This window comes from Xenopus laevis, chromosome 4L, assembly GCF_017654675.1.
Source record: "Xenopus laevis strain J_2021 chromosome 4L, Xenopus_laevis_v10.1, whole genome shotgun sequence".
In the NCBI taxonomy this organism is placed as follows: Eukaryota; Metazoa; Chordata; class Amphibia; order Anura; family Pipidae; genus Xenopus; species Xenopus laevis.
Genome location: NC_054377.1, coordinates 39,888,769 through 40,032,947, shown reverse-complemented (window position 1 = coordinate 40,032,947; position 144,179 = coordinate 39,888,769). Strand labels below are relative to the sequence as shown.

Sequence of the window (144,179 nt, the reverse complement as noted above, 5' to 3'; positions counted from 1 at the left end):
TACAATGCTTTTAAGGGTGATGTCACTTCAGGAACTCATCAACATTCCAGGGGCAGAGGTGCCAGTAATCCTGCCACGAGCGCACCTGCAAGGACAATGCACTTTGGCCACTCTGTAACGTCAGACATGCAAATGTTTTTCAGTCCAAGGCAGCGCCAGAACCCTTCGGGATCCACCCTCAAAGAACGCCTCGACCGGCAGGTAGCGGACTACCTGGCATTAACTGCAAATATCGACACTCTGAGGAGCGATGAACCCCTGGACTACTGGGTGCGCAGGCTTGATCTGTGGCCAGAGCTGTCACAATTTGCCATGAACCTCTTGTCTTGCCCCGCCTCAAGTGTCCTCTCAGAAAGGACCTTCAGTGCAGCAGGAGGGATTGTAACTGACAAGAGAACTCGCCTAGGTCACAAAAGTGTGGATTACCTGACCGGAAGACTTGTACTGACTCCCCATGCAGCTGTCCTTCTCTGCATGCCGCATGACTCCACACACAGCTGTCCTTTAGCGTCCTCCTCCCTCCGCCACCGTTACAAACTAGGGTGCAAACCGTACTGGTTTGGTTTCAAATGACTATTTTCAGCATTTATATGGCATATTTTTTCTGGCCTCTGTGCTTCAGTGGCTGCGACAAAAAAAATGACTATTTTTAGCATTTATATGGCATATTTTTTCTGGCCTCTGTGCTTCAGTGGCTGCGACAAAAAAAAAAGACTATTTTCAGCATTTATATGGCATATTTTTTCTGGCCTCTGTGCTTCAGTGGCTGCGACAAAAAAAATTACTATTTTCAGCATTTATATGGCATATTTTTTCTGGCCTCTGTGCTTCAGTGGCTGCGACAAAAAAAATGACTATTTTCAGCATTTATATGGCATATTTTTTCTGGCCTCTGTGCTTCAGTGGCTGCGACAAAAAAAAATGACTATTTTCAGCATTTATATGGCATATTTTTTCTGGCCTCTGTGCTTCAGTGGCTGCGACAAAAAAAATTACTATTTTCAGCATTTATATGGCATATTTTTTCTGGCCTCTGTGCTTCAGTGGCTGCGACAAAAAAAAAAAGACTATTTTCAGCATTTATATGGCATATTTTTTCTGGCCTCTGTGCTTCAGTGGCTGCGACAAAAAAAAAATGACTATTTTCAGCATTTATATGGCATATTTTTTCTGGCCTCTGTGCTTCAGTGGCTGCGACAATTTTTTTTTAATATTTTTAGCATTTATATGGCATATTTTTTCTGGCCTCTGTGCTTCAGTGGCTGCGAAAAAAAAAAAGACTATTTTCAGCATTTATATGGCATATTTTTTCTGGCCTCTGTGCTTCAGTGGCTGCAACAAAAAAAAAAGACTATTTTCAGCATTTATATGGCATATTTTTTCTGGCCTCTGTGCTTCAGTGGCTGCGACAAAATTTTTTTTATATTTTTAGCATTTATATGGCATATTTTTTCTGGCCTCTGTGCTTCAGTGGCTGCGACAAAAAAAAAAGACTATTTTCAGCATTTATATGGCATATTTTTTCTGGCCCTTGTGCTTCAATGGCTGCGACAATTTTTTTTTATATTTTTAGCATTAATATGGCATATTTTTTCTGGCCTCTGTGCTTCAGTGGCTGCGACAAAAAAAAAAGACTATTTTCAGCATTTATATGGCATATTTTTTCTGGCCTCTGTGCTTCAGTGGCTGCGACAAAAAAAACATAATTTTCCAGGAAAGTACACAAGCCTAATTTTTCAGGGTTCTGCAACAGTGGCAAAATCGCATCTTTTATGGTCACCGCAGGTGATCAATAAAGTAGACCAAAACTGGGCCCACACTGCAGAATCAGTGTTTTTTGGTTCACTTCACTGTACATTGAATTACCTCTGCCTGACCGTGCACGTGCACACAAGCACGGTGACTGCTAAACACACCACTACAGAAATATTGCCACCAACAGGACGAACATCCTGGAGGTGACAAGCAACTAGTAATTAAAAACTATTATCTGCTCACTTGACGGTATCATTCATAAAAATTGTTACAAAGTATCTTATTTGCACCTGTTAGCTGTTCTGAGCTCTCTGCCAAAAGCTAATTAAGTTAGAAACTGGTTTTTTTCTGGCTGTTCAGTGCAGAGAAAAGAGGGACTTTCCAGTACAAAAGAGGGACAGGGGGTTGAGTGGTCAAAAGAGGGACAGTTGGGAGGTATGCAAGTGCCACCTAGCTGTGTGAGCTTTTTCACATTCTGTCTAAATAACAATAATAATTCCGTGTCCGTAAACATCACCTGAGTGATGTTTTTACAGCAGCAATAATATATTCCGTATCCACTACTGTATACGTTGCCCTTGCAGGCATTGTTTGCCCAGTCTTTAACCAAGTGCCACCTAGCTGTGTGAGCTTTTTCACATTCCGTGTCCAGAAACATCACCTGAGTGACGTAGTGTGATTTCTGCCCTTTACAGCACAAAACGCAGCGCTGTGTCAACAATGTATTTTTCAGAAACATTTTTGCCCTTGATCCCCCTCTGGCATGCCACTGTCCAGGTCGTTGCACCCTTTAAACAACTTTAAAATCATTTTTCTGGCCAGAAATGTCTTTTCTAGCTTTTAAAATTCGCCTTCCCATTGAAGTCTATGGGGTTCGCGACGTTCGCGAACCGTTCGCATTTTTGCCCGGAAGTTCGCGAACATGTTCGCGAACATTTTTTCCGACGTTCGCTACATCCCTAGAGCTAAAACCCAATGCCCCTTCTTAAACTTGTCTTAAACTGTGTCCCCTTAGCACCCCCCTGTAGAGTTATATAGTGGTGTGGGCCTTAGTAGGGGATAGTCATGGTTTCTGAACAGAACATTCTGTGTCCAAATAAATGATATGGGCTAACATGAAATAACACTATAAGTGAGGTCCAATGTTGTTTTCCCCCACACAAAGTACTGGTTGATCTCCTCCTTGATAAGAAGGCGGCCCTGAGAAGTTTCTTTGCATTTGGTTATAGCATAGTATGTAAGGAGAACACAAACACAAAAAAATTGTTTTTCATATTTATTTATTAATTTGATTAATGAAATATATTTTTCCAATATCAACAAAGATTTGTGGTTTAACTTTGTGCAGGGTCAGGAATATTAGGAACTCGGGAACTCCAGTTCAGCATACTTAGAAACTCCACTAGTAGATTCAATCAGGAGACTCAGGAACTAAGGATCAGGATAAGAGGACTCAGAATCAGCAGATTTAGGATCTCATGATAAGCAGTGACAGGAACTGGCATCAGGAAGAAAGGACTGAGGATCAGGCACAGGGACGAGGGACAGCAGTAAGAAACGCCATATCCAGTAGATTCAGGACTAAAAAAAAAAACAGTTAGATCACAGCCTAAAAGCTAAATGGACCTTAAAGGAACCATAGCACCAAAAATTGAAAGTGTTTTAAAGTCAAGAAAATATAATGTAATAACATACCTCCCAACTGTCCCTTTTTCGGAGGGACAGTCCCTCTTTTAACAGCTCAACCTGCAGTCCCTCATTTGTACTGGAAAGTCCCTCTTTTCTCTGCACTGAACAGAAAAATAAACTAAGTTTCTCACTAATTGGCTATTAGCAGAGAGGGGTGTGGCCACAGAAAGGGGTGTGGTCAAAAAATTGCTGCGCTACATGTGGAAAAAAAATTTTTTGTCCCTCCTTTTACTTCCAAAATGTTGAGAGGTATGTAATAATGCCTTGCTCATGTACAACTGGTGTGTTTGCTTCAGAAACACAACTACAGTATAGTTTATTTAAACAAGCTGCTGTGTAGCAATTCAACACTGAAAAAGGAAAAAAAGGCACAGGATAGAGAGCAGATAAGTTCTGTAGTATACAACAGGATTTTTCAGAACTTTCTGTTATCAGCAGCTAAACAAGGCCGGGCCAGCAACCCCTGCTAAAAAAAGATTTGGAAAGAAGGCCCCCCTTCTCTATAGTTACACCACTGATTTAGTTCTAACCAGGAGGAAGAGGTCCAATAACAGCCTTGGTTTAATAATACGACCCTGTCTGAGCAACGGCTGCCTCTGCGGAGTGCCTGATTTTTTTAAAAAAAATAACATTGCAACATTGCATAGGAAGGGATATCTGATAGCAAATGAAGATATTTGTTGTTTATAAGGAGAGGATTTATTGAAGAAGAAGAAGAAGAAGAGAAATATATATATGATGAAGAGGAGCGATGCTGAGCGATAAGATGCCATTTTAGCCTTCGATAAGAGCATTATTTGAAGATAAAGCATACAAAGGCAGATTTAAGATGCCAACAGATTAAGTCTGCAGATTATTAGCCAGTGTATGGGGCCTTTGGACAGCCTTCTCCAATCAATATCTTGCCAAAAGTCAGGCAGATGTTGATCGGCCGATCTTAAAAATCCCATTTTCTCCTTGTTGTGATCCATTTGTTGGGCCCACAATCGCATCAGCCCGATATCTCCCACCTAGATGCCAATTGGATCTTTGCTGCCCCAGTGACAAGTTATTCCAATTGGCACGCTCCTGCCTCTGAAACAATTCTTTCTCCGAGTCCAACGGGAACGTTGCAGCCTCTGGGACATTGCTTCCGGGCAGTCCAACTGGATCAATGCTGCCTCGGGAAAACGCTTCCCAGCAGACCAACTTGATCATTGTTGCCCATGTGGCATCTTTTTCATGGCACTCCAATAAGCTTGTTTCTGCCCAAGGGAGATACTTCCTGGCAGTAAAACCAGCACGTTTCTGCCTCGGGGAAATGCTTCCAGGCAGTGCAACTGATCAGTCACTGCCTCAGGGGAAATACTTCCTAGCAGTCCAACTGGATCATTGTTGCCTCTGGGACATCTCTTTCCTGCAGTCCAACTGGCACGTTTCTGCCTTGGGGAAATACTTTCCGGCAGTCCAACTGGCACGTTGCGGCCTCTGGGAAATGCTTCACCGCAGTCCAACTGGATCATTGTTGCCTCTGAGACATCTCTTTCCCGGCAGTCCAACAGGCACATTGCTGCCTCGGGGAAATGCTTCCCGGCAGTCCAACAGGCACATTGCTGCCTCGGGGAAATGCTTCCCTGCAGTGCAACTGGCACGCTGCTGCCGTGGGGAAATACTTTCCGGCAGATCAACTGGATTATTGCTGCCTCGGAGATATGCTTACAGGCAGTCCAACAGGCACATTGCTGCCTCGGGGAAATGCTTCCCGGCAGTGCAACTGGAACGCTGCTGCCGTGGGGAAATACTTTCCGGCAGTTCAACTGGATTATTGCTGCCTCTGGGAAATGCTTCCCGGCAGTCCAACTGGATTATTGTTGCCTCTGTGACATCTCTTTCCCGGCAGTCCAAAAGGCACGTTGCTGCCTCAGGGAAATGCTTCCCGGCAGTCCAACTGGCACGTTGCTGCCTTGGGGAAACACCTTCCGGCAGTCCAACTGGCACATTGCTGCCTCTTGGAAATGCTTCCCCGCAGTCCAACTGGCACATTGCTGCTTCTGGTCAATGCTTCCCGGCAGTCCAAATGGACCATTGCTGCCTCGGGGGAAATGCTTCCCGGCAGTCAAACTGGATCATTGCTGCCTCTGGGTCATCTCTTTCCCGGCAGTCCAACAGGCACGTTGCTGCTTCGGGGAAATGCTTCCCGGCAGTCCAACTGGCATGTTGCTGCCTTGGGGAAATACTTTCCGGCAGTCCAACTAGCACGTTGCTGCCTCTGGGAAATGCTCCCCCGCAGTCCAACTGGCACGTTGCTGCCTCTGGGAAATGCTTCTGCGCAGTCCAACTGGATCATTGTTGCCTCTGAGACATCTCTTTCCCGGCAGTCCAACTGGCACATTGCTGCTGTGGGAAAATACTTTCCGGCAGTCCAACTGGCACGTTGAGGCCTCTGGGAAATGCTTCCCCGCAGTCCAACTGAATCATTGTTGCCTCTGAGACATCTCTTTCCCGGCAGTCCAACAGGCACATTGCTGCCTCGGGGAAATGCTTCCTGGCAGTCCAACTGGCACGTTGCTGCCTCTGGTCAATGCTTCCCGGCAGTCCAACTGGATCATTGCTGACTCGGGGAAATGCTTCCTGGCAGTCCAACTGGATCATTTTTGCCTCTGGGACATCTCTTTCCCGGCAGTCCAACAGGCACATTGCTGCCTCGGGGAAATGTTTCCTGGTAGTCCAACTGGCACGTTGCTGCCTTGGGGAAATACTTTCCGGCAGTCCAACTGGATCATTGTTGCCTCTGGGACATCTCTTTCCCGGCAGTCCAACAGGCATGTTGCTGCCTCAGGGCAATGCTTCCCGGCAGTCCAACTGGCACGTTGCTGCCTTGGGGAAATACTTTCTGGCAGTCCAACTGGCACGTTGCGGTCTCTGGGAAATGCTTCCTGGCTGTCCAAATGGATCATTGTTGCCTCTGAGACATCTCGTTCCCGGCAGTCCAACAGGCACATTGCTGCCTCTGGGAAATACTTCCCGGCACTCCAACTGGCACGCTGTTGCCGTGGGGAAATAATTTCCGTCCAGTTCAACTGGATCATTGCTGCCTCGGGGAAATGCTTCCCGGCATCCAACTGAATAATTGTTGCCTCTGGGACATCTCTTTCCCAGCAGTCCAACAGTCACGTTGCTGCCTCGAGGAAATGCTTCCTGGCAGTCCAACTGAAACGTTGCTGCCTTGGTGAAATACTTTCCGGCAGTCCAACTGGCACGTTGCTGCCTGTGGGAAATGCTTCCCCGCAGTCCGACTGGATCATTATTGCCTCTGGGATAGCTCTTTCCCGTCAGTCCAACAGGCCCATTGCTGCCTCGGGGAAATGCTTCCCGGCAGTCCAACTGGCACGTTGCTGCCGTGGGGAAATACTTTCCGGCAGTTCAGGTGGATCATTGCTGCCTCAGGGAAATGCTTCCCGGCAGTCCAACTGGATCATTGTTGCCTCTGGGACATCTCTTTCGTGGCAGTCCAACAGACACGTTGCTGTCTCGGGGAAATACTTCCTGGCAGTCCAACTGGCACGTTGCTGCCTTGTGGAAATACTTTCCGGCACTCCAACTGGCATGTTGCTGCCTCAGGGAAATGCTTCCCCGCAGTCCAACTGGCACGTTGCTGCCTCTGGTCAATGCTTCCCGGCAGTCCAACTGGATCATTGCTGACTCGGGGAAATGCTTCCCGGCAGTCCAACTGGATCATTGTTGCCTCTGGGACATCTCTTTCCCAGGAGTCCAACAGGCACATTGCTGCTTCTTGGAAATGCTTACCCGCAGTCCAACTGGCACATTGCTGCCTCTGGTCAATGCTTCCCGGCAGTCCAACTACTGTATATAATTGCTGCCTCGAGGAAATGCTTCCCGGCTGTCCAACTGGATCATTGTTGCCTCTGGGACATCTCTTTCCCGGCAGTCCAACAGGCACGTTGCTGCCGTGGGGAAATACTTCCCGGCAGTCCAACTGGATCATTGCTGCTTTGGGGAAATACTTCCCGGCAGTCCAACTGGATCATTGTTGCCTCTGGGACATCTCTTTCCTGGCAGTCCAACAGGCACGTTGCTGCCTCGGGGAAATGCTTCCAGGCAGTCAAACTAGCGCGTTGCTACCTCTGGTAAATACTTTCCGGCAGTCCAAATGGATCATTGTTGCCTCTGGGACATCTCTTTCCCGCAGTCCAAAAGGCACTTTGCTGCCTCAGGGAAATGCTTCCTGGCAGTCCAACTGGCACATTGCTGCCTTTGGGAAATACTTTCCGGCAGTCCAACTGGCACGTTGCGGCCTCTGGAAAATGCTTCCCCGCAGTCCAACTGGATCATTGTTGCCTCTGAGACATCTCTTTCCCGGTAGTCCAACAGGCACATTGTTGCCTCGGGGAAATGCTTCCCGGCAGACCATCTGGCACGCTGCTGCTGCGGTGGGGAAATACTTTTCGGCAGTTCAACTGGATCATTGCTGCCTCTGGAAAATGCTTTCCGTCAGTCCAAATGGATCATTGTTGCCTCTGGGACATCTCTTTCCCAGGAGTCCAACAGGCACATTGCTGCTTCTTGGAAATGCTTCCCCACAGTCAAACTGGAACATTGCTGCCTCTGGTCAATGCTTCCCGGCAGTCCAACTGTATAATTGCTGCCTCGAGAAAATGCTTCCCGGCTGTCCAACTGGATCAATGTTGCCTCTGGGACATCTCTTTCCCAGCAGTCCAACAGGCACGTTGCTGCCTCGGGGAAATGCTTCCCGGCAGTCCAACTAGCACGTTGCTGCCTCGAGGAAATACTTTCCCGCAGCCCAACTTGATCAGTGTTGCCTCTGGGACATCTCTTTCCCGGCAGTCCAACAGGCACGTTGCTGCCTCGTGGAAATGCTTCCCGCCAGTCCAACTGGCACGTTGCTGCCTTGTGGAAATACTTTCCAGCAGTTCAACTGGCATGTTGCTGCCTCTGGGAAATGCTTCCCCGCAATCCAACTGGCACGTTGCTGCCTCTGGTCAATGCTTTCCAGCAGTCTTTTGGTGTAAACAGACATGTACCAATTTTGGATTTAGGGGAATGTGTAAATGTGTAAACAGCTACACCCTGATTGGATATTTTACCTTAGGGTAGGAGATAAGATGCTTCAAAATGGAAGCCTACACCAAAATTCTAGCATATTTTGAAAGCTTAGGTTGTCCTGAAAGAAACAATATATTGTTTTCCTGGATAAACTAATAGACAACAGGAAAAGCCCCTAAAGTGAAAGAGTGCAAAATGTTCAAACATTTGGCAGGCAGTGAAAGGGTTAAATCTTAGGAGTGCTAAGTGTAATTTATTCTGTGCTAGCACCCAGATTTTGTTACTACATATGGTGAGCAACCGTTGGACTATTTTATATATATAGACATATGTCAGAACCAACAAGCATCTTTGTAACCAGTTTAGAAAAAGGAACTGAGATGTTCTGAAAAACTTTTGTTATGCTTCATATCAAAAGTATATATACAGTATAATATATATATATATATATATATATACACATATATATATAGATAGATATATATATATATATATATATATATATATATATATATATATATATATAAAAATTTGCCCAGGTGCAGTAACCTATAGTATCTAATAAGATAGAGGCCAATAAGATGACCAATAAATGGTATTTGCTGATTGGCTGTTTTAGGTGATTATACTTTTTTTTTTTTTTTACAAATTTAGCACTTTTTTTACATTGCTTCTCTTTCTACTTATGGAAGTCCAATCTAGGGGGAGTTTTGGATTGAACACTTGTTTGCTGTACTTGTTATATTACATAAGCAAATCATCTACAGAAAAAGATGATTAGTAAATTATACAAGCTGGAGTGGATCAGTGGAGAAGGATTAACTGATTGGGTAATCTGCCATGGATATATTACTGAAGCTGCATTTTTAGCATAGAGAGCAATATCACAAGTGCTGTTGCCCACAGCAATCAATCAATCAGATTTTTGCTTTGATTTTCTGAATAAATGATGCTTGTTAAACCTACTTGTTGACTGGCTGCCTGCTATGGGATTTTGGTGATTTGTATAACCTATGTCAGTTAACCAACCTCAAAGTCTCAAATATACAGTAGTAGAGCAGTAAATATCAAATGAAATCTTAATATCCCTTTAGATGGGTTTCCAGCTGTAACTAAGAGAGCAAATGGGCATTCTCCATAGATCTCCCCCCACCTTTAAATTGAGCTCAACTGACAAACTGGAGGGTGAGATTTGGATTGAACACTTGTTTGCTGTACTTGTTATTTTACATAAGCAAATTATCTACAGAAAAAGATAGGCTATGGGCACACATGCTGTTGTCAGTGTCTGTGACCGCACACAGGTTGATTGAATTCAAAGCAATGGAGCAGGGGCACTGAGCAGATCTGATTCTCCCAGCCAGCAGAAATATGCAGTGAGAACAGCCACTGACAACACCCTGTACAAGCTGGAGTGCTAAGTGTAATTTATTCTGTGCTAGCACCCAGATTTTGTTACTACATATGGTGAGCAACCGTTGGACTATTTTATATATATAGACATATGTCAGAACCAACAAGCATCTTTGTAACCAGTTTAGAAAAAGGAACTGAGATGTTCTGAAAAACTTTTGTTATGCTTCATATCAAAAGTATATATACAGTATAATATATATATATATATATATATATATATATACATATATATATAGATATATATATATATATATATATATATATATATATATATATATATATAAAAATTTGCCCAGGTGCAGTAACCTATAGTATCTAATAAGATAGAGGCCAATAAGATGACCAATAAATGGTATTTGCTGATTGGCTGTTTTAGGTGATTATACTTTTTTTTTTTTTTTTTTTTACAAATTTAGCACTTTTTTTACATTGCTTCTCTTTCTACTTATGGAAGTCCAATCTAGGGGGAGTTTTGGATTGAACACTTGTTTGCTGTACTTGTTATATTACATAAGCAAATCATCTACAGAAAAAGATGATTAGTAAATTATACAAGCTGGAGTGGATCAGTGGAGAAGGATTAACTGATTGGGTAATCTGCCATGGATATATTACTGAAGCTGCATTTTTAGCATAGAGAGCAATATCACAAGTGCTGTTGCCGACAGCAATCAATCAATCAGATTTTTGCTTTGATTTTCTGAATAAATGATGCTTGTTAAACCTACTTGTTGACTGGCTGCCTGCTATGGGATTTTGGTGATTTGTATAACCTATGTCAGTTAACCAACCTCAAAGTCTCAAATATACAGTAGTAGAGCAGTAAATATCAAATGAAATCTTAATATCCCTTTAGATGGGTTTCCAGCTGTAACTAAGAGAGCAAATGGGCATTCTCCATAGATCTCCCCCCACCTTTAAATTGAGCTCAACTGACAAACTGGAGGGTGAGATTTGGATTGAACACTTGTTTGCTGTACTTGTTATTTTACATAAGCAAATTATCTACAGAAAAAGATAGGCTATGGGCACACATGCTGTTGTCAGTGTCTGTGACCGCACACAGGTTGATTGAATTCAAAGCAATGGAGCAGGGGCACTGAGCAGATCTGATTCTCCCAGCCAGCAGAAATATGCAGTGAGAACAGCCACTGACAACACCCTGTACAAGCTGGAGTATATCAGTGAGAAAGCATATATATATATATTAATGAGGCTGCACTTTTAACATAGATAGCAATATCACAAGTGTGATTGCCCACAGCAATCAGTCAGATCTTTGCTTTCATTTTCTGACTTATAGGTGACCGTTAATCCTACTTGCTAATTGGCTGCCTGCTATGGGATTTTGGTGATTTTTATCATATATGTCAGTTAACCAACCAGTCCCAAATATAGTAGAGCAGTAAATGTCAAATGGCATCCTAATATCTCTTTAGTTGGGTTTCCAGCTGTAACTAGGAGAGCAAATTGACAACTTTAAGGTGAGCCCAACTGACAAACTAGCAGGGGTCATGGAAACATTCTGCAAATGATAAGTTACAGAATACATTTTTTTAATTGTTTATGTTCAGTTTGGTTTGTCTTACCTTCTGCTGATTCCTTCTCTCTTCTTCTTCTCCTCTTGCTCTACATGGCACAAGCTTTTCTCCTTCATGTTGTAAGCTTGATCTTTTCAGGTGCCTTTTCTTTTTTCTCCTTTGTCTTTTTCTTCCTCATAAGCCTAAGGGATTTTTGAGAATTTGTAGAGAAATCCATAGCTGGTGGATAGGTCCTGAAAACTTCTAAAATATTAAAAAAATGCTTCTTACTGGGGAGACGCTGTGGACAATACCAAGCGCTGAGACAGCTCTATAGCTAACTGTCATTCAACTGTCAACAACTGCCAAATGGCCATGTGCACGCTGCTGTGAATGACTGTTATACAGGGAAACGTATTACATAGCTTCCCATGTGTATAGCCTTATTAATCATTTTAAGCAGTTATTTAAGCAGCCATTTAATTGGATTTTCTTTATAAAAACAAAGGGAATTTTTTTCAATCTTTTTATACAAATTTTTTCCTTCAAGGAATTAGCTACAGAAGGAGACAGAAAATTATACAAGTTGAATTGAAACAGTGAGAAAGGACTTTCTGAACTGGGGAATCTGCCATGGATATAACACACTTAGGCTGCTCCTTCTAATATTCACATGCAGTCATGGTGATGGATCCATTGGAGGCTAAATTCTAAATCCAAGAGCAATACAGGCCAACACTAAGCAGCACTTTACCAATTTGCTATTTAATCAGTAAGTAGCCAATACTGGAAAATATATACAGTATAGTTGTTTATACATCCCCCATTGTCGCAGAGGCTCATAGGGCACAAACCTCTAATATCCTTATAAACTATAAAATGGTAATTGCTCAGGAGCGGCATTTTTGCCGCCCCTGGTAACTAGGGGGGGCGCTGCCGCCTGAGGCGAGTGCCTCAACTCGCCTCATTGGCGGAGCGCCCCTGCTGATATCCCATCTACCTCCCTTCAGGCCCTTTTGGGCCCACAAACTGCCTGATTGCTTCTGACCAGGTCTGGACTGGGAGTCAATATAAGCCCCATCAGCTCAATAAACAGTGAATATGGCATCTTAGAGCAGCCCCTGGGCATTTTCCAGTCTGGGCCTACTTCTGATTATACATTCCACAGTCATAATCTAGAGAAAACAGGTTGTTTTTTTGATTGATAATTTTGCTCCCCACTGGAAAATTTTCTGTGGTTGCCCAAGAAAAAATCTGAAAGATTTATAGCAGGTTATTCAGTTGGCCTACATGAGCAACAAAAACCATTGCAAGAAATAACACTAAAATAAACTTCTATGTTTGTCTAAATAATGCCACTTACTGCATCACACTTAATTTTGCAAGGAAGAACATTTGCATGGTTGATGGGCGATGAGTTACTGCAGGAGCAGTACTGTCACTGTTTCTGCAGAAAAAACGATGCAGGGGATACAGGTATATATGGCCCTGGCCTAGCCACTCGCCAGTAGTAAATCCAAGAAAGAAAATTGCCAATACCTGTGCTTGCTTTCAAAGGGGTGCTCCCACATTTATTCAAGGTGCTTCCAGACACTTTACAATTGATCAAACGTTTCGGGACCGCATGGCCCTTCCTCAGTGATACCCAACCATAGAGCATGTGCATATTTATAGACACTTCAACAGCGACCTCTTGTGGTGGTCGATACAAAATACTTTAAAATTATTTAAATAGTAGTGCAACAATGTTAAAAGCATAACAAAGTATCAATATCAATTTCGCAACCTGTTTAACAATGTGACTATCTTTATAAATATCATACAAATTAATTAAAAGTGTTTAGAAGAAGTTAACCCCAGACATATTAATTCTGATAAAAAACTATTACAGCGGGAATGTTTTTGGATATGGAAGCTGGGGACCCTAGCCCCCAAGGGGCTGAACGAGAGTTGGGGTCTTAACTGTTTTCTTTAAGCCTATAATAGGGTGCTAGTGGTGTTAATCTGTCAGTGCCATTATTAATTTGTTTATATTTTCCTTACAGCCTTAAAATAAGGAACATCTACAATAAGAAGTGAGATATATGCATCTTCCAGCTAATTGTACTATAGTCAGTGAGTAACAAGCATCAGTACGTTTTTGAAACTATGATATTGTAAAGTGTAAATAGTGTTTTTGTAAGCATGGATTATATCACTCAGGTTGATTAATAATGGGTTAATGTTACCATTGGTAAAATAGAGAATAATAATTCACGTCCACATGATTTAAGGAGGGTTTTAGTAATTTTAATTAATTTGTATGATATTTATAAAGATAGTCACATTGTTAAACAGGTTGCGAAATTGATATTGATACTTTGTTATGCTTTTAACATTGTTACACTACTATTTAAATAATTTTAAAGTATTTTGTATCGACCACCACAAGAGGTCGCTGTTGAAGTGTCTATAAATATGCACATGCTCTATGGTTGGGTATCACTGAGGAAGGGCCATGCGGTCCCGAAACGTTTGATCAATTGTAAAGTGTCTGGAAGCACCTTGAATAAATGTGGGAGCACCCCTTTGAAAGCAAGCACAGGTATTGGCAATTTTCTTTCTTGGACTGTTTCTGCAGATCCATTCCTAATATTGTATGTTTTTATTCTCATTTACACTATAGTATAATAAAACATCACACGTCAGGAGCTATTACTTGTTTCCCTTTATGATATGGTGTTGGTTGATTTAGAGGAATGGACAGGGTGGCGTTTTGTGATATATATGTTACATCTTGTGTTAGAAAATAATACTGTCTTTCCTAGCTCTGGTGTCTTCAGTATTAATGACACTGGCACTGAAGAGGAGCAATAATGGGCTTGGGCTGATTTCCCATGGTTTGGGCCAGAATCCTTGGTTCCATTGACATGGACAATTATGCACTTGCTACTTTGTGGCAAGGGTTTGGGGAAGGCTCTTTACTGATTCAGCATTATAATGCCCCCTGACACAAATCGTAATCTGTACAGAACTGGTGTTCTGAGATGTGAATGAACCTGATTGGTCTGCACAGAACCCCAAAACTAGTGACTGTCTATGACACCTTACATTAGCCCCTCTGCCACTTGAAATAATCCACAGGTAGTCAGTACAGGCCTGGCTAAGGGGGCAGCAGACCCAGGAACAACAGAGGACAGATCATTTTGGTGACGTGTGACAGGGCTGTCAGTGGTAGAAATGGACGTCATTCATAGTACTCGGAATTTGCTGTCCTAACGCTTGCATAAAAACAACAAAGCACAGCAACACCCATTCATGTCCTTTTTATATTACTATTAACACATTTTCCATGTTGGCCTGAATATGAAGCGTGATTATTATGGAAACTGTGTCGTTTATCACCTGCCATAAACGAACACTGGTGGGAAAATGACTACTATCGAGCCAATTGGCTGGTTCCTATAGGCGTAGCTTAGCAAATTGGTGGGATTGTATATATTGAGCCGTCAGGGAAAGCAGGCAGAACTTATTGTAAGTGGGCAGCACTTACGGCGTGGCTTTGTGTAATAGGCGGTGATAGAACAGAGCAGGTAATGGTCGAAGTGTGGCTCTAAGTTGTCAGGAAGTTACGGAGTGAGGGATTTTTCAATCAGACAGATGAACATTTACAGAGAAGATGGAGACAATTCCAGATTCTATGTGCTGTGTGATCCAAAGAAGCCACCTGTCAGACTGAACCAGTAACATAGCATTGGGGCAGATAATATGTCCTTCTCTCCTGCGGTATTTAACTCAGAGTTTAACAAGGGGTCATTATCAGGTTTGTTTCAAATGAAATAAAGGAAGATGCATATGTAAGTCTATATATTCTGGTTTCCAGAAGAAATATATTTCAGGTACTTCTGAATCAATGGTATTACTAATCCCACCACATGACAGGACGCATGCTTGCAGCATATCAGCTTCCTTCCGATATATACAGTGCCACTGCACTCTGCTCACAAAATATACAGCACACAGCAAGGAAACTGAGTGAGCAGGTGGCAGTAGGGCACACCAGGAGTGGAGCCTACTGGAATTTTTCCTAGAATACCAGTACATATGTAAATGAAACAAACAACTTATTTTTATTTGCACAAGGCCTGTTGAGTGATGCACTTTGCTAATATAGGAAAACAATATATTTTATATAAGGTGTCACCAGGTTGCAACTGTATAGCCTATAGTAAGAGATGGGTGCGACACCCTTGACCCTCGCCAGCTAGAACAATAAAGCAGCCACAGCAATATGAATTTACAAAATGGTTGAAAAGGTTAATTTACATAGGTCAATGGCCTGGTATGGCCTCACGGTCAGATTTCTATTCAGGGAACGCAGAGGCAGGCACCCTCCACCAAAACCCCCCAGGGATCACAAGTAGGGGACAGGAAGCACAGAGACCTCCTGAGTGCTTAGACCCCAGTGTGTGAGTAAGCTTCAGGTTTTGTGCAGCCATAGGCCCAGGCATTTGGGACCTTGCCCTGCCTGGCCTATTACCCAAAAATCACTCAGTGGTGTAATTAACATACATAAGACCATTATGTCTCAGTGGGTCTCAGGCCATGAGGTCTGCTGTATGCTGCTGTTATTTGCAGCGCCTTAATTTTTGGTGGGTGACCAAGATGAAGGAGACTATGTGGCTGAGTCCCCCTCCTCAGCCACATAGTCTCCTTCATCTTGGTCACCCACCAAAAATTAAGGTGCTGCAAATAACCACTGAATATTTCTGCAGGGGCCCAGTGACTTCACATTATGGCACTAAAAATATATTTTATTAACATTTGCATCCAGACTGAATGTAGTAGACCACTCAAATATTTATTATAGCAATGCCTATTTTTCTGCAACCTGACAAGATTGTGGATGTTTTTCTTTAGTAGCACCCATGTAGCAGACCCTCCAGTTTCAGCTTATCGTTGCCTCAGTGGCATATGAGAGGAGCCATTTTTCTTTACATGCACTACTCCTTCTCCCTGTGCTAGCGCAATGACGTTTCAGCATAATATGGCAGTGCCCTAGGTGGGATTGGTGGGAGGTGGTAGCTGGGAATAGTGGGCCGTTTCCTTTTGAACCGAGGATTCTGGTTGGTGGGGGCTGAGAGAGCAGTTCAGGAAGGGGCAGCTGAGTGTCACACGTGGTTTAGCTGTACAGAACAGAATGAAGCTACTGATACATAACATGCTACAGAGCCATGTTACCGGGGTCATCCGGGGATTCCCTTTGCTCATCCGGGTATCTGTTGCATTTTGTGCATTGCATGTCATTTACTGATATTACATTCAGGGCCGCCATCAGGGGGGGACAGGGGGGGACAAGCGTACCGGGCCCGGGCATGAAAAGGGGCCCGGCAGCGCTGCATTTTTTGAAGATCCGGGCCCCCCTTACGAGTGCCTCCCTCTGCGTTGCCGAATGCGGAAGAGCCGAAAAGCCGAAGCCGGAAAAAGCCGAAGTCCCGAAGCGCTGAAAAGACCCGAAGTCACGAAAACAGCCGAAGCCGAAGTCCTGAAGCGGCGCAAAGACCCGAAGTCACGAAAGGAGGCGAAGTTGAAGTACTCAAGCCATGAGTTCAATTCTACTGAACACCAGTTTGTGTATTTTTTTTTTTTTTAATCCCCTGGCCACCAATGTATTATTTTAATATTCTATAGGCCCCTGCCACCAATCTTTTCATAAAACATTTTTTTTGGGGCCCCAATTTTTTTTTAACTTGTAAGGGGCCCCTTAATTTTTTTTTTCAAAAAACTTTTTTTTGGGGGCCCCAATTTGATTTTAACTTGTAAGGGGGCCCCTGCCACCAATGTTTTTTTAAAAAAAAAATTTTTTTTCAAATTTTTTTTTTTAAAAAAAAATTTTGGGGGCCCCAATTTTTTTTAACTTGTAAGGGGGCCCCTGCCACTTTTTTTTTCAAAAAAACTTTTTTTTTTAAAAAAAAGTTTTGGGGCCCCAATTTGTTTTTAACTTATAAGGGTTCCCCTGCCACCAATGTTTTTTTTCAGATTTTTTTTTGTTGGGGCCCCAAGTTTTTTTTTAAACTTATCATGGGGGCCCCTGCCACCAATGTTTTTTTTAAAAAAACATTTTTTTTTTTACTTTTTTTTTTTTGGGGCCCCAATTTTTTATAAGGGGGCCCTGACCATCAATAGCTTTTTATAACTTGTGTGGGGGAGGTTACTTTTTTAGCGCTGATGTCTGTGTGGTCTTTTAACTGCGATGTGGAGTGGGCGGCATATGGGGTGTAGCTTGGGCGTCAGTGTGGGCGGCGCCCAGGGGGCCCTAAAAATTTTGTTGTACGGGGCTCCGTGATTTCTAATGGCGGCCCTGATTACATTAATTAGTGCTCTATCCCTTTCTGTTGTACAGCCACAATTTCCAGCATCCCGACAGCCGAAGCAGCAGCAGTAGTGTCACTGTTACTGCAGATCCATTCCTGACATTGTATGTTCTTATTCTCATTTACACTAAAGTATAATAAAGTATCACATGTCAGGAGCTATTACTTGTTTCCCTTTATGACATGGTATTGGTTGATTTGGAGGAATGCAGACGGGGGGGGGGTTGAGTGATCTCTATATATATGTTACATCTACATAATACTGTCTTTGGTTCCATTGACAAAGACAATTCTGCACTTCCTACTTTGTGGCAAGGGTTTGGGGAAGTCTCTTTCCTACTTCAGCATTATAATGCCCCGACATAACTTGTAATCTGTACAGAACTGGTGTTCTGAGATGGGAGTGAAAGAACATGATTGGTCTGCACAGAACCCTGACATTATCTTAACCAAACACCAGTGGGTTAAATTAAAATGCTGATCCCCCATCATCAGTGCCCAACCTCACAAATGCCCTTGGGATTGAATGGAAGCAATCTCACCAACATGTAAAAGAAAGCCTTCCTGGAAAAGTAGAGACTGTTAAAGCAGCAGAGTGAATAGCAACATCTTTGGAAATTAAATGTTGGGCAGGTACTTGACCATATAGTGAACATTAGGTTACATGGTTTTAACCTATGAGTGATGTGCAGTGATGTGCAGATCGGGAAAATCCTTACCCATTCTAACTCAGCCCTCTCTACTATCAAACCTGACCCAACCAGGCCCACCAACGAACAGCAGCAGGATGGATAAGCTAGCGGCAGTGCAACGTTAAAGGTAATGCTGCTGTTGATAATATTTAACCCATGCCCAACCAACTTGTATCAGGCCAGCCCGTGTATCACTATTGAGGGCCCAAAAATCGGTCGTCATGACATTCTGTAATACACAGTCATTAGGAAGTAGAAGATGAATAATTCATGTTAAACCAATTCACAAAGGTCAAAAAGCTGTCCCATATTTCATCCTAAGGAAAGGGTAATGGCATCTGAGTAGATTCCTAACGTTTTGATTTCTGGCTCAGCGGCTGCAAACTTGTGGGAATCACTCCTACATTGATTTTAATGGTAATTGACTAGACCTTGCCAGTGTATTCATGAGTTGGACAATTTTAATTTGGAAACACAGCAGTTTCTGTCCTCCCAAGCACAGCATGATGGAAGGAGGCAGCATCCCAGTAACACAGGGCAACAGCACAGTGAGACTCCCAGCATGTCTGTGACCATTCCAGCTCAGCAACAGGCAGTAAAACGCTTGGAATCTGTGTGCCATTGTCTTATCTTTGTCACAGCCAAGGCACCACTTCTTTCCAATATGCTGTTCTTAGGGGCATGGGTGACATTAGCTTCAGGGTCGGACTGGACAGGAGGGATACTGAAAAAAACGTAATAGGCCCTGCCAACCTAGTCCCACTACCCGTCTGAATGCTGCTCTGGTGCTCTCCCTTACCTCTCCCCAATCGCAGCTGCAAGGGAACAGGTACACGCTGGTGAAGTGTGTGTGTGGGGGGTTCTGTCACGGTCGGCACCCTACACCAGAACAAATGCCAAGCACCCTGGTCCCGGCTCGTGCTTCACCTGTAGTGTGACCACCTTTGGCCTCGGGAGGAGCCCTCAGCTACCACGTACAAAGCGAGAGTCGAGGAGCTCTTGGACCTCAAATTCAGACTGACCTTCAACCAACACTGAGGGAGGAACAGACAGTTGATGGACCTGTGAAGCTGGTTTCAGGAGGGAAACGTCAAAAGAATTAGAAATCTTAAAATTGACTGGTAACTTGAGACGGACAGAGGATGGATTAAATATTTCTGAGATGGGATATGGCTCCAGTCTATCTATTACTTTCTGAGATGGGATATGGGCCAATAAACCGGGGTCCCAACTTGAGAGAGGGGACCTTAAGCTTGATGTTTATAGACTAGTAGATAACCAAACAGAGTCACCAACCTTATATTTGGGCTGCTTTTTTTCTGGGCGGTAGTAGCTGCAGAAAGAGAGTCATGCACCTGAGTCCAAATTTTCGCACACTGTTTGACAGAGGAGTTTACAGAGGATACGGGAGACAAAGAACCAGGAAAGCAAAATGCTTTGGGGTGTAAACCATAGACAATAAAGAAAGGAGATTCCCCAGTAGAGGAATGAGTAGCATTATTGTAGGCAAACTCTGCCCAGGGTAACAGCTCAGCCCATGAGGTTTGGTTGTCAGATACATAACACCTCAGATACTGTTCAAGGGAATGATTAACCCTTTCAGTTTGACCGTTGGTTTGGGGGTGGTAAGCGGTAGAGAAAGATAACTTAATCCCAACCAAAGAGCAGAAGGCTCGCCAAAATTTTGAAACAAACTGAACGCCTCTGTCAGAAACAATATTGACCGGCAACCCATGTAACTTAAAAATGTGAGAAACAAACAATTCAGCCAAGGTTTTGGCAGAAGGGAGGTGTGGAAGGGAAATAAAATGGGTAATTTTGCTAAACCTATCCACCACCCAAATCACAGTTTTCCCCTGAGAAGGGGGCAAATCAACAATAAAATACATCAAAAGATGGGAACAAGGTTTGTAAGTAATGGGTAGCGGACTTAAAAATCCCTGAGACAGATTCCTGGAAAATTTAGACCTCTGGCAAACTGGACAGGAATTAACAAAAACTTTAGCATCCAGTCTATAGGAGGGCCACCATACATGGGGGGACAAAAGTGACACAGTCTTAGCAATGCCAGGATGTCCTGCCATTTTAATTGTGGACCTCTCTCAAAACTTGCTCCCTTAAATCTTCTGGTACAAATTTCTACAGGAGCAGAAGATTGAACAGGAGATAACCAGGAGGCTAGATCAGATTCCAGAGCCGCAACAATTTTTGCACCAGGAATGATAGGGGGTACACTCACTAGATTCAGAGGGGTTGGATTCCTAGAGAGTGTGTCTGCTTTAGTGTTTTTAGAACCAGGCCTAAAAGTTAGAGAGAAATTAAACCTGGAGAAAAACAACGCCCAGGAATGGGGATAGAGATTATTTTTGGTGATCTTGTTAAGACCCCTATAATCAATACAAGAAAGAAGCCTGCCCCTGCAGGGGAACTAGAAGGCCTAATGAACCCTCTTTCAAGGTTTTCCCTGATATACTCTTTCATTGCCTGGGCTTCCAGCAAGGAAAGAGGGTAAGTTCTACCTCGAGGGGGAATAGACCCAGGGATTAGATCTATTGGGCAGTCATACTGCCTGTGTGGGGGTAAGGTTTCTGCCGTTTTTTTATAAAATACGTCAGCATATTCAGCATGTGCTGCAGGTAAACATTCTAAAGAGATAGTTGCCACCACCTGAGGAATACAGGAACCACCACACTTTAAACCCCATTGAAGAATCCTCCCCGATACCCAGTCAATGAGGATTATGGGTCTGAAGCCAAGGTAACCCCAAAATAAGAGGAGAAGAAGCACCCTCAATAATATAAAGGGCTAACTTTTCACTGTGTAGGTTATTAGTGCACATGGAAAAGAACAAAGTCTTTTTAGTCACCAGGCCTAACCCTAAAGGTTTTTTATCGACCGCCAAAATCCTCATAGGAGGAATGAGAGGGGTTTAAGGAATACCAAATTTTGCCACAAAGGTAGCATCCAAAAAATTCCCCTCCGCCCCCGAATCCACAAAAGTGGACACCTTGACAGAGCCCATAGGCCAGGTTAACTTAACCGGTATCAAAATCCTAGAGGTAGTTTGGGAAGAGGAAACTTCTGCACCCAAATGGAGCTTCCCTTCTCCATTTAGGCTTGGAAGTTTCCTGGCCTCTTAGGACATAAATTCAGAAAATGACCCTTTTCCCCACAGTAAATGCAAAAACCAAGGGAACGCCTGCGGGCCTTTTCCTCAGCGGTAAGATGGTATATGCCCAATTGCATGGGTTCCTCCTGAGGTTGAAGCATGGAAGGATTAGGGGACTTAACATTGGACACCACATTAGAAAAGTTAGACTTAAGATTGGTAAACCCAGAATGCAAAGAAGAACCCCTTTCACCCCTTGTTTCCCTCTGCCTCCTATCTACCTGGATGGCAAGTGACATGAGATCATCCAGGTTGGAAGATAGAGGGTAATTTACTAAGCTGTCTTTGACAGAATCAGAAAGCCCAATACTGAACTGGCTGCGAAGAGCCAATTCGGTTCACCCAGTTTCCACTGCCCACTGGCGGAATTCAGTGCAATACACTGCTGCATCCCATTTTCCCTGGCGCAATTTATGAATCACGGAATCGGCAGAAGATGCACGATCCGGGTCATCGTAAAGTACAGCCTTCTAATTTTTAAACTGTTAGGCAGGAACGGAAAATTGGCTGGGACTGGTGAATTGGTGGAAGGGTTGGTTGGGGGTGCTACATTACGCTGATACTAGCTTAATTGTACTCTGCCGGCTGGCAATTTGTGTCCAGTTTCTATGAGCTAACTTCAAAGGAAGGGTGGTGCGGGAGGAAGCGGGGAATGTTCTCGATACCGGAAGGTTTCTTCCTCCTCTTGTTACTCTTTTACCTTTCTCCAGCTAAGATACAGGGGGCGATATAGGTGTGAAGGGCGGTGTGGGAGGAAGCAGATAACCTGATTCATTATAATATCACAATTCCTCCTCGCTGTAACCTCACTTGAATTGTCGCCAATGATGGTCATTTGCGTATGCATTTAACTACAGGCATCTCAAGTGAAAGGTGCTTGTTGTGGCATTTTTGCTGAATGGCAACCACACTGGGCTCGCTATTAATGTGCCAATACAACCCCAAATACCACCCGTCCCGCTCATATACTGAGTTTCACCAGCATTTACTGCAGTTGAGAACGTTGTTGGGGAACAGTTATTACTGTGGTTAAAACCCATACCACAATCTCAACTCTCATATACTGTCTACTAGCTGCTGACTTCGTGTCTAATCAGCTTTCTTGCCTAACCTTGTTTTTAATGTACACATTTTTTGGTTGATATTAATTTTAGGTGGTCATAAGTAAAAGTTAAGTTTTATTCTTATATCTCAGGTAAAAATAGTGGGAAGGTGCAATGCTATGGGACATACTTTCTTCTTCCTTTCTGAGTTTGCAATTGATCCTGAGCAGGCAGGTCAGATTCAAAAGCAAATAGTTATGACCCAGTGCTAGTAGATACTTATTGGGGAATGTAATAAAAGTCGCAAAGAGCAAAACAATTTGCACATATAAGAATAAAAATTTGCATTTCGCAATGTAATACTCTTCCTTAAAGGATAACTAAAGCTTAACTAAAGAAGTAGGTAGAAATGTTGCACATTATGTTTTGGGCTTCTGTACCAGCCCAAGGCAACCACAGCCCTTTAGCAGTAAAGATCTGTGTCTCCAAAGATGCCCCAGTAGCTCCTCATCTTCTTTTCTGCTGATTCACTACTGAGCTTAGGGACCCACTCACAGTATACAGTACACATTGAATAAAAATGTCACGATATAAGGCTGATTAGTAATTAATACAGATAATTACTACATGGCAGCACAGAAACCAGTGCAATTAGCATCAGAGTTTAATAATCAGCCCTGTAGCATCAGTTTATATTACAGACCAACCTCATTTTCTGCTTGATAATTTGTGACGGCCCCTAAGCTTAGCTTCTCAACAGCTGCTCAGAGCCCACTGAGAATGTGGACACTTTCCAAGGTGGTGACCCCCTGTGACAAGTTTGAAGTCCTGGATCATTGCTGCTATTGACAAGCTGAAACTTTAGGCTGGTGCAATAGGTTCAGTATATGAAATACAACATATTTAGCCATATTCATTTTTAGGGTTTAGTTCTCCTTTAACGAACTTTAATTGAGCATTGCCCACTTTTAAGAAGTGCTTGAAGGTGTCGTAATCTTTTAGAGCAAACATAAGTTTTATTACATTCACTGCGCACTGACACAAACTATAAAATTCAAAATCCTTCTTCCCCTGTCGGAAATGGTCGCTAAACAGATTCCGGGTTCGCAAAAGCTATATTAAATCCACTTAAAGGCAAATTTGTCCGCACAAAGGCATAACTTTTTGCATTGCGAATATTTTTTCTGTTTCCAACTTTTATTACATTCCCCCATTAGTATATCTTAATATATCTTATTCATTAACAGGCTGATTTCCCTGATCTCTTCTGCTGATTGCAATATTAGTCAGTGATTTGGAATGGCAGCCTGCCCAAGAGCATGTTTGCTTCAAGAGCATGTTTGCTTTCTGCAAATTACGTTGAGGAAGTGCATTTATAAAAGATGTATCGAACATTCACTAGTGTGTTTATATTCATGACAGATCCACCTTAAAGGGGTTGTTTACCTTAAAGTTAACCTTTAGTATGATGTAGAGAGTGATATTCTGAGACAATTTGCAATTGGTTAATATTTTTTTATCATTTGAGGTGTTTGGGTTATTTAGCTTTTTATTCAGCAGATCTCCAGTTGGCAATTCCAGCAATCTGGTTGGCAGGGTTCAAATTACCCTAGCAACCATGTATTGATTTGAATAAGAGACTATATGAATAGGAGAAGCCTGAATAGAAAGATGAGTAATAAGATGCAGCAAAAACTATAATTTTGTAGCCTTTCAGAGCATTTGTTTTTAGATGGGGTCAGTGACCCCCTTTTAACTGGAAAGGGTCAGAAAGAAATGCAAATAATTAAAAAACTATAAAAACTAAAGTGAAGACCATTTGAAAAGTTCCTTAGAACTTACAGATTTTTGACTGTAGAATGTTGTCTGTGAAATTTCTCATTTGTCCAGGTCATGGTATATCTATAGTAATAAGTCAAATCAACTGAACTTGCTGTATTTTTTTTCCTTGAAGACATTTTGCTAGTCACTCAATTGAGAACACCAGTCAGATGACTAGCAAAACGTCATCAAGTAAATAAAAACAGCAAGTTCAGTTGACTTATTACTATAGATATACTGTAGAATGTTATTTTCCCTTCTGATTTTTCTTTTTACTGTAAATCTCTTTTTTGGGGGGGGGGCAGTGACATGCGTGGCCTTTTTCTTGCCCATCAAAATTCCTTGTGCTTAAAATCACAATCACAACTCATATTGTTTGAAAATTCATACAATGGTTTTTGCCGTATTCTCAGCATCAACAATGGCAAAGTATCTTCTGGCTTTTTGTCGCTGCCACAAAATATGATTAACAAAATGCCAACTTAAGTAAATTTGGAGGAGGATAAAGTAGACTAAAGAACTTGCTTTGAGTTTTCTTGATAAATAGATAAAATAAAAGAGGAGAAAAAAGGGGTGGCTTGAGTTGTACATATTCCTGAATACCATTTTTGTCTCCCCATTTGAGGTCATTGAAGGCGCTTTGAAATGTCCAGAATCCGGCACAGAATTTCCAGAGGAATCCCTAATATGTTAATTAATGAAGAAGAGTCCTAACACGCATTCTGTTTCCACCAGTCTAAATATATAAATGCATAACCCAGCTTTTATTTATGGGTGTTTTCAATAAATGTTCTGTTTAATTATTGCTGTACCCCTGCTTGTGTTGTACTGAGGGCTACATTAAAGCGGTGATTCACCTTCCAGTTGTTATAGAATATCAACATTTAAGCAACTTTTCAACTGGTCTTCATTAATTATTTTTTATCTTTTTTTAATTATTTGCCTTTTTCTTCTGATTCTTTCCAGCTTTTAAAAGGGGGTAACGGACCCCATCTAAAAACAAACAGGCGGGGCTCATGGTGGCTTCAAAGAACAGAAATCATCATAGAAATAAAATGCAAACAACAATTGATTATACACAAACACACATTTGGCCTCTGTTAATTTCAGTGGAAACACAGAAGTCAAAGGGATAATTAAGTTAAAAACAATGTTAGATTTATACTGAAAAATGGTACATTGTTGCCCATCTGGTCTGTGGAAATAAAACATTTTTTAGTGAAATGTTGGCATATGATTTGACTTATTATGCGGCTTATTGCCCATTTAAATTTTCAATGTAAATTTATACTTATGATTTTTTTTCATCTTGTACACAAAAATAATAATATAATGATTTTACACTCTGGCAATGGCTTTCTGACCTAGTGTAGAGTGACACTTAGTGGTCTTTGCACATATTGAAGTAAAACGCTTGCACGGATTATACCTTAATGTAGTGAAATCTAGGGGTCACATTGCATAATGTTTCTACAACCATGTTGTATAGTGCAGTCAGTGACATCCTCTTGATGTTTGTTGTACAGTGATGACCAGAGGTTATGGTTAGCATTTCACAGGATAATAATTGGACAATGATTTAGGGAAGGGAGTCCAGGAAGTACAACTTTACACATATTGCCTTATTATACACAAAAGCCATGAATATCTTAAATTGTATCCTTATAAACAGTGACTAGTGATGTCATCAGTTATAAACGGTCAGTAGTGATGCCATTTTTGTCACATGACTCACTAAAACTTGTGTATTATAATAAATAAAATACCCCTTGTTGGAAAATATGAGGATATTAGAAGTAACCTCAGAGTTCCATGACCTGTATAAAAGCACTCGGTCTTCGTTCAATACATACAGTCGCTGTTGTAATGAAATCTTGCCTTCCACTCAGGGTCAGTCTGGCCTCATGTACAATATGAGCGCATACCTCCCAACTGTCCATTTTGAGCGGGACAGTCACACTTTTGACAGCTCAACCCGCTGTCACGGATATATACTGATAAGTCCCGAGTTTCTCTTTGATCTTCTGCACTCAACAGCCAGAAACAGATACAAAATTTCTAACTTAATTGGGTCTTGGCAGACAGCCCAGAATAGATACTTAACATACTTTTGTAACAGTTTGACAAAGACTCCAGCTTAAAGGGCAATTCACCTTTATTTGCAAAACTGTAATAACATATAAAAACCACAGAAATGTGTTCAAACTTTCATAACCTCCCAAATTATGTAAAATGAACATGGTAATTAGGAGGTGTGGCCCCCTATAGATTTGTTGAAAAGACCCGCACTCCAGTGTTGTAATCACTTCAAGTTTCTTTTTGCATACATATATCCGAAGTTTCTGCACACATTTGGGCCTTTTTCAAGGCCCAAATGTGTGGGCATTGTTGTACGCATAAAAAATTGTTGCGCATAAAATTTTTTTGGGGCCCATTGACTTCAATGCGAATCACAGATCACTCATCATTAATGATAACCATTGGAAGCAGCAGTCCTGCCCTGCTTTATGGCTGAGATTCTAGCTATCTGTATAACAAAGCATTCTGTCCCAGTGGCTGCACAAATCCTAAATGATCCCCAAAGGAAGCAGTAGTCCTGTCCTGCTTTATGGCCTCTGAGATTCTATCTATCATATGTGTAACAGAGTAGAGGTATTGCTCCTCAGGCCCTTAGTATTTTCCCCTTTCATCAGCCAAGGCAGATTGGGCGAATATACTCACTCCCAGGCTTGCCAGGATGATCGCCTCCCTCTTGATTGACAATGAGGTACCCCTACATTGAAAACCTTCTACCAAAGAGGATTCCCTGTTTTAATGTGACATGTGGAATACAGAACAACAATAAACTATGAAACAAACTACATTGACACCTTTCTGTTCTGTTCCTATATAATCTTAAAATGAACAGCATATTTCTCTTTCTCTTGCATAGTTGGAATGCCACCTATACCTGAGCCAGAGCAAACTGCGGGGGTTCTGCAAATCCCAGGCAGGTCCGGTCTGAGAATTAAAATAGGCCCTGGCCTTTATGGGGGGTCTCAAGGCTATTTATGAAATGAAAATAACTCTAATGCAGGAAGAAGATGAAAAGGGAATTCATTATTTCTGTTGATAAAATGGAAACATTCATGAAAGTGAGTTCTAAATATCTGTCATGTTGCAGGAACCAGAAATACTATTACTATTACTTTGAGCTTGTCTTGAGAAAAGTCCGAAAAACACTGACCACCCTTTTAAGCCGACTGAGTGCACTATATCTTTATGGATGACTATATATATCAGGGGTGTTTTTGCATAGAGACAAGTTACTGTTCCACAGGTTGTATTTCTGCACTGCATGTGCATGTACCTTTAAGAGCCAGCCTATTCAAGAGGGCACTACAGAGGTCACTATAGTAGAAATATCACCCAAACTGCATGGGTATAGGCTGAAATTTACTCCTTGTTATGGCCATGCAGACTTACACCCTGGCCATGCCCCAGCTCTGCTAATTCTGGTGAAGGGGAACAACTCTATAGAACCATGGAGGGGGCAGCTGGCCCCTGAAACAGCACTGATAGATAGGGGCCTTTGCTTGTATGAAGCCAGTTGCAGGAAGCAGTTTAATACTGGGACCCATGTAAAAGGACCCAAGGGACATCATTCTGAGAGTTGTAGTCAGGCAACATGGTGTCGAACTGGGACACCAGGGGCCCACCCAAAAACCTTAGACCAGGGGCCCACCATAAAACTTTAGACCAGGGGCCACTCTCAGTACTATTATTCTTCATCTCCTCAATCAAACTCTATTCTCCTAGTCTGTTTTCTTGACATACTATAATCAATTCCATCTATTTAGTCTCTTTGTTCTCATAGAAATAATGAATGGCCATGAAATAGGCCAAAAGTTTAGCAGCATGAGGGCCCACTGACACCTTGGCCCACCGGGAGTTTTCCTAGTATCCCGGTGGGCCAGTCCGACACTGCATCTGGGTTGCAGTAGTTGCAGTTGCAGTAGTTGCACTACTATAGAAAGTACAGGTCCCCTTTAAATTTCCAAAGATTAAAAAAAATCTCCAATGCTGTGTAAAGTTGGGCATACACTATGGGATGCCCTCATTAGGTGAGGTTAGCCATCAACATGCTGGGTCAGAATGGCATAATCCATACATTTGGCCCACTGAGCCAACATATGAACCCTAATGGATGTCTAGGGTGAATTGTCAGGATTTTAAAACCTGCATCATAAATATATAGCTATAGATTTCTGGCCAGATATTGGTGGGGAAGAGTGTCAGGTGGGATATTTAGTGGCACCTGGATCCAACCACCCTTTTTTGCCCTGATTTTGCAACGCATTCAGGCATTATCTTCAGAATAAAAATTGTTATCAGTTCCCTTGCCTGACACTGATAAGCATTGCGGAAGTTCCTATTGAGTCCATCAAGTGTGTTCATATCTTTAGGATTCAGCTCAAAGAAAAATATCTTAGAAGCAAAAAATAAAGGTAAAAAGCAATATGCTTTCAAATGTGTTCAAGTTGGTCCGCAATTTGGTCAGCACCCCCTCCCCACTCTTGTTGTTACCCAGAGGTTCTGTTTCAGGAGAGCTAGGTTAAAGCTCTTGGCCAATACCACCACTCCCTTCTGGAGGATAAGGAGCATGGCCACCTCGGCATGAGATCGATTGAATTTGGCAGCCACGTGCCTGAGTACTGGGTCTTCCAAAAGGGCTGGGGAGCTGGGATTCACCCTGGAAGAGTCATTAAGGTATTTCTAAATGTCTTGAATATCTTACAAATCAGTGGGGCTTAAGACAAAGTGGGTACAGGATGCAGAAACCTGAAATATGGGTCCACAATTCCAGGAGATTAAAGCTAGATGTACATTGGTCTCTACTGGCTAATGAGCGGGCAACAAGTTGTCAGCTTGGGCTCAAGTAAAATAACAGCCGACCTGGCCAATATCTCATCAGAGTTTGGTCAGTAATTGATGCAATTTGATGAAACCCATCTTCTATGGGTGTTTTGTTTGTGTCACCTTTTTTCACCTTTGGGGCTACCAATAAAACATTTTCAATTACTTTCAAGCTTTGTAGACTGTGATGATAAATTAATATATATGGCATGGCATCTTTTGCTTTGTGTCTGAATGTGCTGAATTGCATTGGAGTCAATGAGAAGACCAATTCACACGCATTTCACTTAGTATACTGCTACACACATGCCCTGCATTGTTTCAAAAGAAAAAAGGGGCTCTCATTTTCCTAGCTTCTTAAAAAAATCTGTGATTATTTAAAATATCAGTGAAAATTGAATAAGGTGTATTTTCATATCTATTAATTTATTTTTAACACTATTTTTCACTGCACAGATTGGGCTATTTCAAACTTTTGAAGTTCCTCTTGGCTAGTTTTGGGCTGGTTTTGTAGCTGACTTTGGCTGGTTTTAAAAATTACAATGGCAACCCTGTTGTCACCTTTTTTCAGATTTGGGCAGACCCGGACTGGCAATCTGTAGGTTCTGCCCCAGAGGGGCTGCTATCAGGTGCCATAGAAAGTCTGATGGGGCCTGTTTGGGCCTCTTTGTACTTTGAATGCCAGGGCCTATTTTGACTCCCAGACCAGAAATGGCTTTAGGGCTACCATTAAAACAATTTCCCTTACTTTTAAGCTTTGTACACTGTGTTAAATTAATATATGGCATGGCATATGGGAAGAGCAATTCACACTTATGTTTCACTCAGTAACTGCTACTACATGCCCTCCCTGTATACATTGTTAGAGCACGCCTATCATTTAAAAAGAAAAAAGTGTTCACATTTTGCCAGTTTCTTAAAAACATCTGTACTTTTTTACATTAGCTCTGGTTGACTGGTAATGGTATCTACTACTACTCTAAGTCTATATTGCTGTAGAACCAAAAAGTACCATCTATAGTTAATTATTAATAGCGTACTAACACAGGCTCAACTATTAATAATTAATCTGAACACAAAATATCTGGGTGCTTTGTATCCCACATTAAGACCAATAAACCATATATTTATGAACCATATATTTATTTGTAAATGTAAGTAGTCATAATTGGGTTATATTATCCAAACAATTTCAAGTACCATATGAGTAGTGAAAAATAAACTCCAAATATACAGTTTTGAACAAAATTTTTATATAAAGAAAAGCAGAACAGTGCTGCATTAAAAAAATAAAATTATATTAGAGGAGGAGGAGGAAGAGGGTTCTCCCTGAAGCTGTGCAGCAGGTCCCTCAGTTCCTGAAGCTCCCGCCTCATTTCGGTGACCTGCTGCACTAGGCCAGGTAGGAGGTTGTGGTGGTAGTGGGCCTCCGTCTGTGTAGCAGCATCCGCTGCTGCTAAACATATCCCTTCCTCTTCAGCCTCTCCTGATGGAGACGGGGGTGGAGGTGCTGGAGGACTTGCAGCTGCAGGTGCAGCAGGTCCTGCTGCCTCCTCCTCTCCGCCATCATCTGCTACATCGGCCTATTCCTCTGCCCCTCCTGCAGCTGGATCTTTTTGGATCCACTCCGCTGGTAATCAAAGAGTTTCAGTTTGAGTAATACAGCAATTGCATTTGTACAGTACAAATTATACAGGCTGAGGTTTTGTGTAACTACAAGAAAACCATCATCGATAAGGATGGCAAGTATGGGGCGGGCAAGTTTTTTGCAGCAGACAATCTCCAATGGAGGGTGTCATTCATTATTTAGATGATGTAGGTCCTGCAGGCTCCAGTTCATGTGGAATTTTAAATACTTTTACAAATAAATGTCACATTCCACTAGCTGCGGACAAAACCATATTCCCTACTACAAATTTGGAATTCCTTGGTATTCAGATAGACACCGTAAATCGTGAATTTCGCTTACCAGAAGTAAAAGTAGCTAAGCTTAGAAACATTCTAAATTCAGCTTTAAATCAAAACATTTTAATTTAAAACATATACAGTCCTTGCCATCTAAATTTCGCTACACAGGTTATTCCCAGGGCAGTCATCAGGGGGGGACAGGGGGGAGAGTTGTAGGGGGCCCGAGGGTGAGGGGGGCCTGGTCATGCCGCACTTACTTGATTAGCCGGGCCACCCATGTGGGGTCCTAGCCACCAATATTTTTTAATGGGGGGCCCTGACCACCAATATTTTTTTATTAACATGTGGGAACCCTAGCCACCAATGTTTTTTTTTTTTTTACTGTGTGGTGGGGGGTGGACCTGTGGGGTGGGCGGACCTGTAGGTGGGGCTTTTGGTGGGTGCAGCCCAGGGGGCCCAGGAAATTTTGTTGTATGGGGCCCTGCAATTTCTGATGGTGGCCCTGATTATTCCCATCGGCTGGGTTTAACAGAAGGCTCATTGCACTAAAGACGAGTCTAGACAATCCTAAATGGCATTTAAGAATCCCTCAGGTAGTTAAGGATGACCTTATTGTTTGGCAGGAATTTCTTGAGAATTTCAATGGCATTAGTTATTGGCAGGGAGAATTGTATGAGAATGCAGCGTTGAACCTGTACACAGATGGGGCTGCTTCAGCAGGATTTGGTGCAATCTTCGGCACACATTTGATTGTGGATGTGTGGCCATCCTTCTGGGTAGAGCTTGAGCTTACAAAAAATCTAGTGTTGCTGGAATTTTTTCCATTGCTAGTTGTATTGGAGGTGTGGGGCCCACAATTATCTAATAAACCTATTTTTTGGCACTGCGATAAAATGCAGTAGTGAATAACCTCTCTTCTAACTCCCCCCCAGTACCGAGACTACTTAGGTAGTATTCCGAGCTCTAAAATGTAACATTTTGATCCAAGCAAAACATTTCCCTGGTTGTAACAATATTGTGGCTGACGCATTATCTCGATTTAAGTTCAACGAGTTCTGGGAAATCACCAATTATTTGGACAAGGAAGGAACACCCTGGCTGCAGCATCTGTGGAATTTAGTATAGCCAGAATTTCAAAATGGTTAAAGGGATCCTGTCATCGGAAAACATGTTTTTTTCAAAACGCATCAGTTAATAGCGTTACTCCAGCAGAATTCTGCACTGAAATTCATTTCTCAAAAGAGCAAACAGATTATTTTATATTCAATTTTGAAATCTGACATGGAGCTAGACATTTTGTCAATTTCCCAGCTGCCCCCAGTCATGTGACTTGTGCCTGCACTTTAGGAGAGAAATGCTTTCTAGCAGGCTGCTGTTTTTCCTTCTCAATGTAACTGAATGTGTCTCAGTGGGACATGGGATTTTACTATTGAGTGCTGTTCTTAGATCTACCAGGCAGCTGTTATCTTGTGTTAGGGAGCTGCTTTCTGGTTACCTTCCCATTGTTCTTTTGTTTGGCTGCTGGGGGAAAAAGGGAGGGGGGTGATATCACTCCAACTTGCAGTACAGCAGTAAAGAGTGATTGAAGTTTATCAGTGCACAAGTCACATGACTTGGGGCAGCTGGGAAATTGACAATATGTCTAGCCCCATGTCAGATTTCAAAATTGAATATAAAAAAAATCTGTTTGCTCTTTTGAGAAATGGATTTCAGTGCAGAATTCTGCTGGAGCAGCACTATTAACTGATTCATTTTGGGGAAAAAAAATGTCTTTCCTATGACAGTATCCCTTTAAGTATGTCATTGGCAGACAAAACTTGGCATGCTTACATCCCAAGCTGTAACGAGTGGATGAAGTTCAAAGCAAGTATACCCAAAAATTGTTATCAAGGGGACAATGATGTCCTATTGCCTTTTGTAGTGGATCAAGTTGAGGCTCAGTACACTCTTTCAGCTATTATGAAAAAAATAGCACGCATAGCTTTCTTTTTAAAGGTTCAGTGTGAAGCTGACATAACAAAATCCTTTTTGATCAAACAAATCCTTTGTGGTGTTGGTAGGGTTACACAAGCTTTTGACATTAGGAGACCCATCACTTTGTTATTGTTGAAGGATTTAGTTATAGTTCTACCTCAAATATGCTATTCTCAGTTTGAAACAATCCTGTTTACTTTGTTGTTTTCAGTGTCTTTCTTGGGTGCCCTTCGAGTAAGTGAGTCGGTCTCTCACAGTAAAAAGTCCCCAGGGGGGAAATTCATTTGGTTGATGGTAAATTAAAAATTATACTGCAAAAATCAAAAACTGATAAAGTTGGTAAAGGGACAACCCTGTGGCCTGTAGCTTTTAGCAATTATCAGCGAGTCAGGCCCTGTCTTCCTGGCTCTTTCTTTATACACAGTGATGGATCATTTGTTACAAGATTTAAATTTACATTATGTGGTAAGTTTATTCAATGTGTATCAAATAATTTGTCTTCCAGTTGTCCGAGTTGTCTGTTTTGTCGGTCTTTCTTTTTCTGTCCTTATGTTCCTTTTATTCTATTAATCAATAGCCCTGTTATAAAAAGCTGCATGAAGAAGAAAGATCTTGATGTAAAGAGGCAAGGTGACAACACTGCTTCAGGTATATTATCTCTGAATAAGTTCTAAAATTTGACTGTATGAAGAGTACACTTATATACTATACAAATCCTTAAAGCTTGGAGGATTTTCTAACATTGCTATGTACCCTTCCATTTGCACAGCTTACATTTCTTTATGTAATTGTGAAAATGAGAATGAAAATATCCTATCAATCCACAACTAAAACTTTATTTTTCCCCAGAGCCTTCAATAAAAAGAAGTGGAACAATTATAGTTTCTGCTAAAATGTTCTTTTATTACTTTTTATATACTTGTTGTAATTGTCATTCAGCAAACTTTGAATGTTGTACCATTATATGGGCAGGGTTCATTCCATGGAAGTACAAAGCAACCACTCACTTCTGTTAAGCGCCTTTAATCATAGGTTTTGATGAGTCCTTGTTTAAACATTATCAATTGTGTTGTTGGTCAAAATCTGGGTGTTCCAAATTTAGTGTACAGTACTACAAAATATGTTAGGGCTTCATAAAATACCATACTAGTTATCAAGAAGTGTACTCGTCTCATTCACAATAGTGTCAGAAGGGCTACCTTTTCTATGAGCGATGTATATCAGTGTGAAACTATTTACACTTCCAACATTTATGAAACTTGCTAATGTAAATAATGCATATACTCTAACTATAGAACTGGGTTAATACCTCCACTAAGGAAGGGACTGATGTGAATGATTTAAGATCAAAAGTGCTGTGGAAATATATAAAGAACAGTAATAACTTTTGGCATTAAAAGGTAGTCTTTAATTTTAAATAAAATTGGTTTTTTCCCTCAGAGAAAGCGGAGCCAAGGAGTACTACCATCATTACTTACAGTAACATTTCGTATGATAGTACAACAACCTGTCTTATCTATAGACCTGACAGCAGTCCATTCTTAGTTAATAAAAACAAGTTAAGCAAGGGTCTGAAAATACTGGACAAGAAGAAGACAGCAATATAAATAGGCGAGGGCCTGGATAGAAAGAGTAATAAAAAGTAGCAACAACAACTTGTAGCCTTAGAGCATTTTTTTAGATGGGGGTCAGTGAAACCAGTTTGAAGCTGGGAAAAAAAAAAAAAAAAAAAACAGTCAACAAATATAAATAATGAAGGCCAGTTGCTAGGAATTGGACACTAACATACAAGTTACCTCAAAGTGAACCATCCCCCTTTGTTTGTCCCAGTAATACAAGGGTGCCCAAACTTTTTGCAACGAGGGCCAGATTTGGCGAGGTGAATATGTGTGGGGGCTGACCATTCAGCCTGACATTCTTTGAACAATTAACATTAAATTACAGGAATAGAGTAATCTTAGCAGTAATATTGGGCACATTAGTGAAATGATCTGCCACTTGGTCTGACGGTCCAAAGGTGTTGGCAATAGACATGTACTGGAACGTAGTGACTCCATACTTTGGTTTACTGTACTGGCACATCAATAGATCTATTGAGACCTTCAGCCCTAGAGTAGTATGCGAGAACAGTCTCTACGTGCCAGTACGTGTCTATTGCCAACACCTTCAGCGGTATAGACCAAGTGGCAGATCATTTCACCAATGTGCCTTATTACTGCTATGGGATTCCTGATCACTGTGCTGGGGTGGCCTCATTTCATGGAGGCCAAGGGCCGGTGTAAATTTGAAAAAGGGCTGCAATCGGCCCAAAGGCTGCACTTTGGACATGCCTGCAGTAATTGATATGTAGTAACCCTCTAGTTTATAAATTCATGGGAGATGTGGATTCTGTTTCAGCTCTACCCTAAGCTTTGTCAGGTACAGGCCTAGTATTAAGTTGTAGGGATCCTTTTACATCTATTAAACCTGTACACCACATTTATGTAGTCTTGCATCTATGTATACGTTGTTTTTCACCAGACGAATCTCACTGAAGCATGGGTAATGTTAAATAGGCATGGTTAATTTTAGTTATGATGCAGTCCAAACTAGGAAGCCGTTTCTTATGCCACAATTTTATGTCTTTTTGACTATGGCTAATGTCTTTCATAGTAAAATTGACCCAGCTCATCATATTAACTGAATGCCCAAGCCAGTAGGTAAAGACCAAATGTTTTGAGAAATACGGTTTTAACACTAAAACCATATGTGACAAGATGTTTGAGGCTTTTTTTTTTTTTAATACATTTTCCTAAAAAAAAAAGTTATGGCAAAGCTCCATTAACTGAGCTACAAACCAGTGTGAGGCTGATTAATTCGATCTTTCATAAGAATGCCATAGGTATTTCATCTATATAAAATATAAATTGGCAAAGTACAGTTTGTAATCACCCATTTTAGTTTTACATTGGGCCATGTGCTAACAAGATAAATGCCTAGTAGTGAATCTGACAATTAAGACAAAGGACAATATGAAAGGGCCGATTTATCCCCCACTTCAGTAATTTGGATGGAGAAGCTTTAGATGATGGTTGTCTTCCACTGGACCAACATGTTGGCATAATTTAAACAAAATGTGAACGCATTCAGGAAAGTACAAGACAGCTGAAGTTTTATTAAAAAAAATTTATTACACATTTTAAAAAACAAATTATAAAAAAACAAAGTCAATAGTCTTCAACAGGAGGCAAGTCCACAGTAATGTCATCTAATGCAGCAATAAATGGCAAGTAATCTGTAGAATATAAAATGGGGATGGAAATGAGCATTCTTGACACAACTATAAAATGCATTTTCCCCAAATGAAAAGCAAAGTCAGCCTCCAAAAACCAAACATCAGGGTGATGTGCTATGCATGTGTAAGGTGTCTAGGGATGCACCAAATCCACTAGACAATAACTATTCAGAATCTGTATACAAAATTAGGGGCAGGAAAGAAAGTGAAATATTCTTGATGATCATTTCCCTACCTGCAAATTTACATATGCAAATTAGGATTCAGTTTGGCCAGGCACAAGGATTGGGCTGAATCCAAATCCTGCTCAAAACCTCTGAATCCCGAACAGAATCCTGGATTTTGTGCATCCCTAATGTGCAATTTCTCCAGAACTGCCAGTGCAAACACTTGCCATGAAAACAGGAAGCAGCAATAAACTCAACCTGCACCTGATCTTAACCTGTGAAGAATTGCCATTATAGGACCAGCACCCACTGCTTTTGTGCCGATCTGGTTCTAGGACAGGGAATTTGTAAAGTGATACACCACAAAGGCAGATTAGTAATTAACAGATAATTACTACATGGCAGCACATAAACCAGTGCAGTTTGCATCAGAGTGTAATAATCAGCCCTGTAGCATCAGCTTATATTGCAGACAAACCTCACTTTCTGCTTGATAACTTGCAATGACCCCTAAGCTTATCTTCTCAACAGCTGCTCAGAGCCCACTGAACAGGTGTGTCAGACAATTTCCAAGATTGTGCCCCCTGTAACAAGTTTGAAGTCCTGGATCATTGCTATTAAGAAGCAGTTTTTCATGAAATTGTTGCATGTTTATAGGACAGTATTAGACCAATAATTTTGACTTCTGATTAATACTCATCACAAGGCTGAAATGCAATTGAGCTGGCATTAAAGTCTGACTGTAGAGTTTTAAAAGTAGTGGTATTAATCGACTAACCTGAAACCATGTTAAGTGACGGCATCTCCAGAGGACACAGCTGTATATCTGTCAAAGCATTAAACCTTGCAACTTCATTCTCATGAACTAGGAGTGAAACACCTGCTAGGCAAAGGTGACTGAGTTTATGGTCTTCTGGAACATCAAAGCTTTCAAAGTCTGTAAAGAAAAGAGCTCAAAATGAGATTACCATTTCACTAAAATAGCACTTTAAAATAATCTATGCAGATTTTATTTAAGAAGACTTAAATGCCTTGAAATCCTCACTGCAATGTAGTTTTATTTTTTTGTCAAGATAGGTCCAAAATGCAAACAGCTGCAATTCAACTGGGAGAAATGCTGTATCCTGCAGTACAGAAATATTTGCCTGGTAAATTTCAAAACTGCAGGGTGGAGGATTAAAAGTAAACTTTGCATGGGTTTAGTTTACCAAGTATCACCATGAATTCTGGCAGGACAGTGTGGAAGTCATAAGTTACTGTACAAAACTGCAGGTCAATATCAAAGTGTAGTCATGTTTAACCCAATGCAATTCAGATTGCCATTATGGCAGGCCCTGGTTCAATTTTAGGCAAAAATCAGATTTCAGTAACCCTGTAAATTCTCACATGCTAAAAGCAAAGCAGCCCTTTCATGAAGCCAACAAATCTGTTACTTCAGGGAGAGAATTTCACAGCTCACTTTAAAGGGATACTGTCATGGGAAAAAAATTCTCAAAATGAATCAGTTAATAGTGCTGCTCGAGCAGAATTCTGCACTGAAATCCATTTCTCAAAAGAGCAAACAGATTTTTTTATATGCAATTTTGAAATCTGACATGGGGCTAGACATTTTATCAATTTCCCAGCTGCCCCAAGTCATGTGCTCTGATAAACTTCAATCACTCTTTACAGCTGTACTGCAAGTTGGAGTGATATCACCCCCTCCCTTTCCCCCCCCCCCCCCCCCAGCAGGCAAACAAAAACAATGGGAAGGTAACCAGATAACAGCTCCCTAACACAAGATAACAGCTGCCTGGTAGATCTAAGAACAACACTCAATGGTAAAAACCCATGTCCCACTGAGACATTCAGTTACATTGAGAAGGAAAAACAGCAGCCTGCCAGAAAGCATTTCTCTCCTAAAGAGCAGGCACAAGTCACATGACCAGGGGCAGCTGGGAAATTGACAAAATGTCTAGCCCCATGTCAGATTTCAAAATTGAATATATAAAAATCTGTTTGCTCTTTTGAGAAATGGATTTCAGTGCAGAATTCTGCTGGAGTAGCACTATTAACTGATGTGTTTTGAAAAAAACATGTTTTCCCATGACAGGATCCCTTTAAGGGTTTAAGCACACTGGCAGATTCGGGGAGATTTAGTTGCCTGGCGACTAATCACCTCTTCTGCAGGGCAACAAGCTCCCGAACTGCCTTCCCCCTGCCTGCTATAAAAACAAAAACGCCAGTGCCAAGATATAACTAAATTATATTTGAAGTGAAACTAGCCTATTTGGGTTCATATGGATTTACTAGACATAAGGTACGACTATCCAAATTACAGAAAAGATCAGTTATCTGGAAAATACCAGGACCCCAAATATTCTGGATAACAGGTCCCATACCAGTACCTCCTTTTTGGCTAATCAAATATTTGATGCAAACAAGTAAAGACCACTGCATGAAGGTAATATGTTCAGTAGCATCTCATCTATTCTGGCAGCTAGTAAATGCAAGCAAGTTTACATACCTATACAGAAGGCAAAATGCTTAAGATACCCATAGTGATCCACACTAATTCCATACTGCAGAAAGACTTACCTAAAGGATTATAAGGGACGAAGTGCTCAATTTCAGGATACAAGTCTTTAACAGGTTGCTTTGAAGAACAGACCTACAGAGAGGATTTTTTTTAAGTTAAGTGAGAACACTAAACCACACCAAAGTTCTAGGCTATGATAGACCTAGGCATTGAAGTCTTGACCAGCACACTATAGGAATAACGGCAACCTTTGGTAGGCTAAACTCCAAAGATGCACTAGTAATTCTTTTGCATGCTTTGACAAAGGTATTCATAGTCTCCATGTAGAAACAGAAAAAGGTACAACTCTTTGTTACTGTAACATAGCACTGATTTCAAATAATTAACCAACTTCAGTGTGAAGTAGGGGCAAATTTTTTATTGGCCTATAATTTTAAGCATCCGTATAAAGGCATTTATATATATATAAAAAAAAAAAAGTTACCTTTTTGCCGATGGGTACAGTGCTTTTCTGTTTAAGGTCACTTTTTTGTGCAGTTGCTGCCGTCTTTGGCAAGATCTGCTTGTTTACATTTCCCAGAGCTTTTCTGGAAGGCTTGGATACCATCTCAGATTTACCAAACACTTTACCTGGGAGCGATGCCACAGCCTTTCTGGACTGAGTCTTTGCTGTTGAAACAATAATCAGATAGGATTCCTTATTTGCTTTCAAACACAAAGCTACAGCTGAAGGTGTAAAATCAATTGTGCAAATAGACAAAAGCCTTAACATTAAACATAACATTTATAGTTCTCAAATGTACAAACATTTATGTATTAACCATGTTGCACCAAAGATATGCAAATGAATCTCAATTTAATTCATTTTGAGAGTGTTGGGCCTGAAAGCTAGTCTCTGTGGCTATCAAGTACACTGATTGCACAGCCAGATTAACATTTATTTTCTTATTAACTGAAGCATGCACATCAGAGTGCTACAGAAGTACAAGTAGCAAGATACTTACAGCTCAGGAACATTCCACGATCTTTATGCAACGCACTGCCAACATCTCCATTTTCTTGATCAACAAACACTACTGTTGCCATCTTGCTGAAAGAATAAAGTACAGCAAGTTGTGATCTAATGTTTTAACATTTACAGAAAATGATACAAAGTGCCTCACCTACAAAATCCACAAAAAGTTAAATGACAATGGAGGTTTAGACAATCAGCGGCAAAGGTGACCAGTTCCATTAGTTTTAAATAAGCATTTCACCTTTACATGAACTTTTAGTATGGACAGAGTTCCAAAACAAATTAAATCACAGGGCTTTTTTTTTATTCAGTTAAACAGGCCAACATAGTTACCAATGCACCAGTTGTCCTGCATAATTGACTTAACTGATCAAATTACCCTGTCAAGCAAGCATTGAATGACTAGACTATGAATAGGAGGGCCAGAAAATAAAAGAAGAATAACAACAAGCAGCAACAATTAAGTGTAGCTTAACAGAGCATTTGCTTTTAGGTGGGGTCAGTGACCACCATTTGAAAGTTAGAAAAAGTCATAAGAAAGGCAACCTTAAAGGCAAAATCACCACTTAAAAACAATTTAAGGCGATACAAGCATTAAAAGTAATGCAAAGTGGATTGTGGCAGGGACCTCACCAAATACAACCCAATCTCACAAATAGGAATATCAGTAACAAAAAGCCGTTTCCAAAACACTGCTTTGTATGCGACAACAGCTTATGGGAAAGACCAGACAGTGCAATCACCTTCTTTCAAAGGTGTCTTGGTGCATATTTATTATGCTATGTAAAAAGCAGCAGATCATATACCAACAGTATTCGCAACAATTTTACATGTTTTTTTCTTAAGTGTGACTTCCGCCTGAAGCAATGTAAAATAACAGCAGTAAATCTGGTGTTCACATGGCATAAGATTACACAGCTTTTTTGGCAAATATCTACACAACATATGCCCCTTAGACTCAAGCATGGGCAGCACAGCATCAGTTGTACTGAGCATTAGTAAGTCTACATTGAGAAGGCAGTTAAGGCACACCACTGTTTTTCTCAAGGACTGTTTTTTGCTGAATGTCACACCAAGGCAGGCACAGTTTGAATTCACATGTTGGAGGGGCTATTCTTGTACCCTCAGCAAGTCTAGGTTTCCTCTTTAAGAGCACTCAAATAACGCATTGTTTGTGTAGAAAAATATAGGTAACGTGGAACATGCACTTTTCTTTTTCCGTTGTTGCTCGATATCAATCAAGCCGAGCAGGGTAAATGTAGACAAAATATTTGGTCACGTGAGCCCCCTCGCATAACTACAATGAAGTAACACACCCCAGCACAACAAACACTGTCACATCACACCTGTACCAACTACCAAGACGTAGAAAGTTCACACAACAGGGCACTGGTCTTGGGACTAGTTTGGAAGGGTACACAATACTTAAGTAACGCAAAATAATTCAAAGTGTTCCCGAATACCTCTAACGTTTTGCAGTCAAGAAACCGCTGCAACCGGGCCGAAAACTGAGTAATCGAACGCCAATAGACACCCCCCCACCAAAGCTGATCACCCCTATCATCACTCACCTGAAAATCTGCTCACAATAACTAGACCTAGCACAATCCGGTCCCGCGGCTTTTAAACACAAAGCTGTTCTTCCATTGGCCGAAGACAGCGCTAATATTATTGGTTGACGAGTAAAGCTCCCGCCCTTTTACAACATTAACTGCCGAGATCGTGAGTGACTGATGGAGACGGAAGTGTGTTATAGGAATGCAGAGAGCGGGGTTTTGCCCCACTTTGGCTGCAATGCAAGATTTCAGTAGCATTCTCTAGAAATGTACATTTTAGTTGATACGAATGTTTTGCAACTTTTTTTTAGTTTGCTTGCTTTATGAGTTTCAATATATACAGTAGCAAACTACAGTTTATGAATAAAAAAAAAATCTCTGAACCGCCATTATTAATAATCCCATAAGTATGACAAAAATTGAAGTAATGACTATTACTACTTTCCATTATGAAATCATGAAATCTGGTTGTAGGGTTACCAACACACAATCATACAATTAATTTGGATACATGCTGAAAGCTCACTCTCTGGGTATGTCTATGTAAGTAAACCTTCCTTTATCGTCCACTTGATTTATAGCTTCCCCTGACTAATAGCTTCAATAACTTACACTATACGGTCCCAGTTCTGGGATATTTTCAGTCCACTTTTGCTTGACTTTGTTAAGAGTAGAGGGATTAGCCCCCATCAATATGACATAGCACTTTCTGTAGGTCTTGCTTCCTTAGATATTTCTCTAAACTAGTTTCAGTTATCTGAAAGGGCCTTGAGGGAAATTGTGATCTGAATGCTTGTCACATCTGTAAGTATGAAAAGTGCATTTTGGGCAAAATTGGGTAGTCGTTCCTAAGGACCTGGAACTGTTTGCATTGCCCTTCGACAGTGATATCTGCCAAGATCTTGATTCCTACACTCTCCCATGAGGCTATGTCTGTTGCACAGTGGAAGTGTGGCAGCAGGACCGGATTTAAATAGCTGGTGCCCCTATGCCCGCTGAAGTTCATCACCTCCATCCCCTCCTCTTTATTTGCACAAATTTTCATCATCGGGACCGGAGCAATGGGGATTGGTGCACAGGACATTTTAAAAACTATTGTATCTCCTGTGTTTCTGAACCAATGTGGGTGTGGTTGGTCAACATGCCGCCCCCTAAAATCCTGCCACCCTAAGCCCGGGCCTTGGTGGCCTTTCCAAAAATCCGAGCCTGTGTGGCAGGTGTTTGTTTCTCCACAGTGGGGTCCATTTTGACCATACCTGCTTGTTGCCCTGGGCTATTTTTAGTTATTTCTCAAAAGAATCCACCACAGTTCTCTTAGGAATGATCGTCTTATAGCGGGGAGGTATACCTCTATATGGTACATGGGCTAATGCTTCTAGGGAACCTATTACCGTGGCCTCCAGTATTTATCTAGTGTATGGGAAAAAAACATGTGAAAGTTGGGTAGTGCTAGCCCACCTCTGTTTGCTGGGGCTTGTAAAGTTGAGAAGGCAAGACTTGGTCTTTCATCATGCCATAGAAAACCCCTTAACTTATCATTCTAAAAAGCCTTGCGGGGGGGGGCTTTAAATGTGGACACAACTTGCTTAATTGATTTAATTAATTTATTAAAAATTACTTTAATTTCTAAAGTAGGTACCTCAAGTCACCTTGTCTTTTCTCGACTGCAAGCTCTCTACAGAAACCACTTCAGCTCATTGTTATCATTATCTGTAACTTTGGGGTTTGAGTTTTTTCCCAGTGTGCTGCTATAAGGGTTATTTCAGTTGTAAGGATGTGAGTGGGCAATTTGCATGATGGTTTTGTGTTCTGGCTCTCAGTTTCATGCAAATGTGTGTGGTCCAAAATCCCTGGGCCACTTTGCAGGTCCACTGGATGTGCATGAATGACCCTTATTCCCGAACCCTCTGAAGCAAACTGACAGATCTGGTTTGCCAATGAGTCTTCATATGTGCAGTGGGAGTATAATATCATCAGTATATAATTTAACAGGACCTTTCACTAGAGACTGCACAAATACATGGTTTAATGGCTGTGGTCCAATTGAAAGCCACATTATTAAAGGAATGTACAGGATACATTTAATGGTATCTTGGGTGTTCTTAAAGGGATACTGTCATGGGAAAACATTTTTTTTTCAAAATGAATCAGTTAATAGTGCTGCTCCAGCAGAATTCTAAACTGAAATCCATTTCTCAAAAGAGCAAACAGATTTTTTTATATTCAATTTTGAAATCTGACATGGGGCTAGACATTTTGTCAATTTCCCAGCTGCCCCTGGTCATGTGACTTGTGCCTGCACTTTAGGAGAGAAATACTTTCTGGCAGGCTGCTGTTTTTCATTCTCAATGTAACTGAATGTGTCTCAGTTGGACATGGGTTTTTACTATTGAGTGTTGTTCTTCGATCTACCAGGCAGCTGTTATCTTGTGTTAGGGAGCTGCTATCTGGTTACCTTCCCATTGTTCTTTTGTTTGGCTGCTGGGGGGGGGGGGAAGGGAGGGGGGTGATATCACTCCAACTTGCAGTTCAGCAGTAAAGAGTGATTGAAGATTATCAGAGCACAAGTCACATGACTTGGGGCAGCTGGGAAATTGACAATATGTCTAGCCCCATGTCAGATTTCAAAATTCAATATAAAAAAATCTGTTTGCTCTTTTGAGAAATGGATTTCAGTGCAGAATTCTGCTGGAGCAGCACTTTTAACTGATTCATTTTGAAAAAAAATTTTTTCCCCATGACAGTATCCCTTTAAGTATGGGAAACAATCCCAAACCCAATGCCAAAATAACGCAAGTGCCTAAAAACAAAAAAGTGAATGTCTGCATTGGCGTAGTCAAAGCCCTAATCTCAATCCATGTAGGAAATTGTGAGACTATTTGAAAAATGAGGTGTATAAGCAGCAGGAAAAATGCATTTACCCCCCCCAACTCCCTATGTACAAAAGCCCCCCTCAATGCAAAATCTATCACATAGGCCTAGGTCCAACGGTGCATGGTCCCACAAAGAACCATGAAAATGATCGTAAGGGACAGAAGATGGTACATGTGCTGCTCTGCATTTTTATCTCAGGTTTTGAAATAGAAGCACTTTTCTATGTTATAGACTGTGCGGTTAGGTAGAGGGGGCCTATGGAAGGCAGTTGAGAGTGAATTTTGTATGTAGGGAGTTTAGTTCTCCTTCAAAATGTCAGGGCTGAATACTTTCATCAAGATCATATTTTAATAAACATATCATAAAGAACACTTTTGGTAGGATTTGTATTTCAAGAAAATGAGGGATGAGTACATTTGCAAGACACTGTATTTTAATAGATAAAATGATCTAACTAAAGTGTGCCTGAATATCTCCAAATAGGTTCAGAACCAACATGTTGAACACCCCACATAAAATGTATGTGCCCACTGAAGGCTTGCCTTTTGTTAATATGGAGGTGTTATGGAATGGAACGATTTATGTTACCCATCCTATCATAAACATAACTTTCATACACATAAAGTAAGAACACCTGTCTCTCTGGAATACTGGAAGTATTGTAAGCAGAAAAAATTAGAGCCGCTGTTGACTTTTCAGGAAATTCAGACTTTATTGATAGGTGAGAAAAAGTCATTTAGTGACTTGCTATGTGCATAGGAAGTTCATAAAACCCCAGATTGTGCTATTCAACTCTGCACTGTTGTATTGATAGACAATGATAAATGCACTGAAGTGTATGCATGTTATACTCAAAGAATAAACTTCCACAAAAAAACAGGAAAAGAAAGCCAAACCACTACTCATACTTTATTTAAAAAGCTATGTATACAAAAACAATAAAATACATATATGATACAAAATAATACATTTTGAGATTTAAAGGAGAAGTAAAGCTTAACTAAAGAAGTAGGCTGTGCAAAATAAAAAATGTTTCTAATACAGTTAGTTAGGCAAAAATGTAATGTATAAAGGCTGGAGTGACTGGATGTCTAACATAATAGCCAGAACACTACTTCCTGCTTTTCAGCTCTCTTGGTTATACTGACTGATTACTCTGGTTACCATGCAGTAACCAATTAGAGACTTGGGGGGGGCACATGGGTCATATCTGTTGCTTTTGAATCTGAGCTGAATGCTGAGGATCAATTGCAAACTCACTGAAAGATATGTACCATGTGGCCCCCCTTTAAGTCACTGACTAGCTCTGAGTTATAGAGCTGCAAACAGGAAGTAGTGTTCTGGCTATTATGTTAGACATCCAGTCACTCGAGCCTTTATACATTACATTTTTGGCTAACTAACTATATTAGAAACATTTTTTATTTTGCACAGCCTATCTATTTATACAGTTTTTATTTTCAAGCTGAACTGTTACTTTAAAGGGTCATGAACAAAGAGTGCATCATCCTTACTTAGCATGCTGCTTGCTTGATGAATGGCTTGGGTGACGGACATAGGCAATTAATATTGCACTGGGGGAAGGAACCCTTTTCTGTATCTTGTGCCTCATAGACCAATAATTATTTTAGTGTTAGCATGATGTTTATTATGTCTATGTTTGGCACTTCGGAACTGTGCATAAGAAGGACAGCAAATTTGTGCACTGTTCCCCCTTTAAAAATTGTTCCATCATTACAGCACTAAGGGATAAGTAAGGGCCAGGATGGGAGATGTCTACATGTAACTTCCAGCAAGAGTTGAGTTGCAAAAATTCATAATCCGCACATCACCAGTGAGCAACTCATTTAACAAGAAATGACCTTCATAATGCTTGAAATAAAAAAATACCAAAACCAGGCGCTTAAAGTGGACCTGTCACCTACACATAAAAAACTGCATAATGAAAGTCCTTTGCAAATTAAATATGAAACCACAAAAAAATTTTTCATTAAAACATCCATACCTGTTATAAAGGTGTTTAAATATCTAAACTGTCAATCAAATATTACCTGCCCCTCCTCTATGCCCGTGGCATAGAGGAGGGGCAGTCAATTACTTTCACTTTCCATTCAGCACTTCCTACATGTCACTGCTCTCCCCACATTACCCCTTCCCTCCTCAGGCTCTATAATTGTGTAGGGCACTGCACATGGACATTAGGTCCCTCATTCTGGTTCATACACAAGATTTTGGGGTGATACACAATTTCCCTTAATAACCGTGTCCACAAAATGGCAGCTGCCTGCTTGCTGTGATTCTATAATTCCAAGACAGAAGGAAACAAAATTTAAATAATAAATACAGTGTAAGTAAAGTTTATTTTGCTCAACTAACATGATAGAAAATAATTTGAAATCATTTCTTAGGGTGACAGGTCCCCTTTAAAGGAACAGTTCAGTGTAAAAATAAAAACTGGGTAAATAGGCTGTACAAAATAAAAAATGTTTCTAATTTAGTTAGTTTAGTTAGCCAAAAATGTAATGTATAAAGGCTGGAGTGACTGGATGTCTAACAGAACACAACTTCTCTACCTCTGAGTTAGTCAGCGACTTTACGGGGGCGGGGACACATGGGACATAATAGTTCAGTGAGTTTTCGATTGATCCTTAGGATGCAGCTCAAACAGTTATGACCGATGTGACCCCCCCCCCAATCAAGTCACTGACTGAGTGGAAACCAAGAAAGCTGCAAAGCAAGAAGTTCTGGCTATTATGTTAGACATCCAGCCACTCTAGCCTTTATAAATTACATTTTTGACTTACTAACTATAAAAAAAAAATTATTTTGCAAAGCCTATCTATTTATCCAGTTTTTATTTTTATACTGAATAATTCCTTTAAGTTACTCAATAACAATATATATGATATTTTTATAAGTAAATAAAGAAATATTTTAAGATCAGTATAAATACTAATACATAACACATGGCTCTATGCGCCCTAATGTTTTCTATTAACCTCTGAATGCTTTTAATACAATATGAGATTTCTATAAAACCCCCTATGTACTCTATAAAACTGCGCTTGCTCCATGTTTCCAACTACTTCCTGAACTAAACAAGGGGTTTGTACCAGTTACACGACCGATGCCTGTTCCACTTGCTTCTGTCCCAACTGAAGCTCATGCCAATGAATACATACAAAGATTGTGGAAATAAACAGGTTTCAAAACTGCAGAAGCTGTGCTGCAAGGTTTATTCACACGACATGTTTTGAGCTTCTTGGCTTTTTTCAAGTCTTTTTTTCCACTTGAAAAAGAGCCAAAAAGCTCGAAACATGTTGGGGCTGATTCACTAAGGGTCGAATATCGAGGGTTAATTAACCCTCGATATTCGACTGGGAATTGAAATCCTTCGACTTCGAATATCGAAGTCGAAGGATTTAGCGCAGATAGTTCGATCGAACGATCGAAGGATTATTCCTTCGATCGAACGATTATTCCTTCGATCGAACGATTAAATCCTTCGAATCGAACGTTTCGAAGGATTTAAATCCAACGATCGAAGGAATATCCTTCGATGAAAAAAACTTAGGAAAGCCTATGGGGACCTTCCCCATAGGCTAACATTGACTTCGGTAGCTTTTAGATGCCGAAATAGGGGGTCGAAGTTTTTTTTAAAGAGACAGTACTTCGACTATCGAATGGTCGAATAGTCGAACGATTTTTACTACGAATCCTTCGATTTGAAGTCGTAGTCGAAGGTCGAAGTAGCCCATTCGATGGTCGAAGTAGCCCAAAAAAACCTTCGAAATTCGAAGTTTTTTTTACTTCGAATCCTTTACTCGAAGTTAGTGAATCGGCCCCAACGTTGTGTGAATAAGCTTTGCAGCACAGCTTCTGCAGTTTTGGAGCCTGTTTATTTCCACAATCTTTGTATGTACCTCCTGAACTAGAGATGCCTTCATGTGATTAGAGTACATTTGCTCTAATTTTTTTTTGTACGGAGGCCTTCTACTTCTACTTTCATTTCTTCATTTCCATGTCCTGCTCTATACAATTCTTTGCAAAATATTTCTAAAGTTCCATTGAAATCTTCATATTAATTGTGTAAGCTTCATAGCAGTTACTATTAAAGGGAAATATCAGTGGTGTAAACAGTCATTACTGGTTCCTTAAGGAAAATATGTTTAATCCATGACCATGGCCGAACCCAATCAGATCCTATAAAACGGAAAAAATTTGCTGCACGTACGCAGCAAATTTGTGCGTCGCCTCAGCTTTGGCCAAACCCCTGACAACAGTTGTCATTTGCAAAACTGGCTTGATATAATGTGTTTCAGTATAAATATTATCCATCCAGTGACAAACGAGGATCCAAATATCCAATGTTCTGTACCATGTCTGATGTAAAACGTATTCCTTTGAGCCTGAAAAGTGAGAATACAGGTTAATTCATTCCATTAAAAAATGCAATTATGTTATTGAAAAAAGATCACAGCATACTGTAGGTAAAAGCACATTATTTGTATTATATTAAACTATAACATTTGGTGAGGAAAAGAATGCAGTAAGAGTTGTTACAGAGGGAAATCACAAAAGCAATCTCATTGTCCATCCTTTAGTCCTCAAGAATGATTTTCATATCTTCTTCTGTTGGCTACAGGCTTGTATCTCAGTGATGAGTTGTTTTGGTTGACAAGATAAAGAGAGGCAGTTTAAAGAAATGTAAATCAGATTGGAGTGGGGGCGAAGGCTAACTAATTAAGATAGCTTATATGTGGACCTGGGCATAGCAGGAGAAAATGGTGGTCAATGGAGTTAGTACAGATAGTAAGTAGGACAAGAAGTCACAGCCTGCAACGATAATGGCACACAGCACACAGACAGACCCATGTCCATCAGTGCACTTATGAGAAGGAGCAGATCAAAGCACAATCATCAACCTGTATGCCACTCAGGGCCGGCCTTAGGCCTATTGGACCAATTGGGCCCAATAGGGCCCCGCACCTCTGGGGGCCCCGCACCAGAGGGTAGCACAGATAATATTTCCCCAAGCACATGATGCTGCTTGGCCTGCCCCCAAATTTGAGAGTCGAGCCCATCCCCAAATCCATAGGTCTAGCCCGCCCCCAACTCTCATAGATCCAGCTTTCCTCCAACCTTGGTAGGCCCTGCCTGCCCCCAATCCAACCAAGCCTGCTCCCAAGCTGAATCGGCCCAGCCTGCCCCAAACTAATTGGCCCAGTCCACTCTCCTATTTCCTCCCTCTCTCTCTTACCTGTGTGCCCCTATTATGTGTCCCTATTTCATCCCTCTCACTCTCTTACCTTGTCTGCCCCTTTCCTTTCTATTTTGTGCCTGTATGCCCTTATTTTCCTAAATACTTGGTGTGTCAGTAGCCAGCAACACTTTGTCTAGGGGCCCCGACGACAAGGTCCCAATTGGGCACCACATTTGATAGGACCAGCCCTGATGCCACTAGCCTAAGGACCCTTACACATGAGGCCTTCGCCTCAATGAGTGCAACCAAATCTGGAAGAATGGGCTGCTTTTCTTCCTGCGTTCCACTGCAGGGGGATGCAGGAAGAAATGCCTGTGTGTAAGAGTTTGAAGGCTGTAGTACTGGCATATTTGAACAATGCAGAATCAGTGAGCAGTATTACCCCATGTTCACTAAACCAAGAATGGAAATATGGGTTGATAATATGGGTTAATTGAACTGAATGAGCAATGCAATCAATGAAATTGCTGAAATGTGACTGCATTCTGTGACTAGGTATTACATATTGAAAGCTATACCATGTTTTAAAGGCAAACAGATTAAATGCTCTGTAGCCCAGTTTATGGAAGACATAGTACCAATGATTAGTCACAAGACTAAATTCAAATGGGTACAACTATTTATAAGGCATGCAATTAATCCACTTTTTTGGTATTAAACCGAATTCTGAACCATATTCGAACCCTAATTGGCATTTCCAAAGTAGGTGTTGGAAAGGCTATAGAACTGTGCTCTGCAAGTGTGGTTCTTCCCATTGACAGCACTCCGTTATTCCATCAAATTGCCTTTTTTTGCTGCCATGACATAAGACATAATAAAGATTGCAATGTTTCGAGTGGCACTCCACTCTTTGTCAGGCATAAAACACCATACAATTACATGATATATACACCATGATATATACATGACATTATATACCCTGGGGCACACTGGCCCCTGGTGTCACAAATTAGCATATTTTTTGTTATTTTAAATGTCCATTGAAAGAAAACACTTATCTGAACATCCCAGTATCCAGTAATGGTTATTTTTTATTCCTGTAGGGACAATGCAATTTGTTCTTGTGATCACGCATTTACCGTATATACTTGAGTATAAGCAGACCTGAGAATAAGCCGAGGTACCTAATTTTACCTACGAAAACTGGGAAAACTTATTGACTCGAGTATAAGCCTAGACACAACTACAGCCTTGTCTCCCAGCAGCGCACATTCCGCCAAAGCGACCCCCCCAGCGATCAACTGGACTTCTTTGCAAAGTTGATGGTGACAGAGAATTGCCACAGATTACTGTGTGCTTTGTCCCACTGTCCCACTACCATGTGCAGAGGGTGCTGTGTGATATTGCCATCACTGTTAATCTTTCGTATAACCAACAGAGGGCGCTGTGTGATATTGCAGTAACTGTTATTCTTTCATATAACCAACAGAGGGCACTGTGTGATATTGCAGTCACTGTTATTTCATATAACCAACAGAGGGCGCTGTGTGATATTGCAGTCCCTGTTATTCTTTCATATAACTAACAGAGGGTGCTGTGTGATATTGCAGTCACTGTTATTCTTTCATATAACCAACAGATGGTGCTGTGTGATATTGCAGTCACTGTTATTCTTTCATATAACCAACAGAGGGCGGTGTGTGATATTGCAGTCACTGTTATTGTTTCATATAACCTACAGATGGCGCTGTGTGATATTGCAGTCACTGTTATTCTTTCATATAACTAACAGAGGGCGCACTGTTATTCTTTCATATAACCAACAGAGGGTGCTGTGTGATATTGCAGTCACTGTTATTCTTTCATATAACCAACAGATGGCGCTGTGTGATATTGCAGTCACTGTTATTCTTTCATATAACTAACAGAGGGCGCACTGTTATTCTTTCATACAACCAACAGAGGGTGCTGTGTGATATTGCAGTCACTGTTATTCTTTCATATAACCAACAGATGGCGATGTGTGATATTGCAGTCACTGTTATTCTTTCATATAACCAACAGAGGGCGGTGTGTGATATTGCAGTCACTGTTATTGTTTCATATAACCTACAGAGGGCGCACTGTTATTCTTTCATATAACCAACAGATGGTGCTGTGTGATATTGCAGTCACTGTTATTCTTTCATATAACCAACAGAGGGCGCACTGTTATTCTTTCATATAACCAACAGATGGTGCTGTGTGATATTGCAGTCACTGTTATTCTTTCATATAACCAACAGAGGGCGCACTGTTATTCTTTCATATAACCAACAGAGGGCGCTGTGTGATATTGCAGTCTCTTCCCAAGCAAACTGTTGGTATAGGAATGATTAAAAGTGACTGCAATCTCAGCTACTGCCCACTGACTCGAGTATAAGCCAGGGTAGACTTTTTCATCACATTTTGGATGCTGAAAAACTCGGCTTATACTCAAGTAAATCATACTCATAATTAAGTCCATGTGGGGACATGGACTTAAATGGAGGAAATGGTAAAATTGGAAGATAGGTATAGAAAAGGAGATTTACCAACAGAAAATGTCTCCACGGAAGATAGAAAAATCTTGATATCTTTACAAAAGCGTAATGATCTGGTCATTAAACCAGCGGATAAAGGGGACCGGTGGTTATTATGGATAAAAAATATTATGTGGAAACTATTATGAATATGTTGGAGGATGGGAGTACAAAAATTAAGCACCAATCCCCTCTTCTCCATTCAGAGATCTATTTAGGAATGTATTGATCAGGCACTACAATTAGAGGTAATTGATAACAAATTGGCATGTTTTCTGATACAGGCAAATCCATTTACACCAGTGTTATAAATACTCTTGAAGATTCACGAGAACTTGAACAAACACCTGGGTAGGCCCATTGTGGCTGTAGTAAACTCAGTTTACTGAGTAAATAGAGATGGTACACTGAATGGGGCACAGAAAAGTTTTTCGGTGATGCTTTTGCAGATTGTGTTAAAGAAGAACTAAAGAAAGCTAGAAATGTTGTACATGATGTTTTGTGCTTCTGTACCAGCCCAAGGCAACCACAGCCCTTAAGCAGTAAAGATCTGTGTCTCCAAAGATGCCTCATTAGATCCCTATCTTCTGTTCTGCTGATTCACTGCACATGCTCTGTGCTGCTGTCACTTACTGAGTTTAGGGACCCACTCACAATATACAGTACCCATAGAATAGAAATGTCACAATATAAGGCTGATTAGTAATTAATACAGATAATTACTACATGGCAGCACAGAAACCAGTGCAATTAGCATCAGAATTTAATAATCAGCCATGTAGCATCATCTTATATTACAGACAAATCTCATGTTCTGATGGATAATTTGTGACAACCCCTAATCTTAACTTCTCAACAGCTGCTCAGAGCCCACTGAGCATGTGAATGTCACAGACACTTTCCAAGATGGTGACCCCCTGTGACAAGTTTGAAGTCCTGGATCATTGCTGCTATTGACAAGCTGAAACTTTAGGCTGGTGCAATAAGTTCAGTATATAATATATGCCATTTTAAACCATATTCATTTTTAGGGTTTAGTTCTCCTTTAACTAAAAATTATTTTCTTTTCCAGGATGAATTTTACTTGCAAATTAAGGGAACTGTGATGGGTTTGAATGTTGCCCTGTTCTATGCAAACATCTTTAAATATGCTTTTGAAAATATGTTTGTGTACACTATTTGTGACTTTCAGCTATACTGTAACTGCTGGTATCGCTATATAGATGATATCTTTGCAATCTGGATGGGCCAACATTCGGACCTAGTTAGGCTGGTTGATAGGCTGAATAATTGCACTGCGCATATTAAATTTACAATGCACTGTGACCTGGTTAGTATTCCTTTTTTGGATGTGACAGTAACTAATACAATGAAAGGATGGTTGACAACAGACTTATAGAAACACTCTTTTGCAATATGATTCCTTGCACACACCATATACAAAGAAATCAAAGTGGTGAGATAGCGAAAATATTGAAAAGGGAGTGGAGACTCCTGGAGAGGGGTCTACCAGAGAAAGACATATTTAGATCCCCTCCTGTTTTGTCCTAAATGAAGGCAGATACATTTGCATGGAGGCTAGTGAAGGCAGACCTAGGGACAGCAAAAACATTTTTTTGCACCTTCCCATGTTGTGGCAATGTATTTAAGGGTGAATGTAACATAGTAACATAGTAAGTTAGGTTGAAAAAAGACACACGTCCATCAAGTTCAACCTTTTAACCAATCTACCTCAGAGGGGAAAAAAATCCTTCCTGACTCCAAAAAGGCAATCAGACTAGTCCCTGGATCAACTTGTACTATAAGCGATCTTCCATAACCCTATATTCCCTCTGCTTAACCCCATATTCCCCCCATTTGCTAAAAAGCCATCCAATCCCTTCTTAAAGCTATCTAATGTTGGAGTTAGTCTTAGCCAGTACAACTGATTCAGGGAGAGAATTCCACATCTTCACAGCTCTGACTGTAAAAAACCCCTTCTGAATATTTAGGCGGAACACCTTTTCTTCTAATCAGAATGGGTGACCTTGTGTCAGCTGGAAAGACCTACTGGTAAATAAAGCATTAGAGAGATTATTATATGATCCCCTTATATACTTATACATAGTTATCATATCACCCCTTAAGTGCCTCTTCTCCAGTGCGAAAATCCCCAATTTGGCCAGTCTTTCCTCATAGCTAAGATTTCCCATACCTCTTACCAGCTTGGTAAAAACTTACTTGCCTATAATTGCCAGGCTGATATCGTAATCCCTATTTAAATATTGGAATGACATCAGCTTTTCTCCAATCCATAGGTACCATACCAGATGAAAGTGAATCTGAGAAAATCAGAAATAGGGGCTTGTCTAAAACTGAACTAAGCTCTCTTAGAACCCGGGGGTGTATGCCATCAGGCCCTGGAGCCTTGTTTACATTCATTTTTACTAAAGCTTTATGAATCATATCCTGAGTCAGCCACTGACTAGATTGAACTGAGCCATCAGTGCAGCTATGAAGTGAGCCTGGGAACTCAAGACTCCTCTATTGTATACACTGAAGAAAAGAACTAATTAGCGCATTTGACTTTTCTGTATCTGTTACAACCATTTAGGTACCATTATTTAATGGAGCAACACTCTTAACCTGCATCTTGTTACTATTAATATATCTAAAAAAAAATGTTGGGGTTAGTCTTAGCCTCTGCCACAATGAACTCTTCATTTCCTTTCTTTGCCTTCCGGATTGCTGATTTACAACATTTATTATAGTGTTTCATTAAATGTAGCTTCTGTCCCAGCAGACTTGTAGTTTTTGAATGCCTTTCTCTTCTTTCCTATTAAATTCTTTACTTCCATATAAAGCCACATAGGGTGATTTTTATAGCTTCTACATTTACTCCTTAAGGAAATAAATTGAGAACAGTAATGATTTATATAATTTTAAATAACAACCATTTCTGTTCTGTGTTTTTAGCTGAAAACTTAATGACCCAATCAATGCTCTGAAGGGCAGCCCTCAAGGCACAATGAAAATGGCCACAATATTACTCAATTGCATTTTCAGATTATAGATTCTGTACCAGAAAGGAGACGTGGGGGGCACAGAGATAAAGAACTACTATGTAGAGAAGCACAGTGGATATGCAAATTAGGAACTATGTCCCTACATGGACTTAATCATGAATATGATTTAATTCCGTTTTTATTTAAATAGGTTGTAATCTTCTAAATTGATTTTATTTCTTATAGGTGATCACAAGAACAAATTGCATTGTCCCTACAGGAATAAATTATAACCATTACTGGATACTAGGCTGTTCAGATAAGTGTTTATTTCATTATGGTATATGGATTTGAGTACATTTGGAATTTTAATGGACATTTAAAATAACAAAATATATGCTAATTTGTGACACCAGGTGGCAGTGTGCCCCAGGATATATAAGATCATGTGATTGTATGCTGGTATATGCTTGACAAAGTGTGGGGTGCCACTTGAAACATTGCAATCTTTTTTTGCTGCCATGACATAACACAAAATAAAGGCAATTTTATACTGTCAATGGGAATATTTTTGAAAAGTGGTAGAAAATATAACCCCTTATTTGGATGAGCTCATTCAGTTTTATGTGGAAAAGATGCATAAACAATACTGACTTTCTAAAAACATATATACTGTACATACATTTTTACACAGATGTACCTTATTCCACTTAAAGTAAACCATGTTACTCATAGCAACCATTTCCCAGCCCCACCTCACTCAACTTGTGAAGTCATGGATTTTGTGACTTTCCAGAGAATCTGTGCACCAACTACTATTGCAAGCAGATGGACATAAGATTCCAGAATCTATCACTCAACAATGGAACAAGATGAGCAATTGCATTTGTGGGACATTACTAAATTAGAGAGGGTCCAGAGAAGGGCAACTAGGTTTGTTAAATTTATGGAAAGTTTCAGTTATAAAGAAAGACTGACCAAGTTGAAGTTGTGTATGCTGGAGAGAAATACATAAAAGCTTGAACTTGATGGACGTGTCTTTTTTCAACCTAACGTACTGTGGTACTGTGAGCCTAAGTGTGGGTCGTTGTAGCACATGCAGACTATCATGGTTTCCTTTCAATTCCTTTCAACATTAATACAATGGATCTTTGCCCAAAATGACATAAAAGTAAATTGGACCTTTTTTATTCACTGGTATTAACACAATGGAAATATTATGAGATAAAAGTGTAACCATGTTGTAGGTTTCCCTAACTTTTATAAACACATTACAATAGAGCATGTTTTGGTATACAACTGTTGTTACATCTTATGAGAAAGGATTATTGGGGTCGCTATCCATACTTACCAGATTGCAGTTATGGTAGTATTGTGATGCAAAGCTTCAGCAAAGGCTGAGATTCCCTGCTCACCCAGAGGGTTGTTAGAAAGCCTGCATTTAAAATTAAATTATTATTAAGTCTCCAGTATTCTCAAATAAAGGCCAATTCTACACTTCTGTACAATGCATTTGAATTAGGGGTGCATTATCTGTTTAACCTCTAAAAGAGATTGGAAGACACACCTTTCAGTTTTTTATTACTATGGATTTAAAATATTCAGGTGTGGACCGAGCAAGGTTCATAATGAGCCTTGGCATTTCAAATACATAGAGGCCCACACAGCCCCCCTCAGGCTTAATAAACAGTAATCTATGGCATCTTACAGCAGCCTAACTGGCATTTGACAGAATCTACATAGAGCCAGTCCAGGCCTGCCTGTACTGGTATATTCTTAATTAGTATAATATTTCACTGAAACAAATCGTTTTTTTATAGCCCAGCTGAACCACTACTGCCCTGGTTAAGCTATAGGTTTTGCCTATATTCAGAAAAAAACTTGGTAACATCCTTTCTTGGGTTAGAAGCAGAGACGGAGAGAGAGAAAGCTCTGAAACATACTTTAAGGTCCTCAGGGTGGAGTTTTTCTTAATGGACTGTGCTAACAAGATTGCATCATTGTCCTGGAGCTTATTTTCTTCAAGGCTGTAAAGGAGCACAAACAATATGCCCAGGTTTAACTACTATCCCACCAGAGCCAAACAATATTATTTTGTTTACCATTATTTTCTTGAATCCATCTGTATCTATGTATATTTCTATTATTCAGCACTTTAATGTTTGTGCACTGAGAAAACATGTAATGGAATAAAACCAGAACTGGAACTGGAAATGGCGACAACCAAATCCCCTAAAGATTTTCAGCACAATTGTAGCTGATTTGAGTCAAAGTGCATGTGCAGTTTTAAAGCATCAGCCACACATGGGGTACATTACCACCTTACAGCTGCAATTACACTGGAAGTGTGGGGAAAATGGTGCGTTGGTGGGTAGAAAATTTCTGTTTGTTAATGAATGAATCCTCATAAATAAATGCTCTCAGCTATTAATCCTCTTCAGATCATCTTTTCTATGTTCCAGGCTCTTTGCACAGCTGTCAAATATGGGCAGTACTGTCCATATCAATAAGTAAACAGAGCAAACAGAATAGTAATTATCCATCCATATCAATATTTTCTGTAGCGGTTGTATTAGTAGATATATTAGACAGCTTCAAGAAAGTGTTGGATGGTGAAAACATACAGGGTTAGATAACTTATTTCTTAGTACAAATCGATGCATGGACTAGTTGTTAGGCATGTTCACACAGACATAAAAAACTGAACTCAATGCACATGCCTTTTTCAGCCTAGCTTATTAGTTACTATGTACTATGATGAGCAGCGTTTTTTGTTAATTGAACAGATAATAGATACTGGTAAGAAGCTGATGCAATAGCAAATTCATCCTTCAACACCATAATCACCATAATCACCTTAGCAAATGCAACTGTGTTATCATTAACAAATGTTCTTTTAAGGATCAGGAACACACCACATTAGTAGTAGACACCACATTTCCACAAGTGGGTTGCGGGAAGATGACAGAATCCCCCCCCCAAGTCTTTAAAGCCGACAGTAGATAATTATGTTATCCAGCATGAACAGAAAGCAACAAGTTGAAGAGAGAAATAGAGCTAAGTTGTTTTGGGTTGTTACCGTGAATTTTGTACAAAAACATGCAAATAAATTGCTACTATTTTCATGCCATTCCTGATTTATACTTTTTCTACCTATTGCTGTACATGTAATTTTTCATACTATGTAGTATTACCCTTTAAAGGGGAAATGCTCAGACTGCTGTTTGTTATAGGACTGGTGTACCATTTTTATAGGACTGATGAATTACAGCAGTCATATACCAGTAGTTTGTCCTCTGGAGCACAGGAAGTGATATCTTCATCCTCTGTCCCAAAGCAATCTCATTTCCTACTTGTCCACTGTGTATATATGATTTCATTACATAAAACCATAGAATATAGATATATGGGGCACTAAATCTAAGCAGGGTTACTCTAATTAGCTGCAGAGCCCCCGCCTTCAACAAAATCTGCCTCTGACCTACCCAAACACCCTTGTGTAACCCTCTCCAAATTCATGATAGTCTGGGCCCCCACGACGATGAGTGTGTTCTGCCTCTCCCTCCTGATTGCAGCCCTGGTTTAAGCCAGCTTTAAGCCCTGGTTTAAGATAGCTTTGCTGTCACTAACAGCTGACCTATGAAAAAGATATGACAGTATAGACACAGCATTTTATGCGCTTAAACACCCCCTTAAAGCATTTCACCCTTTATCTTACATGTCTAAACAATTATAGGTTCATACAATCGTACCTACCAAAGTTCTTCTAGTGAAGTGTTTCTTTGCAAAAGAACAGCTAGGGCCTTTCCTCCTATACTTCCAATGTTATTACCTACCAGGCTAAACATAAAAAATATTTACTGTGTCAGGAAACACTAATTTCAGTCACATTTATAAAATCAATACCAGATGAAAAATTACTTCTAAAGCCAGGTCCAAATTGGACCACATGTTCCTGTGATTGCACCTGCCAATCCCAATGTGCTTGATTTGTGGGTTACAGAGGTAGGCTTATGATAAGTTGGTGAGGTTTTTGCAGATCAGGGGTATAGCATTTTATTTTTTATCAGGGCCCCATTTTACTATATGGCAGGACCCACCACACAGGGGCTGATAATTGGGGACCCTTGGGGAGGGCCATGCTAACTAACTTGAGGCCCCATAATTACTGATGGCAGTATATTAAAAGAACAGTAACACCAAAAAATTTAAGTGTTTTTAAGTAATTAAAACAAAATGTACTGGTAAAATGAGTATGTTTGCTTCAGAAACTCACTATAGCTTATTTCAGGGATCCCCAAACTTTTTTTTACCTGTGATCCACATTCAAATGTAACAGAAGTTACATACATAGTTACATAGTTACATAGTTAAATTGGGTTGAAAAAAGACAAAGTCCATCAAGTTCAACCCCTCCAAATGAAAACCCAGCAAACATACACACACCCCTCCCTACTTTTAATTAAATTCTATTTACCCATACCTATACTAACTATAGAGCTTAGTATCACAATAGCCTTTGATATTATGTCTGTCCAAAAAATCATCCAAGTCATTCTTAAAGGTATTAACTGAATCAGCCATCACAACATCACCTGGCAGTGCATTCCACAACCTCACTGTCCTGACTGTGAAGAACCCCCTACGTTGCTTCAAATGAAAGTTCTTTTCTTCTAGTCTAAAGGGGTGGCCTCTGGTACGGTGATCCACTTTATGGGTAAAAAGGTCCCCTGCTATTTGTCTATAATGTGAGACAAACAACCCCAACCTTGACAGTCTATCCTCATAATTTAAGTCTTCCATCCCTCTAACCAATTTAGTTGCACGTCTCTGCACTCTCTCCAGTTCATTTATATCCCTCTTAAGGACTGGAGTCCAAAACTGCACTGCATACTCCAGATGAGGCCTTACCAGGGACCTATAAAGAGGCATAATTATGTTTTCATCCCTTGAGTTAATGCCCTTTTTTATGCAAGACAGAACTTTATTTGCTTTAGTAGCCACAGAATGACTTTGCCCAGAGTTAGACAACGTGTTATCTAGAAAGACCCCAAGATCCTTCTCATTTAAGGAAACTCCCAACACACTGCCATTTAGTGTATAACTTGCATTTATATTATTTTTGCCAAAGTGCATAACCTTGCATTTATCAACATTGAACCTCATTTTCAAGTTGGAGAGCAACATGAGCAAAAAGTTCCTGGGGGTGCCAATTATGGGCTTTGAGTGGCAATTTTGTAGCTCCTATGTGGACTGGCAGCCTACAGGAGGCTCTTTTTGGCAGTACACTTGGTTTTTATACAACCTAGACAGGAGATAAAAAAGTAAGTACCGGCTGAAAGCAACAATAAATGAGTTGGTGGGCAACATGTTGCTCAAGAGCCACTGGTTGGGGATCACTGATTTATATAAACAAGCTGCTGTTGTCTGTGTAGACATGGGACATGGGGCAGCCATTCAAAGCTGAAAAAGGCACCAGTAACAAAGCAGATAAGAGATAAACTTTGTAGTATACAATGAGATTCTGCTAAGCTTATCTGTTATCTACTGTATATTCTGTGCTTAAAGGGGATCTATCACGAAAACATTTGATATAAGCTTCATCTCACTGAAATAAGATACTTTCTAAATACAATCAATTAAAAATTCTGTACCATTTAAGAAATAATGAAGTTAGTCTTCATTATCCCACTCTGTCCCACACAACCTGTCACTCTCCGTGCTCTCTTCATGCTGAGGTCTGGATCAGATTTTGATTGACAAGTAAGTCTAATATATCTTTTAGGGGGGCTCCCTTTCTTAGCAGAATTACTCAAATAACCAACTCCAGCACAAACAAAAGGTAACTAAATAACAGGCAAATACCCTGCATGTAGAGAAACAGGATTTCCATCAGAACCGGTTATCTGTAAAGAGTGAGCACCTAGGTCAAAGGTGCAACCTTCCAAAGGATATATTAGACCTAATTGTCAATCAAAAACTGACTCCACCAACTGCATTAAAGGAGAATTCAACCCCTTTTATTAAATACCCCTACCTCCTACCCTAAATAGACCCCTCTCACTCCTCCCCCCAGCCTACCTGGTACCAGGGCAAATGTCCCTAACTTTTAATTACCCCTGCGTGCCGATTCTGTCCTCAGGAGTTCACGGGTGCCATCTTCTTTTCTTCGGTATTCTTCGTGTAGTGAGTGGAGTTTCGGCGCATGCGCAGTTGGAGTAATATTCCAGTCTTGAACAACTGCGCATGTGCCGAAGGTCACAAAAATAGGGGCATTTGCATGGGGTACCAGGTAGGCTGTAGGGAGGATGAAGGGGGGGTAGGGGTATTTAATAAAAGGGGTTGAATTCTCCTTTAAGACAGAAAGCTAGAATGAAGAGAGACAGGTTGCTCAGAGGGGGAGAGTAAAAAGTAACTTGATTATTTCATAAACTACACAGAATTTTTAATTGATTGTATTTACAATTTTTCTTATTTCAGTAAAATGAAGCTTATATTAAATTTTCATTTTTGCGATAGATCCCCTTTAAATGGTTGCCCCATGACTACACAGCAGCTTGTTTATTTAAAGGGATACTGTCATGGGAAAAAATTTTTTTTAAAAAATTAATCAGTTAAAGGACCAGTAACATCAAAAAAATTTTTCAAAAATTCGTTAGTATGCATCAAAAAATAAACACTAACACAAATTAAACTTTTAAATAGCAAAGCCTTTATTAAAAAATAACTTACTGAAACTCTACTTCCGCTTCTGTTCAGAAAAGGCGAAACAGCGACATCCATCCTGCAGCAGTTGATTTCTTCTCCCTCGCTCTCTCTCCTGGCTGTGCTCATTCTGGCGCGCTCTGCCGGCAAGAATGTCAGCCAGCTTCTTCTTCTCCTTCATCACACTTTCCCCAACCACTAGAACTTTGCCACGGCCAGCATCCCAACTACAGCCGCCAACCTCCCCCACCAATAAGCATCTTTTAATCTTCCAACGTGCCGGCCGCATGAGGTCAGATCGCGTGCACTTTGCAACCCTCCAGCACATGGCTTCGTCCCTCCCAGGCAGCTTTCTGGGACTTGCTCATTCGCACTCCCTCTCTCCCTCTGTTTCTGGAGCAGCAGCAATTCGGCCGAGCAGCAACAGTTCTACTTGCTCTTGGGTAACCTGCTCAGCCCTGAATACGGCGCCAGAAAACAAGCAGAGGTAAGAGTTTGACTGAGCAAGGAGGCAGCTTGGCAGATGTATGCATCTGATTCTGTGAGGTTGTATTGCAATAGCTGCTGAACGTGGCCGACGTGTGAGTCCAGACCAGCACCTCCCTATATGGAACCCAGCATATGAGCCCAGTGCTATGGGTCCAAGCTGCTCTGCCTTTTCTACAACTTTTTGCTGCGACGGGACTTGGGAACGTACCATTATTAGAAGTGTCATAGCGGTTTCGTGCTGTGTCAGTCTGACAATACATGCGCTAGACATAGGGCGGCCAGGAGAGAGAGCGAGGGAGAAGAAATCAACTGCTGCAGGATGGATGTCGCCGTTTTGCCTTTTCTGAACAGAAGCGGAAGTAGAGTTTCAGGAAGTTATTTTTTAATAAAGGCTTTGCTATTTAAAAGTTTAATTTGTGTTAGTGTTTATTTTTTGATGTATACTAACGAATTTTTTAAAACATTTTTTTGATGTTACTGGTCCTTTAATAGTGCTGCTCTAGCAGAATTCAGCACTGAAATCCATTTCTCAAAAGAGCAAACAGATTTTTTATATTCAATTTTAAAATCTGACATGGGGTTAGACATTTTGTCAATTTCCCAGCTGCCCCCAGTCATGACTTGTGCCTGCACTTTAGAAGAGAAATGCTTTCTGGCAGGCTGCTGTTTTTCCTTCTCAATGTAACTGAATATGTCTCAGTGGGACATGGGTTTTTACTATTGAGTGTTGTTCTTAGATCTACCAGGCAGCTGTTATCTTGTGTTAGGGAGCTGCTATCTGGTTACCTTCCCCATTGTTCTTTTGTTTGGCTGCTGGGGGGAAAAGGGAGGGGGGTGATATCTAACTTGCAGTACAGCAGTAAAGAGTGATTGAAGTTTATCAGAGCACAAGTCACATGACTTGGGTCAGCTGGGAAATTGACAATATGTCTAGCCCCATGTCAGATTTCAATATTGAATATAAAAAAATCTGTTTGCTCTTTTGAGAAATGGATTTAAGTGCAGAATTCTGCTGGAGCAGCACCATTAACCGATTAATTTTGAAAAAAAAATTTTTTTCCCATGACAGTATCCCTTTAAACTATAATAGTGTTTCTGAAGCAGATACACCCGTTTTAACAGTACAGAGCAACAGTACATTATCACTTTCATTTTTAGATGTTATCGTTCCTATAACAAAATTTGTCCAACTCCTGGCATACGCCTTCTTTTTAATCTAATTAATGACTTGCATGGAAAAAGCCCAAGGGGAGCTTTGTGCTTCAGAGCGCTTACTTATCAAGCAGGAGGGTAAAATAAACTGGTATTTTACCTGAGCCAAATCAAACTCTTGTTGTCAAATAAAGCCTCTGCAATAGCTTGAGCGCCAGCATCTCCTACTTGATTCCCCCAAAGCCTGCAAATTAAGAAGATTGTGCACTCACATGGTTAGTAAATTGACTAACACAGATAGAAGACCTCTGTTATTGAAGAAACACTTGCATATCTCTGCCTGGAGCTGAACTATGCAGTTTGCAACTGGCCTCATACATTATCTCTGTAGCTCTTAAATTAACACCTTGCTGGCAATCTTCTAATAGAAATGTTTATAAACTAGCTTATTAAATATCAAATCAAATGTAAAGCCTATAGCAAATTTTGTGTAAAAAGCTACATAAGTCTACTAATCTAGTGCATAAACCTGTGTAATTCTTGTGTAGCTCTTGCACAATTTTGCCCGTTTCCATGCAAGTTTACTAGACTTGTTCAACTTTTTTTTTCTTTTTTTATACAAAGTCCATTGAGGTGAATATTTGTGAAGTAAATTCCAGGCTAACTCTGGCAAATATGCTTATACAAAACTGCATCCAGAGCTTTAAACATTTATAACAAATGAAGTTCAGCATTAGCTTAGAGGGTTATTTATCAAAGGTTGAGTTTGTGAGGTTTTTTTCTACCTCTAATAAACTCACAACTCAAATGTTTGCTTATTTATGAAAAAACTTGTTTATGTTTTATGTAAAAAAACTTGATTGAATGCAATCAGGGGAAAAACTCGAATACTCAAATTGATTTATCTGCTTAAAAAACCTTGAGTTGACCTTTTCGAGCGAAACCCACTGTAAAAAAATGAAAATCATGAAGGCAAGAAACATCTTCAAATGGTTCAAGGGACCTCTGCCATTGACTTCTACATGACCTTGACAGGTTTAAGCTGGAGTATTTTCGGATTCTGGCTTTTAGCAGCTTCAGGGTATAATAAATTTTGAAAAATTTACATATGCAAATTAGGATTCGGTTTGGCTAGGCAGAAGAATTTTAAACCCATGAGATTCACCCTCACTAGCACACATTATATAACAGTATGACCAGGTCCATGTACTCATTCCCCAGATTGTTTGGGGTAGCGAGTCCAGCTCATTTGCTAATGTACTGCAAAGTGATAAGTGGCAATGTGTGGATAGCACACAGACATGCATTTACATTTCTTTCTACTGCAAGAAATTTCAATAGTGCAAAATTTATGGTGGAGACGAACTGCAAAACTAGCCCTATACCTAGTGTACCATACATCACTGGTGTTATATATACGTATATATACAGGCACAAGGGCTTAGGTTCTTATGCAATATTGTACATCTCCTAGGTCTATGCTGGAAAGTAGCAAGTGAGCTCTGTAGCCTTTTGTACAGAAATACATCAATCATTTTCAAGTACAGGATGATATCTCGACTTTTATTTAAGCACAGAAAATGTACAAGGATAAGTACTATAAAAAAGCTTAAATATCAAAAAATGGAGTTTGAAATCTGCAGATTTCTATAGGTTTTTGCATTATTAAACCTACCCAAGAAACTGGATTGAATGGTTTTCTTTTAGTCCTTCAGCCAAAATCTCAGCACCAGCATCAGTGATACAGTTATTCCCCAGCCTGAGAAAAAAATATATAGAGAAAGATCAAACAGAGGGGAAACAAGGCCCTAGGGACCAATGTTCACTATACTGAGCAGATGACAAAAGACCAAACTGAAATTCTGTGTTAAAAAGTCAATGCATTTACAATGTAAAAGCCTTTGATAAGAAATATTGCAACTAGGGTTGGCACCTGGCCGGTATTTTACCGGCCTGGCAGGTAAAAATTATGGTTGATCCCAATGTTATTAATAGGGAAAAAAATATAAATATATATAGGAAGGCATGTATTATTTTCCAGAAAAGGTGGCAACTCTAATTACAACCCATTTAGGACAATGTTATACAGGCCATTTTGTCACCGGCATCAGAACATGTATGATAAAACACACAAAATTCACTCCCATTAATAAGCACTAGAATTGTAAAAGTGTGTAATCACACAGAAATGTAGCATTGCCCTATCCTGGCTGATATGTGCCTTAGCCGTTTATTGAGATGTTCCACTATAGCCATTTTTGAAAGAGATTGAGATGGGTTGAAACCATCAATATCAGTATATTGCTCTATAATAAATATGTCCCATAGGTTTTTGTTTTTTAATGGGGAAGTGAGTGTATTTATGATTAATCCTGGGGCTGTGTCTACTTCTTTTCCAACAAAAAACAGAAGTCATTTCTTGCATTACGACAAGGATTATACTGTAGATTTAGATTTAGAATTAGAATAAGTCTTGTCAAGCTTCATGGCATGATCTGCGTTAGTATATTCACCTTGAAAACAGTATAACTACTTTATTTTAAAGTTCCATAGACAAGCATATGATTCAGCTATGAAAGATGATGAGCAAGCTATAGAAAAACAAAATTGTTAATTTTGTAAAATACCTACAGATGCAGTGGCGGAACTACTGGGGGAGCAGGAGATGCAATTGTATCAGGGTCGGCACCCCCTGCGCATAGGCGCTAAAAACGATTCCGGAGGGGGGTGGGGAGGTCCGGCTGCACAGTCTGCACCCGGGCCCGATGCTCCACAGTTCAGTAACTATACATATATGAAATTATTTGACAACAAAATTGCTGTTTTTGTGTACACATTTCAATTATTAGCAAAGTACAAAGAGCTATTTTAACTAACTACGTTAGTTAGCAAGCTTTTCTTTGCATTTGTATCCTCTAATACAATATGCAAATAAAATATTGCATTTCATGTAACCAGGTTATTTTTTTTACCTCAATGCAAGAAAATTCTGTTTGTGTCTTAGCAAATTTGCAAAGGAACTTGTACAATTATCCGTTAGCTTGTTGTTAAATAACCTGCAATAAATAAGAAAAAAATGTCAATGTTCTATGATAAAACAGCACTGAACAGATGTAAGTGCTCAGATAAAACATAGCATATGGTATATTTTAAAAATATTAATCTTAAATTAGCCTGTCCTGTCTGATCACTAGATCATGAAAAGTACATGTGTGTTTAGATTTTAAAAAATCACAGCTTGATATTAAATTGGTGGCTTTGTAATACAGGACAATATTTCAAGTTTTTGGTTGTGCAGATTATACAATATATACACCCCTATACACCCCTAATGTACAAACAGTATCAGAAACGCCAACCTGCATCTGTAGTGATCCAAGTGCATCTTGGCTCCACCTACCTTAATCCCGGCCCCAGGGATGCTCCTGCCATGACACATCATGAGACTCTTGCTTCAGGAGGCAGCACCCAACAAGTTATCAGGGGCAAGCAAAAACTCTGCATTAGAGATGCAGCCCCACATGGACCGCCTCTGGCACATCAAAGGTAAGCACTGTAGGGATGGAGGAAGCATCGCAAAAGCAGCCTCAGGGCGGCACAGTGGTGAAAAACAAACTTGCCTGACCCCACAGCTGCTCTCAATGGAGTAAATAAATTAAAATTAGGGTGTAAATTACTGACAGTGGTTGAAGCCTGCTGTACAGAGTGATAAATTAGGGTGGCTCCTGAAAAACATGAGTAAATTGACATGCTTGAAATATGCTAGTTCACAGAATTGAGAATTGAAGAATTGAGCAGCTGTGCTGGGGTAAGCAATGGTTCTGGGTGTAGGTGAAGAAGAAGGCTTATGTGACACTGGCCTAAGGCCAATACCTTCATGTATTTGGCTTGACCTCCACTGCGTGTGACTGCACACAAGCAGAAGTGTATACAAGCTTTTCCTTTACCCTAGCCTTGTTTCAGCCTGTTATTATTAACAGGATGCAACCCCTTGTGTATTGCGCATAGTTCAAAATAGAGAAAAATGCAACCTGGAGAGCACCACACGTCTTATGGCATCATAGTGTATTTATTGCAGGAATGTCTTACACAAGACATTACTGCAATAAATATGCAAGCTGAAATGGTTTAGATGAATGGAGCTGGTGCACTGAGTGAATCCGCTTCTGTCAGCCTGAAAAAAATATGCAGGCTAAGCAGAGCCAACGTTTAATGTGCCCTTGGCCTAAGAACCTCTGGTCTCCTGGCTGCTAAATGATTTAAAACCACATGAACTCACAAAATCTTTTTGTTTACTTACGCAATTTTCTGGAAATGTTGCCAGTGCAGCGCTTGTTCCAATAGATTGCAAATTCCTTTATCTGAGATGTTATTGTCCCTCAAACTAAAACAAACAAAAAAATATTATGTTATTTTGCATAGCTATATATGGTTTTGTTTTCTAACTTGTAGTAACTGTTGCTATGGTTGCTATAAGAAACATCACCTGGTGATGTTTGTATCCAATGTTTTACACATCATGATAAAAGATCCCCTAAATACACCAATAGTCCCCGGCTGTTTGAGCCCCACAAAGCAAATTTCAGCACAGAAATGACAATGCCATGTTGTCTGTAAGTACACTATACACTGTGTAAGTACACAAGAGTTGATGGAAATCAATCACCCTTTCCTCCACCTGCATTCCTACACTGTTATCAGGGCAGTGAAGGTTAGCTGTTACAGGCCCTGTCTACCTGTCACAGCTTCTGGCACACAAGTAGAGATGACAAACAGAGATCAACCTATCACAAGTTTGAAACTCAGTGGGGCTCATTTATCAACACTGGGCAAATTTGCCCATGGGCAGTTACCTATAGCAACCAGAGCCGGGCCAACCCGGGCAGGCGCCCTAGACAACCTGGCTGACCACGGCGCCGGCTTAGCATGGGATCAATCGCGCATGAGCGAAACTACGCCTGCACGCATCGCGAATCTACGCGCATGCGCGCAACAGCATTTAACCGGAAATTAACAGCGGCAGCCAGGGAGACACAGGACCGGACATGGGGTAGGCAACAGAGCAGGTATGTGCCTGGCGCCCCCTCAGCATTGTGCCCTAGGCACGTGCCTACTCTGCCTACCCCTAGTTCCGGAATTAATAGCAACCAGTCAGTGATAAGCTTTTTAAAGCCAGCTGAAAGTAGAATAATTAATGCAGCAATCTGATTGGTTTCCAGGGGTTACTGCCCATGGGCAAATTTGCCCAGTGTTGATAAATAACCCCCAGTGTGCTTTGCATTTAAAGGGGTTGTTCGCCTTCCAAACACGTTTTTTCAGTAGAGTTGTTTTCTGGGTTTTTTCAATAGCTTTCCATCTTCTATTTTTTACTGTCAAAAATTCAAGTTTAAAGGGGAACTCCACAAAAAACATAACTTAAGCTTTTTGAAAAGTAAACATAATTTCAAGCAACTTTGCAATATACATCAATTAAAAAATATACAGACTTTTCATGATTTTTAATGGTTTCTGACAGTTCCCTAAACCTATCCCCCTGCTCTTCTGCTGATCTTTCGGATTATTTTGCTGAGCTGGCTGACTATTGTTACAGCCAGCTGTCCTTAGACTGCATCCTCCTAACCCTACAATTCCCTGCACATGATTTCAATAAAGAATGGAACATCATAGTCCAAAGCATTGTAGGTTATGCCGTTCATGTATGTTGCCTGTAAGGGAGGAACTCCACGGACGATTTCGGAGCGATCTGACGCACAGTGCAAAAACGCAGGCGTCAAGACGGAAATAAGGTTAGAGATGGAAATGTTGGATGAAGTTGCAGCGTTCATCCGACGTGTCACAATTGTCGGATGCAGATGCAGCGTCGTGTTGCGTCGGACGAGCGATGCAACACCATCCGACGTTCCTGTTGCTTACCTTATTTCCATCACATCCGACTGGACACTTGCGTTTTTGCGCAGCATGTCGGATGGCGCTAAATTGCCCGTGAAGTTCCTCCCTAAGCTGTGGAGAAGTTGTTACAATTTGTAACATATGTGTTTTAGTCCCTCCTTCTCTGCTAGGATTTCAAAAGGATACAGAAAGAGAAGAACTGTTAACCAGCTGGATTGCAGCATAGAAAATGGCAGGTAATTGTGATGGGTATATTAGGGGTTTCTGTGTCATGTGGGCCTCTTTATCAAATTTTGGTTTGGAAGCCAGAGTTCCCCTTTAATGTTCTCTGGTGTTTCACTCTGGCAGCTCAGTAATCAGGTGCAGATTCTGAACTGTTACAATTTGGTACAATAGTTGATACATTTAGTTGATTTCTCAGCAGTATCATTAGAATATTTGCAACTAGTGTATCAATTCTAACAAGTGTCTTTAATGAAACTGAATGATTCTGCTCAGCAGGGACAGAGATAAGAAATGTATCAATTAAATTTATCAATTTCAAAAAGTTACAGAGTCCACAACACCCCACCCCCCCCCCCCCACACACACACACACACACACACACACACACCTGAGCTGCTTTAGAAAGTCATAAGAAGGTGAAAAACCGAACAGGGGCATTATCAGGAATGATAACTGCTAATAAGTGGTTATCATCAGCCTTGATGCCGCCACCTTCCGCTGCATGCTTAATACTTTACCAATGGAGCAAAGAGGAGTTGCATCGCTTATGCAGAGAAAATTTTTGCGCTCTCTGCACTAGCAGAGCCAAATTTCTGAAAGTTGAAAGATGACGGCTTTTTGCCGGTTTTCAGCTTGCCTCATGGTAGGCCATGGTGGTTAATGAAATGCTCTAATATGTGTGGTTTTTTTTCAGATGAGAACCAACTGTACTTGTACCTACAGCTGTAGGTAGGTACACCTCCTCAGAGGCCCTATATGCGTGTATTCTGAGTGGTTAGGTCTGCACTACAAAAATCTCTTCATAAGTGTAGGTTTAGACCACATCATAAGTATAGGTTTAGACCACACTAACATAGGATATGTTACACCTAATATATCTAAAAGAATATTGAAGAATATTTTCGAAACACAATCTTTTAAATGAAAGCAAATGCACTTACTAAAGGGCCTGGCAAAGATGAAGACATGGGATCAGCTGTTCAATTCCATTATCTCCAACAGAATTGTGATCAAGTTGTATGCCAATTGGGTTTTTCAGATGCTTCAGCACAAACGCTAGTGCTGCACACTCAGATGGGCCTATGCCACAGTAGGTTATCTTAAAATGGTCCACTTCTAGTCCTTTCACAGAACTCTTTGCTAATTTTCTGTCCTGCATCTCATAAATGCACTTTATAAGCCAGACAAACTGTGGCATAGCATGCATAGCCTTCTTCTCTCCTGGCACAGCAGGTGGTATTGATTTAAAGTGCTTCTTTATACCCTTGCTCAAACATCTCTTAATGGTGGCACACTTACTTGGCAATTTTTTAGACTGCCATGATTCATCAAGTAAATCATAAAGTTTTTGGGAGAACAGGCCAGACACAAAGTTAGCTGTAATCTGGAGATTGTGCTTCTCTATTGTCTGTAGCATGATTTCATTCTCTTTCTGCCAGCATCTCTGGACACATATGTGGGGGATCCTTTGTACAAAAGAATCATTTGTTGAATTAGTGGTCCAGCTAAATAAATGTTGAAGAGAAGAAGAACTAACATCATCACTCACTGTGATGTACAATGCTGCAAAAAAGCACTGGAATGTAATATGAAGAAATTCATAGTGTTGCATAGGTAATCTAACATTTACAGAAAAGCTCTTAGAAAGAACAAGAAATCCCAAAGTTAAATCTTCCTCTGCAATGTTTGACTCAAGAATCTGCTGATGTGAAAAAACATATAACTCATGACATAGTCCCCAGAAAGCTAGTTTTCCAAGGCGGTTAATGGAGCTGGCAGTTTTCTTAAGTATATTCTCAGAATGCTTTGAGGCAGGTGCAGCATGTAGAAGAAAATGCTGAAGAGTTAATATATACATATCAGTCATAGTATGAGGGGAGCTACAGCCCTTTATGATCAGCTCCTTATGGCATTTTGAAACTATCCAGCAGAAAACAGGTATGTGGCATAAGCCATGAATAGATGAGTTCGCTTTTACCAGGCTAATGATTTTTTTGGAAATTTCTGCGTCACTGTGATGTTTGTTCATAAACATCTCCATCCCTTCTTCTGAAAATCCCTTTAAGATCAATTCTTTCTTGACATGCCTTCGTAAAACAACTGTGACAGCATCAGGTCGGCTGGTCACTACTTTCACAGAATCCTTCATTAGGTTTCCTTGAACCAAGTTAAAAACAGTGTTTTCAATACTTGTGGGGTCCATGGGAGAACAGTGTTTGTTATCATCAGTAAAGTTAAATTTAAATTCATCAAATCCATCAAATGTAAAAAGAACTTTTTTGGGATTTGCCAAAATGAACTGGAATATTTCTTCCTGAAGGTGATCTGGCCAACAACAGTGTTCAAAAAGCAGAGACTTAAGCGAAACCTGCTTTACAAGACAGCACAAACTTCGGCAACTAAATGGGAACACAAAGGCATAGTTCTGTAATGCCTTTCCATCAGCCCAGAGATGATGTATATGCTGAAGTAAAGTACTTTTGCCACTCCCTGCATCTCCGAGTATGAGGATTGTATCTGCATTTTCATTAATGACACCATAGGCATTAACAATATCCTGTAGCTCAAGAGGACTCTGTGAGCTCTGCTGATGTTCTGACACATTGCTGCCTTTAGAGAGCTCCAGAATGCTTTCTGTGTAAATGTTCTCCAAATAAAAATTTTCTCCACCATCATATGTACTAAGGAACTGTGACTGAGCAGAAATGGTGCACTTTAATTTCTTCTGATATGCTGAACACACTGACAAAGTAAGTAAAATAAACATTAGCATTTTTTAATCCAGGCATGACTGATTTTAACATTTGCATAACATTTGAAAGCAATTATGTTTGTCATGGCTTAAAAATAAAAACATTGAAATAAGTATGTAGAGATTAGGGTTGCGCCAAATCCATAACTTTTAGATACAACCGAATATTGAATCCTTCACAAAAGATTTAGTTAAATAATGAACCAAAACTGAACCCTTATTTGCATATCCAAATATCACCAAAAATATGGACAACTTACCCGTCAGTTGTTTAGTGCTTAAAGTGATAGTGACATTAAAAAAACTTTTTAAAATACGAATGTACATTAAAATCACCTATAGGTCATGTTGATCATTTTTGCTGAGAGGTTTGTTTTTGTAAGTAATTGTTAGTTGAAGTTTCTAAACCTGACTCTTTTGCCAACCTGACTGTCCCTTCTCAGTCTGTCAGTTAGAGTTTCTAATGCAAATGGGCTCCTGCTGCACAAATATGGCAGCCCCTCATAGACAAACACAGGAAGTTAGATGGGTAATGTAAAAGCATTGGGCAAATACTTTTTGGCAAAAAGTAGCATGCAAAGCCAATATTATGATAGATGTAAAAAAAAGCATAATTTCTGTTGTCAGTATCTCTTTAAAGTCAAATTTTAATTTGCCTGAACACATATTGTGAAAAAAGTACTACACATCCCAATCATGGATTTGGCATGTCTGGGGTCCTAATTATGATTCCAGTCAGGACACTATCTTTAAGGATTTTTTTAAGTTCTCCCCATTGTAGTATGGGCAGGGGCAATCTGAGGGCTACTTGGGTTCTTGTACTATTACATCCACATACAAGACATATAGTTAGCAGCACACAATCTGAAGCGAACAATCTTCTTCATCCACAGATGTTAGGGAGTTAATTGAGTCCACTTTATGTATCCTGTAGCATACAAGTCCATTGAAGACATCATGTTTGTACACTTAAGGTTCAGAGTGCACTGCCAACATACTGTATCAATGGAACATGTTGTAAACAAGTCACACAGTGCTGCAGGGGATTAGGCCCAGGCATTTCTGTGTCTGTAAATGTATTGTAATGTAATGTATGTATAACTAGGAAACAGTACAACACTTATGTTGTTCTAAAACAATTTGAGACAATTTGCAATTGGTTTTCATTTTTTATTATTTGTGATTCTTGAGTTAATTAGCTATCTATTCAGTAGCTCTCCAGTTTGCAGTTTCAGCAATCTGGTTGCTAGAGTCCATATTACCTTAACCACCATGCACTGATTTGAATAAGAGAATGGAATATGAATAGGAGGGCCTGAATAGAATGATGAATTATAAAAAGTAGCAATAACAATACAGCAAATTGAAAAATTGCTTCGAATTGGCTATGTTTTAATGTTCTAAAAGTTAAATTACAGGTAAACCACTCCTTTAAAGGGGTGGTTCACCTTTAAATTAAATTTTAATATGATGTAGAAAGTGATATTTTTTTATGGTTTTTGAGTTATTTAGCTTGTTATTTAGCAGCTCTTTAGTTTGCAATGTCAACAGTCTGATTGCTAGTGTACAAATTACCCTAGCAACCATCCATTTATTTGAATAAGAGACTGGAATATGAATAGGAGAGGCCTGAATAGAAAGAGGAGCAATAAAAAGTATCAATAACAATACATTTGTAGCCTTACAGAGCATTTAATTTTTAGATGGGGTCACCATTTGAAAGCTGGAAAGAATCAGAAGAAGAAGGCAAATAATCAAAAAAAAGTACAAACAAAATGAAGGCCAATTAAAAAGTTGCTTAGAATTAGTAATTGTATAACATACTAAAAGTTAACGTAAGGGTGAACCATTCCTTTAAATTTTAGTATGATGTAGAGAGTGATATTCTGAGTTTTGTTTTTTGTCATTTATGGTTTTTGAGTTATCTAGCTTTTTATTCAGCAGCTCTCCAGTTTACAGTTTCAGCAATCTGGTTGCTAGGGTCAAATAACCCTGGAATATGAATAGGAGAGGGCCTGAATAGAAAGATGAGTAATAAAAAGTAGCAATAACAATAAATGTATAGCCTTACAGAGCAGATAAGGTCAGTGACCCCTATATGAAAGCTTGAAAGAGTCAGAAGAAGAAGGCACATCATTCAAAAACTATAAAAATGAAAAAATGAAAGCCAACTGAAAAGTTGCATTTTTCAAAGTTAAATTAGCAAATTCTACAACATACTAAAAGTTAACTTAAATGTGAACAGTTAATTTCTTTGAAATGCAGTGCAAATGGTGTAGTTCTCTTTTCTTTACATTTACATAAAATTCTTGGAATTTAATTCTGTTTATATGAAAAAGTATTATTACAGAAGTTAAAATTGTTCCCTTTCTTTAGAAAGAAAGAAATGAAAGGGACTTTACTGCACCATGTATACACATGTATCCATTATTGACTAATTGGATAGCAAAACCTTAAAGGAGCAACTTAACCCCTTGTTCAACATGAGTTCAATGAATATGGATTGTACTTTTTGTTTATTGTTTTCATCACAAATCTATGTTTTGTGTTATTTCTTGAACTAAACAAGGAACCAATTCAAACAAGAAAATTAAAGATACTGCATGTATGGTTCCTGAGAGGTAGATAATCAGATTACCAGTGAAAACATAAACCCCTCTGCATAATGCATTCCTGCTGATGTGTAAACCAAAATAGTTACAACAAATGGAGGAGAGTGGTGTCTCCTAGTAATCTTATTATCTGCCTCACAAGGACCTATCATGATGTAGCTTCTGTTTGCCCATTTGCCCTGTTTCATGCAAGAAATAATATAAACCATAGATTATCAGGATTAAAAGGAGCAAAAAATATATCCAACACAAGTCCTACGTACTAAACTAATGTTTAACAAGGGATATACTCTCCCTTTAAATTTTTGGTTATATCTAACAAACAGTTTTCTTTCTTCAGTTGACATGAAGTTATTAACACCTGCAGGCTATAAAAAAGCAATATATTGTATAATGCAGCACTTTTTGGGCCATATTCAATTCAGTGAGAAAACGTTATCTCATGGTTTATCATATGAAAACTCATGGACGAGATTCAATTTAAGGAGAAAAAAACTTTCTCCTAATTCACTTCCAGTTTTTTCCCATAGACTTCAATAGAGTTTTCACATGATAAACTGTGAGATATGTTTTTCTGAATTGAATTGAATCTTGTCCATGAGTTTTCATGTGATAAACGCTTTTTTCACTGAATCTGGCCCAATATTACAAAACAATAAAACACACAATAAGTATTTGTTAATACAAGGTGCAAAGTTTCCTACAGCTATTATCACTTGTAGCAACCAATCAGCAAGTAGATTTTACATGTCACCAATTTATACAAATATCTTATTGGGTGCTATAGGTTATTCCACCAGGGCAAACTTTGTATGATTTATTACATATGGGGGAAAATGCTGTGTGAGAACAGCACAGGTTTCATACATTCTGACAAATGGAAACCATAAAATGCCAGGTCCTGAAACCATTTCTTTAGTCTCAGAAGGAGATATATGCAGAAATATGAAGACTTGGGGGTGAAAGTTAGATTTCACCTCTTGATAATTATGCCTTTACAAATCCCAGAGAAGTGACCAAACTTCACTCATTGTGGCAAGCTCTAGTTTCACTCTTTAAAGGAAAACTATACCCCCCAAACAATGTAGATCTCTATAAAAAGATATTGCATAAAACAGCTCATATGTAAAATCCTGCTTCATGTAAATAAACCATTTTCATAATAATATACTTTTCTAGTAGTATGTGCCATTGGGTAATCATGAATAGAAAATTGCCATTTTAAAAAATAAGGGCCGTCCCCTGGGATCGTAGGATTCACTGTACTCACAAACATACCAACAAACCATACATGTTAGGTCACATGAGCCAATTAACAGACAGAGTTGTGTCTTTTGCTTCCACACTTGTTCCTGTTACAGTCAGGGGCACATTTACAAAGCTCGAGTGAAGGATTCGAATTAAAAAAACTTCGAATTTCGAAGTGTTTTTTGGGCTACTTCGACCATCGAATGGGCTACTTCGACCTTCGACTACGACTTCGACTACGAATCGAACTATTCGAACTAAAAATCGTTCGACTATTCGACCATTCGATAATCGAAGTACTGTCTCTTTAAGAAAAACTTCGACCCCCTAGTTCGGCAGCTAAAAGCTACCGAACTCAATGTTAGCCTATGGGGAAGGTCCCCATAGGCTTGCCTGTGTTTTTTTGATCGAAGGATATTCCTTCGATCGTTGGATTAAAATCCTTCGAATCGTTCGATTCGAAGGATTTAATCGTTTGATCGAACGAATAATCCTTCGATCGTTCGATCGCAGGATTTGCGCTAAATCGTTCGACTTCGATATTCGAAGTCGAACGATTTTAGTTCCTGGTCGAATATCGAGGGTTAATTAACCCTCAATATTCGACCCATAGTAAATCTGCCCCTTAGAGTTGAAGTATTTCTGGTCAGGTGATCTCTGAGGCAGCACACAGACCATCACGAAATGGTGGCTCAAGGCAAGAGATATAAAAGGGCAAGATTTACTTAAATATATATTCCAGTTAGGTAAGATTCTTTAATATGCCACTTAATATGATATGAACTATCTGTTGCTTAAGTGTTCATTTTGGGGGTATAGTTTTCCTTTAATATATATGCCCCTTTAAGCTATGCATTAGCAACTAGTTCCCAGTGGTATTACGGAAAGTCAATTTCAGAATAAAATGCTATTTATTGTACCAAAGCTATAATTTTAGGCATAGAACAAAGGACTCAATGACAAAAAAAACAACTTTTCAATGTTTGTTTAAAATTTATTTCACATACTTGCTTTAATTTAATTTAATATGTGGAAATTTTTTGGATCATCTTTGGGATTTATAATATTACAAGACACTTGAAACTATAAGTACTGCAAAGATTTTGTTTATTAAATGACACTTACCATCTGGAACAAAATGTTCTCCTCTTTCAATGCGACAGATAAACTCTATGAGACATTTCGCAGATTCATTGCCTTTCCCTCTGAAGAGATCAAGGAGTCTCCTTGCCTGTAAAGAGAATAAAAGTATAATGTATTAATTCTGGATATGATCAACAGTTAAGGCAAACAAAGATATAGCAGACTAGACTTAACAGTGCTACACAGTACCAGGTGGCAAGTGGACAATAGGCATGGCCCCCATATTTTTTCTAATTTAGCTGGTGCTCCTCTGGTTAGTTATGTCAATTTATAGAAGATGAGTACAATTTGAGCATTAAGGCTAAACTCCATGGGAGATTTTGTAGGATGGTGTTGAACTGACAAATGCATCCTCTAAGTCAGATGTAGTCACATGGGTCAAAACATAAGAGGACTGTTACAAAAATCTGATGTGTAAACAATCAAAATATTTCCATCAGACGAGACACATAGGTTGTACATCAAAACAGAGTAAGTGTGCAACTCTTGAAAAGACTGAGCAGAGCTGAGCACAGGGCCCTGTAGGGAATATATAGAAAGATTAGAGCAGTGATACCCAACCAGTAGCTCGTGAGCAACATGTTGCTCTCCAACCCCTTGGATGTTGCTCCCAGTGGCCTCAGAGCAGGTACTTATTTTTGAATTCTAGGCTTGGAGGCAAGTTTTAGTTACATAAAAACCAGGTGTACTGCCAAACAGAGTCTCAATGTAGGTTGACAATCCATATAGGGGCTACCAAGTGGCCAATCACAGCACTTATTTGCAGGGGCGATCCTGGCCCCTCTGCCGCCTGAGGCAGCAGCAGTTGCTGCTGCCCCCCCCTCCCCTTGGAAATTCGCTCTTAAAGTACCAGGAGCAGCATTTTTGCTGCCCCTGGTACCTAGTGGGGCGCTGCCGCCTGAGGCGACAGCCTCAACTCGCCTCATTGGTGAAGCCCCCCTGCCTATTTGGCACCCCAAGAACATTTTTCATGCTTGTGTCGCTCCCCAACTCCTTTTACTTCTGAATGTTGCTCACAGGTTTGAAAGGTTGGGGATCCCTGGATTAGAGCATGCAGGTATGCAGAGGAATGCAGGTCACTAAAGGACAAGATAAGATTATTTTATACTAGTTGTTTTCAGATAGATCACCAGAAATAATGACCAATGACTTCCTATTTTCTATGTATGACCGTTTTTCTAATATTGAAGTGTAAAGTGTAATTTTTCACCTTCTGAAGCCGCTCTGGGAGGGGGGGGGGTCGCCGATCCTGTACTATTCTAAATGGATACATTTAATGGATACATTTAGTTGATACATTTCTTATCTTTGTCCCTTGCTGAGCAGAATTTCTGGGTTTCATTACAGGCAGCTGTTAGAATTGATACAATTGTTGCTAATACTCCAGAGATGCTGCTGAGAAATGAGAAACTAAATGTTGCAAAATTGTAACAGTTTAGAGTCTGCGTCTGAATTACTGAGCTGCCAGAATCAGAGACATGAACATTCAACTTTAAACTTAGATTTTGGAAAAACAGTAAAAAATGTGAAGTAAGTGAAAAAAGTCTTTATTTCTGGGGAACAATCTAAAAACAACTGAATAGAAAAAAGTGTTTGGAAGGTGAACAGCCCCTTTAATGCAACACTTGACGGAACCAATAGTGAGAGTTTAGTATTGAGGTGGTGGAAAGAATTTAAGGGCAATAACACATGAGGATATTAGTCACCATGATAAATCTCCTCTACTATGAGTGTTTAATCTCCTGCAAGTGGTTTTCAACGGCAATAATCTAAATTGCCAGCAGGAAAACATACACACCACATCCGAGTTCGTCCAAAGTTTTTGAGAAGTCATCTGAAGTTGCCTTGCGAGGAATAGCATATAAAGTGCAGTGACTCAGCAGGCAGCTTTTTGGTGAGTGACAAGCTGAGCAAGAAGGAAGTACACACCCATGTCATGCTACAACTATAAAATACAGTAAATAACACAATTGTCTGTAAAGGGCAAGACATGCCACAGGCACAATTTTTTATTCACAACTGCTGCCACTCAGAGCTCTTTGCAAACAAAAAACAAAAATCCTGGTTGCCACCTGGTCCGGACTGAGAATTAAAATAGGCCCAGGCATTTCAGGTACACAGAGGCCCAATCAGCCCACATAGAGGCCCAAACAGCCCCCACCAGCACTTTATAGCAACCCCTCTGGCATTTGCCAGAACCTACAGATTGCCAGTCCGGGCCTGGTTGCCACCAACTATCTGTGCTGTCACCACCAGAGCCTCCAAAATATTTCAGCAAAAACAAGTACATGGTTTAAGCCTCCCGGTTTTACAGTATTTGAAGGATTCTGTGCAACTTGCAAGAGTGTGACATGAAATGCTTGTGCCAAATTGCGATTGTCAGGAGTAGCTCGCACACACACAGTCTGTGCATAAATTTGAATATTTTGATTTGTCATAAAATGGTTGGGCACTTAAAACTTAGATACTCATAATATTGCCATTCCAAAAATGTAAAATGGTTGAGTTTTTGTTCTATTGCAGCTTTGGTCTCCAATGCATTAATCTAGGTGGGGTCTTGCAAGTACCTTGTAAAGTGAATGAATAACCCTCTCCATCTGTGAATATATATCCCTTTTAATACAGGATAATAGCTCTCCATCAAAGATTTGCCTAAGTTAGAAAATGTTCATGACCACTATTTGTACGGACAAAAAATGATGATGATTGTAATTACTATTTTCCAACTCCCCTTGGGCTTTGGTAGGTTTCCTCCCACACTACAAAAACACAAAGGAAGGCTTACTGGCTCCTGACTATAGTGTGATAGTGCTTACAGCAAGTTTGTCACAACCTGCAGTTAGTTTTCCCCTAATTTAAGGGGGTGGGGTTTGATTAGTTGCACCTGAATAGACTGTATAAATAGAACCCCTGGGACTGCAGTGGAGCTTGCTCTAGTGTTTAGCTGCTGCCGGGGATCTGTAAGTGGGGGACCTGTAAGTGGGGTTACAAACACAGGAAATAAAGGGAGGGCTCTGTAAGTGGAGTTACAAACACCCTTGGTGTAGGAAGGAAGGGTTTGGGTTCCTAGAGCACTAGGCTGATTTTTCCTTGGGGTACAACCTATACAGTCGTGACGGTTTGCACCTCAATGGAAGGGTGTCCACTGTGCTAGGGGAAAGAATGGGGTTGGAGGAGTGTTTAAACTAGGCAAGGGGGGCGGTGAGATAAAGAATTATGGGGAAGCTAGGGTAGACGGGGCAGTGGGATTAGTAAGGAGTCATGGGGGAAGAGTGAGGCAGGCATACAGTTTACCAGCTAAGAAGGTCCCTCTGTTACAATGAAAACAGAATAATGCTAACTTAACATATAATTCTACACTTAGTTATGCAAATTTCAAAAGTAAAAGTAGTAACCAACGCTGTATGCTGGCAAATGCACGGAGTTTGTCAGGTAAAATGGGAGACCTAGAATTAATTGCATGCTCTAAAAATTATGATATAATTGGTATCATTGAGACTTGGTGGGATGAAACAGGATTGTGACTGGATTGTGAATTTAAATGGTTACACCCTTTTTAGGAGGGACAGAGGGATTAAAAAGGGTGGAGGAGTGTGTTTGTATGTAAAGCCTGAATTAAAACCATGTGCTAAAGAAATAACCATAGCTGGCACTGGTGAGGGTGTAGAATCCCTCTGGGTAGAGATTCTGACTGGGTAAAAGGTTACAAAGAGAATTATCATTGGTGTATGCTATAAACCACCAGCTACTCTTGCAGATACAAGCGGCTTCACATCTGGGTCAAGTTGTTGCTATGGGTGACTTCAATTATCCAGACATTGACTGGGGTAATGGGGTTGCTAAGACAGAACAAGCTAGTAGGTTTGTAAATATGCTGAATGACAACTTTTTATTCCAGCTCGTTCAAGAACCTACTAGGAATAACTCACTTTTGGACCTTGTAAGAACTAATAATACTGAACTCATCGCTAACATTTGTGTGGGTGAGCATTTAGGGAATAGTGATCACAACATGGTCTCCTTTGAGATTCTGTTGCAGAAGCAATTCTATAAGGGAGTAACTAAAACACAAAATTTCAGACGTGCAAACTTTGACAGTATAAGGGCATCTTTGCAACATATTAAGTGGGACATGCTTTTCACAGGGTTAAACACAGAACAACAATGGGAAGACTTTAAAATGCTGCTTAATAAATATACTTGTCAGTATATTCCACTTGTTATCAAGGAACGTTGTTGCAAAGCAAAACCTTTTTGGTTCAATAGAAGTGTTGGTGTTAAGGTGGGTAAGAAAAGGCGTGCTTTTAAGGCTTTCAAGTTAGCTGGTACAGCCGAATCATTTATAAGGTACAAAGATCCATTAAATCATGCAAAGAAGCTATAAGGCAAGCTAAAATTGTTATGGAAAAGGATATTGCAGCAAGCAGTAAAAAAAATCCAAAATTATTTTTTTAAATATGTTAATAGTAAAAAAAATGAAGTAGGAAGGGGTGGGACCTTTAGTATCAGAGGGGGGTCAGCTGGTTGATGAAAACAAAATAAAAGTGCAGATTCTGAACTCATGTCATCTGTCTACACAAATGAGGAACCAGTTAATGAAGGTTTCCTTCTTAATAGTCCCAATTCCAGTAATACAACTAATGATGCATGTTTCACACATGAGGAAATTCAAAAGAGACTAGAACACGTTAAGATTAACAAAGGCCCAGGGCCAGACGGTATTCATCCCAGGGTACTTAGCGAGCTTAGCTCTATGATTGCCAAACCTCTTTACTTAATTTTTCAGGATTCATTGAGGTCTGGCATAGTGCAGAGAGACTGGCGAATTGCTAATGTGGTGCCTCTATTCAAAAAAGGATCCCGTTCTCAGCCTCAAAACTATAGGCCAGTTAGTCTGACGTCCGTGGTAGGAAAGCTTTTCGAAGGGTTAATAAAGGATAAGATACTAGACTTTATAGCAAATCATAATACTATAATACTAGACTTTATAGCAAATCATAATACTATGATTTTATGCGTAATAGATCTTGCCAGACTAACTTAATTTCTTTTTATGAGAAGGTAAGCAGGGACCTCGATTCTGGGATGGCAGTGGATGTGATTTACTTAGACTTCTCTTAAGCATTTGATACAGTGCCACACAAAAGGTTACTGGTTAAATTAAAGAAATGTTGGCCTGGAACATAGTATTTGTACCTGGATAGAGAACTGGCTAAAAGATAGACTACAAAGAGTGGTGGTAAATGGAACATTTTCTAATTGGACCAGTGTTGTTAGTGGAGTACCGCAGGGCTCTGTACTAGGTCCCTTGCTTTTCAACTTGTTTATTAATGACCTGGAGGTGGGCATTGAAAGTGCTGTTTCTATTTTTGGAGATAATACTAATTTGTGCAGAACTATAGGTTCCATGCAGAATGCTGCTACTTTGCAGAGTGATCTGTCTAAGTTGGGAAACTAGGCAGCAAACTGGAAAATGAGATTCAATGTTGATAAATGCAAGGTTATGCACTTTGGCAAAAATAATATAAATGCAAGTTATACACTAAATGGCAGTGTGTTGGGAGTTTCCTTAAATGAGAAGGATCTAGGGGTTTTTGTAGATAACACGTTGTCTAATTCTGGGCAGTGTCATTCTGTAGCTACTAAAGCAAATAAAGTTCTGTCTTGCATAAAAAAGGGCATTAACTCAAGGGATGAAAACATAATTATGCCTCTTTATAGGTCCCTGGTAAGGCCTCATCTGGAGTATGCAGTGCAGTTTTGGACTCCAGTCTTTAAGAGCGATATAAATGAGCTGGAGAGAGTGCAGAGACGTGCAACTAAATTGGTTAGAGGGATGGAAGACTTAAATTATGAGGGTAGACTGTCAAGGTTGGGGTTGTTTTCTCTGGGAAAAAAAGGCGCTTCCGAGGGGACATGATTATACTTTACAAGTACATTAGAGTACATTATCGACAAATAGCAGGGGACCTTTTTACCCATAAAGTGGATCACCGTACCAGAAGCCACCCCTTTAGACTAGAAGAAAAGAACTTTCATTTGAAGCAACGTAACGGGTTCTTCACAGTCAGGACAGTGAGGTTGTGGAATACACTGCCGGGTGATGTTGTGATGGCTGATTCAGTCTTTAAGAATGGCTTGGATGACTTTTTGTACTGGAACGAAGTAGAGCAAGCGCACACCCACGGCAACCTCCTGAAGATAACAGCCTGGTGCTCAGTAGTAGAGGAAACGGCAACCTCCAAATTAAGCAGAAGAACAAAGATACCGGCACACAAGGCTTATTTGCAGGGAAACCCTTGCTTTAATTCAAAGTGCGGATGTGCAACGTTTCGGGGCCACGCCCCTTTCTCAAGCATTGGAAGACTTTTTGGACAGACATAATATCAAAGGCTATTGTGATACTAAACTCTATAGTTAGTATAGATATGGGTATATATAATTTATGTGAAAGTAGGGAGGGGTGTGTGTGTATGGATGCTGGGTTTTCATTTGGAGGGGTTGAACTTGATGGACTTTGTCTTTTTTCAACCCAATTTAACTATGAAACTATGTTATGGGAGTGTGGCAGCTGCAGCTGAACACAGAAGGGCCTCATGTAGTCTCCTAGCTGGCTGTTAAGCAACAAGAGGCAGCCAGGAGAAACACTACCAAATTTTTAACAAATCCTATTTCTTCGTAAAATTGTATTAGTTTATATATTTAACCTAACATCCATACTGCTACTTGAGGAAGCCTGTAGTGGAAACTAACAATGATGCAAAAATAATATTAAACTCCTTTGAGAATGGCACTGACACAAAAGCTCCAAACATCAATGAAATTAGCTATCTTCGTATTCTTTTCACTCATTTCTAAATAAAACTAATCAATAGCATTGGTATTCATATAAATAAATGTGTTTCCCCTCATAGGTGGTGCACACTAACACAGCCCAATCTCCAGATGGGGAAATCAATAGTATTTTTGTTTTCCATTTTTAGACACAGTGGTGCAATATTTGTCCCTGCTTGCTTTAACAATTGTGTCAGTTCTGGCACAAACTCAGCTGATTTCTTTGCAGAAATCAGTTTAGTGCGTTTATGCCGGAGATGACACTACAGTTCCAGATGTGAAAACAAAAGGAGGCAACAGCCTGCGTAGGATGAAGTAGCGTTGAAGCTACGAAACTCGTTAAGCATGGACTGCGTTTGATGCACTGTTGGTGATTTACTATCATGTAAAATATTTAATCTTCAATAAAATGGAAATTTTTTAACCTTCGACCTGGTTTGGTGCTCCGTGGATCAAAGACTTTTATTGATACAAATTGTTACGCTATATCCGGAGGCGTGTCGGCGTTGTTAGCACAGCCTAATCTGTTGGTCGGAGCCTGCTCTCTGGAGTTCGGGTGAGTGCTCTCCTTACGTGCTACTAACAGCCTGCGTAGGTGCTGAAATCAGCCTGTGTACTTCAGCGGGTTGATTTCAGCCCTCTGTGGGGCATTGGCACTAGCCTTAGGGCGTTGACACACAGGTGCTATCTTTGCATCATTGTCAGTGAGACACTATAGCGCTAATATATATAAATCACATTATCATTGAAAATTGCCTTCTCATGCATTTTTGGTGAATCGAGATTTCCAGTGACACCAATGCAAAATTATTTTGTGATGGCGTGCTATGTGAATGTAATAGAGAGGCTAGACTGTAAACTCCACCGAACAGGAACTAATACAATGAAATTACTCAAAAAAATCTGAGCAATATGTTGGCATTATACAGATAAATGTGAAACAGATCTACTAACGTAGTTCTTAATATCCTCAACTTACCTTTTGTGATGGTGAATAGATAGGCAAATGTATGAAGTCAATTTCATATTTTGAGACACAGCCATGTTGCAAAAGATGCTGGAGGACTACATCTACATGGTTATGGATTAAACGTACAATATGAGGTCGTACACATTGAAGATAAAGTAGTAGCTGAGAGTGGTCTTTAGGCAGAGAAATACATGTTATGTTCTCACTTGGTGCCTTCTCAGCCGCAGAAACAGCATCTATAAAGCTAGTACATGCATTTTCACCCTTGCAAACAATAACATCCAGGAGGTCTCTCACCAGCTTGGACAAGGGATGGCCCACAACATTGGCATCCCCATGTTCTTCCCAGCTAAGTGCATCCCAAGAGATAAGATAATCAAGCAGACTTTCATATTTATCCATAGACCATCCAGTCAATGTGGAAACCAACTGGTCTCTGTGAGTACTGACATACTGAAGTGAACACATCCCACATTCTGATCTCTTGGTGTAGTTGAGGGTAAAACAAAATTACCTGAAACAAAAGATATCCATTTCAAAAGATATAAATACAAGGAAATTAAAGATTTAGTTAGTTAGTTAGTTGGGATGAAGAAGTGCTGAAAGCCACTATCCATAAACACATTTTTCCCTATTCTCAATGGTCAACTTTTTTCGTTTCAAGAGAAATGTTCTGCTGATATAAGTTGGTAGCTAATCTGCCAAACAGCATGTGCTCCTCCGTAATTATCCAACCTAAAAAATGCAGGAACTAATAAGTAAAAAGGACCCTGAAAAAGATAGATGGATACCCACAAATAATCTAATAGGGAATTGACAGAATTAACTATTCACACATTCACTCTGCAACATTCTAAAAACGTGAGTACGGGTAAGGCATCCAATATCTCGAAACACTTTATCCCAAAAGCACCAAAAGGCCATTTCCCATAGATTCCATTTTATCCAAATATTAAGTTTTAAAAAAAAATATTTTCTTTTTCTCTGTAATAATGAAACAGTACCTTGTACTTGATCCAAACTAATATACAGTAAATCCTTGTTGGAAGTAAAACCAGCCTATTGGGGTTATGTAATGTTTACATGATTTTTTAGTAGACTTAAGATATGAATATCCAAATTACAGAAAGATCCATTATCTGGAATATACCAAGTACTAAGCATTCTGGATAACAGGTCTCATACCTGTACTAGGAACACAGAGAAAGCATTCAAAGTATTGAAGAGTAGTCTCCAAATCCTGTTGTCAAGCTTCCAATATGGATATTGGAGAAATGTGAGCCAGATTGGTCAGTTAACATTTCCAAAGATGACAATACTATTCAATGTAAGGAAAATATATTTATAGTTCTATTAATAGTACTACCAGAAAAAAACATGTAATCCTTAGCCTATATAGCCTATATTGCCTGTGGCACGGATTGGTAAATCATTAACACTCGGATTGGTAAATCATTAACAATCTGCTTAAAATACTTTTATTTAAAGGGATACTGTCATGGTAAAAAACATTTTTATAAAATGAGTCAGTTAATAGTGCTGCTCCAGCAGAATTCTGCACTGAAATCCATTTCTCAAAAGAGCAAACAGATTTTTTTATATTCAATTTTGAAATCTGACATGGGCTAGACATTTTGTCAATTTCCCAGCTGCCCCAAGTCATGTGACTTGTGCTCTGATAAACTTCAATCACTCTTTACTGCTGTACAGCAGCCAAACAAAAGAACAATGAGAAGGTAACCAGATAACAGCTCCCTAACACAAGATAACAACTGCCTGGTAGATCTAAGAACAACACTCAATAGTAAAAACCCATGTCCCACTGAGACTCCTTCAGTTACATTCAGAAGGAAAAACAGCAGCCTGCCAGAAAGCATTTCTCTCCTAAAGTGCAGGCACAAGTCACATGACCAGGGGCAGCTGGGAAATTGAGAAAATGTCAAGCCCCGTGTCAGATTTCAAAATTGAATATAAAAAAATTTGCTGTAGTAGCACTATTAACTGATGCGTTTTGAAAAAAAGACATTTTTTTCTGATGACAGGATCCCTTTAAAGGGGTTGTTCACCTTCTAACAATTTTTTCAGTTCAGTTGTTTTCAGACAGTTCACCAGAAATAAAGTATTTTTCCAATGACTTTCTATATTCTGTATGACTGTTTTTATAATATTAAAGTGTAAAGTGTCATATTCCATCTTCTAAAGCAGCTCTAGGAGGGGGGGTCACTGACCCTGTAAACTGTTCTAAATGGATACATTTAGTTGATACATTTCTTATCTTTGACCCTGCTGAGCAGAATCCCTGAGTTTCATTAAAGGCAGCTGTTAGACTTGATACAATAGTTGCTAATACTCCAGAGATGCTGCTGAGAAATGTATCAACTAAATGTAAAATTGTAACAGTTAAGATTCTGCACCTGAATCACTGAGCTGCCAGACTTAAACACCACACAGACATAACACTTTACACTTAGATTTTGGAAAAACTGTAAAAAAAAATTAAATAATGGAAAGTAATTGAAAAAAGTCTTTATTTCTGGGGAACAATCTGAAAACAATTGAACTGGAAAAAAAGTGTTTGGGAGGTGAACAACCCCTTTGACAACACCTGAGACCCAGTCAGAACTGGATGATGCAAGTGCTGCAGGTCTCTACACATAAAAACATTTAAAGTAAACTGTTAGTATTTCATTGCTAATTTAGCAAACTCAGTAACAAGGAGGCAGCACTGTATAGCATTAAAGAGGTTGTTCTCCTTCTAAACGCCTTTTTCAGTTGAGTTGTTTTCAGATTGTTCACCAGAAATAAAGACTTTTTTCAATTGCTATCCAATTTATATTTATCTTTTTTCTCAAATGTAATTTAAAGCTTAACGTTCCTGTCTCTGGTGTTTTAGTCTGGCAGCTCAGTGATCCAGGAGCAGATTCTGAACTGTTACAATTTGCTACATTTAGGGGCCCATTTACTTTGCTCGAGTGAAGGATTAGAAGAAAAAATACTTCGAATTTTGAATGGTCTAATATGGCTACTTCGACCATCGAATAGGCTACTTCGACTACGACTTCGAATCGAATGATTCGAAGTAAAAATCGTTCGACTATTTGACCATTCGATAGTCGAAGTACTGTCTCTTTAAAAAATACTTCGACCCCCTAGTTCGCCACCTAAAACCTACCGAGGCCAATGTTAGCCTATGGGGAAGGTCCCCATAGACTGCCTAACAATTTTCTGATCATAGGAAAATCCTTCGATTGTTGGATTAAAATCCTTTGAATCGTTCGATCGAACGATTATTCCTTCGATCGTAGGAATATCGCTAAATCCTTCGACTTCGATATTCGAAGTTGAAGGATTTCAATTTGGCAGTCGAATATCGAGGGTTAATTAACCCTCGATATTTGACCCTCAGTAAATCTGCCCCTTAGGGACTGGCCACGAGGGCAGATTTGGGGAGATTAGTTGCCAGGCGACAAATCTCCTCTTCTTTGCGACGACTAATCTCCTTGATATGCCTTAACGGGACTGCACTAGGCAAATCCATTATGGAAAAGGACCTTGGAGTCCTTGTAGATGATAAACTTGGCTGTAACAAGCAATGCCAGTCAGCAGCATCAAGGGCAAATAAGATCTTGAGCTGTATTAAAAGGGGCATAGAGTCACGGGAGGAGGGGGTCATTCTTCCACTTTATAGAGCACTTGTAAGGCCCCATCTAGAATATGCCGTACAGTTTTGGTCTCCATCACTCAAACAGGACATTATTGTATTAGAGAGGGTACAGAGAAGGGCAACTAAGCTGGTAAAAGGTATTGAAAATCTTAGCTATGAGGAAAGACTGTCCAAATTGGGGATGTTCACGCTGGAGAAGAGGCGCTTAAGGGGTGATATGATAACTATATATAAATATATAAGGGGATCGTATAATAATCTCTCTAATGCTTTATTTGCATTCAGATTAGAAGAAAAGAGGTTCCGCCTAAATATTCGGAAGGGGTTATATACAGTGAGAGCTGTGAAGATGTGGAATTCTCTCCCTGAATCAGTTGTACAGGCTGATACATTAGATAGCTTTAAGAAGGGGTTGAGTTGCTTTTTAGCAAGTGAGGGAATACAGGGTTATGGGAAATAGCTCATAGGACAAGTTGATCCAGGGACTAGTCCGATTGCCATTTTGGAGTCAGGAAGGAATTTTTCCCCATCTGAGGCAAATTGGAGAGGTTTCAGATGGTTTTTTTTGCCTTCCTCTAGATCAACTAGCAGTTAGGCAGAAAAAAAAAACTAAAAGGTTGAATTTGATGGACGTGTGTCTTTTTTTCAGCCTTACTTACTATGTTACTATGTTCTTTTACTATATTTTCTGAAGTCGCCCGTAATTGAATCACGAGGAAACTTCAGGGGACTTCGGAAAACGAAGCACTCCGACTGCCTGCCCTAAGGCGATTTTCATTTTAGCCAGATCGGGAAGAAGAGGAGATTTGTCGCCTGGCGACTAATCTCCCCAAATCTGTCCATGTGGCCAGACCCTTAGGGCTTGTTCACACGAGGAGATTCGGCACTGCGTTTTCCAAAGTCGTCCGAAGTTTCCTCCTTGAGACAACTTCGGATGACTACGGAAAACTAAGTGCTGCGTGTGCTTTAGCGCAGGTGACTTTTCATTAAAGCCTATGGGAAGACACGCTGAGGCAGTTCAGGGAGATTGTCGCCCAGAAGACGAGGTGATTAGTGACCCCCCCCCTCCCAGAGCTGCTTTAGTAGGTGAAAATTTAAACTTCACACTTAAATATTATTAAAACAAGTACAAATAGAAAATAGAAAGTAATTGCAAAAAGTCTTTATTTTCTGCTGAAAACAACTAAATTGTAAAAAGTTTTTGAACGTGAACAACCCCTTTAATATCTCTACGGAAGTAAATTACTTTCACAAGTTATACATTAATCCCCGTCTGCTCTGTACGTGCAGGAAGTTAGCCCAGGATGTAAGTAATGTATGTATGTGTGTATGTAAGTATGTAAATGTTTGGATACAGACATTAATGAACATAAACTGCCATTTGGCTGCGAAAATAAACTACCCTGGCCTGTTCGGTCGTGTGTCGATATTTAATAGCCCACTTTAGAATGTAACGTTATCACTATTCCTCCTGCAATTGTTTTGCTGTCTGCCCTGCCCCTATACACACCATAAACGTTATCTGACACCTGCACAAAGGTTACCAACGCAGATATGAAATCGAGCTCTTTAAAGAACACGATCGGAACAGTGATTAGGTGACTGCGGTCTGGCCATTGAACTGACGTATCTACCTGCGGCTTGTTCTTACCTGGAGTGCTGGAGATCGGCGATTGCTTTCTTTTTCATTTGATTGATTACACAACCGCGAAATGAGCGCTGTACGGGACAGAGAAAGTTCAGGTACTGTCCTTCAGTGATCTTTTACTGAAATGGCAGATTCGCACAAGACGCTACAGTTGGCAGGCCTGTAGGTTTCTTGGGCAGCTTAATGGCAGGTAAGTGCGAGCGCCCTCCCCCGATGAACGTGGGCTTTTGTAAACTGCTCTTCCTGTTTCTGCACAGAGGTCGCGGCGGGGCGCCTCAGGGCAAAACTTTCTGCTGGCGTATAGGTCTCATGGAATGAATAGGAAGACAGTCGTCCAGCAAAGCAGACAATGAACACACACAATAGATGAGGTTGCACATTCATTTATATACCAGTGACTGATATTTCGTGAGTAATCTGTGCTAATGCATGTTTATTCCGGCTAATTATTGACTGTAGGTGGCACCTCTTCCTTGTTACAAGAGATTCGCTATGTACGACGATACTGTACCAATTTCACTTCTTTATCATATGTCTAACTCTATTTTTGGTTAAAAAAAAAAGAGAGAGAGAATTCTTTGAAAATAGGTAATTAGGGTATGTGGTAGTAGTATCCCATCATGGGTATCCACAAAAAAGATTTCGGGGGGGAGGGGCAAATGTAGGTGAACATAGACATACCGATTATATTGTACAAAAACATTTTTTATACTATATTTGGTGCGTGTATGGTGGGAGACAAGACTACTAATATCGGCAGAAGACCAGGATATCATTCGGCTCCTCGATTGGGCTGGCCAGAAAATTTTGATCATCAGATCACCTGAACGGTCGGCCATTGTCATTGTTACATAGTGGGCGCCCCTAGGCCCACTGCCATTCATTGCACCTGTCCCCTCCACTTTATTCATGCAAATTTTCATCATTAGGACCACAGCAGTAGGGGCATTTCAAGAGCTATCGTAACTCCTGCCCATCTCCAGTGTTACTGAACCGATGTGGGTATGGTTGGGCAACATGCCGCCCCCTAAAATCCTGCTGCCCTAGGCCCAGTCCTTGGTGGCCTTTCCACAAATCCAGGCCTGGTCATTGTTAGTGCATTAGAAACATTTTTGACCATGCCCGTTTTTGTGGCCACACCCCCTGATTTCCATGTTTATTTTACAAAATTTGTCAGAAAGTTTGAACACATTTATGTGGTTTTAATGTGTTATTACAGTTTTGCTACTAAATGTGAATTGTCCTTTAAAGGAGAAGCAAACCCTAAAGTTAAAAAATCCCTACGCCACTACCCTACATAGACCCCCCTCCCTCCTACTCCCCAGCCTAGCTGCTACCCCGGGCAAATGCCCCTAAGTCTTTACTTACCCCTCGGTGCAGATTCTGTTCTGCGGAGTTCACGGACACCATCTTCAGCCACATCAGTAATCTTTGGGTCTTCTCCTGGCGCTTCGGCAATTTCAGTGAGTTTTGGCGCATGCACAGTTGTCACGAAACAGAACATTGCTCCACCCGTGCATGCAGCAATACGACACTTACTTCCCGAAGATTACCAAAGAGAAGAAGATGGCGCATGTGAACTCTGCTGGACAGAATCTGCACTGAGGGGTAAGTAAAGACTTAGGGGCATTTGCCCAGGGAGTAGCTAGGCTGGGGGGGGAGGGGGGTCTATAAATGGAAGGGGGGGTAGGGAGTTTTTAACCTTAGGGTTTGCTGCTCCTTTAAGTTGCAAGTCACAGTTTTCCCAAGAGACCTGCTTATCAATTGTTTGCTTATCTTAAATTGTTACAAACGTATACAAGTGCACCTGCCACTATTCTGGGCTCTCTGCTATAAGCTAATTAAGTTTTAAAAACTTTGTATCTTCTTCTGGCTGTTCAGTGCAGGAGATCAAAGAGAAAGTCCCGCGAAAAACCGGACATTGGGAGGCATGCAAGCTAATATCATATAGGGTAGCATCCCACTGAAGATTCACCTATTCATGACAATGCAAAAGATAACCTTGGAGTGGGAAGTTTAAAAAACGTTTTGTGTTGTAGGGAATTAAATTTTCAAACAATTTCTTGGAACCAGCTGGAAAGTCAGGGTGGGGCAACTGCCCCTTCTTGCCCCCTTCTGTGGACACCCATGTACATAATAGTGATCAGTTCCTAATTTGCTATTGTGCTAAGTAAAAAAAAAAAGCTGTTAGGCATACAGGATTGTTTTAAACAAACATTTTGGCTACTGCCCTGTAATACTATATAAGAACGGTACTATTGTCTAACAGGTGAAGTCATTTCTGCAATGCAATTGCTGATGTTTTGTGTTTGTTATACAATTGCCACCCACATTTAAATACAAGGAAGCAGAAGTTACTTCCTTCTTTTGCAGCCACAGAAATCTGCACTTGGAGGACGTTAACAAAGATGGCCTGTTTATGCAGGGAAGACAATGTCACTAATGATCTGTGAATATGGCAGCCCAGCAGTAACTGCAGAGCTAAGGTCAGTACAAATTAGCTGTACAAATTAATCTGACAAATGTCACACTTTCAAGATGTTATTACATTTTACTTCTGCCTTTGTAGACTGTTTCCTATTGTTGACGTGTTGAAGGAGATGGGGGAAGCATTGATATTAAAGGGGCAGTATACTCCTTGGTACTGTGAGGTTACTACAAGCAATAAATTATGGTGGATGCATACAATTTGTTGTGAAAACACAATCTAGTATTCATCAACTCACATATCTGTACACACCGTATTTCTAAAAAGGGTGCAAAAAAGATTATTTATGTATACAGTCAAGAAGAAACTAAAAATAATTTTGTCATCATCCAACACATACATCTACTGCTTTACTTTGCCTCCATTATAGTACCACTATATGCACGTATTAAACATGAATTCAATGAATCGGGCTTGTGCCAAACATATTATTTGCCTATTGTTTTATGGTGTTTGTTATTTCGTAACCTAAAACAGACTCAACAGGGAAAATGATGTCACTTCATATTTGCTTCTTGTGAGATAGATAATTAAATAGCCAGTATACAACCCACTTCCTTCACCCTTTTTTAGCTTACAGATAAGGCTAGTAACACACGCTAAGATTCGGGGAGACATGAGGCAATTTTGGGGTGACTTCTTAAAACTAAGCACTCTAAGTGCCATTCTGCTGGCAATTTAGATTCTAGCTGTGGGAAGGCTTTTCGGGGAGATTAGTCGCCCGAAGAAGAGACGGTTTCTCGCCGGGCGACTAAATCTCATGTGTCACCACCCTAAGTATAAGTTCGTTATGCAGAGGGATTACCTATGCACTAATAATCATACAGACAAAGGCAAGAGGTCCTCTGCACTCACGTATTATCAATATATATAGGACATTTAGGACAATGATACATTTGTCTCCTGCATTTTATTGTGGCTACAAAATGCTGGAAAATAAATAGCCATAGCCATAGACAGTACTAAGAATGGTCTCTCTCAGGGTCGGACTGGGGGGCTTCGGGCCCACCGGGGCTATTGCCCCAGGGCCCCGCTGCCTCTCCGGCGTGCTTCAGCGGAGCAGTGCGCATGCGCGCGGCGCCGCGTTTGTGCGCACGCGCGCTGCAATACCTTTGTGCGCATGCGCAGATCCTCTATTCTAGCGCGACCCCCGACAAAGTGGGGTCGCGCAGCCAAACTAAATAGCGGATCTGGGCCGGCGGGGCCTACTAGAGCCCGGGGCCCACCGGGTTTTTTCCCGGTGTCCCGCCGGCCCAGTCCGACACTGGTCTCTCTGCTAAAACTCAGATTGCATAATTGCTCAAAAATTCATACAAAGGCAGATTTGAGCAACTACACAATTTGAGTGTTTAGCAGAAAATGTTTTATGCTCATTATCCATTTTCTGTTGTAATTATAGTGGTACATCTGGGTTATGTTTCGGTGAAATGGGTGTGGTATTTAGGTGTGAAACCAAAAAGTAGCTATGATTAAAATAATTTTGCAGGATAATGTGGGCCATCTGTTGGAGCTTTGACCAGAGTATACCAAGGCCTTAACCCTTTAAATTGCAAGAACGTAGCTCCTACGTTCTGGTTTAAAAAGGCTCTAAGTGCCAGGAACGTAGGGGCTACGTTGTCTATTTAAATGGCTGCCTCTCTGCATTTCTGGCGAAATCAAAGTACATAGAGGTGCTCCTGGCTGTTCAACCCCCTATGCAAGAAGCCTAGGGGGTTGCCACGTGGGTTCTGCCACGTGGTAGTCGCAGGACCCAAATTTTTACCTGCTCCTCATGCTCCCCCAGTGTGGTTTCTTCCTGGACCTGACCTCGCGTGATCAACGCCGCCCACTCACTTCCTGCTGCTCTGCGATCCTAGACTCTTCAGCTCTACCAAGGACCCCTTCTTCTTCTAAAAACCGTAAGTGCCCTTTACCATGCATTTACCATTTTTTTACACATTTACACACACGCATATATGCATTTACCATTTTTTTTTAGTTCTGCATTTTATCAGTTTCCCTCTTGTTATTCCCCTAAAAACTGTTGATTTCCCAGCATGACTATTGGATCAAACATTCTGACCTCTAACCACGCGGTAAACCTCTGTACATATCACTACTACTATCATATCACAATGATACACCCATCAAGTCTGACATGTTACATCTGCTGAGTGTGCACTGTCTTGTCCTGTCCCTGCACTATGCTGTCCTGTGTTGCAGGAGTTGCATATTTGCATTTTTTGTTTGTTGTCCTGTACATCTATGTTATGTGTAGCACCATGGTCCTAGAGGAACGTTGTTTTGTTTCACTGTGTACTGTACAAATGTATATGGATGAAATGACAATAAACTTAATCTTGACTCTTGACTTGAATACATTGGGCATGAAACTGTTCAGCAGAACCCAGCGGACACCAGGCTTTCATATTTGGGGTGATTTATCTTTATACCTAATAGTATGTGGGAAATAAGATGCTTTAGGGTGGAAGTTTTGAGGTGATTTATGGAAATATCACCCAAATCGCCAAATTTAGGGAAGGTTTGCGACATACATACCCAATTTGGATTTGAGGGAATGTGTACTTTCTGAAAATTTATGGTTTTCTGGGGTGAACATACTTTTTTTTTACCTTTGCCCCTCAAAATTATGTAAATGTGTTGATTTTGCAGTACCTAGAATGACAGACCATATGGGGGGTTCTTCATTTTGGGGCCCCTATATACCATGTGCTTAGGTAAACCTATACTGTTTAGAGGACCCCAGGCTTTCAAATTTGGGGGGATTTATCTTGATACCTAATATTATGTGGGAAATAAAATGCTGCAGGTTGGAAATTTTTAGGTGATTTTTGGAAATGTCACCAGAATCATGTCATTTTATTAGACACTTAGAAGCCTATATTTTTTTACAGAAGTGGAATTACGCTAAAATTCTAGCATATTTTGAAAGCTAAGGAAAAGTAACAATATATAACTAAAAGACCCCCCAAGAAAGGCCCTTAAAGTGAAAGTGTACAAAATGTTCAAAAATGGTCTGGCAATAAAAGTACCAAATCGGCTGGCAGTGAAAGGGTTAAAATGTCCATGGCTATAGCCTACTACTGCACCTCCATAAACTATAGCAAACAAGTGCAGAGGACCTTTTGTCTTTGCATGAATTTTCCAAGTATAAAATTACTTTCCACAAACATACCAAGTGTATCAGTGTGAGGGAAACGGTATATGATATTTTAATTACTTAAATTCAGTTCAGAAAAAATGATCTCACAGTTTATTACATAAAAACTCGATTGAAGTCTAAGGGAAAAAAACTTGAATTGAATTTGGAAAAAAGTATTCTCTCCTCAAATTAAATCTCATCCATGAGTTTTCAAGTGGTAAACATGAGAACTTTTTCTCACTGAATTGAATCTACCTCATTGTTGGATAACTAATGAATGCACTGAATGACAAGAAACAAGAGAGGGCCCATTTATTAGAAGATGGCCTATATTTTTTGTATCCTAATTCAAATCAAGCCCTCTCTCTAAATGTATAAAACTTTTTAAAAATTGTAACTGGGCAGTCTAGCATGTGTATATATCTCTTACAACACCATGTATTAAAATCTATAAGGCATCTAATCAAATAGAATTGTATTATTGTGTAGCTCATTAGAGATGTAAAAAGACATTCAGTGGATATGTACAGATGAGTAGGCTGTACATAAAATTTTGCCCCCTACTGAACAATTTGAGGTCTCTGTAACCACATATTGGCTGGAAAAATTGTCACTTGTGTTTACACATGGCTGTACTGCAACAGTAAGATTTAAAGGAGAATATGGAAAAAATAAGCTGAATGAGATGGCGCCAGGGTGAGACTTGGTTCAAAGGTAGTTATGATAATTAGGGTATACAATCCTGAAAAATTCCAACCAGTAAAGCAAGTCAGACTTTCTGAGCTTCAAAGACACAAGATTGTAACCAGAAAAATGAAGATCACACTGTTTAAAATATTTTCATCTGATTGTAACCGCAATGGTTAAGTTATTTCTTAACCACAAATACTGATTATTCATCATTATTGCATATGTACTAAACAGTTTCATGATGCAGGAATATGGACACTGAACAAGCAAGTAAGTCTTTGGTAGATGTCCAGCAAACCTCAAGTGACTCATCAGTCGTTCTAACAGAAGCAGGACATTCTTCAGATGGACACTCGGCAGAAGTGGAGGAAGAGCCAGCCCACCAATGCAAAGGATCATCAGGTTTAAATGGAGTTATAAGTATAGCTGTCTCATACATATCTGTATATCTGTCTCATGTTTTACTGTCATAATTAAGGGTACATGAAATAATCCAGTGGGATAACTGGATTATGAGGAAATGTAATTTATACTGTGGGAGCTGTGGTTCCTCTTTACGTCCTTATCTGCAAAACACCATATACTATTTGATATGGTGCAATAGCAAATACAATTTTATCTGCTGATGCACCATATTGGTGCTGACACACCAGTCACTGAACTGACTGATATCCTTAGATCATGCACTTTATTTCATATAATTTTACCTATGCAGTTGACCAGTTTAAGTAAATTGTGATTTTAATACTCCAACCAAAATTTTGCATAACGCAGTTCAATGACCTAAGTTATTGACAGAGAGGCACTAAAAGAGCAGTATGAAAGAAACAAATAGCCGAATTATAATTAACTCCTAATTGATTTTTTGAGTTACGCTGGCCATAGGCGCAAAGATCTCATCGTACGAATCGAGGATTCGTACGATTTTCGGAACGTGTGTGGAGCGTCCCGACAGTTTTCGTCCGGCGGAGATCGGTTGTTTGGTCGATCGAACAGGTTTGAAAATTTCTGTCAGCTGCCGATAATATCTCTGCGTTTATTGCCAATCGTACGATTTTCAGTGGGAGACTGTCACTGGCTTTGTCTTAGGTACGATTGCTGTCAGGGGCAGAACATCGGCTGATCTGTTCTTTAACTACTTTATTTGGTCAGAATGGTAAGACTTTGATCTGAATGGTTAGTGGCAGGTCGGTAGATGGGAAAGTCCGATCGTACATTGATTCAACGATCGGATCTTTGCGTCTGTGGCCAGTTTAAAGGTTTTGCTTAGAGCATGCTCCATTACACCATACTGCAGCTAATGAGATTAGCCATCCATTCCACTTCCTTTCTGTCTTTCTTTTCTTGGTCAAACCTTTCGCTAGTTCCTGAGGCCTATGCATGCTTAGTTTGCTCTGGAATGTTGTAGCTAAACTAAAGCTCACCATACACATTAGATCCACTTGTTAGACAAGTTTACCAAACAAGTGGAACTTTCCCAGATAAGATATGTTCATATGTTCAATATATATATATATATATATATATTTTTTTTTTTTAAATCTTCTTGAAAAGAAATTGATTACTTCATTAGACTTTGTTTCCATATGCCATATGTTTGCAACATTTATCTACAAAGTAATTTTAATTGTTAGTACAATGTTTGCTGGTGCTTTGTAGATGCTCATTAACAGGGTTAATTTTAGTAGCCATTTCGTTAAGCTGGCCATAGACGGAAAGATCTGATCGTACGAATCAAGGATTCGTATGATTTTCGGACCATGTGTGGAGAGTCCGGCGGAGATCGGATATCGGATTTGGTCGATCGGACAGGTTAAAAGATTTCTGTCGGCTGCCAATTATATCTCTGCATGTATTGCCGATCGTACGATTTTCAGAGGGAGACTGTCACTAGCTTTTGTGGGACATAACTTTCGTACAAATTGCTGTCAGGGGCAGAACATCGGCTGAACTGTTCTTTTGTACTTTATTTGATCAGAATGGTTAGTGGCAGGTCGGGAGATGGGAAAGTCCGATCGTACGACAATTCGTACGATCGGATCTTTGCATCTATGGCCAGCTTTACATTAAACTAAACAGAAAAGTAAATTAAAAACAGCTAAATGTTAATTGCCTGTTTTCTTGGTGCTTTGCAATCTAACACAGATCCAAAATGCTTCTCATTTCAGTGTAATTTTCCCCTAATCACCTCCTCTTGACTGGATAGGCACATGGTTGAGATCTGGCATAGTGCCGAAAGACTGGCGAATTGCTAATGTGGTGCCTCTATTCAAAAAAGGATCCCGTTCTCAGCCTCAAAACTATAGGCCAGTTAGTCTGACGTCAGTGGTAGGAAAGCTTTTTGAAGGGTTAATAAAGAATAAGATACTGGACTTCATAGCAAATCATAATACTATGAGTTTGTGCCAGCATGGTTTTATGCGTAATAGATCTTGCCAGACTCAATTAATTTCTTTTTATGAGAATGTAAGTAGAGACCTCAATTCTAGGATGGCAGTGGATGTGATTTACTTAGACTTTGCTAAAGCATTTGATACAGTGCCACACAAAAGGTTACTGGTTAAATTAAGGAATGTTGGCCTGGAACATAGTATTTGTACCTGGTTAGAGAACTGGCTAAAAGATAGACTACAAAGAGTGGTGGTAAATAGAACATTTTCTAATTGGACCAGTGTTGTTAGTGGAGTACCACAGGGCTCTGTACTAGGTCCCTTGCTTTTCAACTTGTTTATTAATGACCTGGAGGTGGGCATTGAAAGTACTGTTTCTATTTTTGCAGATGATACTAAATTGTGCAGAACTATAGGTTCCATGCAGGATGCTGCCACTTTGCAGAGTGATTTGTCTAAACTGGAAAACTGGGCAGCAAACTGGAAAATGAGGTTCAATGTTGATAAATGCAAGGTTATGCACTTTGGCAAAAATAATATAAATGCAAGTTATACACTAAATGGCAGTGTGTTGGGAGTTTCCTTAAATGAGAAGGATCTTGGGGTCTTTGTAGATAACACGTTGTCTAATTCTGGGCAGTGTCATTCTGTGGCTACTAAAGCAAATAAAGTTCTGTCTTGCATAAAAAAGGGCATTAACTCAAGGGATGAAAACATAATTATGCCTCTTTATAGGTCCCTGGTAAGGCCTCATCTGGAGTATGCAGTTCAGTTTTGGACTCCAGTCCTTAAGAGGGATATAAATGAGCTGGAGAGAGTGCAGAGACGTGCAACTAAATTGGTTAGTGGGACGGAAGACTTAAATTATGAGGGTAGACTGTCAAGGTTGGGGTTGTTTTCTCTGGAAAAAAGGTGCTTGCGAGGGGACATGATTACACTTTACAAGTACATTAGAGGACATTATAGACAAATAGCAGGGGACCTTTTTATCCATAAAGTGGATCACCGTACCAGAGGCCACCCCTTTAGACTAGAAGAAAGGAACTTTCATTTAAAGCAATGAAGGGGGTTCTTCACAGTCAGGACAGTGAGGTTGTGGAATGCACTACCGGGTGATGTTGTGATGGCTGATTCAGTTAATGCCTTTAAGAATGGCTTGGATGATTTTTTGGACAGACATAATATCAAAGGCTATTGTGATACTAAGCTCTATAGTTAGTATAGGTATGGGTATATAGAATTTAATTAAAAGTAGGGATGGGTGTATGTATGGATGCTGGGTTTTCATTTGGAGGGGTTGAACTTGATGGACTTTGTCTTTTTTCAACCCTATGTATGTAACTATGATCAATGGGCATACTTTTGTATGTTGCTGTAGTGTGCTGTGCTTCTAGCCAGTTTTTACAGTGTGTGCTGAATTCCTATATCCTGCATTTGGACTTTCCCTGCTCTAATAGTTATTAATAATCAGTATTTTATTAAATGTGCAGGAGGCGATTTATCAAAAATCAGATTTTTGAAGTTTGCTAGTAAAACTCCCATTGACTTGAATTACATGAAGTCGCCAGCTTTTAGTTACTGAATTTTTGTTTTTGAGTTTTGTGTGCTTAATAAAGCTGAAAAATTCTAATTTTGGAAACTTCAATTCGTGATTTTTGTCTCAAAAATGCTTTAATTGCAGGAAACAGTCCATTGTTCATAAATCTGCCCCTAGGTATAGGCCATTCTGTGCCTTATTACAATGTTTATGTGTGGATGTCAAAATAGCTAGTCAATGGCAACAAAGTAACAAGAGCTAAGCTAGTCAATGGCAACAAGGTCTAACTTGTAAGTAACCTAATAGGTGAATATATATATATATATATATATATATATATATATATATATATATATATATATATATATATATATATATATATATATATATCATGGACTTATTTCATATTTGTGGAAAGGTTTTCAAAGTCATCAGTTCTGTAAAAGACCCGTAAGTGGGATGTTGGATACTGTTTGGAGTTATAAACAAATAAAAAATACACAATATTCACAAAAGGGAATGCCGGTCCTTGGGTTAGATAGATATGATGTGACTCCACCATTGCATGGAGAGTTTTTAGTTGGCTTTTTTTAGTAAAACTTTGACCATCAATGCATTATTTCAGCCATAGCACATTGCAGGTGCTTGTCATTTAAATTCCATAATATGCATTATTTGCACTGGAAATATGGACCAATAAATTTTTTTTTTTAGTGAATTGATTAGTATTTCTGCATATTAAGATATCCATTTAAAGGTAAACTACCCCTTGAATTTTTACTTCTCATTTGGGAGATCCATTTTCATATGTTTCTGCGTCATACAGTATTCTTCCCTTGTTAATATTGCAGTTGATTACTGATTTCTTCTCTTTAACTATGTATGGGGAAAGAGGTGGGGACTTGCAGGCCTAACTATTTTAGATTAGTTGCAAACTGGATCAATTTTAGGCCTTGATTATTCTCAGCCCTGGGCTCAAGGGTTGTTTCTGTTTTAAATGTTTACCTAGATTCTAGTCTTACACCATGTCAACATTACCTCATGACCACAAGGGAGCTTCAGATGTACTGGAAGAAGGAAAAGCACAGCAGCAAACCAGATAAACTTCTTTTTGAAATACCGTCCACACGCATTGCTGAGGATTTCCTGTCTAAGTTTGTGGTAAGACATTCCAGTGGGGAAAAAACTTGCCTCCAGTAGAATACATCACATATATGCATCATATATACTGTATATACAGTATGTTAGAGGTTACTGTGCAAAAAATAATTTGCAGCTATTTGCAGCTCAAGAATCTTGCTAGACATGTAAATTGAGCCTACTCATGAAATGTTGGTATGAGGGACATTATACACTGACATTCCCTACAGGAATATAGATTAGTGATGGGCGAATTTCTACCATTTCGCTTCGCTAACAAAATTTGTGAAATGCGAATTTTGATTAGATTCAACGTTTTTAAAAAAAAAAACTTTGATTTTTAAAAATTTACCAATTGACTCCAAATAGGTTCTAGGAGGTCCCCCATTGACTAAAAAAAGAATTTGGCAGGTTTTAGATGGCGAATGGTCAAAGTCGAATTTTTAAAGAGACAGTACATGATACATTTCAAAATTCGAATTTTCAATTTTTTTTCAAATTCGATTCAAATATGGACTATTCCCTAGTTGCAGTACACAAAAATTAGCTCGAAATTAAAAATTTTTAAATTCAAAATTTCACTTTTGATAAAACTGCCCCTAACTGTGAAGGAAGTGAGGAAATAATGCCAAATGCAAACATTACAGAATATGGATAGTAAAACGAAAGGATTATTCTTATAGTATCTTTTAAGTCTCGCAATTATTTAATCAGAATATGTAGAGGTATAAGTACTAGTAACACTTACTAAAAAAGAGAGAAGGAAAGTAGTAGTTAACCCACAGTATCTGAATTTTTTTTTTAAATACGTTTGATATTTATTAGCAATACACTTTAATCAATTGATATTTAAACAATGAATTCATAATTTGTAATACATCGCAGCACTGGTACTTTAATTAATGAACTATACTAAGATTTATGGATATTAATGAATTCATAAATTAATTGTTGGTTGGATTGAAATATTTTTTGATTTTGTGTTAGCACTGAATTGATTACACGGTTTATGAAGCACTAAGCACTTTCACCAATTGATGCACATTAATGATAATTGAATGTTTTAAATCAATTCTGGAAGATTAAAATATTTAGATACCATGGGGTTACTACTACTTCCCTTCTCTCTTTTTTGAAAAATATGGATAGTATTAATTAGCAATATCTAAATAAGGTAGCAAATTATCAATCACAAAAATAATATTAAAAAAAAGATTAAGGCCATTTGGCTATAAACTTTGTAGTCTGTGGATCCACCAGAACTCACTTTTTTTCATGCATAGTACCCTGTCACCACCCCTAGATGGTATGGGTATCAACTCCAGAACCTGAAAGTTCAAGTCTAGATGGGTATGCCCAGCATTTACAATAACATGGTAGTGGTAACTCTTTAAGCTGACCTTTTACTGAGGCTCTATGTTGGGAGAAGCAGTCCTTGACACATAGGGGCCTGTATATTGTGCTGTGTTAAATTACATTTGCTGAGAAAACATAAAAAAGATAAATGACAAATTTATGAAGGTGTGTTTTATTTTGTTTTATTTTATGCTGGCAAACGCCAGATTTGCTGCTATTATTTTACAACTCAGTAATGTCATTAATTCCTCAGTAAGACTTCTGCAAAAGCCCCCATTGACTATTGAGTCATTGAACTAGCTGCATGTTAAAGCCAGCTTAATGTGAAACGGGTGATAACTTTGAAAATGCAAGAGCCGCATCCTATCAATATACTATGCATATATTTGGTGTAGAAGTGTGCCTTGTAATTGAAGAAAATAATTGGACCCAAAGCAAAAATAATTATTAGTAACAATATAAGTAATTCACAAAAAAATCAGTCTCACTTGAACCATATCTCTGACCCAACATCAATAGATGTGTTGTAGCTTCCACCCCTTCCAGATGGGGAATTGAAGTATATAGTATAGTTTCACATTCTTTTTCAAGAGGAAAGCCAGAATGTGTTCTAAAAAAAATCATTAGTATGCATTAAATAGGATTTGGTACCTTGAACAAGAGGATTCAGATCTCTGTCTAGCATCTCTGCCATAGAGACAGAGACAATAGGCCATCCCCGGGGTTATACAGGGTCCTTATGTATCTTTGGAAGAATATAGAACACTGGAATAATCGGGTGTTTCACATATAAAAGTAGTGAAATATCTGTATTAATAACATGCAAATCAACATATTTTTTTAATTAATCACTTAAAACTTATAAAGGTTTAAGGAAGGAACTGTAGTAGTGGGGGGTATTCTGAGAAGAGCAGAGGAGTAGGCCAGGAACGTATGGAGACAAAAGAGATATAGCGAGGTGCAGAGAAATGAAGGGCTTTAAAGATGAGAAGCAGGGGCACTGCTGCTGCCTAACAAATATAGAATTTGTATAAGGAGGGAGTAGTCAAGCATATCACATGCAGATGATAGGTCATGGAGAATTACCATTACCGTTTCCATAGAGTGTGCAGGCCATATACCAGATTACAATGGGTCTAACAATTTATGGGTGTCTACAAATTTACGGAGACAGGATGGTATTTAGAGATACAGGATGGGTCAAGTGTGGCCTTTTTAAGAATAGGCTTGACACCAAGGAGAAAGCTCCAGTAATTGAAGATGTGAGTAAGCTCAGGACCACAGTGATTAAGTATAGTTACAGAGAACTGCATGGTCAGCATAAAGCTAACCATGGTGGTCCGTCCAAAGTAGATATTTTGATTAGCAGAAGTCAGTTATGCAGGGGTATTATTTTCACACTAGTAACTTAAATATCTGGAATATTATCAAAGACTTTTTTCTATTAAGTACCTTCCGGTACGCTTTTTTCCCGAATTGATCAAATTTTTTCAGACTTTTTTACCAAACAGCTCGTATTTTCGTATTTTTTGTCTGAAAAGGACAGATTTTCTGGCTAATTCTGGAGCAGACCACAGAAACTTCAAAATAGGATAGGGAACTCTACCATTGACTTACAGTATACACAATCTCGCCAGGTCTGAGAGGTTTTCGGATTCTGGCTTTTTGCTGCATCAGGCTTTAATAAATCTAAACAAAAACCTGAAAAATTTGAGTTTTGCCCCAAAAAGCCAGACTGGAGTTTAGTAAATAACCCTCTTAAAGTGTAAAAATGGCAAAGATCATGAAATATAAATAATAATCTGTAAATTGCAAAATTGCTCAGAAGAAGACTTTAACAATTAAGGAAGGTTAATGTCCCTTTTAAAAATAAAATGTAGATTTTACTCTGTAATATTAGCCCATAGCAACCAGTCAGAATTCTGATTTCATACAATAAGTATTGCCGACAGTTAGGCATACCTCCCAACTGTCCCGTTTTAATTTGCAGTCATAGGTGATTATTAATCACCAGTGACTAAGTACCGTAGGGTATGAAATGCATTAGGGGGATCGTCATTGGGTCAGTATGAAAATATTTTTAATATCGATTTTTGAATAAAAATTTAATTTCACAAATTTTGAACTACGGGACATTCTTTGCTATAAGTGGTGATTTGTGCCCTGGGAACTGGGGTAATATCCCATTAATTCTGGCCCATTTTTGGCTGGCAACTAGATTCCCTAGATTTAAATATTAACTGAATATGATTGTTTTGCCTCCAATAAGGGTTAATTATATCTTAGTTGGGATCAAGTACAAGCCACAGTTTTATTATAAACAAAAGGAAATAATTTTTAAAATTTTCAATTATTTGATTCAAATGGAATATATGGGAGATGGCCTTTCCGTAATCATGGATAACGGGTTTATGCATAATGGATCCCATACCTGTATACAACACTGGTATACAGAGCCACCTTCAGGGGGAGAGGGGGACTGTGGTTTCAGTATTTTATCTGAATGAAGGTGCCCAGCTGTGTAAAGAGTGTGTAAAATGTGAAACCTTCATTGATTTGCCTAAAAAAGTTAGTATCGTACAAAAAACTAACATAGTTTGCGAATAAAGCAATGACAGAGCAGCTTGTCAGAGGCAGGTAGATGGGTGGGTTTAAAGTTAGGACAAATTCCACAGACCTCCAATGCTAGCTGAGATCAGCCCGGAGATGCCTCCTTTCGCGTATTTGGGCTAACCTCAGATTTAACTCTGCTATGTGTCAGTGCACAAAGACTGATCAGATTCAAATCAATGGAGCAGGGGCACTGAGCAGATCTGCTTCCCTCAGCCTGCAAAAATATGCAGGTTGACAACAGCCAGAGCCTTCAGCCTATGTGTCCATAGCCTTAACATGGCCACGGGCCTATAAAAGCATTGTGAGCCAATCATTGGGTCCTACAGCCTGATATCACCCACTGAAGGTGACATATTGGGGCAAGATCTGCTCATCTGGCATTCTCTCCAAATGAGCAGATCTGCACATATATGACCACCTTTATGGAGGGTAGTGTTACATATAGTAGATAATGGGCCAGATTCAATTCAGTGAGAAAAAGTTATCTAGTGGTTTATCACATGAAAACTCATGGACAAGATTCAATTAGAGGAGAAAAAAACTTTACTCCAAATTCTCCAAATGTCTCCATAGGTTTCAATAGAGTTTTCACGTGATAAACTTTTTTTCTCTCTGAATTGAATCTGGCCCAATGTTTGATTTGGGCCAGATTCTCTGATTTGGCCAGTTAGGCCAAATAGTAATTCTGCAAGTACAGATATCTTTGAGGTTTGTGAGCTGGGTGCTACTGTTAGTTGCTATGAGGAGAATTGAAGAAGCGGAAGAGTGGAATTCTTTAGTTAATTAATTAATTAATTAATTAATTAATTAAAACTACTGGTCTCACCAACTGTATGAACATGAGGTAAGAATGCTAAACTAATTTTAAATGATTTAATTATTATAGGTGGAGTTGTTTTTAACCGAAAAAAAGCGTTTTCAAGGGTTTTGTTAAAACTTTTTAACAAAACTTTTTAAATGTTTTTTTTTGGTATTTTTACTCATTTATTTATTGATGCTGTATTTATTTACTGTTTTTAATTGCTTATGAATAAGTAGACTGGCCAGTAACTGATTAGTTAGGTTATTGATTATATTGAATTAAAGAATATAAATTTAAGGTATTTGGAATATTTTGTTTGTTTGAGCCCCCAAGAAGTGGAATTGAAATTTAAATTTACAATACTGAGAATTAAATTGATTAAATAGTGGCTAACAGATAATACCATTATGTTTTACAGAGCTTATCTGCTATCTATTGTGTAACCTGAGCCTTTTCTCCTTTGAATGGTTGCACCTATTGCTACATAGCAGCTTATAAACAACAGTGGTGTTTCTGAAGAAAACACAGCAGTTTTACCAGTGCAGGGCAACACTGCATTATATTTTTATTACTTTAAAACACCTTTTTGATGTTACTATTCCTTTAAGCAAACTGTGGGTTTTTTTGTTGTTAAGCCCTGAATTATGCTATATGCACCTGGGATCTTTGGGTTGCTGCTAACAAAAAAAGCTCAGATATTTGGATCAATTCAGCCAATAATAATTAAAAATACAACAGAGAGCATTTACGTTATGTCACAAGACTTACTATGATTCCACCCAAATAGAAATGTTGAATATGCTTATATTAAGCAACAGTGCACATTCTTATTCTCTGTGAAGGATCATCAGAGACAGTGAGTGGACTTTAGCCACAGTGTCCTATTGTTACAGTTGCTTTAAATTATAATGTAATTGATATTCATCAAAACATATGTTTACCTCAGAATCATTACTCAGAATATTTAGAATATGAGGTGAAATTTAACCTGCATTAGTCAAAATAGTTATTTGAGAATGTCAGATAAACGGCACATGCTTATAAAGAAACTTTGAATATTGCTGAAAATTTGTTAGAATGCAATTTTCTCTTTTTCTTTTCTTGTCTTTACCTATGTTTGTTAGAATGCGTTTTAACAAGATTTCATTAACCTTTCATTTTGTCAGATATATCAAATTGTCATTATCAGAACAGGCAGTTTTGATGGAAACAAAGTGTTCATTGAGAGAAGATATTCTGACTTTGAGAAGCTTCATAGAACTTTATTGAAAGAGTTTAAAGAAGAAATGGAAGATGTGCTATTCCCAAAGAAAGTGCTGATTGGAAACCTCACCAGTGAGATGATTAGCAAGAGAATGCTAGGCTTGAAAAATTACCTTGATGAGTTATATGCCATTAAATGTGTTAGGTGGTCCAAGATATATATCGACTTTTTTTTGGATCCTGAACTAGATGAGGGTTATAGTTGTCTCAGAGGAGGGCAGTATAAAAAAGCCATGGAAATTTTCCAACAAATTGTGTGTTTACAGGAAAAGTTAACGCAGCACTGTTCCATATTGATGGTGCCACCTCTCTGTGCATTGGTTGTGTGTCATAAAGACTTGGACAATCTCGAAAAAGCTTATGATGTGGGAATGAATGCTTTGACACTGGTAGAAAAACACCCAGGACACAAATATTACACACCATTATTGGATACATTGATTTCATTGGCATATAAACTGGGTAAAGACTTTTTGTCTTTGAGGGAAAAGTTTGAAAGAGGAAAAAACAGGATGATGAAAGGCCATGAAATCGAAATGGTCACTCTAAAGGAACTTGCAGTGAAGGAACGGCATCCTTAGATGTTGATATCAATAATTAGAAAAGCATGAGGCAAATCTGTGGTCATGATTCACTTGTAAACTAATATAAGCATATATTGCATCACTTCAGGTATTTCAATTGTGTTTTGTCACCACAGCCTTGTATTTTTTACTGTATAATTTTCTGTGTATTCTTCTGTTCTGTACATGAAGGTGTGTTGGATTTACACAATTTAATTCTAAAATATTACAACAATACAATACCTTATTTAAAACACACAGAGACTACATTTTCTGCTGTTAGGGAACGCTGCGAGTTCATCCAACATTTCTATCTCTTACCTTATTTGTGTCGCATGTGACTTGTTTACGATGCGCTTTGTCGCAGCGAGTTCGGATTGCGACAAAAAACGTCCATGTAGTCCTACCCTTAAAGGTAAAAGTGTATTGCAGAAAAAGGCAGGATAGATGGAATGCCATTCTGCTCCCAAATCAGTTATCTAGATGTTACTGGGCCCCACAGCAAATTCAGCTTAGGGCCTCAAAACAAAAGTTGACCCATCAAGATATATTGAAAGACATTGCTCACAAATTAAAATCCTGAGTGGGGCCTTTATACTTCTGAGCCCCTCTGTGACAACAGGGTCTGCTTCCTCTGCCCCAAATCGTGTTGCCCCTTCCCACCCCTTTTCAATTCTGTTTCTGTTACACTAATAGGGTCAGATGTAGGTTCCCCGAACTTCTGGGGTCATGGTTATTTCTCTTCCAAAATATATTTCAAAAATTCGAACGCCTTCCCTGTCACTCCCTCTGATTGTATACATATGATTTATAGGACAGCATGTAAATATATGTTGAAAATAGAAAACTTATGTACAATAAATATTTTTCATAATGTAACTTTCCCAATATAATGAGTGCATTTCTTGTTCCTATGACAGAAAGTTATCGTGATCTTGGTGCCCTAAACTGGTTCTTAGTTGATGAGTTAAAGGATTATTGCATGGGACATAAATAGTTTGCTCTTGCTTTGTCACAGAAGTATACTCTGGAGTTACTGCAGCGTTTTGCTAGTTTTTTTTAGAGCAGTTTTTAAAAAGATTTATAGATAGAGACGGGATGATTTGAATGCATATGTGCAGATCACTTTATATTCAGCTGTGGAGACTGGTAATGCTGACACTGATATCATTGCATGAATCTGCATCCATATGATTTTTTTCTTTTTAAATGTTCTTGAAAAATATAGCATAAGCTCCCTCCAAAAATTAAAATTTTGGCCTTTTAACCATAGTGCCTCTCAGCAGCTAATATAGCCCATGCACACATAATAAGTATTGCAGTAAGTATGTGCCAGTCCCTGCAGTATAACAGAGAGCCATAAACAACTGCAAGTGCTGTTGGCTAAATGCAGCAATTTCCAGCATGATCACCATGTTTTTTACTCACAATGCAGATTTCCCCCCTGCTGATTACAACTCCATTGATATATGTTGCAAAAAATTAAGGGATTTCCATAAAACAGTCAAGAGCGGTAGCTACTGGAGAGTTTCTACAATACATCTGGTAATTCTGGTGAATATGTAGTTAGTAAATGAATATGTAACTATGAATATGTAATTAGTAAAAAAAAAAAGAAGCAGCTATTGTGATACTAAACTCTATAGTTTTTATAGTTAGTATAGGTATGGGTATATATAACTTATGTGAAAGTATGGAGGGGTGTGTGTATGGATGCTGGGTTTTCATTTGGAGGGGTTGAACTTGATGGACTTTGTCTTTTTTCAACCCAAATTTACTATGTAACTATGTAAACAGGCACCCAAACAATTCTTATTTTTGTAATTTGATTCATATGGCAATACTGATCAACCTACCAAGGAGAACAATGGTGCATAGACAATCTACATCTATCTGCAAAAGCTCTCTTACAGTACAGTTTTAGGTTTGCTCCCTGAATATTACATGAATGTGCTATACTACTATATAGTACTATACAGCCATCTACTTTATCTGGAAGTCAGGTTAGCTAAATCTGTTTCGTAAAATATGGATTTTATTACTAAATCACTTTTACGTTAGAGGGGTTATTTGCTAAAACTCTAATTAATCTAATTTTTTTGTTAAAACAAAGTCTACCGGGGGGCGTGGCTTGATGGCGCACTGAGGAAGACGTGTTTCTCCTGGGCTCCCGCTCTCTGGACTCGCCATTCTACTAATTTTACACATTGGGACAAAAATTAGGAGATCGCAGAAGACATTAGCGCTCCCAACCTTCCAGAGATCAGCCTCAACTAAAAAAGATAAAGAAATAGCACAATATTTTGCTAGAACCCCGCCATCTCCAGGTGACACGATCTGCTCCAATATGGCGGACACTGAGGCGATCAGGCCGGAGACGCCTCACTCTTTGGATATCCCTCAAGATCTGCCATGTGAATACACAGGAGACACCATAAAAGAGCTGATAGCGGCATTACCACAAAAGAAGGATTTGATGGAATTACTGTCCGATATTAACCAAAGCCTACAACGAGAAACCCAGGTAATCCGCTCAGAGATTCAGTCACTCACTACTAAAGTGTCAGGCCTAGAAAAGAATCATAACGCATTACTGCTTACCGTCACCACTAACTCCGACAGGCTAGACACGCAGGCCCGCCACATCTTTAACATGCGACGGTTACTCGAAGATGCCGAGAATAGGAGCCGTAGAAGCAACCTCCGAATTAGAGGTGTCCCGTCTGACATTGATAATTCAGATTTGAGATGTGTGCTGCGAAAAATTTTTAATCGCCTGCTCGATCGTGAACTGGATGCAGATCTACAAATAGATCGCCTGCATAGGGTGAGTGGAAATAGGCCTAACAAACCTAAAGATGTTCTTTGTGCTTTCCATAACTTTGCTGTAAAAGAACAGGTCCTACACAAGGCCAGGGAACTTAAAAAGTTACAACTGGGGGATGATCCTATTGAAATATACCAGGATTTGGCCTTCACCACAATCATCCAGCGGCGCATGCTGCGTAATGTAGTTCAGCTACTACGGGATCGGGAAATAAGCTACAAGTGGGGCTTTCCCTTTGCTCTTCTGGCTTTTAAACAGGGCAAAACGTACACGCTTAAAGAGCCTGCGGATGCCATCAATTTCTCCCGTAATCTAGGCCTGGAGGATTTGGATATACAGGAGTGGAGCAGATATGTTTATCCAGATATTCCTACTACAGATGTGGAACCACAACAACAAGGCCCAAGTGTTTCGCATGGGGTCATAGCTGCATCCAACTCGAGCAACAGTCATCCGACTTGATCACTACCTCCAGCTCGGCTATAGTTTAAGCTATATCTCTGAAACCATTATCTTGGCTTATTATCATTCTCTTTATTACTGGATCTACCTCTTGCACCTCGTCATTTCTACTGTTTTACCCCCTCTGGCTATGTTTTCTCTGCGTGGTACGATCATTTCTTTCTGATAATTATCCATTTTTTTTTCCCCCCCCTCTTTTTTTTTTTTTTTTTGGTGTGTAACATGGAGCAGGATTATATCCTATATTTTGAGTGCCTACTCTGGACTTTGTTTATGTACAATTTTGAACGATCTCTACGAGACATTGAACTGCTGGCATTCCCTCTCACACTCCACTTCCTCACCACCTTCCCCCCCCTTTTTTTTTTTTTTTTTTTTTTTTTTTTGGAGCAATTATATTGTTGCAATCACTTTCCTTGCAACTGTTAGCAGGGATAACAGAAGGAAAGGGAAGAAAGAGGGAAAATGGTGACGGAATTGGAAAAGAGGAGAATTGGATTACTCAGCATTCCCACAGTTTCTATCAGGGCTGTTGGATTAAAGGCTTTTGCGATTCCCGCTATTCGCCCATGATAATGCAATGGTAACTTTTACACATTTGGGACCTTTCCTATATCTTACTCATGGGACGTACCGCAAAGGGACGCTTTGTACTAAGGTTATCTCTAGCTACTCATACAATGCTATTACTCTAAGAAATATCCTATGATTCTATATGATCTGCAAGGTTGTTGTTTTTTTTTTTTTTTTTTTTTTTTGTGTGTTTGGTTTTGTTGATGCATTTTCTCTTTGTAATGTCTATCCTTGCAAATATTGGCAAAACATATGATTATTCAGCAATCCCACAGTATATAACAGGACTGTTGGATTGTAGGCTTTCGCCAGCCCTGCTGTTGATCCATGATAATGTAATGGTTACTTTTCCATCCTTTGGGATCTTTCCTATATATTACTCATGGGATGTGTCACAAGGGGATGCTTTCAATACGGTTCTCTAGTTATTCCTACTATGTTATTATTATAAGACATAACCTTTGATTTTATATGTTCTGTAATCCCCCCCTTTTTTTTTTTTTTTTTTTTTTTTTTCCTTTCCCTTCTTTCTCCTTTTCAAATTTGTTTCTGTTTCTTGATTGGCATACTTATATTGCTTATATATAATACCACTGCATCCCGACGGCTTGTATACTGTTGACTTTGAACTGATTATTATGCTTTATATTATGTCCTGACTTAAGCTTGTTCTTAGCGGGATATCCTCCCTGTAAGTATTATTTCTGTTTCTATTTCAGACAATAATAGTGTTAGTGTTATGGTTGAGGTTGTTTTACTTGTTGCCTTGTTGGGGGGGGGCGTCTCTGGAGAGCGGGGGCTCTGAAACGACTTTTCACGAGCACGGTACATCAGTCACACCCCCCTATCTCACGTCCTTTTTTCCTCTACGGGTGTGGAGCCTTGAGCCCACGCCTAGTAGCGACGTATCACTGAATTTCCCGGTTTCCCCTTCCCACACCAGTTTTGAATTTCCTGCTTCTCTTTGCCCCATCCAATTTCCCCACCCTTTGGGTAGGCGGTTGGAAGTTCCCACGATGTCTCATTCCAAGGGCGGCAGAGATTCTTTTAGGATAGTTAGTATTAACGCGAATGGCCTCAACTCCCCCCAGAAAAGAATACTACTTTCTGCAGATTTACAGAGGCACAAAGCAAATGTTATCTTTATCCAAGAAACGCATTTTAAAGAAGGCTCGGTACCAAAATGGAACAATAAACATTTCCCGGAAATATTCACAAGTAAACCTCAATCCACTAAAACGAAAGGGGTAGCGATAGCCTTTTCACGTAACTTTGGTTTTACAGTTCAGGATAGGAAGAGTGATCTTCTGGGACGCTTTCTATTTCTGAAAGGAGTCTTTATGGGTAAAACATATACTTTTGCTAATGTATATCTCCCCAACTCAGGCCAAACAGAGGAACTGGCACGAATTATAGACTTACTTAGCTTGTTTACGGAAGGGACCCTGATCATGGGAGGTGATTATAATATCTCACTTGAACCTCGATTAGACTGCTCTTCTGGGAGGACAAGTGTCCCTTCCAGACAGCTGTCAACCTGCAGAAAGCTTCTTCACTCCTTGCAATTGATTGACCCTTGGCGTATACTGCACCCCTTAGAAAAAGATTACACATTCTATTCTCATAGACATAATATTTACTCGAGAATTGATTATATTCTAATGTCACACACTTCTCTGCAAGACGTACTGAACAGCCAGATTCATACCAGAACATGGTCAGACCACTCTGTGATGGTCCTGACTCTACAAACCCCTCTCCCGGTATCTAAACAATGCATCTGGCGTCTCAATGACTCACTCCTGTCTGATATGGAAATCAAACAAGATTTACTTACACAGATATCCCACTACTTTAAAGAAAATTCCACTCCAGAAATTTCTCCCATGACTTGCTGGGAGGCACACAAATGTGTCATCAGAGGTCATTTGATCAAACACGGCGCACAAAAGAAAAAAGCAAAAGAAAAACATAGGTTGGATTTAATAAATACAATACAACACCTAGAACAGAGACATAAACTTTCTCATTCAGATTCAATTTTCACGGAACTTACAGAGGCCAGGAAAGCCTTGAGCTTGTTCCACGATTTCTTCACTCAGAAAGCCATTACAGTGTTCAGACATAGGTTATATGAACATGGGGATAAATGTGGGCGATTGCTGGCAAGAGTGCTAAGATGTACTGAAGGTAGGAACTTCATCCCTTCTATTAAACAAAAGGGGAGAAATATAGTCCATGACCCTGACCTGATAACTCAAACTTTTGAATCTTATTATAAAGATTTATACCAACTTCCGGATAACGCGAAAGATGATCAACCAGAATATGGCAACTTGTTACATGACTTTTTGCAGTCGTCCAAAATGAAACACATATCTGATTCCGATAGAGAACTAATAGATTCAGACATTACATTGATTGAATTAGAAACAGCCCTTAAGAATACTCCCTCGGGAAAAGCCCCCGGACCAGATGGCTTTACAGTCTTATACTATAAACTGTTTAAAGAACAACTACTCCCTCATCTACTCCGGGCCTTTGCCGGTATACAATTAGGCTCTAAATTCTCTACTCAATCTCTAGAAGCTCATATCAGCCTTCTACTTAAACCGGGGAAGGACTGTCATGAACCCGGTAGTTACCGCCCTATATCTCTGATTAACGGAGACGTTAAACTCTTAGCTAAAATCATTGCCGGTAGATTGCAAGCTGTCTTACATAAATTAATTGACCAGGAGCAAGTAGGGTTCATACCATCGAGAGAAGGCAGAGACAACACGAATCGATTGATCAATATTATGCATTGGGCTAAACGGCATGATCTTCCACTCATGCTGTTATCTACAGATGCGGAAAAGGACTTTGACCGGGTTAATTGGTCTTACATGTTTGAATGTCTTAAATATATTGGTCTGGGTCAAACCGCATTGTCTTGGATATGTGCATTATACGATACCCCAACAGCCCGAATACGTGTAAACTGTCAATTATCAAATCGTATTAATATTTGTAATGGTACCCGACAAGGTTGCCCGCTCTCACCTACCTTATTTGTCCTGGCACTTGAGCCTCTACTATGCCATATTAGGTTGAGCAATGATATATCAGGGGTGCAAATAGCAGACCGACATCATAAAACGGCAGCGTATGCAGACGACCTGCTTTTCTTTATTACCCAACCGTGTTTAACTATACCAGCCCTTAATCGCCTTCTTACACAGTTTGGATACCTCTGTAACTTTAAAATTAATTTTACAAAATCCTCAGCGTTGAACATATCGCTGTCGGCTGAAACATTACAATCACTCTCCCATGATTTCCCATACAGATGGTCTCCCCATCATCTCACTTATTTAGGAGTTCAAATCACGAAGTCATATGAGGAGTGGGCACAACTAAATCTAAAAAGTCTACTAACAGCAATCAAGAAAGATCTTGGTAATTGGCTCGGTAAACCACTCTCGTGGTTTGGCCGTATGAATGTGGTCAAGATGAATATTATCCCTCGCATACTATACATCTTTCAAACACTTCCATTACATACCTCTGATAGCATCTTACAGTCCTTTCAATCAATCCTTAAAAAATTTATATGGCAAAATAAAAAAGCCAAGATAAGTCACAGGATACTGACCAGGGAGAGGGAACAAGGAGGTGTGAAGCTACCGGACTACAAATTGTACTTCATAACAGCTATACTTACTCGCATTATAGATTGGTCACATCATGCAGAGACTAAACTTTGGGTCAACATAGAACAACAGTCAACTTACAGTTATTTGATGCATCTACCTTGGCTAGACAAGCGGCATCGACGTCTTAGGCATAGCGACCACCCGCTGATAGGACATACCCTTTCATTATGGGATAAATACGGGACCAAATTTGAACTCACTCAATTCCCATCCCCTCTTACACCCGTGATTAATAACCCGGCCTTCCCGGCTGGTCAACAGTCAAATTATTTTTCTAATTGGCTCATAGAAGGGAATCTTCAGATGCTACACTTCATTTCTAATAATGATCTTGTCTCTAAATTTGATCTGCAAAAGGTCACACCTTTTACCCAGTTGGACCATCTTAAATATGTTCAGATAAAACACTTTTTCTCCAGCTTAGGGGGCCAGGCGACGATGGGTAGACCTCTTTTTCCATTTGAGGCCTTATGTGCAGCTAGTTCCCCACCAAGGCATGCCATATCGCAAATTTACAACCTGTTACGTAAACACCAACAATTTCGCAGACCTGCCTTTTTAGATTCTTGGGCAGCTGATTTACATACATATTTTGATGATGACCAATTCAACAAATTTATGCTAAAACTTTTCAAAAGCAGCAGATGCTGCCGAATTCAGGAGACTAATTATAAGTTAGCCACTAGGTGGTATCTTACCCCTACACGATTAAAGTTGATATATAAAAATACTAATGGTGTGTGCTGGAGATGTGGAGTGGAAGCTGGTTCTCTATTGCACATTTTTTGGACATGCCCGCTTATAAAAGTGTTTTGGGAAGATATCAGGCACGCCATGAAACTTATACTAACATACGATATACCTGACGATCCTGCGTATGTGCTTCTTTTTCATTCTGATACAACTCTCAAGGTCTTTCTGTCTACCATAGAACCACATCTTTTAAATGCTGCAAAACTTTTAATCCCGTTAAAATGGAAACAAACCGCGACCCCGACATTAAGAGAATGGTATAAAAAAGTGGATGAACTCCACAGGTTCGAAGAACTTTCTTTGTTCAGGACTGAACGTTCTCAGGAAGATATTTCCATGTGGTTTCGGTGGGTTTCGTTTAAAGAAACTGACTTTTATAGGAATACTGCCCTGTAGTATAACTCCAATACCTCCATCCAAGGGTCTCTTTGCTTCTCTTCCCCCCCCCCACCTTCTTCTACCCAGGGGCTCATTCTATTATGATTGTATCTTTGGACAAGTTATATTTTGTTTATGAATATGTACAGATAACATGTTGCTCAATGTACCCCTTTTCTTTTTTCTGTACCCCTTCTGCTATTTTTGGAAAATAATAAACAGCTATTTGAAAAAAAAAAAAAAACAAAGTCTACCAAGCTCCCATCCACGAACTGAAATCGTTTATCAAAAATGTTGCTTGAAAAAGTCAGAGCGAAAAAATGCTTTAATAAAATCAAGCGTCAATTTAAATAGTATGATTGACACTCTGAAAACTCAAATTTATCCAATTGTCGATGCGAAAACTCGACTTTATATGATGACAACCCCAACTTTATTGGATTATCCAGCACAGATCACTATGTTAAGAAACAACTTCATTTACATCTGCCACTGAGTTCTATATGACTTTGAAAAAAATTTGAGGTTTAATAAATGGGCCCCCAAGTATTTTTTACAGGTATCCAGAGTGCTTGGGACCTGTTGTTTTCCAGATAAAGGATCTTTCCATTTGGTTCACCAAACCTTAAGTCTTCTAAAAAACATTTAAACATTAAATAAACCCAATAGGATAGCTTTGTCAACAATAAGGATTAGCAAGGATCAAGTACATGGTACTGTTTTATTATTACAGAGAAAATGGATAAATATTAGAATTACTTCCTTAAAATTGAGTCTATGGGAGATGGGCATCCCGTTATTTGGAGCTTTCTTGATAATGTGTTTCCAGATAAGGATCCAATGCCGGTAAAGCTTTCATGTTAGATTTAAAGCTTTTCATTTAAAGATTGTTGCAACAAAGGACTAACCTAGGAATGAAATTGGGCAGACAAATAGAATTTCTACATCCACTATCTATGTGTGTATCGAAAACAAGTCAATATCATTTTACCCTAGGCTTTACCACTAGATGGTGATAAAGTATCTTGTTTATAGTTATTTCTAATTTAACATCTGACTCTACCAGCTTTCAAAATTATTTTTAGCAATGTTTTTCTTTTTTCCTAAATGGTTAGTTAAAATTATGGTTATTTGCCTTTATTTGTGCCTGTCTTGGTACATAACTGTACTTTTTATTACAATAATCAGCTATGTAATTTTTTTTAACATTTATGTTCTTGGCAAAAGTTAAATATTTATTTGTGGTCTAATTTTCACAAGGTAGCAATATTTTTACTCCATAATGCAGTATCCCAGAGTTTTTTCAAGAGTGACAGTAGCTTCAGGGTTTCCCAGTGTCAATAGGCATACTATCATGGGATTCAGCATGAATGTCAATATGAACAGATTGCTATTTAATGCAAATATGCAGAAGTGCAACAAGCATGTTTTTTTCTTTTTGTCTTGACAACTTTATGCAGTTTCTTTAGGGAGTTTGTTTCACTACAACTTCGCTATCAAATGTTTCTCTACTGCTGCTGTTGCTGTTCTTATTGGCAGCTAGGATACTGACAATCTCTTGAGGAAACATTCATGACAAAGGCCACACGCACATCTAAAGAAGGGGGTTTCTGACTTTTGATTTTTTTTTTTAGGAAGTATTTGCAAACTCAAAGCAATATCACACCATATCAACCCCATCACAGGCAAAAGTAAGTTATTTGCTGAACCAAAGACACTTCAGAAAAGGTTGTTTTTGCAATAAGGCACGGTACCCCCTATCTGCTATTTAGCTATGACACACGGACAGGTTCCCACCTGCTTATAAAGTCTAAATAAGGGGCAGGTATTTGTGACACCTGCTGATATATCAATTTAAATCATGTCCCTGCATTAGTTGGGTTTTTATGACATGCTTGGGGCTTAAGTTTTCAACCAACTTCTCAGATATTGTTATGAAGAGGATAATTATTTTCTCAATTCAGCAAACACTTAGGGGCAGATTTAAGAAGGGTCGAATATCGAGGGTTAATTAACCCTCGATATTCGACCAGGAACTAAAATCGTTCGACTTCGAATATCGAAGTCGAACGATTTAGCGCAAATCCTGCGATCGAAGGATTATTCGTTCGATCGAAGGATTAAATTCTTCGAATCGAACGATTCGAAGGATTTTAATACAACGATCAAAGGAATATCCTTCGATCAAAAAATCACAGGCAAGCCTATGGGGACCTTCCCCATAGGCTAACATTGACTTCGGTAGCTTTTAGCTGCCGAAGTAGGGGGTCGAAGTTTTTCTTAAAGAGACAGTACTTCGACTATCGAATGGTCGAATAGTCGAACGATTTTTAGTTCGAATCGTTCGATTCGAAGTAGTCGAAGGTCGAAGTAGCCCATTCGATGGTCGAAGTAGCCCAAAAAACACTTCGAAATTCGAAGTTTTTTTAATTAGAATCCTTCACTCAAGCTTTGTAAATCTGCCCCTTAAAGTAACCAACACAGTTTCCTCTAGTCCTATTACAGAACCTTGTTGGCAACTGAAGCTGTTGTCACTGTTGTTGATGTAACACTGCTGCCTATTGCATTACTTCAGAGGGTCTTAAATCATCTTCCTAAACTGTTTGCATTGCTTATATCTGAATTCTTAGAAATTAGAAGCCAGGATGAGTGCTTACTCTTTCTTTTAATGCCTGACCCTCCTTATTGCCTATCATCCACCCTAAGACCCCTGGCCTCTTGAGCTTTTTTACAATTTTCATGAGAGCACAGCAAACTGTGTGTTCCTATATTTCTCAAAAAGGGATTTTTGAGCTGATCTGTAAAAAATTTTGGGGGAAAATGTTGTGGTTATTTGGTGTGGTAAAGAATGGGTTAATGCCAGCAGGGCTGCCATCAGAAATCACAGGACCCTGTACAACCAAATTTACTGGGCCCAGCTCACCACAGACCGAGCCCACTCTGGACCCCACCCTAGACCCTGCCCATCCCCACACCACACGATAAAGGCCACACAGACATGAATGCTAAAACAGTTAACAATTTTGACCAAAGGATTATTAAGTTGGTCACTTCCTCCTGCATAGTCCTTAAGGGAAAATCTGAATATAAGATTGATAAGATGACAGGGACATGTGTTTCTTCTTAATATATATATAGGGCTAACCTACAGGGCTTTTAACCCATATTGGGAAGACAAAATTGTACAATGATCTTTGCTATGATTGTCTGGACAAGATAGTGCAGATGAGAGCAGCCACAAACAGGTAAGCCCTTATTAGGAGAACTGCTAAGGATAACAGCAGGCAGAAGTTATACAGAATATTCCTGTGCAACTGGTGACCTGCAGTTTAAAATACACTATAAATATCTAAGATATATGTCCCAGGGCTCCATTAAAGTTTATTAAATATCACATTGAAATGGTACATATTGACCCCAGAAAGTCCAAAAATTTCAAGAAGATGCAAAAAAATGCAAAAAATTGCAAATATATGGAGAAAAGTTAGTCCCTTAGTCCAATCTGCTCCTGCCAATCCTACTTCAGTTCTCCCAACTGTAGAATACTTCACAATATATAGAAAAACGGATCAGCGCCTCTGGCATCGGAGACAAACAAACATCAGAAATAGGAGAAAAAAAAGAATATATAGTGTAGTCATTTTTATAATTTTGTAATTAGACACCACGTGTTATTATTGGGAAATGGTGATGTGCTGTGTTTCTTCCCTTTTAAATCCGTTTTTTCACATGTGTTCATAAACCATGCTTAATTCCCCTCTCAGGTGCCCTTTAACTCATGCATGCATGCAAATCCTTCCACCGATAGCTGGCTGAAATGCCTACTTACAAGACCCTAGTCTTTAGTTTGCCCGTAATGATATCCACGCTGATTTTCTCCTCCATCACTCCATGTATTTTCACATATAAAACAGAGACTTATATTGTGTAATTTGCTTTAATAAAAACGTCTTTAAATTTAAAATATTTCACTCACATTTTTGTTATTCTTTACACACGTTTACATATGACCCCACATGGCCAACCTTACGCGTTTCATACCCTCCGGTACTTCATAGGTGTCTTTGTCAGTAGCATATTCATTGCAGAATTTAAATCCAACCCCCTTTCCATCATTTTGCATTATGCCTATACAGGGCACTAGTACCATTTCCTTTACTTTATATTATTCATTGTTAATTCAGATATAATTCCAATAACATCAAATACCAGTCTCTAAATTATTATCAATTTAAATATCTTAAAACCATGCACAAATACATTCTGTTATAAAAATCATTGTGAAAAACCCATCACTTACCTGTCAACCTTATTGGTATACTCTAAAATGTACAGAATTCAGCAGAATCAAAAACAAATCTTGTTCTATTTAAGTGTAGCATGTTGAATTTGTAGTTTAGTCTAATGGCAAGCATGTTTGTAAATGGAAAATTCAAAATACCTCTCTCCTCCCTAAAAGGCTTAAATGGTCACCTCCTCTCAGTCCTAATCTTACCCTTTCTATCCCTTGGATGGAAAAAAAAGTTATATCACCCCCATTGCATTGTGTGAAATGTCTAGTGATATTACTCTTCTCCGCTGCTCGGGGGTTTCTAATCTGACTCATATGTTCTCTCGCTGTTTCCTTTAACTATCTACTTGTACACCCCACATACTGCTTGCAGCACTTCAAACATGTGATCAACTAGATCGCAAATGGGGTATTGCAATTAATAAATCCTTTGATATCAACTTCTTTTCCCGTAACTGTTGATTTAAAGTTCTTGGACACTTTCATGTGTTTACAAGTACTGTAATACATCTACCGCATTTGTAGCTGCCTGATTACATCAGTGACCCCAACTCTCATTTAGAACTCTCCCTCTTAAACAAGCTAAGTGATAACATGTCTTTCAAGATATGGCCTCGTTTGGGAATAACATTGATTCCCAACTCAATACCTTAAAAAGTGTTCATCTCCATATAGAATGAGTAGAAGCTTTTTTATAATTCTGGAAACTTCAAAAAAATGTTTGCTGTGTCTTTCTAACCAATCTTGACTTTTCTCCACTATTAAGTAGGTACTGTGTATCACTTCTTTCTGCTCTCTGAAACACTTTATGTATAGTTCTTTCCTTGTATCCCCTCTCCAAAAACCTCCTCTGCAGGTCCACTGCCTGTCCCCCAAATTCACTGACCGTTGAGCAATTCCTGAGAAGTCTCAGGAACTGTCCAACGGGGATTCGCTCTATCAGTCTCCTGTGGTGACAAGATGAGGCATGCAGAAGGGTATTGCCACTATATGGTTTACGATATATATACTATATGTTTGAAGTGCTGCAAGCAGTATGTGGGGTGTACAAGTAGATGGTTAAAGGAAACAGCGAGAGAACATATGAGTCAGATTAGAAACCCCCGAGCAGCAGAGAAGAGTAATATCACTAGACATTTCACACAATGCAATGGGATCCAATCACATCATCAAGTTCGCTGATACAACCGTAGTAGGTCTCATCAGCAAGAACAAAGAGTCAACATATAGACAAGAGGTGAAATGGCTAACGGACTGGTGCAAAGTCAACAATCTGTCTATGAATCCAAACAAAACAAAGGAAATAGTTGTCTATTTCTCCACTGTACATTGACGGATCTCCGGTGGAAATTGTCAAGAGCACCAAATTCCTTGGGGTACATCTGGTGGAGAACCTCTCCTGGTCCCTTAACACCAGCTCTGTAGTGAAGAAAGCACAACAGTGTCTCTACTTTCTGCAAAAGCTGAAAAAAGCCCGCCTTCCTCCACCCATTCTCACTATCTTCTACAGAGGGTCTATTGAAAGCATTTTATGCAGCTTCCTGGTATGGAAACTGCTCTGTATCAGATCGCAAGATCCTGCAACGGGTGGTGAGGACAGCGGAAAAGATCATTGGGGTCTCCCTTCCTGCCATTATGGATATGTACCACACCCGCTGTCTCCAGTCTATTTCCACAAGCCATCAGGTATCTCAACTCCCCAGGACTGAACTGAATATATTCATAAGGAACTGAAATGTCCACTTTGCCCAGCATGACCATGTACTAGAGTTGTTGTATAGCACCGGGGGGTTCTGGAGGAATGCCATTTCGTTTCTACTATGTACTGTATTCACTGTATATGGCTGAAATTACAATAAAATCCACTTGACTTGACTATTGCATATTGAATCACCCACTGATAGCAGTTCCACATCTAGAAACTCTTTTTACGTTGGTTAAATTGACTCGTAAATCTCAAATTTAAATCATTCATGTTAATGTCTTTTACAAAGCCATCAAATTGAATCAAAGATGAAGTAATTAAAGTAATTCAAGTAAATTAAGGAATTTGATGGCACACAACAAAAATTGTATCAGTTCACCTGGATAATTGCTATATTTCAACAAATGATATTGGACAGCATTGATACCCTTATCAATGCTGTCCACTACAAACCCTTGATGTATAGAGAGGTTTGTAGTGTCAAACTGTCCGTCACATTGAACTTATAGAATTTCTCTTTTGACAAGTAGCTGCCCCCAATCTATTTTTGTGAGATTCTCCTGTCAAACTACAAGTAGATTGCATGGACAACTATATTTCCTATGGTCCACTTCCTCTGCAGTTGCCCAATATCCGTTCTCCTTCGGATGTAACGGTCAGGTAATGTAAATATAGATGGACCAGTGCTCAAAACAGCTTGAGGATAGACAAAAAGGACAATTGACTAATATAGTGTAGTATTTTTTGTTTATGGGTGGTCGCACACTCTATAAAGGGGGTACTCCTTCTCCTTTAAAGTTGTTACCACAACCTTTTATCTAAACAGTGTGATTTCTAGGTGGGTACTTACAAATGTTTAAGGTTTTTATGGGGCTTCAGGTATAGTGCTGGCCTTCACAGTCTGCTCTTTCCCCTCCAATGTTCCAATAGCTCTATAGGAATGTGCTTAGAATAGTGTAAAATCCTCTTTAATATAAATATATTATAAAATATATATAAAAAGATTGCACTCACATTTCCACATTTCACAATGCGGTCTGTTGTTTTTGCGTCTCATCTCAGCGTGTAGTCCTTAGGCGCACCCGGGTCTTTTTATATATATTTTATTATTAAAGAAGATTTTATACTATTCTAGTGTAGGAGAAGGTGTACCCCCTCTATAGAGTGTGTGTGGCCACCCATTAACAAAAAATACTACACTATATTAGCCATTTTGTATTTGACTTATATAATATTATTTTAGGACAGGAGAAAAAAATAGTACATTCATATGAGTAATTTTATTTGAACATCTAGTTTAGACAAATTAGATTTTTGATTCTTTATTACATTTTCTTTATTACATTGATCGTTTGACTTACCTATGGCTCCATGTCTCTGTTAATCTTGAGTTCTGCATTACTAGAGGTAAAACATATCCACCTTTTTTACATAAGCTCATTCAGTTGAGTTAAAAAAATACTTTTTAAAGGAGAACGAAACCCTCCCACAGTCAAAAGTCCTGACTGGCCCCCCTCCCTGCTCAGTGTTACCCCAGAATTGTGTCCCCTGTAGGATTACGGACTGCGCATGCAGAATCAACGCCGCGGAGCTTACGGGAGTCGTCTTCGGCGCTTCAGTACTCTACGTAAAGTAAGCACCATATTGGCGCATGCACAGTTGGAGCAATCTTCTGGTTTGCTACAACTGTGCCTGAAGTGATGGAAATTGCCGAAGGGAAGAAAGAAGACCCGAAGAAGACTGAAGCACCAGAAGATGCCCGTGAGTTCCACTGCGCTGACTCTGCATGTGTCTATAGGGGACACAATTCTGGAGTAACACTTAGCAGGGGGGAGGCAGGGAGGGGGCCAGCATAGGTGGGCCAGTGGGGACTTTTGACCGTGGAGGGGTTGAATTCTCCTTTAACTCTACTGCACGCGTTTTCTGTTAACAGGGGCACTGGCCTTAGTTATCAGGTACATTTGGCACTCCCAAGTGATTGTGACTTTCCTTCTCCTTTAAATTTCCCACTCTCCTCTTACTGTGTCACTCTCCTAGCTTTCCTCAAGGCACCATCTGCACCTCTGACTGATATTCAGATGGAGTCAGCAGGAGCCACTTTGGATAACAGGTAGCTCAATTCAATACTTTCTACTTTGTGCTTTCATACTTTGAGAAGAAATAGCCTTCCCTGCATATCCTTACAGGCATTATGAACACTGAACAGGTAAAAACAAGAATACATTTTATTATCATTTTCTACTTAACTTTTTTAATTATACAATACCTTAATGTCGTACTGGGTTTAGAAATACTGAGTGGAAAGTAAGTACAAGGAGCTTATGAATTTGCCAGAAATCTTGGACCTTGCTATAATGTTAATCATCATGCTAGGAAACATTTTGCACTAAATGCCTGCCACCAGTTGAATTTGATTCTATTGCATATATATTTATATCTGTCTTTATCTTTCTCCCTTTCTTCCCACAGAAGGCAGAAGGTTTGATACTACTTTGCGATTCTTTTCTACAGGGTTCATGAAAGAAGCTGGAGGCAATTCTCATTAGTTTTCCTGACATCTTTTATCACTTATCTGAGGAACAAGCAAACCAAAAGCAGTTGCTTTGATCATGGCAAAAGTAGAAATAGTGCTAAAAAGCCTATGAAGATTTAGAAAGTGAGATAGACTTTCCTGTGGCCTGTTTCAAAGAACTAACATGATTTAAACTTGCCAGGGTTTGCATGGATTAAAGAATTGTTAACGACGCAGAATTTTTTTGTTCACGCGCCTTTAAACTTGCAGATTCATACAAAGTTCTTTATATTCATCAAAACAAAAGCTTTTTTAGTATTACAAAAATATGTATGGTAGTCATTATTCTGGGATAAAGGTATTGTGCAGGGATTGATTAGCTATTAAAAAAATGGGCTGGTTTTGGGATATACCAAAGTAAAGGTTGATAGGTATTAGAGGATACAACAATTATACAGGTGAAGTGCAGTAAATAGGGTAAAACGGAAGTGCAGTGAGCAAAAACGTAGTGGGGCTGCAAAGTTAATATAAAGTCATAACTAACAAAACAGATAAGGCATAGAGTGGTGTGTGGTAATAAATAACAAGACTCACCATCTGGCAGTAGTATACACACTTAGCGCCTCTGTGCTGGCGAAGGACGCCTGAGTGTCTTTTATAGTGAGAGTTTGGAGGGGAACCAGCATCTTACAAACAGGAAGTGCATCATAGGGGGCCGGGTTAAGGCAAAAGGTTCAATACTATAGTATAGGAAGTAAATAGTCGCCATGTTGGGAGGGGCAGTGTGGGGGTTACTTAGCCGCCATGTTGGATGGGACAGAGTAGTGAAATAGGTACATAAAAGTGCGTGAGGGTACACATATAAGAAATAGGGGAGTGTTGATCATATTGATGTGGGCAAGCGGCTATAAAATCGGAGAAGAATAAAAAATAAAAGAAAAAAAAATAAATTTATATCAGGGCAGGTTATTAAAATGGAGTGCCATAGTGCATGATGCCTGAATAATAACCATATGGAGCAAAAACAGGTTGCTTATACAGAATAATAAAAACATTATCTAAAACATATATTAAAAATTGTAATCAAACACATACATCCATAAAGTATCAGATACTGTGATCAAATATAATACATTGATATATAGAATATACGATATGCCACCTTATTTATTATTCCAATGTTCTAAAACATTGGAAGTTTGAATCAAAAATCAGACTAGTCCCTGGATCAACTTGTACATAATCCTGTATTCCCTCCCTTGCTAGAAAGCCACCCAACCCCTTCTTAAAGGTATCTAATGTATCATCCAGCATGACCAATTCAGTAATAGAATTCCACATCTTCACAGCTCTCACTGTAAGAAACCCCTTACTATTATTTAGATGGAACCTCCTGGTAAATAAATACTGGTAAATACTGGTAAATAAAGCATTAGATAGATTATTATATGATCCCCTTATATTTTTATACATAGTTATCATATCACCCCTTAAGTGCAGAAGAGGCACTTAACCAACTTGGTCAGTCATTCCTCATAGCTAAGATTTTCCATACCTTTTACCAGCTTAGTTGCCCTTCTCTGCACCCTCATTAAATCAATAATGTCCTGTTTGAATGCTGGAGACCAAAACTGTATGGCATATTCTAGATGGGGCCTTATAAATGCTCTGTACAGTGGAAGATTAACCCCCTCGTCTTGCGAATCTATGCCCCTGCAATTCAAGACCTTATTTTCAATTGATGCTGCTAATTGGCATTGATTGCTACAACCAATTTTACTATCTACAAGGACTCCAATGTCCTGTTCCATTATGGATTTTCCAAGTGCAGTCCCATTTTGGGTATAAGTGGTTTGCATAATATTACATCCCAAGTGCATGACTTTACAGTTATCAATATTGATTCTCAACTGCCACTTCGCTGCCCAAATTGCCAGTTTGTCAGGATCCTGTTGCAAGGATGCCACAACCTAGATGGAAATATTTGGACTGCATAGTTTTTTGTCATCTGCAAACACTGATACATTACTTACAATACCCTCCCCTAAGTCATTAATGAACAAGTTAAATAAAAGTGGACCCAATACTGAGCCCTGAGGGACTCCACTAGGAACCTTACTCCAAGTAGAGAATGTACCGTTAACAACCACTCTCTGTTTCCTATCCATGTGCAAATGACTTCATTAAGCCCAACAGACCTTAGTTGAGAAAGCAGTCTTATGTGGGGCACTACATCAAACAATTTGGCAAAATCCAAATCGATCACATCTACTGCTCCCCCTGCTGTCCACCATCTTACATACCTAATCATAAAAAGCAATCAAATTTGTCTGACATGATCTATCCTTCATAAAGACATGCTGATTGCTGCTCATAATGCCATAATGCCATTCACTAGGACAACATTTTGAATGTGATCCCGTAACAAGCCTTCAAATAATTATACACAATTCAACATTTAAATATATATAAGTAGGGACTTAGGCACAGACTGAAACGTTGACCTGTTTTTTTAAATGCATTAAATAAAAATTGAACTTTTTTAACTATTTGAAAAACTTTCCTGGTGTGTACCTCATTGTTTTGTTTTTTTGTATACCGCTATTGAGAGTAGCACCAGGGTCATTCTCTACTTAATGGTGTGCTAAACGCTCATGGACTATGTATATTTATTTATCTATTTATTTACACACATACATAATATTGCAGAGAGTGGTCTCGTGGTGGTAGAGACATTTGCACTGTAGCTATCAGAATGCTACCTATGCCTAAAACCTCACCTTGGTCTTAATTCCTAATATATGAAACAACGATACTGATGGGAAAAAAAAGGCACATTTATGTTCAAAGATGCAGTGGCAACTTACGTTTTTCCCACAGTAAGATGTGTTTAAAAAAATGTGAAGTGATTGCACAGTTGAATTTGGCTATGCAATTGCAGGAGATGCAGTGCAGTTGTGCCCTCAATGTTGTTGTTATATAATTTAAACACCCAATAAAGACAATCATACAGTATGAAGCATGAAAAAAGCATGAAAAAAAAAAGTGTGAAAGGCACACATCAGCCAAATATGACAGCTCATTAACCATCCTTCATACTTAAAAGACTAAACAAAGAAAACCTCTTAGTGTAAAAAATCAGAAAATCATGAAAATAAATTAGATTAAATCTAGTGAAACATTCAAGAGTTTAAAACATAAATGGAAAAGAGCAGGGTTCCTGCACCACACACACCTTGATTTTCAAACAAACACATTATTAATACAGTATATCCATGGGATACTATACAAGTGATAAAAGAAGGTAACAAATGTGGCATGTCTAAAGAATAAAGTCTTAATATAATGTTTTCCTTATTTTTTGTTACTATTGTAAATACTTAAATCTGATTCTAGTCATTTTTGTAGTGCTGTGGGTGGATATGTGTTTCAGTAGTCTTTCCTGAATAGAAAGACGAAATCTACAGGAAATATACAGGAAACATTATATTTTTTAGCTTAGTTCATTCAGTGGACAAAGAAATGGAATGACCTGGTCAGGGGTCCAGTGTGGTTTAAGAAATTGAAGGATCAATGAGATACCTAGACAGAGTGGATGTAGTGGGACTTTGCTTATATTTAATTAAGGCAGGAGACTAGATTTTTGTATAAAATTGTAAAGATGAGCAACCATCCAGGATGGTATGGCTATATGCTTATTTATTGCAGTGTTCAAGGATTAACAATTAGGCCATGGCATAAAACATTTGTTAAATATTAACAAATGTTTTGTGCACACAGGTTGAAGGTTCAGCTGCTCTCAGTCTGCATATTTATTGCAGGCTGAGAGAAGCAGATATGCTCCCTGCCCCTGCTCTGTTGATTTAAATTCATTCAGCCTGCGTGCTCACACAGAGCAGAGCGGAACGGAGGTCAGCCCAGAGATGACCTCTGCTGTGTGTGCATGCAGGTTGATTAGATTCAAATCAATGGAGCAGGGGCAGTGGGCCCGGACTTCCAATCTGTGGGTTCTGGCAAATGCCAGAGGGGCTTCTCTAAGGTCCCATAGACACAAACAAGGTTGGATTGGGTGGCCTGGAACCCACCAGAGCCACTGTCTCAGCCACTGTCTCAGTGCCCCTCCACAGCAGCAGCAATTCCCCTTTAGCCCGCACGCACAAACATGTACCTTCTTTTTCCCGTGACCGGGGCTGGAGAGGGCGGTTGGAGGCAGCAAGGAGGACATGGAGCAGGTATGGGCCAGAACCATTGTGTTAGCTCAAAAAGGGACACACTCTGATTTTGTCACGAAAAGTCATCCGTTTCTTTGTCAAGTGTGCCGACACAACTGTTCCAGATGCAGTAAGAAAAGGAGGTTACTGCCCCTGTGTAGCACAAACCTATGATTTACCAAATGTTTTATGTCATGGCCTAATTGTTAATCCTTGCATGTTCTTCAGTAGGGTATTTCAGCAGACTGATTTCAGCCCCCATGTGGAACTAGCTATATGTGGTATTTTTTTATTTACCATTCTTACTGTTTTGTCTTTGACTTGTTTCAAATAGTACACCACAAATGTTTTTTTTTTCAATTGCTTTTTATATTTTCTAAAATGTATGTCTACTTTTTAAAAATACATTTCTTTTGTCTCTCAGAACCTAAACACACACTATTTTCCAGTAGTAACTCAGTAAAGGCTCTTACACATTGGATGTTTTAATATGTGTTCTTTTGTGGTGAATTTTTTATGCATTCCACGGGACCATGGAGCCCATGGGAAACTTTGTTTTGTATTTTATTCTAAATGTTTCAGAGCTGCTATCAGGACAGGTTATGAAAGATCCTGGAGATTCTAAAACATTTATACTACAAACAATGGTACTCACCCAGCAGAAAGAAAAAAGGGACTGGCCAGTTACACAACCTCCAATAAGCAGGATAAGGTCTGACCCTTTTCCTGCCAATTATGTATCTATTTGGTCAGCAGGCAAAGTGTTAGCCTGTCGATGACATGGCACATACAGTTAACAGTTTTGCTACTTAGGAAATACCTAGCTACCACCTAGGAAATTGTCAGCAATGAAAGGGTGAAAATGTTTAGGCACTCTACTATTACTCAGATGCACCCAGGTAAATGTGTTGTATCATGTTAAAAAGTTACAGTGTAATATTATTTATAAAAAGTACCCAGAATCAATTATACACAGCATTGGACTGGTGGGTCTGGGGCCCACCAGGGCTGCCACCTCATTGGCCTCTACATCCCCTCAGGCAATGTTCCCTCTAATTCCTCCTTGGCTATGAGCGCAAAAAAAAAATTTGTGTACAATTTTTAAAAACTATGGGGCAAATTCACTAAGCGCCGAAAATGCCTTAGCGACACTTCATCAGGCGTAGTTTCGCCAGGGCTGCTCAAATTCAAGAAGATCTGAAGTTGCGCACAGGTTACTGAACGCTTGCAAAGTTGCAATTGCAATAATACGATAAGCAGTCCGAAGTTAAGCTAGCGATACCTAATTAGCATACCTTGTTAAAGTACAATGGACGTGTATGCTGCAGCAACTACATTACACTACACAAGGCCAGGGAAACTTAATAAAATTAAATAGAGGTCTTATATTGCCCTACACATGTGCCCACTGCATAGTTTAGGTGCCAAATGTAAGGGGGAAGGAGGGTACCCCAAAAAACATTCTTTTTTCAGCTTTTTAACACTTTTAACAGAGGTAGTTTGACCACAATTGCTGTAAAAATGCCCCATGCACCAACTTTTCAATTAGTCTTTATTTTTTTATACTTTTTGAATGATTTGCCTTTTTCTCCTGACACTTTCCACTGACCTCCATTTGATAGCAGGATGAAATTGAAAACCAATTGTCTCAGAATATCACTCTCTACATTATAATAAAAGTTAATTTAAAGGTGAACAGTCCCTTTAATATTACTGAATGTAAAAAGTGACCTGTACATTTAGAAGTAGATGGCAACCTGTCACTACTCCGTGTGCTTCACACACAGTGCTTCTCATACATTTTGTGTTTTTAACAATTATTTATCCCATCAATTGTGGTCCTCCTTATATCAACTACCCTATTTATTATCTATTTATTATTAATTACTTGGCACTGTCAAGCACTGTATAATCAATTAATTTGGAAGCAATTATGAATTTATGGTAATTGCCATCTAATAGTAATTAAATCAGCACTTAAAGCACTTTACTATCTTTATTGTAATTGATTCCTTGGTCGGATTGATTGTGGGTGTAAACATAAGGTACCTGATAATACACTGTATCATAAGGTTATTAATTTGTGCGACGTATAAATTAATTCTATCAAGTATTTATTAACCTTTAAGTTAAAGTAAAATCAATAGAACGAATTTTATTTCACTTGCACTTTAATGTAACTTTATTTGGTTAAAATCAAGCACATTATTATTTTATTGGTTAGTGATTGCCTTCAGCAACCACAAAATACTTAATAGGTAGTTTAACATTTGAGGAACTGCTGTATGAGTGGGAGGCAATTGGGGTTATTTTTCTCTTTTTCATAGAACACAGTGCTTCTCATTAAGTAGCATTAGACGTTATGACCACTACCATAGTGCCAGCTTGTGGGGAGTGAGGAGGTCACCATGTATTGCTTCTTATTCACTTCACAATGAATTTAAGAAAGTAGGCAGACATTCTCCTGATACTTTGGGTGAAAAACTGCACACCGGCATACCTCCCAACATTTTGGAAATAAAAAGAGGGACAAAAAAGTTGGAGCGAGTAGCATTTTTTTTGACCATGCCCATTTTTTTGTGGCCACACCCCCTAATTACTATGTTCATTTTACAAAATTTGGCAGGTTATGAAAGTTTGAACATATTTCTGTGTTTTTTTTCAGTTATTACAGTTTTGCTAATGACGATGAATTGCCCTTTAAGCTGTGTGTCTAACTTTTCCCAACAAACCTGTTATATTATATTGTTACAATTACTTGTTTGCTTATCTTGAAATTTTTACAAAAGTATCTTATATGCAGCTGTGGTTGTTCTAGACTCTCTGCCAAAAGCTAATTAAGTTAGAAACTTTGTTTCTTTTCCTGGCTGTTCAGTGCAGAGAAAAATGAAACTTTCCAGTACAAACAACCAATTTTTCCCAATCATTTCAATAAAAATGCCCAAATGTCTCCAAAACTGCACTTGATACTAAATAAACACTTTTAAATCAAATGTATTTTATACAAGCAATCCTAATCACAGAAGGCTTATTTTTATGTTAACTTTTTTTTAAAAAAAATGTTGCCATTAAAGCTAATAAACTCAATATATAGTTCACACTGAGAGCACCTGTGAAGCCTCCCTATTATTTTGACTCAGAAAGGCAAGGATTTTACCCATACCAAAGATCTATAAGCCAGGCGCTGAAAGCTTAGAGTACCAGCAGGGCAACTGTAGTCTACATTAGAGAGATGATAAAAATATACTGATTAATAACAGGAGGGGGTGTTAATCAGGCAAAGCCATATGCTATTTAACTTAAGATGAAAGTGCAAATGATAATCATTATTTTTTTTAGAAACGATGCAGTTAAAAGTTGAACAGCAAGCATCATCTTTTTATCATTATGCCTTGTTGCAGCCCTTTTTCATTTTCTCTGGCTAAGGAATTATATTTTTGTTGTATATTTTTTTTATGAACATCTGATACATTATATAGTTCCTTCCAGTGTATACATTTTTATCACTTTCTTTGTTTTGAATTACATTTTTGAAGTACACAATTAATTCCTGTTATTTGCAGTTCAGCTGCCAAAGATATGACACATTTGGAATGTTTTATGATTGTTTTACTCATGTGTGCAATAAGTATCAAAATGTATGAGGATAAGCTAAAATTGTATATATATATATATATATATATATATATATATATATATATATATATATATATATATATATATATACATATATACTGTATATATAGTATTGGGATGGCTGGCACACCGCTTCTCAACTTCACCCAGTTGCACGGTTAAAGTATCACATATGCATTTTTCAAAAATATCCCTGTGTTGCTGGTTCATTTGAGAGTGTATATATATGTATGTGTGTATATATATATATATATATATATATATATATATATAATATACTGTAGATGCTGGTCTTATTCCAGATTACTGCTCTTCCTCCCCTTCTATTTCTCCCCAGGATTTTAACATCACAAGCCAATTAAGTTTTTTTTTCAGGGAAGAATCCTCCTCCATCCATATATACTTTTCAAACAAAAGCAGAATTCAGCAAAGATCATACAACAAAAAGAAGCACTGTGGATAGTACTGCACCAGGAGACTGTTGGAGGAGGAGGAGGAACCTGCACAAACCACCAAAAGATATGGTGTGAAGGAAAGGAGACACAAAAAGGAACTATGACATTTGTCAAGGCTAACTCACAGTCAAAAATAAACTTAAAGGGGACCTGTCACCCTAAGAAATAATTTCAAATTCTTTTCCATCATGTTAGTTGAGCAAAATAAACTTTACTTAGACTGTATTTATTATTTAAATTTTGTTTCCTTCTGTTTTGGAATTATACAATCACAGCAAGCAGGCAGCTGCCATTTTGTGGACACGGTTATTAAGGGAAATTGTGTATCACCCCAAAATCTTGTGTATGAACCAGAATGAGGGACCTAATGTCCATGTGCAGTGCGATACACAATTATAGAGCCTGAGGAGGGAAGGGGGAATGTGAGGAGAGCAGTGACATCTAGGAAGTGTTGAATGGAAAGTGAAAGTAATTGACTGCCCCTCCTCTATGCCACGGGCATAGAGGCGGGGCAGGTAATATTTGATTGACAGTTTAGATATTTAAACACCTTTATAACAGGTATGGTTTTAATGAAAAAAATTTTTGGGGTTCCATATTTAATTTGGAAAGGACTTTCATTATGCATTTTTTTATGTGTAGGTTACAGGTCCACTTTAAGGTTCTGGCAAAAGGTTTGCCCTTTTGTCCCACCAACAACTTTGTTTTGTTTCACACTATAATTGAGTTTTATTTCTTTGTTTATTTTGGGTTTTTTGTTCAAATCAGGGGAGGCCAGGGGGGGTGCGCCATTAGTCTCAGGCGACAAGTGGGTCTGGGCGTGTGGGGTCTGTAGAGATGGTATACCAGTTCTTCCTTTTCAACTTAATTCCTTCAGACCCAAGTCTGATTTTTACCCCATGCATTAAAGAAGTTGTAGCAGTTTTTCAAAAACAAAGTGAGAAAGACTTGAGGTCTTTATATACAAAGACATGTTTTAAACTACACCCCCACAATCTGAACTTTAAGGAAAAACAAGCCATAAAAAAATCTAGAGAATAATAGGTCAATTGTTGTTAGGTCTGCTGACTAATGAGGAATTGTGGTAATATTTAATTGAGGACTATCGTGAGAAAGCTGTGCTCCAACTCTCAGATATTGTATCTTACGTACGTTTGTCTTCTAACCCCACTACCCACTAAAATTTTCTAGAGTCAGTTATTTGCCCTAGTTGACAAAGCAAAGGCATACAATCTTCTTAATGGCAGACAAGTAAAATTGCCCTATAGTAGGTTGATCCATAATTTCAGGGATTGGGTCCCTATGGGAACTTCTAGCACAGTTGGTAGACATCTATTTACTATGTCTTTTGTTTACATAGCTATATCAGAGACAGTCAACAAGTTATGGTACTTATGGAATCTGCCTTATAATGGAATTGTTCATTTTGCCTGGGCCTCACTAGTTTCTTTGTATACCTGTATATCCCTTGATATGGTTTTCATTGCCATGGAATATTATCTAAACACTACAGAACCTTTTATGCACAATTACAAACTTTCTTACTTGAGGCCATTGATTTTTTACTAAAACATAATTATTTTTTATTTGGTGCGCTGTGTGACATTATTGCAAAATTCAAATATTTAAAGGTGCCTTGTATGTTTGTTCATTGCCCAATGTGAGTCTATTGTTAGATGGTTCTGGGGTGTGATTCTAGTTTGATTCTAGTTTGATTCATGGTTCCTAAACCCTTACCTGTCCTTCCTAGACCCTTACCTGTCCTTGACCATTCCTGTCTGCTGCCTGAACCGACCATTGCATGTTTACAGACCGTTCTTTCTGATACTGATTCTGTACTGCGCTATCTGACCCTGGCCTGTTTCCTCAACTACGCTTTGCTCTAACCTTGGGGTGCCCAAAAGGTAGATCGGGATCTACCAGTAGATCTTTAGCTGGTGATCAGTAGATCTCAAGACACTGTCAACAAACAGCGGGTCTATCAGTAGATCTCAAGACACTGTCAACAAACAGCGAGTCTATATTGCCCTCCTGTTTCATGCTTTACATTCAGATATTTATTATGTTGCGATCACATAAGAAATAATTGTTTGTTAAAGGAACAGTAACGTCAAAAAATAAAAGTATTTTAAAGTAATGAAAATATAATTTAGTGTTGCCCTGCACTGGTAAAACTGCTGTGTTTGCTTAAGAAACACTACTATTGTTTATATAAATTAGCTGCTGTGTAGCCATGGGGGCAGCCATTCAAAGAAGAAAAGGCTCAGGTTACACATCAGATAGCAGATAAGCTATGTCTGTCTAATGGTGTTATCTGTTATACATTAGTTAACCTGTGCCATATAGCCATTTTTCAATTTCCACCATTGCTCCATATGAACTATAGTAGTGTTTCTGAAGCAAACACATCAGTTTTACCAGTACAGGGCAACAGTACATGATATTTTGATTACTTTTGATTACTTTAAAGCATTTTAATTTTTTGGTGTTACTGTTCCTTTAAATATAGCAATATAAAAACACTGCTTTGATCAGGCACTATCTGCTGGGACTCTTTCCATGACAGAGGCACTCATAGTATTGATTCCCAAGAAAGGGAAGGACCCCACACATTGCGAGTCATATAGACCTATCTCGCTTCTCAATGGTGATATAAAAATTTTAGCAAAAATTTTGGCGGCCCGATTAAATACGGTTATTCTTAAGTTGGTGCATAGAGACCAAACTGGGTTCATGCCGGGGAGGGCTACTGTTACAAATGTTAGAAGACTTTTTGCAAATCTTCAGTTACCTCACATAAATCAGGGCAGGAGGGTTATCCTTTCTCTTGACGCCGCTAAAGCGTTCGATACTGTTGAATGGGGTTATTTGTGGGAAACACTAGCGGGGTTTGGCTTTGGGGAAAAGTTTATCGGTTGGGTGCAGTTGTTATATTCTTGCCCTGTCGCAAAAGTCTGTACGAACTATTCGATCTCTGACTCTATTGCACTGGAAAGGGGTACCAGACAGGGTTGTCCTTTATCCCCAGTCCTATTCGCACTGGCCATTAAAGGGCTAGCCATTATAGTAAGGGCGGATGCTAATATTGTGGGCTGTAAATACGGGGATATAGAGGAAAAGTTAGTGTTATATGCGGACGATATGTTGCTGTTTCTGGCAGATCCGGCGGAATCACTGGATAGACTCCTCCTTGTGGTCAAAAAGTTTGGAAAATTTTCGGGTTTGCTTATAAACTGGGGTAAATCTTATATATTTCCTTTGGATCACGAAGCCCCTCGTTATCAATCACCTGGTCAGCCCTTGCAATGGGTCAACCGACTTCAGTACTTAGGAATATCCTTTACCAAAAACCACCGTGATTACTTGCAAGATAACTTGACCCCTATACTTACTAAAATCTCTAGTCAAATGAAGGCATGGAGTTCCCTCCCCTTAACGCCACCGGGTAAAGTGGCTATTTGTAAAATGATTTTTTTGCCGCAACTTTTGTATGTATTTGTAAACTCCCCAGTCTACATACCAAAACAGATATTTACACGACTAGATTCTGATACTAAAACATTTGTGTGGGCAGGCAAGCGCAGCAGACTGGCGTATTCAGTTTTACAACTTCCGACCCTGCAGGGTGGGATGGCCCTTCCAGATTGGAGATCTTAATACTTAGCGTCACAATTGCAGCATCTCCTGCCGTGGTCTAAATTAGATGTTACTGATTCTTCCTATGTGGTTCTTAGGGAGTGTTGGGGTAGTAAGGCAGTACCGCCGCTAATTTTTTTAGAACATATACAGAACTTTCACTGCCCCCTTCCATTGCTGAGAACGCTTTGTAGGGTATGGGAGGTGGCACTGAAACTTATTCAATATCAGGCACTTTCCCCAAATACTCCACTTTGGGAAAATGAGGGGACCCCCCATTTGCGGCATGCAGACCTGCAGTTATTTTGGCAATCACAGGGGGTACAGGTCATTGAGGATTTATACGTGGACGGTGTTTTTAAAACCCCCGAGCAGTTTGAGACCGATTATGAAGTGGAGGTTACAGCCTGGTTACAATATTACCAACTTAAACAGGCCGCTAAGGCTCAATGGTCACTATCCCCAGTTGTTATATCTAAATCACCACTGGAAAATATGTTGGAATATCTCACTAGCTTCTGCAGAAATCATCCCCTGTCATGGCTCTACTCTTTGTTAATGAAAAACAAGAAGTGTTTAGCGGGTAATTTCAGAGGAAGATGTGAGTGACTTGGAGGATGAGGAGTGGGAGGAAGCTTTGGAGGCTTCCAGTCTGGTGTTCTTTAATGTAAGAAGTAGATTCTCCCAAACTCTTATTCTACATCATGCATACATCACACCTGTACGTATGCACCGGGCACATATAAGACCAGATGACTGTTGTCCCAAATGTCATTTGCCAGGGGCTGATTTTCTTCACCTGATGTGGAGCTGCACAGAGGTGGCTTCGTTTTGGGCGAAAGTCTGTGAGGAACTTTCCCATATAACTGAAATACATATACCTGTGAACCCAAAAGTGTGCCTGCTAGGTGTTATTACATATCTTTCTAAGTCCCCCTATGTGTTAGTATCCCTGAAAGAATCGCTCTTCCTTGCACGCAAATGCATAGCTCTTAAGTGGTTATCGGGTGACTCCCCCAATGTACAGATGTGGAAAAACCTTTTGCAGGAACATATTACGCTGGCACGGTTAGTCTCCATCCACAGAGGCACACCAAATAAGTTTGACTTGGTCTGGACGGGATGGGTGGAAGCTTTGCGGCCTGGGGCTGATCCTACCTTGTACCTGTAAGATTTGTCTCCATATCATTGTTATGTTGTATGTGGTGTAATGCGTAATTGTGTACCTGGTTATGTGTATGGATATGCATATGTACAGCACTGAATGTCAAGTACTGTGACTTGTTTCTCCACCAACCTTTCTTTTTTTTATTTGTATTTTGTTTTGAAAAGCAATAAAAATGATTATAAAAAAAAAATATAGCAATGTAAATTCTCTCATAAATCAATATAATATTTAAGTAATATTTCCATGGAACAGAATTCTAGCAATGCTTTTATGGATATTGATCATAATGGGACAACATCACTAAAAGTAGACCTCGCCTTAGTAAAGTATGGGCACTCCTGCTCTAACCCCATTACCCCGGTCACACGTTCCGGTTCCCTTGCCTGCTCAGAACTCTCTGTGTAATAGCAGGTTTTGTGCCAATGCCATACAAAAACATATATACGATACTACTCAAAAATAAATCATCATAAGTCAAAAAAATCAAATATTAAATAAACCTAAGAGGTTTTACTCACAGTTCACCCCAGTCCCAGGGTGCCAGTCCAGAACAGTATTTAAAAAAAAAAATGTGAGGACCTCCAGTAGTAAAGAAACAATCAGTTAAAAAATTAGAAAAATGTATTAGGACATAAAAAACCTAACATGTTTCGTGCCTGTTGGGGCACTTACTCATAGACTGACAGGCACACCCCTGTACACGTGTTAAAAAGGGGCTGTAGCCAATCACAAAACAGCTATAACATGTTAGCACTTTATACAATTTGTGAAATTCCACTTAGTGGTCAAAGTACTAATTGTTACAAACATATCCATGCAAAAAAATGAAATAAATACTAGTTATGCAATACACCTCAAAAACAAACAAAAAAATCCAAAAACAAATACTGAAAAAGTAATAATAAATGATGATAATTAATAATATTTGAACAATTAAAATAATAAATGAAAAAAATTTAATAAATGAAAAATTAAATAAAAAATAATGAATGAATGGAAATGAAGAAACAATGAAAAAATAATCAATAAAAATTCAATTAGATCAGGTTTTCCCCGGTTACATTTTGAATATATTCAAATTATATGTGTATATTTAAAATGTAACTGGGGAAAACCTGATCTAATTGAATTTTTATTGAAAAAAATCACCCTCCGCCAATGTATTTAAGTGGTTAAACACCTTTGGTATGTTCAAATGTGGGGCCATGAGATGTCATAACTGTTCACATGTCTCATGTTACTCCCAAAAAATATTAAACATAATATAAACTGAAATGCAACCTATAAAATATAGCTTCTGGAATGCAGTACTTGCAATATACAGTATATAGGACACACTTTCTGATTGCGACTTCAGACCAAGTGGATATTCTTCTTACATACTAAGATACCATATTGCTAGATAGAATACCACATGCCCAGTATACATACAAACCACTGTAAAGCCCTATCCTTCTCTTTATCCTTTGTTCTTACCCATGGAACTAGGATTGTTCATCTACTCTCAAGAAATCAATGTCAGTCAGAATTTAATTTGTGTCTTACACAGAAATTAACTTGTGTCTTTATCTAATGAGATCTACTGCTTTCTCCTTTTTGTGGGGTACCTTTCGATTATTAACTTTTCAATTTTTTAAATTGTATATGTCATTAATATGTGTTGCACATAATATATTGCTCCCCATCATGCTATTTTTTTCAGTGGTTACTCACATGTCTTAAAGGGGTGGTTCACCTTTAAGTAAACTTTTAGTATGTTATACAATGGCCAATTCTAAGCAACTTTTCAGATAGTCTTTATTTATTTTTCATACTTTTTGAATTATTTACCTTCTTCTTCTGACTCTTCCCAGCTTTCAAATGGGGGTCACTGACCACATCTAAAAAACAAATGCTCTGTAAGGCTAAAAATGTATCGTTATTGCTACTTTTTATTTCTCATCTTTCTATTCAGGTCCTCTCTTATTCATATTCCAGTTTCATATTCAACTCAATACAAGTTTGCTAAGGAAATTTGGACCCTAGCAACCAGATCCCTGAAATGGCAAACTGGTGAGCTGCTGAATAAAAAGCAAAATAACTTAAAAACCAAAAATGATAAAAAATTAAAACCAATTGCAAATTATCTCAGAATATCACTCCCTCTAAGGTTATAAATGAAACACATAGTTTGTAATGTATATTATGGGGAAGACCCCTCCACTTTGTTATGGGGTTTTTTCACATGTATCTGTGTGGCCACTATCCCTGTTAAGAGCTTGTACAGGGGTGTGACCATTAGCCTTCGGATAAGTGCCCCGTTAGGCACGAAAGTTTAGGATGTTCATGTCCTAATAAATATTTTTACATTTTTAAACTACTTCTGCTATTTTTGATGACTCCCACAACTCTAGCTGCTCAGTGGTCATTTCTGGTAACCACAGACTAAGGTCCATGTAGTGAGGCCATCTGTTCCTTAGCCATCAAGGCTTTATTCATTGTTCATCATTAATTGGATTTTTCCACATTTTTAAGCAGAGCCAGTACACATCATTAATAATCATTGTTTCCAATACAGTAAACATTTTTCCTGTGAAAAAGGATTCTCAATTAGTTATAAAACAATTATTACATTGCAAAGATTACCCCCATATTTTACCTTGGTCTACTAAACAGAATGTTAAAAATTCTGTTCACCCTATGGCAATGTTCATGTGTTTTGTATGCTGACTAATGACTATGTAGTGCTATACTCTTCAGGGCAGGGACAAATAGGTCCATTGCCCTGTTTGTTGCACTTTACACTCGTCCTATTAGGTCATACATGATGCCTGTATCATATATGACCTCCTATATGACTTAACTCAAAAGTTTAATAGGAACAAAGAGGACAGCATGTAAAAACTAATGTTGTAAAACAGCAATAAAGCAGGCTACAATGGAAAACAAGGAACTGATTGCTTCACATTCATAGATAAATACCAAAAATGCTTTAAAGTATATCAATATAAAAAAGATGCAATTTGAGAGTTTTGAAAGCTTGCCTTTCTCTAGATCAACTGGCAGTTAGGCAGGTTTTACATAAACATAACAAATATTGCAGAGTAAGGATGTGTAAATGGTGGAGCTCATCCTCATGTAGCATGTAGTAGCGTCCTGGTTAGTCGCTGCTCTTTCAGGAAATCTGACTACTTCAAGAAATACAACTGAATCGCTACTTGTTTTTTGAAGCAATCCCTATCTACTCTATTGCACTTCGCCTTGTCTGAGGTGCCAAAGTAAAGTCTGGCACAAGAGGTAACGTTCACGAAAATCCGCAACTTACTGAATTTGCGTAGTTAGGTCCCTTCACCATAGCGCAACTTCACCTGGCGTAAGGGTGAGAAGTAGTGCTAGAGTAGGTCCACTTCGCTAGAGAATTTACGCCAGCACACGTTAGTAAATCGGCGAAGTGGCAAAATGACATCATGCTGGCAAATTTTCGCTAGCGTTAGCCACTCCACCCTTTAGTAAATTTGCCCCAATTTGTTCATTCTGATGACATGGGTAATTATGTCTTTTTACTCCAAACTACCTTACTGCAAAGCTACGCTAACGGCAGTAGTTGTGACATTTGCAATTTGCTGCATTTATCTCACACAATTTCTTATATACAATGGTAAATCACCCTGTAACGATCTTAAAATGGAACTCTGGGAGACAGCTGGTAGGGCCTCTTTCGTGTAACAGGGAGAATCCCTATCGACCATGGTATTCACCAATGCCCTTTTGGGGCCCTGAACTTTCTGCGGCGAGGAGGACAAGACACCTGAACACTTCTGGGGTAAACAAAACATGCACTAATGTCATCATCTCATCAGCTTCGTTCGTCGCACATCCAGATGATGTCGTTGCACTCAGCGTGCGGCCGATGCCATTGCACGATTGCACATGCGTACCAAGGTGCCCCTTTCCTGCACCCGCCAGTCAACGCGCCGAAAGGTAAGGGACCATGTCTGACCTGCGGGGAGCGTTACACACCCTAAATATGAATGCCATGGGTCTACTGAACAGTAGTTATATCTTTCAAACTACCAAAGCTATGTCAAAGGCAGCGGTTTTTATGACATTTCTGAAAATCATCTAAAAATATTGCAATTGGCCGCATTTATCTCACCGAATTTCTAACATACAATTGTAAAACACCCTAAATATTGATGCCAAGGGTCCACTGAACAGTTTGATGCCCAATATGCATAGATGTACCAAAGCAGATGGCATGTGCGGACCCCAAATGAAAAACCACAAATAATAAAAAATTTTATTAAAAAATTAAATAGAATTGCAAAATGTCTCAGAATATCATTCTCTACATCATACTAAAAGTTATCTCAAAGGTGAACAACCCCTTTAACCTCCTCCCCCCATCATCACAGCAAATGCGTGCACTCGTTTTTACAAGCAAGAGGGGGCAGATGAGAGTGGTCAACTCTGTTGGCTAGGGCGCCTAGCACTACAACTACTCATTTTGACAAAAACGCTGGGGCAGATTCCCTATGGGGCGAAGTGAATAACACTGACGAAAATTCGCCAGCGTGACTTCATTTCGGAACTCCGCAGATTTCCTAACGGGCGCAGGCGTCACTCTGTTAGTGAAGGAGTTAGAATTTTCGCTCTGGCAAACGGACGTAAATCCGTAAATTCAGGCGAAGTGCAATGGAGTGCATATGACTTCCTCAATTTTTAGTGCAAAATTTTTCTAAGTCACAAAAAATGCTGGCGTCTTTTCCTTTTTTCAGAGTCATAGCCTGCAAAGGTCCGTAAATTATTTTAGGTAACCGGGTTCCCCCCTCCATTTTCTAACATATGGAACATAAACTATACAGTGGGCTCATGTGTAGGGCATTATAACAACTCTATTTTCTTTATTAAGTTTCCTTGGAGTTGTGTAATGTAATGTATTTGCTGCAACATATACGTCGCTGGCAAATTTTCGCTGTTTGGGAATTTGCCCCTATATCTACTGTATAATTCATGGGCACTTTTTTTGGTACAATTAGAATAGGATTTCTGCCACATCAGAAAGAGATCAGCATCTCATAACCCATAGGCTAATAGAACACAGCTGTTTTCTTCCCTGACGTAAGTA

At 39.3% G+C, this 144,179-nt stretch overlaps 3 protein-coding genes across 14 annotated transcripts; 1 reads left to right on the top strand and 2 right to left on the bottom strand.

Annotated features, from left to right (window-relative positions):
- Window positions 1-36,450: 36,450 nt before the first annotated feature.
- LOC398156 (securin) lies at window positions 36,451-41,859 on the bottom strand. 2 transcript variants are annotated; one of them, NM_001088514.1, is given in 7 exon segments: window positions 36,451-36,574; window positions 37,520-37,678; window positions 39,319-39,391; window positions 39,744-39,928; window positions 40,264-40,345; window positions 40,348-40,349; window positions 41,846-41,859. In NM_001088514.1, coding segments are annotated over 5 exon segments (567 nt in total). In that variant the 5' UTR covers window positions 40,348-40,349; window positions 41,846-41,859; the 3' UTR covers window positions 36,451-36,506.
- Window positions 41,860-48,581: 6,722 nt separating this feature from the next.
- Window positions 48,582-90,920, bottom strand: nod2l.L (nucleotide-binding oligomerization domain-containing protein 2-like L homeolog). Of its 7 annotated transcripts, none has more exons than XM_018257795.2 (12): window positions 90,787-90,920; window positions 85,481-85,985; window positions 77,650-77,755; window positions 70,854-72,654; window positions 68,099-68,182; window positions 66,771-66,854; window positions 65,474-65,557; window positions 63,959-64,042; window positions 59,209-59,292; window positions 57,396-57,479; window positions 56,804-56,887; window positions 48,582-49,113 (listed from the first exon to the last, which is right to left on the bottom strand). In XM_018257795.2, the coding sequence occupies exons 2-12, from the start codon at window positions 85,937-85,939 to the stop codon at window positions 49,035-49,037; spliced, it is 3,033 nt and encodes a 1,010-aa protein (XP_018113284.1). In that variant the 5' UTR covers window positions 85,940-85,985; window positions 90,787-90,920; the 3' UTR covers window positions 48,582-49,034. The 7 variants fall into 7 exon arrangements, 6 of the variants coding, with proteins under 6 accessions (XP_018113284.1, XP_041446065.1, XP_041446063.1 ...); XM_041590131.1 differs by having other exon boundaries at window positions 85,769-85,985; XM_041590129.1 differs by lacking the exon at window positions 59,209-59,292.
- Window positions 90,879-109,646, top strand: snx20.L (sorting nexin 20 L homeolog). Of its 5 annotated transcripts, none has more exons than XM_018257800.2 (5): window positions 90,879-90,973; window positions 93,157-93,269; window positions 97,351-97,505; window positions 102,040-102,191; window positions 108,108-109,646. In XM_018257800.2, exons 2-5 carry the CDS (start codon window positions 93,217-93,219, stop codon window positions 108,783-108,785), a joined length of 1,038 nt encoding a protein of 345 aa, XP_018113289.1. In that variant the 5' UTR covers window positions 90,879-90,973; window positions 93,157-93,216; the 3' UTR covers window positions 108,786-109,646. The 5 variants fall into 5 exon arrangements, with proteins under 5 accessions (XP_018113289.1, XP_018113287.1, XP_018113288.1 ...); XM_018257798.2 differs by lacking the exon at window positions 90,879-90,973 and adding an exon at window positions 91,029-91,154; XM_018257799.2 differs by lacking the exon at window positions 90,879-90,973 and adding an exon at window positions 91,054-91,191.
- The last annotated feature ends 34,533 nt before the right edge of the window (window positions 109,647-144,179 follow it).

What these genes read in the sequence shown, in the direction of transcription:
- nod2l.L (XM_018257795.2), bottom strand. Translation starts at nt 85,939, where the DNA reads ATGTGTTCACTTCAGTATGTCAGTACTCACAGAGACCAGTTGGTTTCC. An exon ending in TCCACCCTGAGGACCTTAAA is followed by an intron (nt 56,888 to 57,395) that starts GTATGTTTCAGA and finishes TTTTAAATGCAG; the next exon opens with GCTTTCTAACAACCCTCTGG. An exon ending in ACTACCATAACTGCAATCTG is followed by an intron (nt 49,114 to 56,803) that starts GTAAGTATGGAT and finishes CTCACTTTTCAG; the next exon opens with GCTCAAAGGAATACGTTTTA.
- snx20.L (XM_018257800.2), top strand. Translation starts at nt 93,217, where the DNA reads ATGTCACTAATGATCTGTGAATATGGCAGCCCAGCAGTAACTGCAGAG. An exon ending in CCAATGCAAAGGATCATCAG is followed by an intron (nt 97,506 to 102,039) that starts GTTTAAATGGAG and finishes ATGTTTACCTAG; the next exon opens with ATTCTAGTCTTACACCATGT. An exon ending in ATTTCCTGTCTAAGTTTGTG is followed by an intron (nt 102,192 to 108,107) that starts GTAAGACATTCC and finishes TCATTTTGTCAG; the next exon opens with ATATATCAAATTGTCATTAT.
- LOC398156 (XM_018256533.2), bottom strand. Translation starts at nt 40,345, where the DNA reads ATGGCAACAGTAGTGTTTGTTGATCAAGAAAATGGAGATGTTGGCAGT. An exon ending in CTGTACCCATCGGCAAAAAG is followed by an intron (nt 39,392 to 39,743) that starts GTAACTTTTTTT and finishes TCCTCTCTGTAG; the next exon opens with GTCTGTTCTTCAAAGCAACC. An exon ending in CGTCCCTTATAATCCTTTAG is followed by an intron (nt 37,679 to 39,318) that starts GTAAGTCTTTCT and finishes TTTTCTTTACAG; the next exon opens with ACTTTGAAAGCTTTGATGTT.